The following is a 144179-nucleotide window of genomic DNA, read 5'->3' on the forward strand; positions in this document are numbered from 1 at the left end:
CAGCCTGCAGGCCAAGACAGCCAAAGGGCCGGACACAGCGGCACCTGAGATTCAGGGCAGAAGGTGCAATGACGTCAGTAAATCCTGCCTCCTGCACGGACCCTCGGTCTGTGGTGTGTGAGCAGCATCTCAGGTGAATGATGCGAGGTGACTTGTAGCTATTTTTTATAACTTTTTTTCAATAGTCGGTCTGTAGTTGACACACAGAGTATGCACATATGTCACTAGGACTGTTAGGTGCCAATATACTGTGTGTAATGGACTGAATGGACTGTGGGGTACATCATTCTGTGTTTGGGGAGTTATGGGGTGGATCATAATTTTGTGGGAGTTGTGGAGGCCATCATACTGTGTCGAGGGGAATGTACTGTTGGGGTATCATACTTTGTGTAGGGGGATGTGGTGTCCATCATACTGTGTGTAGGGGGATGTGGTGGCCATCATACTGTGTCGAGGGGAATGTACTGTTGGGGTATCATACTTTGTGTAGGGGGATGTGGTGTCCATCATACTGTGTGTAGGGGGATGTGGTGTCCATCATACTGTGTGTGGGGGATGTGGTGTCCATCATACTGTGTGTAGGGGGATGTGGTGTCCATCATACTGTGTGTAGGGGATGTGGTGTCCATCATACTGTGTGTAGGGGATGTGGTGTCCATCATACTGTGTGTAGGGGATGTGGTGTCCATCATACTGTGTGTAGGGGATGTGGTATCCATCATACTGTGTGTAGGGGGATGTGGTGGCCATCATACTGTGCGTAGGGGAATGTGGTGGCCATCATACTGTGTCGAGGGGAATGCACTGTTGGGGCATCATACTGTGTGTAGGGGGATGTGGTGTCCATCATACTGTGTGTAGGGGGATGTGGTGTCCTTCATACTGTGTGTAGGGGGATGTGGTGTCCATCATACTGTGTGTAGGGGGATGTGGTGTCCTTCATACTGTGTGTAGGGGATGTGGTGTCCATCATACTGTGTGTAGGGGATGTGGTCTCCATCATACTGTGTGTAGGGGGATGTGGTGTCCTTCATACTGTGTGTAGGGGGATGTGGTGTCCATCATACTGTGTGTAGGGGGATGTGGTGTCCTTCATACTGTGTGTAGGGGATGTGGTGTCCATCATACTGTGTGTAGGGGATGTGGTCTCCATCATACTGTGTGTAGGGGGATGTGGTGTCCATCATACTGTGCGTAGGGTGATGTGGTGTCCATCATACTACGTGTAGGGGGATGTGGTGTCCATCATACTGTGTGTAGGGGGATGTGGTGTCCATCATACTACGTGTAGGGGGATGTGGTGTCCATCATACTGTGTGTAGGGGGATGTGGTGTCCATCATACTGTGTGTAGGGGGATGTGGTGTCCATCATACTGTGTGTAGGGGGATGTGGTGTCCATCATACTGTGTGTAGGGGATGCGGTGTCCATCATACTGTGTGTAGGGGGATGCGGTGTCCATCATACTGTGTGTAGGGGGATGCGGTGTCCATCATACTGTGTGTAGGGGGATGTGGTGTCCATCATACTGTGTGTAGGGGGATGTGGTGTCCATCATACTGTGTGTAGGGGGATGTGGTTTCCATCATACTGTGTGTAGGGGGATGTGGTGTCCATCATACTGTGTGTAGGGGGATGTGGTGTCCATCATACTGTGTGTAGGGGATGTGGTGTCCATCATACTGTGTGTAGGGGATGTGGTGTCCATCATACTGTGAGTAGGAGACATAAAAATGTGTGTGGGACCATCACACTTTGTGGGTGCGATGTGGGGGCATCATATTTTGTGGGGGACATCATGCTGGGTCTAGGGGAATGTACTGTGGGGGTATCATACTGTGTGTAGGGGGATGTGGTGTCCATCATACTACGTGTAGGGGGATGTGGTGTCCATCATACTGTGTGTAGGGGATGTGGTGTCCATCATACTGTGTGTAAGGGATGTGGTGTCCATCATACTGTGTGTAGGGGGATGTTGCGTCCATCATACTGTGTGTAGGCAGGGGGATGTGGTGTCCATCATACTACGTGTAGGGGGATGTGGTGTCCATCATACTGTGTGTAGGGGATGTGGTGTCCATTATACTGTGTGTAGGGGGATGTGGTGTCCATCATACTGTGTGTAGGGGGATGTGGTGTCCATCATACTGTGTGTAGGGGGATGTGGTGTCCATCATACTGTGTGTAGGGGATGTGGTGTCCATCATACTGTGTGTAGGGGGATGTTGCGTCCATCATACTGTGTGTAGGCAGGGGGATGTGGTGTCCATCATACTGTGTGTAGGGGATGTGGTGTCCATCATACTGTGTGTAGGGGGATGTGGTGTCCATCATACTGTGTGTAGGGGATGTGGTGTCCATCATACTGTGTGTAGGGGGATGTGGTGTCCATCATACTGTGTGTAGGGGGATGTGGTGTCCATCATACTGTGTGTAGGGGATGTGGTGTCCATCATACTGTGTGTAGGGGATGTTGCGTCCATCATACTGTGTGTAGGGGATGTGGTGTCCATCATACTGTGTGCAGGGGATGTGGTGTCCATCATACTGTGTGTAGGGGGATGTGGTGTCCATCATACTGTGTGTAGGGGGATGTGGTGTCCATCATACTGTGTGTAGGGGGATGTGGTGTCCATCATACTGTGTGTAGGGGATGTGGTGTCCATCATACTGTGTGTAGGGGATGTGGTGTCCATCATACTGTGTGTAGGGGGATGTGGTGTCCATCATACTGTGTGTAGGGGGATGTGGTGTCCATCATACTGTGTGTAGGGGGATGTGGTGTCCATCATACTGTGTGTAGGGGATGTGGTGTCCATCATACTGTGTGTAGGGGATGTGTTGTCCATCATACTGTGTGTAGGGGGATGTGGTGTCCATCATACTGTGTGTAGGGGGATGTGGTGTCCATCATACTGTGTGTAGGGGGATGTGGTGTCCATCATACTGTGTGTAGGGGGATGTGGTGTCCATCATATTGTGTGTAGGGGATGTGGTGTCCATCATACTGTGAGTAGGAGACATAAAAATGCGTGTGGGACCATCACACTTTGTGGGGGCATCATATTTTGTGGGGGACATCATACTGGGTCTAGGGGAATGTACTGTGGGGGTATCATACTGTGTGTAGGGGGATGTGGTGTCCATCATACTGTGCTTAGGGGGATGTGGTGTCCATCATACTGTGTGTGGGAGACATCAAAATGTGTGTGGGGAGCTGTGGGAACATCACATTTTGTAGGTGATATGTTGTGGCGTCATATTTTGTGGGGGACACCATACTGTGTATAGGGGAATGTACTCTGGGGCATCATATTGTGTATTGGGGATGTGATTGCCATCATACTGTGTGTGGGGGCTATGGGGACATAATTGTGTGTGGGGGCATCATACTAAGTATGTGAAATGGGCATCATACATTGTGTGGGGATATACTACTGTGTATGTGAAGGGGCATCATACATTGAGTAGTAATAATGATAAGAATTAATTTCAGCCAATTGGTTCGGACCTCCACAATAGTCATGTTATCTATAATGCGACTCGTTGGTAAAATGAATTGCCAGCCTCTAGGTGAAATTTTTGATAGATCACAGTAGCGATCTGAGCTAGCTTTGGTCGATGTTAGTGATAGGTGCTCCCGAGCACGACCTTTGTCATAAATATACATCGAACGTGGTTAAAGGGTTAAAGAGCACCAATAAGAAGAAGAGAGGGAGACTTAAAAATAAAAAAATACAAGTTCAAAGAAAAAAACAAAAGGAATCTTTTTTTTACCAAGCTACATAGAAATATATGCTGTCACGCTCAGGTCAGGAGAGCCGACGGCCAGTCCAAGGTTTGCAATGCTATCTTCGCGAGAGTAATATGGCCGTTTGACTGCGTCCTTAAATGGAGAATAATAGTGTTCATTGTTTATTTAGCATTTTTTTAGAAAATTATTTATTTTTTCATCCCACTGGGAAGCTTACTACTGGATTTTACAACCTTTGTATTCCAATGCATTAGAGAAAAGCTTAGACAACTATGGAGATCATGGTGGCCTTCCTTAGGGCTATTAGATCTAAAGGTGCATTTGGAAGTGCTGATTTCACTTATCATTGCAGCTTAACAAGCACTGATAAAATAAAAAGTCGATCAGCGCTCGATTACCCAGTGATGGGGACAAAACAATCACTAATCAGGCGGTTCTGTCTCCAAACAGCATCATGCTGACAGCACCACGTTCCCTATTTACTCGGGGCTATGTGCTTCTGATAATAATTTTTTTTGCCAGCATGAACAATCCAGACACCCAACCACTGTGCGTTTTTCTTGTGTTATAAGATGGAAGTTCCAACTTAAAAGAAGTGTATTGAAGTGCAATGTATTTAGCAATGTAAATTATTAATGATAGGTTGTGTTCTGCCCAGCAACAGGGAGCTATCATGGACCATTAAGGTACTGTCACACTTAGCGATGTACCAGCGATCCCGACCAGCGATATGACGCGGTCAGGATCGCTGGTACATCGCAAAGTGGTCGCTAGTGAGCTGCCACACAGGCAGATCTCACCAGCGACATCGCTGGGGACGGGGGTCGCTACTTACCTGTCACACCAGGCGATCCTGCGTCCTCCTGCCCGGCTCCACACGTCGCTCGTCCTCACAGCAGGAAGCGCCACAGGAAGCTGACGACGAGAAACAGTCCTGAACGTTCTCGCGCGATCAGCGATAACCAGCGGGGGAGCCGGTCGTAGGTAAGTATCAGACACAGAGATATCGCTAGCAATATCGCTATAACGTCACTAGTTATAGCAATATTGCTAGCGATATCTCTTAGTGTGACATGCCCTTTAGGGTTAATAGTTGGGACTAGTCCAAAGTGGGAAGGACTAAAGTGAAGGGACAGAGTTTACTGTTAGGAAGGCAGATAGGGCCCAGTGAGCAGTAGAGGCAGATCTATGGTCTTACCAGTGAGCAGAGCCGCATGAATTGGGTGACACACTGAAATGAGGGGAGACCGAGGGAAAGTGTACAGGGGTTGGTTTAATAATGTTCATTGCTGTATTTATACCTTTTTGCTTACTGGTATTACTACTTGTTCTATGTACTACCTAATGTATGATATGGTACTGCTACCCCTTCTGGGTATTACCATTCTGTGTTTTTATGTTCCTCATTGAATATAGTGTGATAATGTTCACTATGTTTCATGTACAGTATAGGGAAATTGTACTACTCTTGGGTGGACACTAGAGGGGGGCACTCTAGTGTACAGAACAGTTAGTAGATAGTATAGGGTTAAGTGTAGGAAGGGCTGCCGAGAGTTAAGGTTAGAGCAGAAGGGAAGTTAGTCAGACGGGGCCAGGGTGCCCGAAGTGTCCACATGGGTTATAGGCCCAGGACGGCTTGGCAGCCACGTAACGTTAAGCAGCTGCAGACCACGTTATCCACGGCCACTGGTCATCATTGCTGTGGGTCAGTACAGTAAGAAGAAGATGCGGCGACTCATAGCCTGGGTGGAAGCTACCAAACCGAGATGCTGACGATTTCATGTCTGGGGTGAAACAGGCAGAAGGAATTGTCATCATGGCGAGGTTGGGCCAGGAAGAAGCTGGGAAGCAGTCTAAGACAGTCCTGTCCGGGTCAGACATTCCGGTCCGGACATGTGCCGTACAGAACTGCCAGCAAAGTAGGGAAAGCTGAGGAAACAAAGTTGAATGTGAATTCAATGATGTGCCAACTGTGTATATAATGTGTGAAGTTCTAAGAAAACGTTCAAGTTATCCTGGACTGTGTCTCCTTTACTGGGGGTCGCCTGGAAGAAAGGCCATCGCCGCCTGGGAAGTACCTAGGGGGCCTGAACCTGGAGACGCAGGTATGCTAATCAGTGGATTACAGTTTTCTGTGAGGGAAGGTCGGGACACAGATGCTTCAGTGTCTCCGACCATGACTACAGTGCTGGCCTCCCCTTACAAAAGGATAGCATGATACAGAGTGGTGTCAAGGGAAAAAAACAGAAGTAGCAAGTGGTTCTCCGGAGGAGGGATTTGGAGCAGGAGGCCTATCGGGACAGTCCCAAGTTCACAAGCCGAAGAGTTAATGGGACGAATCAGAGCAGGGAAGGCAAGAAGAAGAGAGTGCCCCGTGTGGTGGTTCCAAGGCATTGGCAAGTAGAGAAGCTAAGTAACAGCCATAGTGGCATAAGTAGCTTCCCTTAATAGGAAAAGGACGTGCAGCCCCAGGTTGAGAAATAACTGAGGCAAAACCGAGTGAGTTTAGAAAGGAAAGTAAGCATGTGCTGAAGATGTTCTGTGTTAAGAGAAACGTCCATGAAGATTTGCACCCGCTATCCACTGTACATACTCCTCCCCACATTATGGTTCAGTAGAAGACAGTGTAGTTTTGAGTGGTGGTGTCCGTCATTGAACTCTATAACATCCAGTCCTGGACAGCCTAAGTCATGGCACCATGGGGCCTGCAAGGGCAAAGCCAGGACCCTTATTTTCATTTTTCATATATTGGAAGACGAGTACCTCACCCACGGCTATTGCCTTTGCCACGTTACACTTGTTCGTCAGGTGATCTATCTCATGCTTACACCGGTGGATCAGGAAGGAGCCACCCCATGAACACTCGTCACCCTTTTTTTGTGCAGTTTGGTGAGCGCCGCTCGTTCTACGTCTTTTTCTGAAATCACTTGGCTAAACGGCCATGGTCAGAGTCATCTCCTATCTGGGGCTGGCTGTTAATCACAGCTTCCTTACTGTGGGTGATGACAGAGGCCCAAAAGCTGCCATCGCTAGTCTGTATGATAATACTGGCTGCCAGCACCGTAAATTTACAACGTGGTGCCAATGTCTCCCATGAATGTAAATTTATGACGTGGTGCCAATGTCTCCCATGAATGTAAATTTATGACGTGGTGCCAAGGTGTCCCATGATAAAGCCTACTCTATGGAGAGGAGGCCCAAAAGGCTGAAGCAGATCTTCATATCAACAGTTAGAAAATACCTAAGTTGTGTCTTGACCCGGAGCCGTCCATTGACAACAAGAGGAGCCATGTAGGTACGGTCCCTACATAGGTGACATCTTGGAAGTATTTTCCTTTGCAGGCTTTGCTCCGGGTGTCTTCCTCAGGACATCAGTATTCCAGTAAGGCTCCTCATGGCGGGTAATTTATGCTGCGGGAGACATTTGCATTTTAGTTTTTAGGATCTAGTAATGCTAGAAAGCGGCAGAACAGAGACGGAAGATTTATGTTATTTGCTCTGTGAATTTGTGATTGTGATACAAACTAAACAGGCTCTAACTTACTCTGTCCTCCGGTCAGTCATGCGGATTTCCCAGGCATGGCCAAAGCCATTTTCTTTCAGAAAAGTAGCGCAGCCGAAAAAAAAAAATGTTAAAGACATCATTATTAGGTACGGTACCTATATATTGCGGAACATTAGATGCGTAGCGTTCTGCAAAAATGGGGCCAATGCAGTCAGAGCTAGGAACCGCAGACGAACGCTTCTCCTGTTCTTTATTGTTGCTGTAAAGAATAAATCTAACTACCTTACATCCTGGAACAAAACATAAATTCATCCCTCCTCAGCTGAGCACTAAGTTTACAGGTCTGTGGCATACAGCCTAAAAAGAAAAGTCGAACGGAAGACCACAGAATGGAGCCGCTATGGACTGTGGGTGTGCATTTCAATGTGGAAAATGTCATAGTGTGTTTTAAATTTTTGCAGCATGTCATTTGTTGTTTAGCTGCAGATTTTACCTACTGACATTACTTGGACAGTAAAAATCTGCAAAACATATTTACACATTCCCTGAGACCCTAACCCCCCCGCCAAAAAACAAACAAAAAAAAAACACTTTTTCTGGCACTTCTATGATCGCCTTCCCCCGTCCACATCTGGTGTATTTTACAATGTGATCTCCTGCACATGGGAAGTGAATGTAGAATTTATTTATATATATTTTTTTTCACACTTATAATATTCACAAGGAAAGATCAAAGCAAGATCAGTAGCAAAAGTAAGATTGGCAATAAAATGTGTACTATTTGGCATTAACATCAGCACGAAAACTGTGAACAGAGCAGCTTCATGCAGCCTTACATCACCAAGCACAACGCCGAGCGTCGGATGGAGTGGTGTAAATCCGCCACCGCTGGACTCTGGAGCAGTGGGAACGTGTACTGTGCAGTGATAGATCACACTTCTCTATGTGGCGTCTGATGGATGAGTCCTGGTTTGGTGAAGGAGAACATTACCCACCGGACTGAATTGTGCACGCTCTAAAGGAATAATGCTATGGACTTTCAACGGTAAGCCCAGAAACGTTTGTGCAAGTGAAGGGAAATCTTAATGTTTAAGCACAAGACTTTTTGGACAACTGTAGCTTCCAACTTTGTGGGAACAGTTTAGAGAAGGCATGTTTCAGTTCCACATGAATGTGCCCAGTGCACAAGGTCCATAAAGACATGATTGGGGGAAGTTTGGTGGAAGAACATGACCGGCGTCCCATCCTGGACCTCAGCTCCATCCAACACCTTTAAGATGAACTAGAACGGAGATTGTAACCCCGACCTCTCCCCCTTAGGATCTGACCTCAAAAATGCTTTTCTGAATGAAGGGGAAAAAGATCCCACAGATTCCCAAAATCTTGTAGGAAACCTTCCCAAAAAGAGCAGAAGCTGTTATATCTGTATAGGGGTCAACGTCATAATCATGTTTATGAATTTACCACCCCAATTCCCAAAATGTTGCAACGCTGTGTAAAATGTAAAGAAAACAAGGATGCAATGATTTGGAAATCTCTTATATATTTTATTCACAGCAGAAAATAGATCACAGATCAGAAGGTAAACGTCGGACATTTCTACACTTCATCTGAAAAAATTACGGTAACTCATTTAGAAAATGATGGCAGCAACAAATCTCAAAAACGTTGTTCCCGGGCCGTGTCCTCATTGTGCAGCGTCTCCTCTTCTTTTTACAACATCGTGGAAGTGAGGAACCAATTGGAGTTTTGGGCGAGGAACGTTGTCCTTTTCTTGCCTGGTGTTGGATTTTCACTGATCTTCAGGGTTTTGTTTTCCAGATTTTTTTGTATCATGATACGTCATTTTTTATTGGTGAAGGCGGCTGTTCATCACTCAAACTCCTCCCCTGCGGAGCCGTCCTGCTGTGATGGATGCTGTATGTGGTTTACCATTGTCCTGCTGAAATATACAAGGTCTTCCCTGATATAGATGATGTCTGCATGGAGCAGATGTTGTTCTAATGCCTCTATATAAACCTCAGCATTGATGGTGTCTCTCATGTGTAATCTGCCTATGTCATAAGCACTAATGCCGCCCAACCATCAAAGATGGAGGAACTGTGAAGCTGAAGCCCTACTCTATGCAGTACAAGCGATCAGATGATCGCAGTGTCAAGTCACCTAAGGAGAATATTGAAGCAAGGAAAAAGTGTAAAAACAATGCTTTTCAAAATATTTTCAAAATATTAAGGCTATGTGCCCACGTAGCGTTTTAAAACGCTCACTAAAAACAGGACTCCTTCCCAGAAATTGCGCAGTTTTTTCTGCGCGATTTCACCGCTATTTTGCCGCGATTTTCGCGTGCGATATTCAAGCACTTTCCAAGCGATTTGAAGCATCGCTTGGAAAGTGATTGACAGGTTGGTCACACTCGTCAAACATAGTGTTTGACAAGTGTGAGCAGATTTTTACTATTGAGGCCGCCTATGCGGCCTCAATAGTAAAAGATAGAATGGTAAAATGCTAAAAAAAATAAAAAAAATCGGTGTATATTTACCTTCCGGCGTCCCGCGCTGCATTCCCGGGCCTCAGCGTTCCCAGTAATGCCTTGCGAGACCTGTGATGACGTAGTCTCGCGTTGCTATAGCGATCTCCCGAGACCGCTAGAGTCACGCGAGACTACGTCATCACTGGACCGTGCCGCAAGGCATTACTGGGAACGCTTAGGCCGGGAATGCAGCGCGGGACGCCGGAAGGTAAATATACCCCGATTTTTTATTTTTTATTCTTTTTTTTACAGGGGTATGGTACCCAGGGCCTGGAGGACAGTCTCCTCTCCTCCACACCGTGGGTACCAACCGCACATGAGACGCTTAACTTCCCGCATGGTGGGCATAGCCACATGCGGGAAGTAAGCGATTCTCATGCATTCCTATGGGTGCGGAATCGCGGCAATTCTTTGCGATTCCGCACAAAAGAATGAGCATGCTGCGATTTTTTCCGCGATGCGATTCCGCCGCGGAAAAAAGCGCAGCATTAGCACAGCATGTGCGGAATGCCATAGGAATGCATGGGGGGCATTCTGTACACGATTTTTAAACGTTTTCGCGCCAAAAATCGCGGCAAAAACGCTTAAAAATCGCTACGTGTGCACACAGCCTAAAGTTCAAATCTCCCCCTTTTAAAATAAAACAATAAAAAAATTACAAAATACACATATTAGTATCACTAAGTTCAAAATCGCCCGATCTATCAAAATATGAAAAGAATTAATCTGATCGGTAAACAGCGAAACGAGAAAAAAATCAAAACGCCAGAAGTACGATGTTCTTGGTCCTCGCAATATTGTAATAAAATGCACTAACAGGAGATCAAAACATTGTATTTATAAAAATGTCAGCTCGAAGGGCAAAAAATAAGCCCTCACCCAGCCCCAGATCACTACAGGTCTCAGAAAATGGCGCCATTTTTGCTTTTTTTGTTAACAAACTTTGGATTGTTTTTCCACCTCTTAAATAAAAAAGAACCCAGACATGTTTTGTGTCTGTGAACTTGTAATGACCTGGAGAATCATAATGGTCAGTTTTAGTATTTATAGAATATGGTAAAAAAAATTTTTTTGCAATTTTACTGCACTTGGAATTTTTTTCCCCATTTTCCAGTACACGATATGGTAAAATCCCGCATAAAACAAGCCCTCACACGGCCATATTGACGAAAAAATTTTAAAAAGTTAAAGCTCTGTGAAGGAGGGGAGCGAAAAACGAAAACGAAAAATGGCCTAGGGGTGAGGAGGTTAACCCAATCACGAGCATCCAATACTGACCGTCAGACTTGTCCCTTCTGCACAGGGATTTCTCGAGAATCTCTGGATGATATTATGTTCTGAAATGGTGGAATATTGCAAGTCTTTGGAATGTTATATTGAGGAATATTTTCCTGGAATTGTTCCACATTTTTAGACGTAGCTATTCACAGATCGATGACCTCTGACCATCTGTGCTTCTGAGAGACTCTGCCTCCCTAACATGCTCTTTTTTATACACTGTCATGTGACTTGTTAGAAAATTGATCCTCCGGCTGTTTTTCAGTAGTACCACTTACTTTCTAAGACTCTGGTTAATCATGGCCCATCGTTTTAGAGCTGTGTCGCTTCTGTCAATTTCTAATTTAGTTTATTTCTTCAAATGAAAAGGGGGGGAAAGAAGTCCAATGTTCAACTTCTGATCTATGTTCTGTTGGGAATAAAACTTGACCACAAGGCTGTGCATCCACGTTGCGTTTTTTAAGCGTTTCCGCAGCGGCAAGGCCATCGGGAAAACGCTTAAAAAACGCTAGTTAAAACGCATCCCATGCAATCCTATGGGATTCCGCAGTTGCTGTGCCAACGCTGTGGATTTTTCCACTGTGGAATCGCATTGCGAAAAAAATACACAGCATGTCCATTAATTTTGCAGAATCGCAGTGATTCCGCCGCCATAGGAATGCATTGAAACGCTCACTTTACACATGTGGCTATGCCCACCATGCGTAAAGCGAGCGCTTCATGTGCGGATGGTACCCAGGGTCTGGAGGAGAGGAGACTGCATGCCCTGGGTGCCATATTCCTGTTAAAAATAGAATTAAAATAACAAATAGGGATATACTTACCCTCTGTCAGCGCCCGGAGTCCTGCAGGTCCTCAGCGGTGCTTCCCAGGTGTGCTTTGCGGCAAAATGACCTTTGTGACGTCACAAAGATCATTCTTGCAAAGCACGCCTGGGAACGGAACGGACCAGGAGCACCGCTGAGGAGATCGGGGGCCGACAGAAGGTGAGTATATCCATGTTTTTTTTTAACATTCTACCTTTTAGTATTGTTGCTGCATAGGCAGCATCAATAGTAAAAAGTTGGTCACACTTGTCAAGCACTATGCTTGACAAGTGTGACCAACCTGTCAACCACTTTTCCAAGCGATGCTTCAAATCGCTTGGAAAAGCGCTTGAATTCCGGAAGCTAAAAACGCTTGTGTTTTGCGCGAAAACACATGCGAATTCCGCACGCGTTTTACCCGCAGCAGGGAGTTGCGGAAATGCTGCGGACAATTCCATAGCATTTCTGCAACGTGGGAACATAGCAAATAAGAAATTTGCAAATCATTGCATCCTTGTTTTTTTCTTTATGTTTTACACAAGTCCCAACTTTTTGGGGATTGAGGTTGTAGAATGGGAGGTCATAAAACCTCCTGTAGGTGGAATGTACAGGCAGGTATTGACTCAGTCCTGGCATTTGAAACCACACAGGCCCATGCTGTCCCCGTCCACAAGAACCAGATGGGAAATATTACTAATATTACCCTGGATGGAGGAAAGGAAGATTTACTACAGGACCAATATCTCTAATGATACCTGTGATCTGGGGTAAGTGACAGAGTCAGCGACTTTGTGCTCCGTCACAACTCTTAACAGTATGGTTGTCTTGAGAACACCGATTCTGTTAACAATGTAGCAGACAAGGCGGCCCACGACCAGGCAGGGCCTTCTGGCATTTGCCAGAATTGCCAGCTAGCCAGTCCGGAAACTGTGTACAGGTGTCTCAATGATACTGTTTTTGGAATATAGTGTATAAGTAGATTCATTTTACCAGGGTTATTTGCTTAGTGAAATAGACTTTACTAATGTGGAAAACATTGTAAAACCCAAAAGCAACAACCAGATAATAAGACATTTTAAAAAACAGCCAATCTGAAATAAATCAATGTCAGGATGGGCCTAATCCTCCATGATGTATGATCCTCGATGATGACAAGTATTTCACAACGTGTTGTTTATGAACGTGTGTCACGTCAGTCCCTCCGGGCAGAACGTGTTATTACACACACAGGCTTATAATGCTCTTCAACTCAGTGCACGGTATTAGCAGCATCAAAGAGACGGGAACACGTTAATTTTTAATGTCGGAATTTAGAAGGCTTTAATGTAGTCATAACATCTCTTAATTACTTCGTCTAACCCTCCCCAAACCACTAAAAGTATCCAAGTTAATAGCCATTAGGTTGATGGAAGCCGTGAACCTGACTGTTCTGTATCATTAATGGCTATGATGTCAAAAGTATTTAATGGATCACTCCTCTTGTAAAATGCACTTGTACTCGAAGAATAATCATGGGATACCCGGATTCATGCTGTTCTGCGTTTTCTTCCAACATGATCCCGTCTCTTACCAGTTATCCCAATCTGTCAATCAACGACACTTTTTTTTCCAATACTGGTGACCACTAGTGATGAGCAAATGTGCTGGGATAAGGTGTTATCTGAGCATGCTTGTGTGCTAACCAAGTGTCTTCGGCGTGCTCGAAAAATACGTGTAAGTCAACGCAGCTCCATGTCTCACGGATCTTAGACAGCCGCAACACATGTAGAGATTGCCTGTTTGTTCGTCAATCCCTGCATATGTTGAGGCTGTCGAATAGGTGTGAGGACTCGATAAAATTGAAGCGCGCCAAAGACACTCGATTAGCACCCAAGCATGCTCATGTAACACCTTATACCAGCACATTCGCTCATCACTAGTGACCACAGAGATGCGAAAAGTAATCAGCCACCCGTTCTCTTCCTCCTGGCTACTTCATCTCTAAAGGACCAAGATCCCCGGAGCAGTGTGCACGCGCACCTCATGTCTGTTATGCTGCAAGATCCCTGGAGCAGTGTGCACGTGCACCTCATGTCTGCTATGCTGCAAGATCCCTGGAGCAGTGTGCACGAGCACCTCATGTCTGCTATGCTGCAAGATCCCTGGAGCAGTGTGCACGTGCACCTCATGTCTGCTATGCTGCAAGATCCCTGGAGCAGTGTGCACGAGCACCTCATGTCTGCTATGCTGCAAGATCCCTGGAGCAGTGCGCACGCGCACCTCATGTCTGTTATGCTGCAAGATCCCCGGAGCAGTGTGCACGCGCACCTCATGTCTGTTATGCTGCATGATCCCTGGAGCAGTGTGCACGTGCACCTCATGTCTGCTATGCTGCAAGATCCCTGGAGCAGTGTGCACGTGCACCTCATGTCTGCTATGCTGCAAGATCCCTGGAGCAGTGTGCACGCGCACCTCATGTCTGTTATGCTGCAAGATCCCTGGAGCAGTGCGCACGCGCACCTCATGTCTGTTATGCTGCAAGATCCCCGGAGCAGTGTGCACGCGCACCTCATGTCTGTTATGCTGCATGATCCCTGGAGCAGTGTGCACGTGCACCTCATGTCTGCTATGCTGCAAGATCCCTGGAGCAGTGTGCACGTGCACCTCATGTCTGCTATGCTGCAAGATCCCTGGAGCAGTGTGCACGAGCACCTCATGTCTGTTTTGCTGCAAGATCCCTGGAGCAGTGCGCACGCGCACCTCATGTCTGTTATGCTGCAAGATCCCCGGAGCAGTGTGCACGCGCACCTCATGTCTGTTATGCTGCATGATCCCTGGAGCAGTGTGCACGTGCACCTCATGTCTGCTATGCTGCAAGATCCCTGGAGCAGTGTGCACGTGCACCTCATGTCTGCTATGCTGCAAGATCCCTGGAGCAGTGTGCACGCGCACCTCATGTCTGTTATGCTGCAAGATCCCTGGAGCAGTGTGCACGTGCACCTCATGTCTGCTATGCTGCAAGATCCCTGGAGCAGTGTGCACGTGCACCTCATGTCTGCTATGCTGCAAGATTCCCGGAGCAGTGTGCACGTGCACCTCATGTCTGCTATGCTGCAAGATCCCTGGAGCAGTGTGCACGTGCACCTCATGTCTGCTATGCTGCAAGATCCCTGGAGCAGTGTGCACGCGCACCTCATGTCTGTTATGCTGCAAGATCCCTGGAGCAGTGTGCACGCGCACCTCATGTCTGTTTTGCTGCAAGATCCCTGGAGCAGTGTGCACGTGCACCTCATGTCTGCTATGCTGCAAGATCCCTGGAGCAGTGTGCACGTGCACCTCATGTCTGCTATGCTGCAAGATCCCTGGAGCAGTGTGCACGCGCACCTCATGTCTGTTATGCTGCAAGATCCCTGGAGCAGTGTGCACGTGCACCTCATGTCTGCTATGCTGCAAGATTCCCGGAGCAGTGTGCACGTGCACCTCATGTCTGCTATGCTGCAAGATTCCCGGAGCAGTGTGCACGCGCACCTCATGTCTGTTTTGCTGCAAGATCCCCGGAGCAGTGTGCACGCGCACCTCATGTCTGCTATGCTGCAAGATCCCCGGAGCAGTGTGCACGTGCACCTCATGTCTGCTATGCTGCAAGATCCCCGGAGCAGTGTGCACGCGCACCTCATGTCTGCTATGCTGCAAGATCCCCGGAGCAGTGTGCACGCGCACCTCATGTCTGCTATGCTGCAAGATCCCTGGAGCAGTGTGCACGTGCACCTCATGTCTGCTATGCTGCAAGATTCCCGGAGCAGTGTGCACGCGCACCTCATGTCTGCTTTGCTGCAAGATTCCCGGAGCAGTATGCACGCGCACCTCATGTCTGTTTTGCTGCAAGATCCCCGGAGCAGTGTGCACGTGCACCTCATGTCTGCTATGCTGCAAGATTCCCGGAGCAGTGTGCACGCGCACCTCATGTCTGTTTTGCTGCAAGATCCCCGGAGCATTGTGCACGCGCACCTCATGTCTGCTATGCTGCAAGATCCCCGGAGCAGTGTGCACGCGCACCTCATGTCTGCTATGCTGCAAGATCCCCGGAGCAGTGTGCACGCGCACCTCATGTCTGCTATGCTGCAAGATCCCTGGAGCAGTGTGCACGTGCACCTCATGTCTGCTATGCTGCAAGATTCCCGGAGCAGTGTGCACGCGCACCTCATGACTGCTATGCTGCAAGATCCCTGGAGCAGTGTGCACGCGCACCTCATGTCTGCTTTGCTGCAAGATTCCCTGAGCAGTGTGCACGCGCACCTCATGTCTGTTTTGCTGCAAGATCCCCGGAGCAGTGTGCACGCGCACCTCATGTCTGCTATGCTGCAAGATTCCCGGAGCAGTGTGCACGTGCCCCTCATGACTGCTGTGCTGTGTGACTCTTGGAGCAGTGTATAGGTGCACGCGTACCTCATGGCTGGACGCCGTTGCTGTGTGCGCGCCCGTCTCTGCTCTGCCTGCTGTGGTTGTCTCTGTGGAGCCCCTGATCATGTGACCTTTCCTATGTTCCAGCACTATCTGATCCAGCTATCCTCTCTGTGATCCTGGAGCACCTGATAATGTGACCTTTCCTATGTTCCAGCTCAGCCTGATCCAGCAATGCTCTCTATGGTCTTGGAGGACTCGCCAATGTGACCCTCTCTATGATCCTGGAGGATCTGAACCGGAAGTCCTCTCCTGGTCCTGACCCGGAAGTGCAGGTGCTAATGCCCTATATCAGACTGCCCCTTCCTATGGTCAGGGCCTGAGTATCGTGTTGCTTCCCTGCATTGCTGCTTGGTCTGCTCGGTCGCTCCCTGTATTCTGTGCCCCTGCACTCTGCCCTGTAGTGCTTCTCTGCACACGCTCCGTGCTTGTATTCTGCCTCTTGTCTCGTGCCATGTTTTGTCTCTGCTATCCTTGAACTTTTAGTACTTCCTATGTTCTCTGCCTTGCCTGTTTCGCCATGTCTGGCCTTTGCTATTCTGAGCCTTGTAGTACTTCCACGTTCTCTGTCTCTGCCTGGTTTTCCGTACTCTGTCTTAGGGTGCTCTCTTGCACATTCCATGTCTAGTCTCAAGGTTCCCCCTTGACCCGGCTCTGGGCTTTGGCCTACGCTCCCCTGCTAGCCCTATACTCTCTCTCTGACCCGGCTCTGTGCTTCTGCCTACGCTCCGCTCCTTGTTCCGTGCCTTGTCCAGCTTTGCCTTGTTTCTTGCCTTGTTTCTTTGTGTGCCCTTTGCATGCGCCTGGCCTTCCTAGCCTCCTGTCTGTGCCTCAGCCGTGCCCGCCTCAGCCGTGCTCGTCAGCCAGTGACAGCTGTGTCGCCTGTTATGCCTCAGCCGGGTTCGCTGGAGTCTTGCCCGTCTGTCTGTGCCGCAGCCCAACCAGCTAGCCAGTGTCCCAGCCGTGCTCTCTGTGCTTCCTTGCACCCACGCTGTCTCTGCACTGTGCTTTGCGTGCTTCTCTAATAGCACGCGCAGGCCCTAGCCTGCCCCTTGGCATACCTCCCCGTGCTTCTGTAAAAGTACGCGCAGGTCTTGCCATGTACCCTGTCGTGCCCTCTTGCACACACAGGCCCTAGCTTGTACCCTGTAGTGCCCTCTTGCACGCACAGGCGCCAGCCTGTACCCTGGTGTGCCTCCTAGCACGCGCAGGCCCTTGCCTTAGCCTGAACCCTGGCGTGTCTCTTAGCACGCACCCTGACTTGAACCTGACCCTGGCGTGTCCCTCGGCACGCGCAGGACCTTGCCTTGAACCCTGACCCTGGCGTGTCCCTCAGCGCACACAGGACCTTGCCTTGGATCTTGAACCCTGGCGTGTCCCTACACGCACCCTGTGTGCATCTTGTCTTGTTTCCTGTATGTCCTTTGTCGTCAGACACTCGTACTTAGTGTCTACCTGAGCCGGCCGTCTGGTTCCAGCAGTCGTGGTGGCTCACCCCCTTGGTCTTGCCCCTGACACTCCCTGTATAGGGGGTGGTTCCTCACAAGGTTAGCTCGCCCTAGGTGGGTGGGTGCCATGACCCAGAGGGTTCACTCTAAAAAAAAACGACTCAGCATAAGCTGACTCCGTCAAAATTCACATCACATATGGCCATTTTTGAGACTTTTTTTGCACTTCAGTTTTTTTTCCTCCCTTTCTTCCAACAGTCAGCTTTTTTTGGGCTTGTTCACATGCTGTGTTTTTGCGACATTTTTACAAGGATAAAAAGAAAAACTCAGCTTCAAATCTCATGCACGTTACTTTGAGTGGGGAAAAAAACTGTAGTCAGCCACCAATTGTGCAAGTTCTCCCATTTAAAAAGATGAGAGAGGCCTGTAATTGACATCATAGGTAGACCACAACTATGAGAGTCAAAATGAGAAAACAAATCCAGAAAATCACCTTGTCTGATTTGGCAAGATTTATTTTGCAAATTATGGTGGAAAATAAGTATTTGGTCTCCTAAAAACATGCAAGATTTCTGGCTCTCACAGACCTGTAATTTCTTCTTTAAGAGGCTCCTCTGTCCTCCACTCATTACCTGTAGTATTGGCACCGGTTTGAACTTGTTATCAGTATAAAAGACATCTGTCCACAACCTCAAACGGTCACACTCCAAACTCCCACTCTATTTTAGCCATCAAAAAGTTGAACCTGGAGCTGGTCAATTCTTTTCAGCATTTTGCAGCATTTTTCCCCCATTCTAATAAGCCGAAAAAAGCATTGAAAAACGTACGTAAAAACACATTTAAAATTGTGCATATTTTACGCTGCATATTTTCTTACAACACTGTTTTGTTTTTTTTTTAAATAAATATATCATTTTTATTGAAAGTTTTATTAAGTAATACAAACAACAATTAAAAAAAAAAAATCACATCCGGCACACAGACTCATTAATCATAGCACTGATATCATTTCCTAAAGATAACTACAGATAATGAAAAAAAAATGGCCACTGAAGGAAAATAAAGAGAAAAGAAAACATAAAAGACATCTAAAAAAAGGATGCAAAGGGGGGATTTTCCTGCTAAATATCCCAGTCCGCTCCCTCTATTGCTCAATTACTGATACAGAGTAGTTTTTATTGCTATCAATTTGGGATCTGCACAACTTTTTGATCACTTTTCATTCTATTTTTGTGGGGAGATGATGTGACCAAAAAAGGCTTATTGTCACGGAGTGACTGGCCCAGTGTGACACGACCCATCAATTGGTCGGTCGCTAAATGGCAAAACAAAAAACACACCAGGGAAACGTTAACAACGTTGGGCCCTGCGATAGGGAATGGGGAAAAAACCCAAAATTTGCTGTGCAATTTTCTTCCTTTGAGGAACAGTGCAAAGCTCAGAAGGGAACAAGCTCTATATTGGAGTTCACATTTTGATGGACTGTTTTGAGGGTGCTATGTCACATTGGTAGAGCCCCTGAGGTGCCAAAACAGCAGACCCCCGCCATAAGATACCCTATTTTACAAACTACACCTCTCAAGTGTCCCCATTTTGCAAATTTTACCCCATGGGAATTTATCTACAGGTATCGTGACGATTTTGGCTCCATGGGTGTTTTCCAGAAACAAGCAGCAGTGGATATTGCTGAGTGAAAATTGCAAACCGCCTTCGTAATGACCAGTACATTGTAGTGCCCGTACATTATGCCCAGCTCTTGAACCCATAAACTAGGCGGGCTCTCATCGCTACAGAAATGCCAAACATGTGAACACTTACTGTGGCTTAGGCACACTGTGGGGCTCAGAAGGGAGGGGGGCATTTGGATTTGGGAGCGGAGAATTTGCTGGATTTCTCTTTTCCAGAGCCTTTGTACTACCAGTAACGTGGAAGCCCCCTATATTTCCGTTAACAAATGACTGATGTGAGTGGGGACTTGTTTTTTTGTGGATTGAATTGAGGTTTTTATTGGGAACATTTTACGTAACATTTTGGATCACAGTTATCCGGCACTCTACGCTGAGCACTTACATTGGGGTTTACATTTTACATCTCCGAGTGACGTAATACAGATGAAACCTCTGAGGTTCTCATTCACTATAGTGCGAGAGCAGAGTTACTCTAGCTTCTGTTCAGTTGTGTCCCTTTTTTTTTTTTCGGAGGTTCAGAAAACTTTGGCTGACGGCACTTTTATGCAATCCTAAAAAGACACCGCCAGATTACAGGTCAGACAGCATCCACAGTGCCCCCACCTACCTCATTGTAGGGAATCTTCCACCAGGGGTTCTGTCTGAATTAGTGCGATTACAGCGATACCACATTTATATTTTTTATGTTTGGCCCTTTTACAGAAAAAAAAACAATTATTTTTGCAGCACTTTATTCTGAGAGCTAAAACTTTTTTATTTATCCACTGATCGAGCTGTGTGGCAGCTTGTTTTTTTTTTATATATAAATTAAAACCACATTTACCCTCAAGGTCAGCTTTTATATATATATAGCACTATATATACCGTCCAATTGTAAAATGCAATGATGTAAGGTACCACATACCTACAGTGAAACATGGTGGTGGCAATGTCATGTAGTGGGTTGCTTTTCTGCAGCCGCCACTTGCCCTCTGCATAGAATTAATGGAAATATGAATGTTACCATGTACATGGATATATACTGGAGAATGTAATGCCACCACATGGTAAAACCAACTTAGGAAGGGGCTGGAAATTCCAGTAAGATAATGATCCTAAGCACACATCCAATTTAGTCAAAAATTGGTTAGCAATGAAAAATGTCCGCCTGTTGCAATGGCCAAGCCAATCACCTGATTTATACCCTATAGAGCACCTTTGGGATGAGTTAGGGTGACGAGTTGGGGCCCATACCCATAGCAATAAAGATTAATTATTTGCAGATTTGCAAATATGGAGCAAGATCCCTCAGGATGTCAGGATATACCCGAGTAGCTTCAATGCCCCGTCAGTGCGGTGCAGTAATTAAAGTAAGAGTCTATGTTACAAAATACTAAGTTATGGCATTGGAAATGATTTTGTCAGGGTGTGACTCAACCCCAGCGAGTGGTCGGTCAACTGTTGGCGCAACTCACACACAACGGGATGGAAAAAGCAAAAGGAAGGTCCCAGCGATAGGGAATGAAGGATGGTCAGCACCTGAGCTCAGCCTGAGCCTGTCCCTGCACTCCCCTAACACCCTATGCAGGTCCTTCCTCCTGCCGCCATCAGGAACCTAATTCCTAGTATCAAATGTCTCTGCCCTGGCTAATGCACTGGCCGGCAAGGAGCACTAGCCTTTGCCACTGCAGATTGTCACTTTTCCCTGTGTGTACTAACACCTAAAGGGACTAGGAGGAAAAACACCACACTTAGCTTATATGCACCACTGCAAAGCTCCACATCAAAGATATCAACAGTAACAGGATTCTTAACACCAAACGTGGCAGGCACCCGAGAGCTGCCTCTGCTAGGCTGGTCTCCAGAAAGGACCTGTATCACCAACAGTCAGCTGATGCAATAGGTGGCCTTTTAAAGGATGTGGGAGTGGTCACCAGCAACATCAGCTGACCCGGCAGCAATGCAATTACACCAGCAGGCCAGCGGAGGGGGGGGGGAACTGACATTAACCATCGATGGCCGGAAAGGATAAAGTTTTAATCTGAGAAGCCAGATCTGCCACAGATCTAAAAATGGATCGAGACAGTACCCACCTTTCCACATTCCACATTTTTTTTTCTGGTGAGCCATGGCTCAAATGCAGGCCTTTGAACAACTGCTTCAGACCCTTACCGATGAGCTTAAGGAGCTGCATGGTGAGGTGGTGCAACAGCTGCAGCAGTTGTTGTTGGGGTTCTAGGCCTCGGCTCAGAGGCAGGCTCAGCCAGAACCCAAGAAATCTCTCCCTGAACGGTTCTCTGGAGGGAGAGATAAATTTTTGGTATTTAACCCCTTACTGCCAGCAGACGGAATAGTACGTCAGCTGGCAGTATCCCCCGCTTTGATGAGGGCTCTGGCGGTCAGCCCGCATCAAAGCAGAGCCATGTCAGCTGTTTTGAACAGCTGACATGTGCCCGCAATAGGCGCGAGTGGAAGTGATCCAATCACGCCTATTAACTAGTTAAATGCTGCTGTCAAACTCTGAAAGCGGCATTTAAATGGCATTTCTAGTCGCCGGACGGAAATACGTGCATCGCTGACCCCCGTCACGTGATCGGGGGTCATCGGTGCGTCGGCATAACAACCAGAGGTCTCCTTGAGACTTCTACGGTTGTTGATGCCGGATTGCTGTGAGCGCCATCCTGTGGTCGGCGCTCATAGCAATGCTGTCATTCTGCTACATATAGGTGATCTGAGCATCGCCTCTATGTAGCAGTGCCGATCGAGTTGTGGCAGCTTCTAGCCTCCCATGGAGGCTATTGAATCATGCCAAAATTTAAAAAAAAAATGTTTTTAAAAATATGAAAAAAATAAAAAAAACCATAAAAGTTTAACCCCTTAAGCCCCAAGGGTGGTTTGCACGTTCATGACCGGGCCAATTTTTACAATTCTGACCACTGTCCCTTTATGAGGTCATAACTCTGGAACGCTTCCATGGATCCCGGTGATTCTGACATTGTTTTCTCGTGACATATTGTACTTCATGTTAGTGGTAAAATTTCATTCATATAACTTGCGTTTATTTGTGAAAAAAACAGAAATTTGGCAAAAATTTTGAAAATTTCACAATTTTACAAATTTGAATTTTTATGCCCTTAAATCACAGAGATATGGCACACAAAAAACATAAATAACATTTACCACATGTTTACTTTACATCAGCACAATTTTGGAACCAAAATTTTTTTTGTTAGTAAGTTATAAGGGTTAAAAATTGACCAGCGATTTCTCAATTTTGCAACACCATTTTATTTTTACAGACCACATCACATTTGAAGCCACTTTGAGGGGTCTATATGACAGAAAATACCCAAAAGTGATACCATTCTAAAAACTGCACCCCTTAAGGTGCTCAAAACCATGTTCAAGAAGTTTATTAACCCTTTAGGTGCGTCACAGGAATTTTTTGAATATTTAAAAAAAAAAATGAACATTTAACTTTTTTTCACAAAAAAAATACTTCATGTTCAATTTTTTTATTTTACCAAGGGTAACAGGAGAAATTGGACAGCAAAAGTTATTGTGCAATTTGTCCTGAGTACGCTGATACCTGATATGTGGGGGGGAACCACTGTTTCGGCGCATGGCAGACCTCAGAAGGGAAGGAGCGCCGTTTGACTTTTTCAATGCAAAATTGGCTGGAATTCAGATCGGACGCCATGTCGCGTTTGGAGAGCCCCTGATGTGCCTAAACAGTGGAAACCCCCCCAAGTGACCCCATTTTGGAAACTAGACCCTCCAAGGAACTTATCTAGATATGTGGTGAGAACTTAACCCACAATGGCTTCACAGAAGTTTATAACGTACAGCGGTACAATTAAAAAATCATATTTTTTCCACAAGCATGATCTTTTAGTCACCAATTTTTTTATTTTCCCAAGGGTACCAGGAGAAATTGGACTCCAAAAGTTGTTGTACAATTTGTCCTGAGTACGCTGATACCTCATATGTGGGAGAAAACTACTGTATTGGCACACGTCGGGGCTCGGAAGGGAAGTAGTGACGTTTTGGAATGCAGACTTTGATGGAATGGTCTGCGGGTGTCATGTGTGTTTGGAGAGCCCCTGATGTACCTAAACTATTGAAACTCCCCACAAGTGACCCCATTTTGGACACTAGACCCCCCACGGAACTTATCTAGATGTGTGGTGAGCACTTTGAACCCCCAAGTGCTTCACAGAAGTTTATAACGCCCGGGCGTGAAAATAAAAAAAATCATTTTTTTCCACAAAAATGATATTTTTGCCCCCAATTTTTTATTTTCCTAAGGGAAACAGGAGAAATTGGACCCCAAAAATTGTTTTGCAATTTGTCCTGAGTAGGCTGATACCCCATATGTGGGGGTAAAACACTGTTTGGGCGCATGGCAGAGCTTGGAAGGCAAGGAGCACCATTTGACTTTTTCAACGCAGAATTGGCTGGAATTGAGATCAGACGCCATGTTGCATTTGGAGAGCACCTGATGTGCCCAAAGAGTGGAAACCCCCAATTCTAACTCCAACCCTAACCCCAACACACCCCTAACCCTAATCTCAGCCCTAACCCTAGCCCTAACCCTAATCTCAGCCCTAACCCTAGCCCTAATGGGAAAATGGAAATAAATACATTTTCTTTTAGCTTTATTATTTTTCCCTAACTAAGGGGGTGATAACGGGGGGTTTGATTTACTATTTATGGCGGTTTTTATGTTTGGCAGCTGTCACACGCTAAAAGACGCTTTTTATTGTAAAAATAGTTTTAGCATCACCACATATTGAGAGCTATAATTTTTCCGCACTTTGACACACCGAGTCATGTGAGCTCTTATTTTTTGCGGGACGAGTTGACGTTTTTATTGGTACCATTTTCGGGCACGTGACATTTTTTGATCGCTTTTTATTCCGATTTTTGGGACGCAGAATGAACAAAAACCAGCGTTTCATGAATTTCTTTTGGGGGGGTGCGTTTACACCGTTCCGAGTGCGGTAAAATTGATAAAGCTGTTTTATTCTACGGGTCAGTACGGTTACAGCGATACCTCATTTAGGTCTTTTTTATGTTTTGGCGGTTTTATGCAATGAAAACTATTTTATATAAAAAATAATTATTTTTGCATCGCTTTATTCTGTGAGCTATAACTTTTTTATTTTTTCGCTGATGGCGCTGTATTGTGGCTCGTTTTTTGCAGAACAAGATGACATTTTCAGCGGTACCATGGATATTTATATGCGTATTTTTGATTGCGCGTTATTACACTTTTTGTTTGGCGGTATGATAATAAATCATTATTTTTTGCTTCGTTTTTTATTTTTATTTTTTAAGGGGTTCGCTAAAAGGGTTAACTAATGGGACAGTTTTATAGGGCAGGTCATTATGGATGCGGCGATACCAAATATGTGTACTTTTATTGTTTTTTTTTATTTTCAAAAAATGAATTTATTGGCGAATATTTTTTTCTTTTTACTAATTTATTTGGCGATTTTTTTAAAATTATTTTTACACTTTTTTTTTTTAACTTTATTACATTGTCCCAGTTGGGACATCACTGTCCTGTGACAGATCGCTGATCTGTCACATCACAGATCACTGTGACAGATCAGCGATCTGTCACAGGCAGTGCAGCAGACTTCCTCATGCCTGCGCTTTGCAGGCACTGAGGAAGCCGGCTCCCTACAGGCCCCCATCGCCATCTTGGATCCGGGGGCCTGTAGCCAAAGAGCCCCCCGTAGCAGCGCTGCACGTTGCGCTGCTGTGGGGGGCTCAGGGAAGTACGGTGGGAGCCCCCTCCCTGCCGATGCTTCCCTTTAACCCCCGGTACACCGCGATCGTGTTTGATCGTGTTGGGAAAACGAGAAATGCCTTACTATGGCTTCCAGGTACACATAACTTGGCCATTTTATGCGCTAAACTTTCTCAATTTTTCATATTTCTAATGCAGTGATGCAATTCATTATTTATTTTTCATATTTGCATGTTATGGCGCTACAGTGTGCTTCCTTTTTTGCTTGTATGAACTGGTAATGACCTGGAGAATCATAATGACAGGATAGTTTTAGCATTTAGTGAACCTAGCAAAAAAACAACAACACATTAACCCCCAATGGCCTGAAAGGAAAAAAGTTTTTATCTGTGAAGCCAGATCTGCCACAGATCTAAAAATGTATTGTAACCAGCATCGGACTGGCCCACTGGGGAACCGGAGGATTCTCCGGTGGGCCCTGGCATCTGGTGGGCCCTGGCACCTGCAGGCATACAGGGCCAGCAGTTGCCTAGGGCCCCCGCTGCTCCAGGGGCCCCCAGCCAGTGGTGTGTCGCACACCATGCAGCTGCTATGGGGGCCCCTGCCAGCGGATGTCAGGAGGCAGGAGCCCCTGTCCCCGCTGCTAAAGAGAAATGAATATTCACTGCGAAGCAGTGAATATCATTTCAGGTCTCCACCCCCAGAGGCCCCGCCCCCAGCCCAGTAAGCCGCTCTGCATCAGGGCCGGCGCCGCCCTCAGTCCTCTCTGCTCCTGACTCACAGCCAGTGCGCGATGACGTCACTACATCGCGCACCCGCTGTGTGTCTGGCAGAGGGGGCAGCTCCTGACACTGAAGCCGGGATCAGCGTGGGAGCGAGGAGGAGAGGTGAGTATTGTGTTTTGTTTTTTATATCTCTCTCGCTCTCTCTATCTGTCTCTATCTATCTATCTCTATTTCTCTATATATCTCTCTCTCTATCTCTCTTATATCTATCTATCTTTCTATCTCTATCTATTATCTATATCTATCTATTTCTATATCTATCTCTATCACTCTATCTTTATATCTATCTTTCTATCTCTACATCTATCTCTATATCTATCTATATATATCTCTATATCTATCTATCTCTATATCTATCTATCTTACTCTATCTATCTCTATATCTATTATCTCTATATTTATTATCTATCTAGCTACCATCTATATCTATCTATCTTTATCTATATATATCTCTATCTAATATCTATATCTATCTATCTCTATACCTATCTATCTATTTATCTATCCGTTATCTATCTCTATATCTTTTCTCTGTATCTATCTATCTCTATATCTATATATCTCGCTATCTATCGCTCTATCTCTATATCTATATATCTATCTCTATAGCTATCTATCTCTATATCTATCTCTCTGTATATCTATCTTTCTATCTCTATATCTATATATCTATCTATCTATTTATCTCTATCTCTATAGCTATCTCTCTGTATATCTATCTATCTTTCTATCTCTATATCTATCTCTATATCTATCTATCTATTTATCTCTATCTATTATCTATATCTATCGCTCTATCTTTCTATCTCTATATTTATCTTTCTATCTATATCTATCTATATCTATCTATTATGTCTATCTATCTAGCTATCTCTATTATCTATATCTACCTATCTCTATCTGTTATCTCTATATTTATTATCTATCTATCTCTATCTATATCTATCTCTCTATCTATTTATCGATCTCTGTATCTATCTCTCTCTATATCTATCTCTCTATCTACCGCTCTCTCTATCTCTATCTATCTTTATATCTATCTATCTCTATATCTATCTACCTATCTATCTCTATATCTATCTTTATATATGTATCTGTTTCTCTCTATATCTATCTCTATATCTCTCTCTCTATAGCTATCTATATATTATCTCTATATCTATCTATCTATCTCTATATCTATCTATCTATCTCTATATCTGTTATCTCTATATCCATATATATCTCTATATCCATATCTATCTCTATATCCATATCTATCTATCTCTATATCTATCTTTCTATCTAACACTATATCTCTATATCTATCTCTATATCTCATTATCTATCAATCTCTATCTCTCTCTTTATCTATCTATCTATTGATCTATCCATCTATCTCTATATCTATCTCTATATCTATCTATTATATATATCTATTATCTCTATTATCTATATCTATCCATCTATCTATCTTTCTAACTCTATATCTATCTCTATACATATCTCTATATCTAGCTATTATCTCTATATCTATCTCTATATCTATCTTTCTATATCTATCTGTCTCTATATCTATCTATCTATCTCTATATCTATCTATCTATCTCTATATATCTCTATATCTATTTTTATTTATAGCCATCTATCTATATATATTTATCTCTATATCTATCTATATATGTCTATATTATTATTATATCTGTATATCTCTATCTATTATCTATCTCTATATCTATCTATCTCTATATCTTTCTATCTATAGCTATCTATCTCTAAAATCTATCTATCTATCCATTATCTATTTTCTATCTATCTCTATATCTATCTATCTATCTATATTTCTTTCTATATCTATCTTTATATCTATCTCTTTGAATCTTTCTATCTATATCTATCCATTATCTACTTTCTATCCATTATCTACTATCTATCTCTATATCTATCTATTTCTACAGCTATCTTTCTATCTATATCTATCTAACTCTATATCTATATATCTATATAGCATTATACCCTATGAGGGGGGCAGCATTATACCCTATGAGGGGGGCAGTATTATACCCTATGAGGGGGGCAGTATTATACCCTATGAGGGGGGCAGCATTATACCCTATGAGGGGGCAGCATTATACCCTATGAGGAGGCAGCATTATACCCTATGAGGAGGGCAGCATTATACCCTATGGGGGGGTGCATTATACCCTATGAGGGGGTGCATTATTCCCTATGAGGGGGGCAGTATTATACCCTATGAGGGGGGCAGTATTATACCCTATGAGGGGGTAGCATTATACCCTATGAGGGGGTGCATTATTCCCTATGAGGGGGGCAGTATTATACCCTATGAGGAGGCAGCATTATACCCTATGAGGGGGTGCATTATTCCCTATGAGGGGGGCAGTATTATACCCTATGAGGGGGGCAGTATTATACCCTATGAGGGGGGCAGTATTATACCCTATGAGGGGGCAGCATTATACCCTATGAGGGGGTGCATTATTCCCTATGAGGGGGGCAGTATTATACCCTATGAGGGGGTGCATTATTCCCTATGAGGGGGGCAGTATTATACCCTGATGGGGGCAGTATTATACCCTATGAGGGGGTGCATTATTCCCTATGAGGGGGGCAGTATTATACCCTATGAGGGGGCAGTATTATACCCTATGAGGGGGGCAGTATTATACCCTATGAGGGGGGCAGTATTATACCCTATGAGGGGGCAGCATTATACCCTATGAGGGGGGCAGTATTATACCCTATGAGGGGGGCAGTATTATACCCTATGAGGGGGTGCATTATACCCTATGAGGGGGTGCATTATTCCCTATGAGGGGGGCAGTATTATACCCTATGAGGGGGGCAGTATTATATTCTATGAGATGGCTGCATTATATTCTATGAGATGGCTGCATTATACTATGTGAGGGGGCTGCTTTATATTCTATGAGGGGGCTACCCCAACTCCTGCTACATAATTAAGACATGTACAACCTTATATTATACCCGGATATTAGCGTGTTTTACCGCATAATTGGTGGTCTGGTATTTAACTCTATGCAGCTACATAGTGGGCCCCAAGAATGATTTTCTCTGGTGGGCCCAAGGTGTTCCAGTCCGACGCTGATTGTAACAGATTACTCTCCATGTTGTGATCAATAAATAGTATATGCCAAACTTTTGGCAGCCATTTTTCTTTAATTAAGTGCTCATACCTACATTCTAAAGCATTTTGGTTAAAATTAAGGTCCAGCATGATGACAACTTCATGCACTTTCAATTCATCACCAGGAAAATGGCATCACAACAACCAGACAGGGGTAATCACACTTCTAAAAACAATGTAAAACTTTTGGTTTCCACTGTATGAGGCCTTGGGTACGTTCCCACTATCCGGATGTAGCAGTGCACTGGATACAGCGCGTGTTCGCTGCCTTCTATTGAACGCAGGTAAATCTGCATGTGATCACTGAACCGTGTGGATTTACCGCGTCCAATACATTCTATTGGTGTCATTTCTGGTGTTTCTGCAACAGAAATTGACATTCAGGAGTCTGGAGAGATGCTCCGCATGTCAGTGTCCGCGGTGTCCTCTCATCCGTATCTGACCATTGTGCCCACTGCCCACCTCTCCTTCCCCTCTCAGCACTGCACTCACCTACTCCTCCTCTCAGCACTGCAACCCTATAATAAGCAGTGTAAACCCTTCTTTCAGTACTGCACTGCCTCCGATTCTTTTCTCAGCACTGCATCACCTCTCCTCCTCTCAGCACTTCACCTATTCTCTTGTCAGTGCTGCACCCCTTCTCACCACTGTGCACCCTCTCCTCTTTTTTTCTCAGCAAGCACCCTACTCTCCTCTCAGCACTGCAACCCCTCTCCTCTTGATAGCACTGCAGACTCTCAGATCTGCACCCCACTGTCAGCAGTGCACCCTGCTTCTTTCAGCACTGGGCCCCCTCTCAGTACTGCACCCCTTCTCCCACTCAGCACTTCACCCCAATAAGCAGTAAGCACATGTCCTATCTGCACCCACCTCTCCTTCTATTAACACTGCTCCACTCTCCTCCTCTCAATACTGTGCCCTTGATCCTCCGCCCTTCAGCACTGAGTCCTCTCTCTTCACTATGCCCCATTTCTCCTCCTCTCAGTACTGCACTCCCTCTCCTCCACCTCCAAGTACTGGGCCCCCTGTCCTCTGCCTCAGTACTGCACTCTCTCAATACTGTGCCCATTCCCCTCAGTACTGCACCCCCTCTCCTCTACGTGTCAGTACTGCACCCCCTCTCAGTACTGTGCCCATTCCCCTCAGTACTGCACCCCCTCTCCTCTACGTGTCAGTACTGCACCCCCTCTCAGTACTGTGCCCATTCCCCTCAGTACTGCACCCCCTCTGCTCTACGTGTCAGTACTGCACCCCCTCTCAGTACTGTGCCCGTGCCCTCTCCTCCGCCTCTCACTACTGCGCCCCTTCACAGTACTGCATGCCCTCTCCTGCACTTCTCAGTACTGCACTCCTCTACTCCATCTCTCAGTACTGCGTCCCCACTCCTCCGCCTCTCAGTACTGCACACCCTCTCCTCCACCTCCCAGTACTGCACCCCCTCTCAGAACAGCGCCCTCTTTTCTCCGCCTCTCAGTACTGCACCCTTTCCTCCACCTCCCAGTACTGCACCCCCTCTCAGTACTGTGCCCTCTCTTCTCCACCTCTCAGTACTGCGCCCTCTCTTCTCCGCCTCTCAGTATTGCACCCCCCTCTCCTCCACCTTAGTACTGTGCCCCCTCTCCTCCACACCTCAGTATTGCGCCCCCTCTCCTCCACCTCAGTACTGCACCCCCTCTCCTCCACCTCAGTACTGCACCCCCTCTCCTCCACCTCAGTACTGCGCCCCCTCTCCTCCACCTCTCAGTACTGCACCCCCTCAGAACTGCACCCTCTCTTCTCCACCTCTCAGTACTGCACCCCCTCTCCTGCCCCTCAGTACTGCGCCCTCTCCTCCACCTCTCAATACTGCGCCCCCTCAGTATTTCGCCCCCTCTCTTCCACCTCTCAGTACTGCGCCCCCTCTCAGTACTGTGCCCCCTCTCCTCCACCTCCCAGTACTGCGCCCCCTCTCCTCCACCTCTCACTATGGCACCCCCTCTCCGTACTGCACCCCCTCTCCTCCACCTCTCAGTACGGCACCCTCTCCTCCACCTCTCAGTACGGCACCCTCTCCTCCACCTCTCAGTACTGCGCCCCCTCTCCTCCACCTCTCAGTATTGCGCCCCCTCTCCTCCACCTCTCAGTATTGCGCCCCCTCTCCTCCACCTCTCAGTATTGCGCCCCCTCTCCTCCACCTTAGTATTGCACCCCCTCTCATCCCTCTTTGTACTGTGCCCCCTCTCCTCCACCCCTCAGTATTGCGCCCCCTCCTCCACCTCTCAGTATTGCGCCCCCTCTCCTCCACCTTAGTATTGCACCCCCTCTCCTCCACCTTAGTACTGTGCCCCCTCTCCTCCACCTTAGTATTGCACCCCCTCTCCTCCACCTCTTAGTACTGTGCCCCCTCTCCTCCACCTCTTAGTATTGCGCCCCCTCTCCTCCACCTCTTAGTATTGCACCCCCTCTCCTCCACCTCTTAGTACTGCGCCCCCTCTCCTCCACCTCTTAGTACTGTGCCCCCTCTCCTCCACACCTCAGTATTGCACCCCCTCTCCTCCACCTCTTAGTACTGTGCCCCCTCTCCTCCACACCTCAGTATTGCACCCCCTCTCCTCCACCTCTTAGTACTGTGCCCCCTCTCCTCCACACCTCAGTATTGCACCCCCCTCTCCTCCACCTCAGTATTGCGCCCCCTCTCCTCCACACCTCAGTATTGCGCCCCCTCTCCTCCACACCTCAGTACTGCACCCCCCTCTCCTCCACCTCTCAGTATTGCGCCCCCTCTCCTCCACCTCTTAGTACTGTGCCCCCTCTCCTCCACACCTCAGTATTGCGCCCCCTCTCCTCCACCTCTCAGTACTGCACCCCCTCTCCTCCACCTCAGTACTGCGCCCCCTCTCCTCCACCTCTCAGTACTGCACCCCCTCTCAGAACTGCACCCTCTCTTCTCCACCTCTCAGTACTGCACCCCCTCTCCTGCCCCTCAGTACTGCACCCTCTCCTCTACCTCTCAATACTGCGCCCCCTCTCAGTATTGCGCCCCCTCTCTTCCACCTCTCAGTACTGCGCCACCTCTCGGTACTGTGCCCCCTCTCCTCCACCTCCCAGTACTGCGCCCCCTATCAGTACTGCACCCTCTCCTCCACCTCTCAGTATGGCACCCCCTCTCCGTACTGCACCCCCTCTCCTCCACCCCTCAGTACGGCACCCTCTCCTCCACCTCTCAGTACGGCACCCTCTCCTCCACCTCTCAGTACTGCGCCCCCTCTCCTCCACCTCTCAGTATTGCGCCCCCTCTCCTCCATCTCTCAGTACTGCGCCCTCTCCTCCACCTCTCAGTACTGTGCCCCTCTCCTCCACCTCTCAGTATTGCGCCCCCTCTCCTCCACACCTCCGTATTGCGCCCCCCTCTCCTCCACCTCTCAGTATTGCACCCCCCTCTCCTCCACCTCTCAGTATTGCGCCCCCTCTCCTCCACCTCTTAGTACTGTGCCCCCTCTCCTCCACACCTCAGTATTGCGCCCCCTCTCCTCCACCTCAGTACTGCACCCCCTCTCCTCCACCTCTCAGTACTGCACCCCCTCTCCTCCACCTCTCAGTACTGCTCCCCCTCTCAGAACTGCACCTCTCTTCTCCACCTCTCAGTACTGCACCCCCTCTCCTGCCCCTCAGTACTGCGCCCTCTCCTCTACCTCTCAATACTGCGCCCCCTCTCAGTATTGCGCCCCCTCTCTTCCACCTCTCAGTACTGTGCCCTCTCCTCCACCTCTCAGTATTGCGCCCCCTCTCCTCCACCTCTTAGTACTGTGCCCCCTCTCCTCCACACCTCAGTATTGCGCCCCCTCTCCTCCACCTCTCAGTACTGCACCCCCTCTCCTCCACCTCTCAGTACTGCACCCCCTCTCCTCCACCTCAGTACTGCACCCCCTCTCCGTACTGCACCCCCTCTCCTCCACCTCTCAGTACTGCACCCCCCTCTCCTCCACCTCAGTACTGCGCCCCCTCTCCTCCACCTCTCAGTACTGCACCCCCTCTCAGAACTGCACCCTCTCTCCTCCACCTCTCAGTACGGCACCCTCTCTCCTCCACCTCTCAGTACGGCACCCTCTCCTCCACCTCTCAGTACGGCACCCTCTCCTCCACCTCTCAGTACTGCGCACCCTCTCCTCCACCTCTCAGTATTGCGCCCCCTCTCCTCCACCTCTCAGTACTGCGCCCTCTCCTCCACCTCTCAGTACGGCGCCCTCTCCTCCACCTCTCAGTACTGCACCCTCTCCTCCACCTCTCAGTATTGCGCCCCCTCTCCTCCACCTCTCAGTACTGCGCCCTCTCCTCCACCTCAGTACTGCGCCCTCTCCTCCACCTCTCAGTACTGCACCCCCTCTCCGTACTGCACCCCCTCTCCTCCACCTCTCAGTACTGCGCCCCCTCTCCTCCACCTCTCAGTACTGCGCCCTCTCCTCCACCTCTCAGTACTGCGCCCTCTCCTCCACCTCTCAGTACTGCGCCCTCTCCTCCACCTCTCAGTACTGCGCCCTCTCCTCCACCTCAGTACTGCGCCCTCTCCTCCACCTCTCAGTACTGCACCCCCTCTCCGTACTGCACCCCCTCTCCTCCACCTCTCAGTACTGCGCCCCCTCTCCTCCACCTCTCAGTACTGCGCCCTCTCCTCCACCTCTCAGTACTGCGCCCTCTCCTCCACCTCTCAGTACTGCGCCCTCTCCTCCACCTCTCAGTACTGCGCCCTCTCCTCCACCTCAGTACTGCGCCCTCTCCTCCACCTCTCAGTACTGCACCCCCTCTCCGTACTGCACCCCCTCTCCTCCACCTCTCAGTACTGCGCCCTCTCCTCCACCTCAGTACTGCGCCCTCTCCTCCACCTCTCAGTACTGCACCCCCTCTCCGTACTGCACCCCCTCTCCTCCACCTCTCAGTACTGCGCCCCCTCTCCTCCACCTCTCAGTACTGCGCCCTCTCCTCCACCTCTCAGTACTGCACCCTCTCCTCCACCTCTCAGTACTGCACCCCCTCTCCTCCACCTCTCAGTACTGCGCCCCCTCTCCTCCACCTCTCAGTACTGCGCCCCCTCTCCTCCACCTCTCAGTATTGCGCCCCCTCTCCTCCACCTTTCAGTACTGCGCCCTCTCCTCCACCTCAGTATTGCGCCCCCTCTCCTCCACCTCTCAGTATTGCGCCCCCTCTCCTCCACCTCTCAGTACTGCGCCCTCTCCTCCACCTCAGTACTGCGCCTCCTCTCCTCCACCCCTCAGTATTGCGCCCCCTCTCCTCCACCTCTCAGTATTGCGCCCCCTCTCCTCCACCTCTCAGTATTGCGCCCCCTCTCCTCCGCCTCTCAGTATTGCGCCCCCTCTCCTCCGCCTCTCAGTACTGCACCCACCCCTCTCCCTATTGTGCCCCCTCTCCTCCACCTCAGTACTGCGCCCCTTTTAATCACTATTCTCTTTGTCCTGCAAGTAAGCTGAAAAGCTCCGGGGGGCGTGGTCATGCCTGTTTTCGAGTTTTTCCTATTGGCCAAAACACCGTTCTCTCTTCTCGGCTTCGGATTGGCCACCTGGAGCAGTCACCAAGGGGCGTGACGCAAATAGCGGCTCACCTCTGATTGGCTAAACAGAACGAGGGCGAGTGGGAGGATCCCTGTCAGGATGACTGAACCTGAGCTGGAACATGCACATGGGCGTGGCTAGACCCTCCGTGATGAATTCTTCCGCTGTGTGGGCGTGGCCATATCCATAAATGCCCATAAAGGGGCGTGTGGTGGGTGTGGTTATATCATATGCTATAAGTACTCCCGCCTCTATGGGGCGGGGTCAGTGAGCCGTGTTCCCGCCCTGTCGTCCTTGTCGCTCCGTCGTCCCCTCCCCTTGTGCCCGGTCTGTGCTCTCGGGTCGGCCCGCAGTACTGCACAGCTCGCCGGCTTCTCTCTCATTCCCCGAACCACAACCGGAGCGGCGGGGGAGGAGGTGACACCATGAACGGCCCGGGGAGCGGCGACTATGTCATCTGCAGCAACTGCCACAAAGTGCTGAGGAAGGTGAGAGCCCGACAGCCTGAAAGTGCCCGCAACTGCCCCCAACTGCTGCTGCCTGACCGGCTGCACTGCCTGACAAGTCCTGGCATATCCCCCGCGGGGAGCTCTGCTGGGACTTGTAGTTCTGCACCGTCTGTCCTGGTGGTCCCTCTGCATTATTACTGATTGGGTGACCATTTCCAATAGGGGGGATTAATTGCAACTTTTTTTTGAGGGGGCGTGAAGACTTTTGCAACAATCAGTGATATGTAATTTTTTTCATTTTGTAACTCCCCTTGTACTCTGTAACAGAAGCATTGATCCCTCCTGCGACATTCTTACGGGATATTGTTTATGAAAAAAAAAAAGAGAAAAATTGGAGAAATCGCTTAATAAAAATGGTAGATGGCGGATCAGGGTGCCGTATATCCGTCCAGCCGTGGGATATATCGCAGTGGCGCTCTGGGCATCGCCGACCTGTTGCTATGTGAAAACCTCTCCCCCCTTTCGTCCAAATTATCGCCCCCTCCACCACCTCCTCCTCTTACCGATAAACCGATCGGTAGTGGCCCCCAGGTCTGTAAATATTGACATTATTTTCTTACGGTGTTTTCTTTTCCATGTTTTCACCCATTTTACTAGCGGAGGGGCGTTTTTTGGGGCGAGCGGATGCAGGGGGCAAGCCTATCTAATGATACGTCTGTCTATAACGCCGCGCTCCTGTGAGTATGAATGCACCGCTGGGCTGCAGAGCTTGCACTCTAATTCCAGGTTCCACATCCTGGCGCTATACAGGGTTTTTGTTGCGGTAACGCGATGGTCACGGCGATACAGCAGAGCCGAGCGAGTTGCCGCGCACGTTAAGCTCCTATAAGGATTGGAAGGGTTAAAGCGCACATTCGGCTCTGCTATACCGTGCCAGCGCTTATCTCTGCCTCCGGCTGTCACACAGAGATTGCGGTGGGCGCTGCTGTCGTCTCTATGATTGGTGGGTCGGTGGCTGCGGTTGAGTCTTGTTGTTCTGGTCAGTGGCCGGTAACAAACCCATCACCCGTGTCACTTTTTGGGGGCCTTTTCATCCCCTTTGTTGGCGCCTAGTAGGATTAAACCATTTTTGACGTAGTGTCAGCATTTCTTCTCCATGTTCATCCTGATATTCAGCAGTTTTTTTTTTTTTAGGGTGCAGCGTACCTTACATTGACCCCCAATCACCCGAGAGGGGCATCAGAGCGCTATTCGTCAGCACGCCGCCTTCTTTATAGCCATCTCTGCTATTCCAGACTCATCACACACAAAAAAATCCCATCCCATGGGTTGTCATATACATACACCAAGTTCCTATAACCCGTGGCCCCCTACGGGGCTCCCTTATGGGGTTTCTTGTTTGTGCTGCTGAGTGAGGACCCAGTAGATTGGGAAGGGGGGGTATGTGGCTGCAGAAATAGACATTTGTTGTGCAGAAGCAGAGACATGTCTCGACCAAGTGGAACTCCCCTTTAAATAAACAAAAGGATTGGCGTGGGGAGAAGGGGGGTATGCGGCTGCAGAAAAACATATCCAGCTTGTTGTGCAGGAGGACTCTGTTCTGGGAGTTGTTACAACAGGTTGAACTCCCCTTTTATATAATTTAAAGGGATTGTCCGGGCGTTGAAGATTCTTGTTTGCAGCTGTCTGGTGTGTTCTGTCTTTCCATTCCCTGCTGGTTTCATTATCATCTCTGCTTGCTGTCAGTGAATAGGAGCTTTCTGCTTTACATCCAGAGCCCCCCTCCCCATACTGACCAGACATCCTGTATGCAGTGACAAGTGATCGCTACAAGCTAAATGCGACCCCTGAGCCGCGTGTTTTTGGTTTTTTTTTTCTGCTTTTTGGATGTAAAGAATTAGGTTGACAGCATGCGCAGATCTTGAAAATGTTGCATTTATTTATATTTTTTTATGTTTATTTTACTGGAAGAATTAAAAAAAAAAAAAAAAGTAAATAAATAAAAATCCCAGTAATTTAGCTATAAAGTGTAAATATTTGCCATAGAAGCCCCCTGTCATCCTCATTTGGGGTCCGGGAAGCATTCCTGACACACAGTAGTTAGCTCTTGTTTATCTCTGCACTACGTGCACAGACACGTCCTAATTACCTTCGTTAATTTCTGATGACTTTATTTATCTCACTAGTCGCCATGGAGATTGGGACACATTGATAAAACCCGAAAAGGAAAAACTGTCTTTCGAATTTTGGGAATTCCGCCGTCTATTACAGAATTTCTGCGCGGGGACAGTCCTGCTGCGCAACCATCACGGGTTTATGGCGGATTTAGGTGGAATTTCGAAGCCAACCCGATTATTGCCGATTTTGGCTTTTGCAGATCCTTAGCAAAATCCACACGTCCAGCTCAGTTTTTAATAAAAAAAAAAAAAAATTTCAAAGTTTTTTAAAACACAAATATTCGCTTCCTCTGACGCCCCTATGGCAACGTCTCAACAGATCAGACTTCTCCGGCGATCACGTGTGATGAGACGTATTCATTGGGGGCTGGGTCGGCGATAGCTTGGGAGCGCCAGAAGGTGAATTTGCAAATATTATTTTTCAAGCTCAGTAGTTTTACTGCAATAATTAAAAAAATAAATAAATCACTGAAATCAGCGCTGAATTTTGGTGCTGATTTTCTCATGGCTTTCTCTAGGACATTTGTGCTCCAGAATAAAGGTTTTATATATCGCCTAATTTAAAAAGGGCGGACACAAGTCTCACAAATCCTTTTGCATGAGTCGAATCGGTCAAGCTAGCGTTGGTAAGAGCGTCCGAACACGATCAGTCGTCGGAGCGGCCTGTTGTGACACATCGCCCCCTAAATAAAAGATGTGCCGCTGACACTATCCAAACTGTACGGGGACTAATCGGTCATAGTACAGACTCAATCAACAGCGCCTCTCTTGCTCATGGGTGGTGTCTGATATTGCAGCTCCATCCATAGAAATGAATGGAGCTGAGCTGCAATACCAGGCAAAGCCTATTTACTAGAGTGGCGCTTTTTGGCTACGTGCACGTTGAGATTTTGAGGCATTACAAAAAAATGAAATCAGTTTTTCAAGCAGAAACAGTTTCAGGAAACTTTTTTTGACGTGTTACTTTCAGTTTTTTTATTGTGGCTAGTTTGGAAAGATTTTCTTCAGGATCCACTTTAAAAAATGATATATATGTATATCTCTATATATCTCGTTCTGAATTTGTGTATTTATCAAGCCATGCCCATTCCACGTAGCCCCGCCCACTGGCGGCTGGAGAGGGAAAGTGCGGGACGCGGGTGGCTGCGAGGGGGAGTGCGGAGCTGTGGATGAAGAGCAGGACTGTGGAGGGAAAGTGGGATACAGATAGAGAGCAGGACTGCTGAGGGATAAAACGGGACGGTGCATGGAGAGTGGGGCTGGAGGTGGAGAGTGGGGCTGTTAAGGGAGAGAGCGGGACGCGGGTGGAGAACGGGGCTGTGGAGGGAAAGTGGGATACAGATAGAGAGCAGGACTGCTGAGGGATAAAACGGGACGGCGCATGGAGAGTGGGGCTGGAGGTGGAGAGTGGGGCTGTTAAGAGAGAGAGCGGGACGCGGGTGGAGAGCGGGGCTGTGGAGGGAAAGTGGGATACAGATAGAGAGCAGGACTGCTGAGGGATAAAACGGGACGGCGCATGGAGAGTGGGGCTGGAGTTGGAGAGTGGGGCTGTTAAGGGAGAGAGCGGGACGCAGGTGGAGAGCGGGGCTGCTGAGGGATAGAGCAGGATGGTGGGTGGAGAGCGGGGCTGCTGAGGGAGAATGCGGGACGGCGGGTGGAGAGCTGGGCTGGAGTTGGAGAGAGCGGGACGCGGGTGGAGAGCGGGGCTGCTGAGGGATAGAGCAGGATGGTGGGTGGAGAGCGGGGATGCTGAGGGAGAATGCGGGACGGCGGGTGGAGAGCTGGGCTGGAGTTGGAGAGAGCGGGACGCGGGTGGAGAGCGGGGCTGGAGTTGGAGAGAGCAGGATGGCGGGTGGACAGCGGGGCTGCGGAGGGAGAGAGCGGGACAGCAGTTAGTTACTATGCCTGGCAATGTCAGGCTCTTCAGCTACTGTATATGTGTGTGTATGTATGTATGTATGTGTATATATATATATATATATATATATATATATATATATTATAATCTTTTATTCTTTCCCATTAAGTGTTATTTAAAACCTCCTGTGGAAAAAGCAAACCTTAAAAGAAAAAAAAAAAAACCCTCATGAACAGCAGAGTGGATTTCCTGTAGAAATTAATTGAAATATTTTTCCTACAGTTTTATAGAAGGATATTGGACAGAATCCACTCAAAAAAAAATAAATTGTGTTCTCAAAGGGGACCATGTTTCTAATCCTCAACAACCACACAGTTGACCCCCAAGTCCTCTCTTTGGTGCCCTCCAGATGGTCAGAGGAGTCGGACCCCCGGGCCGGTGGCGGAGGTCGGCGAGGTCACTGCTGATGGGCTCTCTGTTTACCCCGGCTCTGACTTTCCCCTGCAGATGCTCCTTGCACTGGTTGGATGGGTGGCACGTTACCCCCTGTACAATCCTCTCGCGCCCGCTCACACACAGATTTCTGCTATACAAACATTCTTGCCCAATAAACAACGCTGATCGTCCACAGACGGAAATGATCGTTACCAAATAATGGCTGGAAAATGAGAATGAAATTTCCCCGAACCTAATGGATGTCAGTCAGTAACTCTAGAAGACGGTTATGACAACCAGTGGGGTCCGTTTCCTTCTCATCGTTCTGGAGGAGAGATCATTCCCTTTATTTTTTTTTTTTCCCAGTGTCACATTGCCTTTAAGGCTTCATATGATCGATACCGCCGTGCTTTTCCTGACTCGTGTGGAGTAAATTTTGCTTTGTAAATTCTCCCTCCAGGACGTCTCGGCTGCTTTTGTCCAGGCCATGTTCACACGTTGCATTTTTTTTGCAGCAATTGTTTTCACCAGTTAAATTTTCTCCTTGCTCCTGTTTTTCAGCTTTTTTTTTTTTCTTTTCTGTGGATTACTTGTGATTTGTCTGCACTCTGTAGGACATATTTAATAAAGTTAGTTTTATTCATCAAAAATGCTTAGTTGCGGTTTTATTTGCAGCATTTTTGCACTTTCACACTATAAGATTTGTGAAATCTCAGCTTTTGGTAGTACTGTAAAAAAAAAGTGCAAAAACGCGACATGTGAACATAGCCTAATGAGGGCAGATAGACCTAGATGTTTTGGCTCCTGGTGGACACTTGGGTGGAAGCTGGGCGTAGGTTTTTCTCACCGATCCCTTATCCTTTCTGTGGCATTACGGTACAGGATGTTTGATGGGTGTCTGCTTCCTAAGAGCGCATCCTTTAGTTCGGTCTCCTTAAAGGGAATCTGTCAGTAGAATGAACCCTCCTAAGCCGTCTATATCGGCATGTAGGTCATAGGAAGCTGAATAATGTGATACCTTCATATCTGCGATCCAATGTCTTATTCCAGAGAAATCCACATTTTTCTCATATGTAAATGAGCTGTTAAGATCTATGGGCCGGACATAGATCTCCCAGAGAATCCGCCCCCAGAGCTTAATTTTAATAAAAGGGGAGTTACCAGTGTGAGCCATGTAATAACTTGAGACAGACTCTTTGTTCTTATCATACACTGTGATATCAGAACTGAATAGCACAGCAGAAATGAACTTTCTCTTTACAAACAAATTTGCAGCAGTAGTTGTCATAGTGCAGTGCTTTAGCTTCCATCTCACCGGCAGCCGGTGTGTTGCAAATGTGTTTGCAATGAGACAAGGTCCAACTCTTCTGTGTTCCTTGTAATCAGACACAGCTCTGCAGCAGAGCTGGCAGCTATACGTCAGGGCAACTGTAGATGAAAATGTGTTTGTACTGAGACAAAGTTCAGCTCTGGCGCGCCGTGTTCAGCTCTGGCTTCACTGCAGAGCTGTGTTTGATTGAGATAGTAAATTTATTACTTGGTAATGCCCCATTTTCATTTAAAATCTGCTCTAGAGGTAGACTCTCAGGGAGATCTATGTCCAGCCCTTAGATCTTAACAGCTCATTTAAATATTAAGAAAAATGTGAATTTCTCTGGGTTAAGGTATCGTTTTAGTCAGCTTCTTATGGCCTACATGTCCATATAGACTTCAAAGGAGGGTTGATCCTACTGACAGATTCCCTTTAATGAGAACCAGTATACCCTAAAGATGGTGGTTGCCATTTAGCCTTCCCACGCACTGGAAAAGTAATTTTTGGATTGTAAAATGTCCTTACTGGAGGTCTAGATGGGTTTTGGGTTTCCATCAGGTTCCTCTGTTCCCTGAAGCCCCAGGTATCCCTTTGTGGATAAGCTGTCCTACAAGATTTGGCTCCTGGTGCGTAGTCTGTTTCAAGCCAGGAGACTGATAGGCTTTCAGTTTGCCAAAGGGCAGCCGCCACTTCCTTAGGGCTCATTCACACGTCAGCTTTTTCTGTACCAGGGCTATTCGTTCTTTTCACAGATGCCACAAGTACCTGTGATGGGCTGTGGAGCTCTTCACACGTCTGATTTTTTTGCAGAGTGGTCCATGCAAATTGCAACGACTTGTCTGATATTGATCCAACTGTCCAATGGAAATCTACAGGTCTGTAAATAATCAGCCAGAACTCAGGCCAGGCCTTACACTTTCTGTGGTCTCCTGATTATGTAGATTTCAGAAGGTTTACTTGTCGCTTTTTATGTGTTTGTGTCACAGGTTTTTGCACTTGGGTGAAAAAAGTCACATTTCCAGAAATTTGAGGCCATGTTCATGCAGAGTTTTTTGGTTATTTGATTGGCATAAAAAAAAAAAAAAAAAAAAAAAATTTTTAAGCAAATACAAAAAAGAAAAACCCTCTTCCAAAAGGAGAGAGTGTCCTTAAGTGGTTTAGGACACTCTCTCCTTTTGGAAGAGGGTTCTTTTTTTTGTATTCGACAGTGCCAAGTTAGTAGAGGTTTCCTTCACGTTCTGCTTCAAAGGATTGACATGCACTTTCTTTTTTCCCGCTAGGCAGTCTTTCAAAACCTCTTCCTGTGAGGAGTTTTCTGACTTTTTTTTTTTTTTTTTCCTGAGCAGGAAAATGAGTTTCCCATAGAAATAAATTGAAAGAATTTTGAAGTCCTTTTTTTTTAAAGCTGATTTTGAAGAGTATCTGCTGCAAAAGCATCTACATAAAACTGTGTGTTCGTAGCCCTACTTCTAAGCCAGGAACAGTTTTGGTCACAAATAAGCCTTATGACGGCTTCCGTGGAACTGGGCTGTCCAGTCTATAAAAAAAAAATTACCCAAAATCCCAGACTGCTTTTTCCACAATCTTGCTGCCATCTTCTCGTCTCAGTTTTGGATACATGGGCAATGTCACCAACTAGTCTTCATTATTTTGAGTGACCCCATCCCTTCTAACTGTGGCTTTCGGGACGCCTGGGTTTTGCCTTTTTGGTCAGATTACTCTCTGACCGTGGCTTTCGGGACGCCTGGGTTTTGTCTTTGGTGAGATCACTCCCTGACTGTGGCTTTTGGAACGTCTGGGTTTTACCATTATGGTGATATCCCTCCCTGACTGTGGCTTTTGGGACAACTGGGTTTTGCCTTTTTGGTCAGATTACTCCCTGACCGTGGCTTTTGGAACGACTGGGTTTTGCCTTTTTGGTCAGATTACTCTCTGACCGTGGCTTTCGGGACGCCTGGGTTTTGTCTTTGGTGAGATCACTCCCTGACTGTGGCTTTTGGAACGTCTGGGTTTTACCATTATGGTGATATCCCTCCCTGACTGTGGCTTTCGGGACAACTGGGTTTTGCCTTTTTGGTCAGATTATTCCCTGACCGTGGCTTTCGGGACGCCTGGGTTTTGCCTTTTTGGTCAGATTATTCCCTGACCGTGGCTTTCGGCACGCCTGGGTTTTGCCTTTTTGGTCAGATTACTCCCTGACCGTGGCTTTTAGAACGTCTGGGTTTTGCCTTTTTGGTCAGATTACTCTCTGACCGTGGCTTTCGGGACGCCTGGGTTTTGTCTTTGGTGAGATCACTCCCTGACTGTGGCTTTTGGAACGTCTGGGTTTTACCATTATGGTGATATCCCTCCCTGACTGTGGCTTTCGGGACAACTGGGTTTTGCCTTTTTGGTCAGATTACTCCCTGACCGTGGCTTTTGGAACGACTGGGTTTTGCCTTTTTGGTCAGATTACTCTCTGACCGTGGCTTTCGGGACGCCTGGGTTTTGTCTTTGGTGAGATCACTCCCTGACTGTGGCTTTTGGAACGTCTGGGTTTTACCATTATGGTGATATCCCTCCCTGACTGTGGCTTTCGGGACAACTGGGTTTTGCCTTTTTGGTCAGATTATTCCCTGACCGTGGCTTTCGGGACGCCTGGGTTTTGCCTTTTTGGTCAGATTATTCCCTGACCGTGGCTTTCGGGACGCCTGGGTTTTGCCTTTTTGGTCAGAATACTCCCTGACCGTGGCTTTTGGAACGTCTGGGTTTTGCCTTTTTGGTCAGATTACTCTCTGACCGTGGCTTTCGGGACGCCTGGGTTTTGTCTTTGGTGAGATCACTCCCTGACTGTGGCTTTTGGAACGTCTGGGTTTTACCATTATGGTGATATCCCTCCCTGACTGTGGCTTTCGGGACAACTGGGTTTTGCCTTTTTGGTCAGATTACTCCCTGACCGTGGCTTTCGGGACGCCTGGGTTTTGCCTTTTTGGTCAGATTACTCCCTGACCGTGGCTTTTGGAACGACTGGGTTTTGCCTTTTTGGTCAGATTACTCCCTGACCGTGGCTTTCGGGACGCCTGGGTTTTGCCTTTTTGGTCAGATTACTCCCTGACCGTGGCTTTTGGAACGACTGGGTTTTGCCTTTTTGGTCAGATTACTCCCTGACCGTGGCTTTCGGGACGCCTGGGTTTTGTCTTTGGTGAGATCACTCCCTGACTGTGGCTTTTGGAACGTCTGGGTTTTACCATTATGGTGATATCCCTCCCTGACTGTGGCTTTCGGGACAACTGGGTTTTGCCTTTTTTTGGTAGTATCACTCCCTGACCGTGGCTTTCGGAGCACCTTGGTTTTGCCTTTTTGGTGAGATGCCTCCCTGAGCATGGCTTTCAGGACGCCTGGGTTTTGCCTTTTTCGTGAGATCACTCCCTGACCGTGGCTTTCTGGATGCCTTGGTTTTGCCTTTTTAGTGAGATGCCTCCCTGAGCATGGCTTTCAGGACACCTGGGTTTTGCCATTTTTGTGAGATCACTCCCTGACCATGGCTTTCGGGGCACCTTGGTTTTGCCTTTTTAGTGAGATGCCTCCCTGAGCATGGCTTTCAGGACGCCTGGGTTTTGCCATTTTTGTGAGATCACTCCCTGAGCATGGCTTTGGGTTTTGCCATTTTTGTGAGATCACTCCCTGACCATGGCTTTCGGGGCACCTTGGTTTTGCCTTTTTAGTGAGATGCCTCCCTGAGCATGGCTTTCAGGACGCCTGGGTTTTGCCTTTTTCGTGAGATCACTCCCTGACCGTGGCTTTCGGGACGCCTTGGTTTTGCCTTTTTGGTAGGATCACGCACTCCCTGACCGTGACCTTACAGATCAGGTATGTTCTCGTCTCACGTGGGGTTTTTCATTTGCTCTTTCTAGGGTGGCTGTGCAGAAATATTTACTGCATTGTGTTAAACATTATTATCTCAAAGTCCAGAACCAGCAAACGTTTCCGGGAGGCCGGGCCCCCACGTATACAATATCGGCCGCAGGTTTAGTTGCGCAATGTGGTGTTTAGCTTTTTGGGGGTCGCCCATTGGGGGGTCCTTCGGAACGGCGGAAACTGATGTCTCGACACCTTGTTGTTGAGTGTATACTCGTGATATCCCAGTTACTGTACCGTTCTGCTTCCATTCCGGCCCTGACGAGGCAGTCGTATACAGAGGAGGATACGTAATGATCCTTCCGGGTCATTTCGAGGTAAACTCTTACGTTCTTGTATGTGTGGAGTAAATTCACATCTTTCCTAGGAAGTTCTAAATCCTAGATCATCGTGTGCGCGTTCTAAAGGAAAGATAAGCGGCGCCGGGATATAAGAGCGCCACTTATCTCCTTTTTGATTTACACATTTTAGAGATTTTGTCTTGCTTTGCTGTTAAAAATGAGATTGTTCTGAAAGAATCCTACCACTTAGAACAACTTATTGAGTGGTCACTGATAAAAAATCACATACGGTATGGTTTTTCTTGCTTTTCCAAGAATAGTAAATGGTTGCGTAAGTGGAAAACCATGGAATTGTACATGTTATCAGAGAGAGAGCCACCTTTACAGCCTGTTATCTAAGCTATATATGAAAAATGAGGCTATGATATTCTGCTTTACTGTAGGCTGTAAAACGAGATGCCATAGGTCTTTCTGCTGACATCTAGTGGTCACTATAAGAAGTGTAATTTTTTTTTTTTTTTAAAGATATTAAAAAGAAGTCCGAACACCCGCAAAATTGGGAAAAAGGTAAAGCTGTTTTGTTTGCCCATTTGTTTTTTTTTTTATGATACAGAAGGAGGGTTTTGATCTCCTTGTGTCTGAGGAGTACAGGTGGTCCTAAGATTTGGCAGATGCCTCCCTAAACATCGAGGTAGTTTAGACAAAGTCCACTCTGTGGCTGCCCTTAGTTCACTTCTTCAATGAATTCCTCCACTTGTTTCGGGCTCAGCGCAACAGGGCAGATGGTGCGGCAAGAACAGGCGTTTGTGTCACATACCGACACCAGATCAGATGGTATTCCGGGGGGGGGGGGGCGAGGGACAGGTGGGGCAGAGCCGAATCTAATACGGCACTTGTTCTAACTACAACCTTGAAAGAAATTTGAATGGTGACCTCTGAGGTCTAGAAAAGGTTAATTCTCCCGTAGACTCCACATTCCAGTGTCCTTCATAATCTTATTGGAAAAGAAAAAGATTATCCCTTCTATTTAGTGCTGGAAAGGACTGGCGCTGTAATCTGGTTAGTGCGGCGTCATAGGACCAAAACCGTCTCCCTCTTCAAGTCTGCAGCCGTTCTTAAAGAGCATGTTCACCTATGAACACCACATATCTAGCTCAGCAGTTACCATGTAAATGCACTACATTATTTATCCTATACTTCTCCATCCTGTATTATACTCCAGAGCTGCCCTCACTATTCTGCTGGTGCAGTCAGTGTACATACATTACATTACTGATCCTGTACTGATCCTGAGTTACCTCCTGTATTATACCCCAGAGCTGCCCTCACTATTCTGCTGGTGCAGTCACTGTGTACCTAAATTACATTACTGATCCTGAGTTACATCCTGTATTATACCCCAGTGCTGCACTCACTATTCTGCTGGTGCAGTCACTGTGTACATACATTACATTACTGATCCTGAGTTACATCCTGTATTATACCCCAGTGCTGCACTCACTATTCTGCTGGTGCAGTTACTGTGTACATACATTACATTACTGATCCTGAGTTACATCCTGTATTATACTCCAGAGCTGCACTCACTATTCTGCTGGTGCAGTCCCTGTGTACATACATTACTGATCCTGAGTTACATCCTGTATTATACTCCAGAGCTGCACTCACTATTCTGCTGGTGCAGTCCCTGTGTACATACATTACATTACTGATCCTGAGTTACATCCTGTATTATACTCCAGAGCTGCACTCACTATTCTGCTGGTGCAATCACTGTGTACATACAATACTGATCCTGCGTTACATCCTGTATTATACCCCAGAGCTGCACTCACTATTCTGCTGGTGCAGACACTGTACATACATTACATTACTGATCCTGAGTTACATCCTGTATTATACCCCAGTGCTGCACTCACTATTCTGCTGGTGCAGTTACTGTGTACATACATTACATTACTGATCCTGAGTTACATCCTGTATTATACTCCAGAGCTGCACTCCCTATTTTGCTGGTGCAGTCACTGTGTACATACATTACATTACTGATCCTGAGTTACATCCTGTATTATACTCCAGAGCTGCACTCCCTATTTTGCTGGTGCAGTCACTGTGTACATACATTACATTACTGATCCTGAGTTACATCCTGTATTATACCCCAGAGCTGCACTCACTATTCTGCTGGTGCAGACACTGTACATACATTACATTACTGATCCTGAGTTACATCCTGTATTATACTCCAGAGCTGCACTCACTATTCTGCTGGTGCAGTCACTGTGTACATACATTACATTACTGATCCTGAGTTACATCCTGTATTATACTCCAGAGCTGCACTCACTATTCTGCTGGTGCAGTCACTGTGTACATACATTACATTACTGATCCTGAGTTACATCCTGTATTATACCCAAGAGCTGCACTCACTCTTCTGCTGGTGCAGTCACTGTGTACATACATTACATTACTGATCCTGAGTTACATCCCATATTATACTCCAGAGCTGCACTCACTATTCTGCTGGTGCAGTCACTGTGTACATACATTACATCACTGATCCTGAGTTACATCCCATATTATACTCCAGAGCTGCACTCACTATTCTGCTGGTGCAGTCACTGTGTACATACATTACATTACTGATCCTGAGTTACCTCCTGTATTATACCCCAGAGCTGCACTCACTATTCTGCTGGTGCAGTCACTGTGTACATTCGTAGTGATTATATAATCTATTATAATCTATACCTACTTTCACAATACTTCAGAGCTGAAATCCCCCAGTTTTCCTTTTTGGCTTAATGATAAATATAGCCTTCGTACTGTAATGTTAGTTTTTTATGACTTAACTGCCTCCTTACATTATCGAGGCTTAGCCAAGGTTGTCGTCGATCTTCAGAGCCATCAAGCAGAGTGATTACAGCTCCTGAGCATATTACAGAATGCAACTCTGGATTGGTAGGAAATTAGTACAGAAATGCATGTCCATGTAAATAAGCGTTCTCCTCGGGAACGTTCCCGTAGAGTGATAACAGGACGAGCCTTGTCCCGTAGTTTGGGGGCAGCAGTTCGTCCCTTTGCTCGGTCGTCTTTCTGTGTTTTTTTGCTTGCGGAGTCCGTACCGTAGAGTGGGTGCAGATAGGGGACTGTTTGGCTTTTCAGCTCTTTGTGGAAGAGTTGGGGGGGTAAAAAATGTTTTTCTTGTGGAGCCCTGGCCGGCAGCCAGCAGCAGTTGTTTGTCAAGCCTTGCTCTGCCTTTGGCAGCTGGATCCTATGTAAAAGGATCTTGTTGTTGAAGCGAACAGTTGCAGATAGAAGGATTTTTCAAATTGCAGAAAGTTTATTTTTATTTTCTATTTGTTTTTTATTTTTTTTTTTTTTTACTGAAACTGGGCCTGAAGGCCGGGGGCCCTCACCCCCCACCCCACCTCAAAGAAAAAAAACAGCAAAAATCTGAAAAAAATAAAAATAAATAAAATAAATGTTTTTTTAGCCTCCTGGAAAGGAGAGTGAGTGGAGAGATTTCTTCCTTCGCCCTTGGGATCAGATTGCATATAATGCTTTCAAGGACCCCATATTGGACTGAGCAGTCCAGGGAGGAGGAGGAGGTGGACTTTTTCTCCGTTTTAACCCCTGCCTCTCCGGGCCCCTCGCTGCATATCTTTACGACTTGTTTTTCTCTTCAGGAATGCTTTCTATTCATACTGTAAGGAGGCGTGAAGGCGGGAGGGACGGCACTGGCGGAGTGTGTCAAGGAAAAAAAAAAAATAAAATGACTCGTGCCGGGGATATTGCTCAATGGCAGGCAACCTTCAGGTAAATATATGTAGAGAAAGTGATCGAGGCGATAAGCAACGTACACGCCACGCACGTCCTAGACGGAGTCATGAGCGAAGAAGCGCAAAGTCAACTGGTGCAGGCGAAATAACAGGCGACCAAACACCATAGAAAGCAACAGGACCGCACAAGTACGACAGAGGTGGCGAATAAAGGGGGACGAGGAGTACGGACGCCCTGTCGCTTAGGCTAGTTTCACATTAGCGGTTTTTTTGCGCAGCGCATCGTACGCATGCATAAACGCACATGCGTTTTTGCATGCGTTTGCGTTTTTAAGCGCATGCGTCTTAACCATTTTCTGTTTTTACTCTTAAACCGCATGCGCTCACATGTCCATGTGCACGCCTGCGCTCTCATAGACTGTAATGCCTTATGACACATTCCGTGCGCAAGCGAACGCATGTGATTTTTTTGACACCTTTGGACGGACCCAATAATGTAACAGGTTGCTTCTGGCGTGTCTAGCCGCACACCTTGAAAAAGCGCATGAAAACGCAGACGAACGCATGCAAACGCAAGACCATGTGTACGCCATGTTAAACATAGGTACGCATGCGCACGATGCGCTGCGCAAAAAAACGCTAATGTGAAACCAGCCTTTCTTGTACGGCTCCATTGACTTTCTGTTTTCCTTGTTCAGTATTTATATCGTCTCTGACTTTTATTTGTTTCCATGATGACCCTCCCAGGACTAATCCCATTAATACACTGCTATGTGCACGCCGGGAAATATCGATGCGTTTCTTGTGTCATCGGAGGACTCTAGGGGTCCACAATATTCCACCCCGTTTTTTTTAAGTATCGGTTCTCTTTTTGATCCTTACTGTTGCTTTTGAATTTTCTCTGCTGTTTAATACACATCTAGATTTTTTTTTTTTAAACTTATAGATACTCTTTGGAGTGATTCGTGCTGTGTTCCCACGCAATGTTAATGCAGGTTCTTGGGTGGCAACGCTTTACACTGCCCCTCAATTTGGTGATGGTCTCTTCCTCCTTAGTGTGTGCACACGCTGCGGATTCTGCTGCGTTGTACAGTAGCATTATAAACTATGGTAAACGAAAACCGCTGTGCAGACGGTGCGGATTTTTCCGCGCGGTTTTGCTGCGGTTTTCAGTCCGCAGAAAGAAATGACATGTCAGTTCTTTCTGCGGATTCCGCTGCGGTTTGCCATCTGCTCCATTGTAGAGATGATAATCCGCAGGGCAAAACCGCAGGGTAATCCGCAGATAAACAGCAGGTGTTCTGACATGCGGATTTACCTGCGGATTTTACTAAATCCGCGCGAACAAATCGGCAGAGCATTCTGCAGCGTGTGCACACACCCTTAGTCCCCGCGCGAGACAATAAGTTGTGTGTTGGTTTCACCTGGAGATTTCTTTTAAGAAATATTACCTACATAAAAAGTGAAGTAACTTTGTAAATACACAATGTAACTCGAGATTAATGCATTATACCCCAGAGCTGCACTCACTATTCTGCTGGTGCAGTCTCTGTGTACAAACATTACATTACTGATCCTGAGTTACATCCTGTATTATACTCCAGAGCTGCACTCACTATTCTGCTGGTGCAGTCACTGTGTACATACATTACATTACTGATCCTGAGTTACATCCTGTATTATACCCCAGAGCTGCACTCACTATTCTGCTGGTGCAGTCACTGTGTACATACATTACATTGCTGATTCTGAGTTACCTCCTGTATTATATTCCAGAGCTGCACTCACTATTCTGCTGGTGTAGTCACTGTGTACATACATTACATTGCTGATCCTGAGTTACCTCCTGTATTATACTCCAGAGCTGCACTCACTATTCTGCTGGTGCAGTCACTGTGTACATACATTACTGATCCTGAGTTACATCCTGTATTATACTCCAGAGCTGCACTCACTATTCTGCTGGTGCAGTCACTGTGTACATACATTACATTACTGAGCCTGTACTGATCCTGAGTTACATCCTGTATTATACCCCAGAGCTGCACTCAGTATTCTGCTGGTGCAGTCACTGTGTACATACATTACTGATCCTGAGTTACATCGTGTATTATACCCCAGAGCTGCACTCACTATTCTGCTGGTGCAGTCACTGTGTACATACATTACATTACTGATCCTGAGTTGCCTACTTATTATACTCCAGAGCTGCACTCACTATTCTGCTGGTGCAGTCACTGTGTACATACAGTACATTACTGATCCTGAGTTACATCCTGTATTATACCCCAGAGCTGCAGTCATTATTCTGCTGGTACAGTCACTGTGTACATACATTACATTACAGATCCTGAGTTACATCCTGTATTATACCCCAGAGCTGCACTCACTATTCTGCTGGTGCAGTCACTGTGTACATATATTACATTACTGATCCTGAGTTACATCCTGTATTATACCCCAGAGCTGCACTCACTATTCTGCTGGTGCAGTCACTGTGTACATACATTACTGATCCTGAGTTACATCCTGTATTATACCCCAGAGCTCACTATTCTGCTGGTGCAGTCACTGTGTACATACATTACATTACTGATCCTGAGTTACATCCTGTATTATACTCCAGAGCTGCACTCACTATTCTGCTGGTGCAGTCACTGTGTACATACATTACATTACTGATCCTGAGTTACATCCTGTATTATACCCCAGAGCTGCGCTCACTATTCTGCTGGTGCAGTCACTGTGTACATATATTACATTACTGATCCTGAGTTACATCCTGTATTATACTCCAGAGCTGCACTCACTATTCTGCTGGTGCAGTCACTGTGTACATACAATACATTACTGATCCTGAGTCACATCCTGTATTATACCCCAGAGCTGCACTTACTGTTGGTCATTAGACACATTAATTGTTGCCAGCCACTAGACGCTGTGTTGGAGCATAGAGGGGTAGGGCTGCTTAGAGAATTCAGCTCTGAAGTCTGTCATTAAGAAGGCCGCTCTGTGTTATATGTAACTACAACAAGGCTCTCCATTATATAGACTGCCAGCCGGCGATGCTGGGAGTTGTGGTTCTGGGGCCACTCTTGCACAGTCAGCAGCAGTCCCTGGTGTGCTTGTTGGCCCCCTCTGCCGCCTCCTGTGTTTCTCTGTTCTGCTGACCTGGCTGATTGTACAGACATGATAGGAGCTGTGTGCAGTACAGGACTGGGAGAAGGGAATGTATACACACAGTTACTGGGGGCACGTACCAGGACATCCACGAGACCACCGCTGGTCCACCGGTGACTTGGGGGACCAGAAAGCACAATTCCTATCAGAAGAATCTTTTATAACTGTTGCCTCTCGGTATACCCTTATAAGTAAACAGTTGTAGCCCCCCAGAGTACCGGCTAGTCACTAGCTGCCGTCTCTGGTTTCTTCCATTTCTTACAGACCAACTGTTGGCGCCTCTTTTGGTCATGAGAACGGGGGGTCCTGTGTCCCTCGTGCGAAAGCTTTAGTAGATATGTAGGTGGCCATGGGTTTATGCGCCATGCGTAAGGGTGGTGGTCGTGCAGGCGCACTGTGACTCCCATAGGATTAAATTGAGCTTTGGCCGCGCCCACACAGGAGCACATTTGCCCCCCATGGAATTGAATTAAGTGGTGATCGCGCCCTACCGCTCCATGTACACAAGGGAGGATGACAACATTGAGAAAAAGATGCCGTGAAATGCCAGTGATGGAGCCGGGAGACCAGGGGTCATTTTTATGCATTTTGTCAACACATTTCAAAGCAATCTTCTTCCTCGGGGCGAACCACAGTTGCAAGATAAAATCCTTGTGCAAATTTAGGGTCCTAGTTCTTATGCTTGGTGAGGCCAAAAATTAGTTTTTGAGCCCCACCCCTCGCATACATTTTTAACTTTTTTTTTTTTTTTTTCTTTTAATTTTTTTTTTCCATATTGGTGTTTGTGCACTAACTGGTGATGTCTTCTGTAAAGGGGTATTTCTATGTAGTGACTCTGTCACCATCCAATGGTCCCTGGGACCCCTGATGATCCTGAGAATCAAAGTGCAGCAGCACTGCTTTTTCAGCTTTTTTTTTTTTTTTTTTATCGGCACCATATTGGGATAGAGATGACTTATTTTATTTTATTTTTCATTATCTTTGTTTTGTTGTTTAACATGTGGTTATGAATGATGTTTTTTACTATAATTTTATATATATATGTGTGTGTGTATATATATATATATGTATGTATGTGTGTGTGTGTGTGTGTGTGTATATATGTATGTATGTGTGTGTGTATATATATATATATATATATATATATATATATATGTGTATATATATTTTAGTATTCTAAGTGTGATAAAGGAATAAAGAAACAAAAAGTATTCGAAAGTTTCAGGGAAAAAAAGTTTATGCAGTAAGATAAAATATATATTTTAGATCATTTTATTACATGACCTTTTTTGATTGTTTTTATTTTTCTGAAACTTTAGAATCCTTTTTTGTTCCCCTGGTGGTCTAGAGCCAGCGATCAAGCACCAATGGCCAGTATTGTAAGGCCTTTCTGCCTGATAATGTTCTTACTGCAGGTAAAAAATGGGTTTCTGCTATTGAATGTAATTGCAGGAAAGGGGACAGGCGTGAAGCTGGGAATGATGGCGGTCTGTGCCTCCCTTTGTTCCGGTCTCAGAGAGGCTGGCATCATACGGGGGGCATAGGAAGCCCTGCAGGGGGAAATCCTCTGTTCTATTCTGTGTCGGTTCCTCTTGGATAAATAATCAGACAAGCAGGAAATGCAGCCGACTGAAGCAAACCGCTGCGCCGAGCCGTTGTTCTTTCAGGATAATGTTTAACGTCTGAGTTTTAGTTAACTTTTTGCCTTTTTTTTGGGCTGCGCACATCTTAATTTTTACATATATAATCAAGGATGAGTAAAGCTGAACTGCAATGCCAGGCACAGCCTGTAAAGGAGGGTGGCGCTGTTTGTGAGGGGAAAAAAAATGACACTTATCTCTTGCTATTACCGGTGGAGTAATGAAACACTATACTACTTTTTAATATGCTGTTGGAGGAATTTATCAAGCATCAGTCTTGACAATAAAAAAAAAAGCCCCCCTGTAGTAAGATGTGCCAAACTTATTGATTTTTGTTTTCTTGATTATTGCCCATGCCCTCCGTCGTCCAAACCTGCGCGTCTTCTGACATATCGCGACATGTCAATAGTCACCGACCTAGCACCTTGGAGACCCCACAAATGATAAAATGATCTAACGCCATTAGGTTGAGCTGATAGGAGGAAGCAGTTCCCCAAAACTGGCAATAATTCTCCGACCCCACTATTTATCTACAGAGAGCAGAGGATTGGGCATATTGAAATCCACCATGCCCTACCCTTCTTCTGACATCTGCTGTAGAGTGATCACACGCACAAAGATAGTTGTCTGTCTTGGCTGACATTCATGTGTTTGGTCAACATAAATCTGAGAAATTAAGGATGCCAACTCCTTGAGTGTTTTTTTTCATCAGTCTGTAGACCCTCTGCCCTGGCACTAAAAAACAACTGCACCTTTCTCACGTGTAGTCGCTCTCCTTTAAACATTTATTATCTGAAGAGAAGTGCCGGGGTCAAGAGTGTTCATCACCCTGGAGGACCCAACACAAATGATTTCACAGGGCAATGTGTAATACTTTTTTTGTCCTGCGGGAGCGCTGCAGGAAAACTGTAAACTTGCTGCTGGCTTCTCACAGTGACTACAATTGACCACTAGGGATCCCAAGACTATTTTGTGATCAGTGTATGATCAGCAGGACTGAGGGGCTATACACAAAAAGGGGTTTGTTAGAAAATAAAGACCGCGCGCGTTCTGGACAGCAAAAGTTCATAAAGTTCTCAGAAGTGATAAACTGTAAAGTGTGTCATAATCCTGCAATATAATCATCTCGTGTCTATCTGCCATTCTTGCTGGCACAGCAAAAAATAAAAATAAAAAAAAACAGGCAGGAGAGATTATAAAAGTGGATCTGAGCGGTTATCTGCCTCATACACACTGATACGTGCAGCATATGAAAAAAGAGCCAGCCGCACGTATACCCGGTGACACACTATACTGTACGTGCACAGAGGCACACTCCGCGTGCCAGAGATCTGCCGCTTGCTCACAGCACAGGACTTTTAACCCACTTGACCTGGAGCACTTTCTGATCCTTAAAAGTCGTATCCCTTAAAACTTTTTTAACCCTGTGTAGGTCCCAGATGTTTTTTGGGTTCAGGAGGACTACACAAGATTTTATTTTTTTTTTCCATCTTCATATTTCTCGTCTTGTTTTATTTATTTTCTATGGGAATTTTTTATTATTTTTTTTTTTTTTAACTTTTCTGCCCTATAAAGACACTTTTTTTTTTCCCGTGCCTGTGCATAGGGTAGATCCTATGCATTAAGAATCCTGTAGGAGGGATGCCGTGGGTTCCGTGGGAGGGGATGCCCATGGGTTCCGTGGGAGGGGATGCCCATGGGTTCCGTGGGAGGGGATGCCCATGGGTTCCGTGGGAGGGGATGCCCATGGGTTCCGTGGGAGGGGATGCCCATGGGTTCCGTGGGAGGGGATGCCCATGGGTTCCGTGGGAGGGGATGCCCATGGGTTCCGTGGGAGGGGATGCCCATGGGTTCCGTGGGAGGGGATGCCCATGGGTTCCGTGGGAGGGGATGCCCATGGGTTCCGTGGGAGGGGATGCCCATGGGTTCCGTGGGAGGGGATGCCCATGGGTTCCGTGGGAGGGGATGCTCACACAGCTTTAGGGTATGTGCACACGTTGCAGAAAATTTCTGCACAAAAACCTGAATCCCTTTCCCAGAAACCGCACCTATTTTTCCATGGCGGTTTTTGTGCGTTTTTGCGCGGTTTTGATGCGTTTTTTACCGTAGCGGTTTCTAAAAGCATGGGAGAAGCCTAAACCGCGGAAAAAAACGCAAAATTAATGAGCATGCTGCGTTTTTTTCGCGGTAAAAAACGCATCAATGTGCACAAAGTGCAAAATGCATAGAAATGACTGTGCACCTTATTTTTAGCGGTTTTATAGTGAAAACCGCTGTAAAAACCGCTAAAAAAACGCTGTGTGTGAACACAGCCTTAGCAGTCCCAGTGGTCAGGTTGGTGAGCTCAGATGACACTGAAGAGATCAAAAGGGACGGGTCATCCCATAATTACAATTTATTTAACATTTTTTTTGGGGAAAAAGTTTGCCTTATAGTTAAAAAATACGGTAAATTAGGACTTATGATTGTCTCGTGTGGGGCCCCACATACTGATGCTTTCTTCTCAGTTCTTTATCCGCAATGTCTTTCCATGTTATAGGGTTGTCTGTGAAGGATCTCTAATCCTGGCAGTCACGACAAGGGTGTGGCTGAAAATGGGGGCGAGCTGCGTCACCAGATCCGGCCCATGTACATAAGTGCCGCATTTTCTGGAAGCGGCTTTCTTATAATAATAATAAAAAAAAAAAAAAAAAAGATAAAAGGGAAAAAACTGCCTCTGCATTGGAATGTGATGACTGGTCGCACCCCCTCGATGCCCCTTGAGAACAGCATCAAAGACTGGGACAGATGAAAGGCATCAAACACTTTTTTACCTGTATCCACCAGTCACATGACACCGAGGACATTGCTTTGTGCACGGATCTGGGACCTAAGTTTGATATTTGCAGAATATACTGGTGTGTTGCTTGTAGGAAACCTGCTATATTGATTAGACCACTTGGACCCCTACTGATGGTTAGAACGGAGGATCCTCCACAGTCAAAAGCCTATGTTCACTCCAAACCCAATTGTGACTGCAGTTATCCTCAGTATTGCTCTCCTGTGCAGTATTAAAGGGTTGTCCAGATTTTTGATATAGAAAAACTATTGGTAAAATACATCATTATTATCATATTGTGGGGGTTCGAAAGCCAGCAGAGCCCCCATTCTGCTGTAGCACAGCACGCTGTAAATTGGTACCGTAACAACACCGCTCCATACACGTTATAGTGGCCGTTTTCAGGTACTGCAGTTCAGCTCTTGTTTTTCCTTTTTGCAATCTTGTGAGCTAATGGGGGAAGACAAGCTACTATGATGTCTCCCAGTAGCAGCACACAGACACAAGACATTCTTGCTCTCCTGTCTTTTAGGTAACGGTATGGAGAACATTATCTAGCATTACTGAAATAGTGTAGCTGTAAATCCAGATCTAGGTGAAACACTTACTAGAAAGCAGCACCAGGGATCTGTGTGTTTCTTTGACCCTGCTTCTAAATCTGCTCCTCCCTCATTTGTCCTTCCCTCCATAGATTTCAATATGTAGCTGTGACTTGACACCTCAGTGAGTGGTCAGTCTGTCTAAGGCTGGTTTCACATTAGCGTTTTTTAGCGCAGCGCATCGTGCGCGTCCATGCGCATGCGCCACTATGTTTAACATGGGGGCACATGGTCCAGCGTTTGCACGCATTTGTATGCGTTTTTGTAGTGTGCACCTAGGCGCGCCGGACGCAACCTGTTGCTTTTTTGGTCCGTCCAACCTGTCAAAAAAACGCATGTGCATGCTAGCGCACGGAATGCGACAAAATAACACATTATACCGTCTATGGGAACGCAGGCATGCGCACGCCTGCGTTTAAAATCGCATGCGTTTTAAGAGTTAACTTGGCTAGAAACGCATGCGCCTAAAAAAGCAAACGCATGCAAAACGCATGGTGTTTTTTGCATGCGTTTCTATTGCGCACGAAGCACAGCGCTAAAAATGCTAATGTGAAAGTAGCCTTATTGTGACAGAACTGTTTTAGCTGCCTGATGTGCCTTCCTTTGATGTGGAAGGAACACTGTCACCAGTGGTTATTTTTAATGCCACATGATAGCTCAGCTAGTATGAGGAGCCCTTCAAATAACTGTCTAAATGAGTTTAGAGTATTTTTTGTTTTGTTTTTTTTCTTTTGCAGTATCATGTTAGAAATTAAATATTTCCTTGCTAGTGTGTGATATATTTTTATAAAAAATTATTGATTCCCGTATCCAATAATTCTGAAAATCCAAGCTTTTATTTCAGCCTAAGGCTGGGATCACACATGCGAGAAACACGGCCGAGTCTTGCATGTTAATACCCGGCACTGCTGCCGGCATTCAGGAGTGGAGTGTGCGGCCGCATAGCAATACATGCAGCCGCACACTCCGCTCCCGAGTGCCAGCGGCAGTGTCTGCTTATTAACATGCGAGACTCGGCCGTGTTTCTAGAATGTGTGATCCCGGCCTAACACTGCAATATTATGTGCAAGTTCAGAAGATTTGAAGAAACAGTTCGTAATGTTTGATAACCGGACACCTCAAGTTCCATTTATTGCTGGATTAACAATTTTGCATGGGCACTGTAGTTTTTATTATATGAAAAAATGGACTATTTGGGAAATGCATTCTCCAGTGCAAAGAAGTAATGTGAATACAATTCTTTGTGGAGTGGCGATGGGGGTCCCGATTAGCCCTAAATAAGCAAGCGGCAACTACTGGCAGTCAGTTTTAGATTTCTGTTCAGAGTCACTTGGTTCTTGCTTTCTTTAATATATCTTTATGCACTAGCACATTATTTGTAGCTGGGATTTCTTGATAACTCCCATATTATTACTTTTTCCTGGCATGTGGATGGTTTGCATTCTCTTGGCTTGAGCCCAAGTACCTTTGCATGTGGCTTATTATGAAATGCTCAAGTACTTTTTCTAGAGGAGAAATTCCTAGACAAACCTAAAGTAGCACTTGTGACAATTCCTGTGGTTTATATTTATTTGGCAATCGACAGTAGACTTTACACTGCAAATTGAATTTCTGCCTGGGAGATTGTAATCTTTCCTACAGTCGGTGTTTAGAAGATATTGAAACATCACCAGGTTACATACAGCTGTGTAGTCAGTGGCTTTGGGAATAACCATGTAGTTTCCAACACAGAATCTTTGTTGTATATTCTTAATTTTATAGAAAGTTATAAATTTATCTAGAGACCAAGGTTTCAGCTTTCCCTTTTTTTATTTTTGGGAATTGCATTTTGATATTTTTTTTAATTTTAAAGGTTTAGGAAATACAATTGATGCGACTCCAATAATAAGCCTACAGGGTTGCAGCCAAGTCACCCAGTTGTTCTCCACTTTCCATTAGGCACTGTCAGATTGCCTCCTCACAAGGGTTGTTGCAGCGCCCATAGCTGTACCGCTTGTGATAACCTCTGCTTATGCTTTCTTACAAGTGGATATACTTTGTATAATGGGCATAGTGGGTATTTTTTTTTGTACTTGTCATAAGCAAAGAGGGAGCTATGATTAAATGTAGCTGGCCTATGTATCATAAAACTAGTCACTTAAAGGGGTTGTCTTTAAAACCTGCTAATAGACATTTTAAGTTTAAAGAAATTTGGAAAATCTTCATTTTAAAATCTGTCAATTAGCTGGAATCAAGATCTGCTAAAAACCATGATGCATTAAATAAAAGTTTGCCTAACTGTCCAACCATCAAATATGTATAAGACCTCCTGACATTTAACAACTGATCCTTTTGTTTTTAAGGGGGATAAGCTGCTGACAGAATTGTCTGACAATGGCTTTTTCCCCTCAGCCCTTTTGAAAACAAATAAATGCTTGGTCATGATTTTGTGTATGTATATAGGGAGTCAAGAGTAAGAGCTTTCAGCCGAATGATTAGCCTGCATTTGAGTGTCCCTTATTCTATATGAAGAACTCGGCATGTCTGTCTGTGCACTACATAGTCATTAAATAATATACCATTTAACTGAAAAGTTGTTGCTGAGTTCCTCCATATGCTTTTGCTGATTGTATCTACGTTGCATTAATTTTTGAATTACCATGTGTTAAGTGCGTGAACATAGGGAGAAAGGTGTTTTCGTTTAGGCATGAAAAGGAGGCAGAATAGGGTGGGCTTTGACTTGTGTACCACCAGATTTCAGCATGGTTTTGCAGATTTATTTTGTTCTAGAAACCTCATCATACAAGTTTTCTAAAGCACAAATGTCGAATGGCATCAACAGGTCTTTAATTGATTTAAGTAGTTTCTTACTAATGTACTATATATAATGTATATGAAAAAAAGGAGTACAATGCTTTACCTTATTATTTTTTTGTTGGGTATCCATTTATTATTAAATCCTGCATAAGGCCTATTCTAAACAGCGAGGTCTGATGTTGCACCCATTGCGGTACCCTTTTATTCAAAATTTAAGTAGCTTTTTGCAGTTCATGGACACCTAGTAATGCATTATCCCTACAGACCTAGAGTTGTGTATATTTTATATACGGTAATTATTATAATGGGTGTTTTGTTTGGCGTGGGGAGCCTTTTTTTTATCAGATGAGTCCAACACTAAACTGGCTACAGCACAGAGCTTTACATGCATAACCAATAACATGTCTAAACCAGCGATAAACGCTTTTTACCAAGTCATAAAAGCGTGTTAAAAGGCATTTAATGTGCGTTATTTAGATGGTCTGAATCTGTGTGCTGAGACATGTATAGCGTCTGTGCGTTCTCTCTTATGGGGCAGATCATTGTAAATGTCTGTGGAAACATGCCCCATTAGAATAAGTGCAGAATCAAACAATTACTTTAGTTTTAAGTTAAGTTTCCAAGGGAACAACACAGCAGAACTGTGCAATGGGGATACACTGACGTCAGCACCCTGAGCTCAGGCATTGTGTCGAAATTGCTTGGACATGCCAGATTATACCTCTTGGTTTTATTTTAATTGTCATTTATCTACTATAAAAATCCAAAAAAGGGGACTGTGCGTCAATACATTCAAGAAATAACTTTTCAGTAACGTTGTGTTTAATGGATTTGCGTATAGATTACTCAAAATTTCCCAATAAGATGGAAATTCCCTTAATCTTTTTCCAGTTTGCTGCTCCGTGGTAAAAGTTGTAGTGCTTTAAAAGTACTTTTAGTTTTGCTTTCTAGGTGTTGCTTAGGCCTGTTTCACACTTCCGTTTTTTCAAATCCGTCAAAATCCGTTGGTTTCCGTAAAAAAACGGATCCGCCATTTTTTTGCAGGATCCGTTTTTTTTGTCCCATAGACTTCCATTAGTGGTTACCGCGGATCCGTCAAAAAAACGGATCCGTTTTTTTAAAAACGGATCCGTTTGCATCAGTTTCCGTCAAAAAACGGAAACGGATCCGTTTGGCGGACACAAAAACGGAAGTGTGAAACAGGCCTTATTTAGTTTTGCATTACGTAAAGGTATACCTTCAAAGAGCGTAACGATATGAAGAGATTTAGTATCTGAGGAACTAGGGAACTGATTAATATGTGTTCTCAGACCCAGGGCTGTGGAGTCGGTAAGCCAAACCTGCGACTCCGACTCCTCAATTTCCCTTACACCGACTCCAACTCCGACTCCACGACTCCGACTCCCACACATATTGCTTATATTTAAGTGAAAAATTTATTGTAGTACAATGTGAACCTCAGACATTTAATCATTTTTATGATCCAATAATCAAGATATTTAGATAGAACAGAATATATATTGGTGTACTACCCGGTTTTCATTCTTTTTGGTACAGATACGATATGGATAGACAGATATGGATAAATGGATAGATAGAGCAGATTTCTAATCTGCTTTTGCTATTGAAAACATTATCTATGAGCTCAAAAACCTTTCAGGTGATGCAGTTTTTTAAAAAGCTGATCTGCTTTTGCAGCTGAAAAACGTATCCTCAAAAAACACAGGAAAAACGCTGTGTGTGAATGTAGCCTTAGATCAGGAATAGAACAGCCATTTATAGGACATTTCATAACTTTCCCAAACTCCTATGAAAAATATTCAGCACATTCTGCATTGAATTACTGTACCCAATTTATTATATATTTTAGGAGTCGGTCCATTTTATACCGACTCCAACTCCAACTCCACCAAAATGAGCACCGACTCCACGACTCCGACTCCACAGCCCTGCTCAGACCATCACTTTGTGTTAAAACATTTGGTCTAGTCCAGTTTTTGTCTAGAGGGGAAATCTAGACTTTACTGCACTTCATCACGGATTAAGGGGCTTACAGAGGGACCACCTTCTAGGATCGGCATACCTGAGAAAGACCTGCAGTTGACAAAGAGGCTAACTAAATGAAACAAGTCATATTTTGGTACAACTGTGCCTAAAATTGTTAACAGCTGCAATGGAGGCCACTATGTGCATGCTCAAATGTTTTGTTAAAGGGAAACTTTTAACAGGTTTCTGCTATGTAATCTTGAGAGCAACATAATGTAGGGACTGAGACCGTGAGTCCAGCCATGTCACATATTAGACTGTTGTTTTAATTACAATCAATGTTTTGATTATCAGTGCAGGACTAGGTGTCTAGTGCCAAGCAGTCCAGCTAATCAGTGTAACCCCACCTCTACCACTGATTGATGGCTTGCTGACAGGGCACAACATTCACAGCACTGCTACATCTATTGTAGAGAAAAAAAAAAAGGGATTTTATCAAAACTGCCCCAATAAGTGATGTTGCTGGAATCAGGCTCTCTTCCACTACATCATGCAGCTGTAAAATTCCATAGCAAAAATCTTCTGACAAATTCCCTTTAAATGGTGGAGGTCCGAGAGGTAGGCACCTCACCTATAACATATCTAAAAGCTTTACTTGAAGATATGACAAATGTAATTGGTTAGGATACCAGGCTGTATTCATAGCTGCTTCAATCAGCTGATCAGTGGAATCTGCTGGGGTTAGACTCCCTACTTATCAGATATTAATGACCTGCCCTAGGGATCATTTCACAACAGTTGTAGAACCACATGTTGGAGGATAGTTGTTAGCGGATAGCCAATGGGCCCAATTCATCAAAGCTTTCATGCCAGAATTACGTCATAAAAGCTTTTGAGATGTCTCAAAATGTAGGCGTCTGTATGGAGTTGCACAAAAATGTTAGACTTCTGGCGTTTTCACACCAGTTTCTCCAGCTCCCAACAAAATGTGTGGCACGGAGGGTGTGACTCCACAGCTGGTCTAATTTATGACGAGCTGTGGGGTTCCCTACTCCAGAAATTTCCCTTTAGTACCTGACACGAGTAAGGCTTCTGGCATAGCACACGGAGGCACATGCTACTCGTCAGACGCTCCTGATTCATGAAAAGGCATTCAACCCCAGACACCCATTGGACCAGTTCGCGCCGTAAGAGGGTAAGAGTATTTTTTTTAGGGGGATGGCATACAGCTTACTAGAATACTGCAAAGGAAGCATCAAAGGTGGTGGCTATAGTTTATTTTGGAAAAACTTGGAGACATGTTCCTTTTGACACCTACTGTAGATGATTCGCATTTGAGCAACGGATACACTGATAAAGCCAAGTTGTTTGTAGATTGCTCATTTATGGACATTTAGGAGAAAAAAAATCCCCCCTCCTTTACAGGTGGATTTCCCCGTTGCCCTATTGGGTGGTTTCCATTTTCCTTACCGTGCAAGTAATGAGGAACGTTCTCAATACAAGTGGTGATCTTGACTCTGGATTGATCGGTGATCATGGCAAGCAAGGAGATACTTTCCCAAGCTGAAGAGGTCAGTTGTTTTTGCACCTAATCCAACCGACAGAAATACCGGCACTACATCGATGATTACCTGGACATCGGTGTTATTTCATATGTCTATTCATCTTTGTCTCTGAGTTGGATTTTCTTCATAACTTCTGTAGATTTGATTGATTTTAGTACTTCTCTTTAATGTGTGTGGTTAAGACTTATTGAAAATTCTAGATGTCCACGAAACGTGACGAGATTGAGATTACGAACTCCTGCGTTACCTGTTTGACAATTGTTGGCAAGTGGATCCTGTTTGCTTGGCACAGTGGTGACACATGTAAAACATTGTGACCATTGGCTCAATTCCGTAGGGTTAGAAAATGGCCAAGACCTTGCTTGGTTAGAATCAGGACTAACGGAGACATCTGGAATTATCCTTTTTGTGGTCTAGAAATGTAATGATTTTCTCCTGGGCGTCCGACCTTTGGTTTGTTGTGTTTTCCTTTTGGATGACCTTCGTTCCATATACTATATACACTCTGAACCTTGCTTTAACTATATCACATGTATTCTAAAGAAAACTCACACGAGTGACGAGCGCTACTTCTGCAATTTTTTTGTTTTGTTTTTTTTTTTACTGTCTTCACAAACAGCAAATTCCTTTTAAATGCTGATGAGGATATTTTTTGCTCATTACAAACACAAGTAGTGATGCCCGTAAAGGTGATTCTTTATCGGAATGAGCTATTAGGTGACTCATAGGGGGTTTCCTTAAATTAGTTGAAGGTGTAAACTCGTTCTTTGCCAAAAATCCAAACCTACCGATTCTTTTATGCTAAATCAAACCAGGTACACGAGTGGATTATGGTTATGAAATGTTAAAATCACTTGTCACTTCCACATTTTGGGGTGCGAGGCGCTGCTGATGTGATAAACATCGTCCACACCCAGTATTTGTTACGCATCTTTTCAGTTACCGTAATTAGAGTCGGTGGCCTATACGTTATCTATTGAGCATGCATGATACTTGCCACACGTGATAGGTGCTGAACAGCCCCTTTAATTGTGGTGCATTTGTAGGGCACGGACACCCTTTAAGGAGGCAATGCTCTATGGGAAATAAGTTTGTAAATTACGGTAACCCTCCTTCAAAAGGAAGAAAATTGGCTTTTTAGGGCCATTTGGATTTCTGGTTGACCAATGTTCCTTGCCTTGTTGTAAATGTCATTAGATCAGACATTGATTAATAGAGTAGCTACTGCCAAGAGGGGGCACTAGAGAGGCAGTTTTCTTCCTTCTGGATGAGGGCTATTTTACATGCCTGTAGTTTTGTGAGGAATTGGTTTTGTTTTTTAGTGGAGTTGTAGCTCAGCTCCATTCAACTGTGCTGGGCTACGAATACCTAATCTTGAGCCCCTTTAGGGAGAGGTTTTTGGGCTAAGAAATCCCTATTGGGTAATTCTGACTTGATAGAGAGGTCTGTTTAGGATTTTCATCTTTTGGCTGCAGTTGAAATTAGTCTCAAAAGATGTCTCTCGCACTGGTGGACCTGTCTTGTCCTGCAAGACACTTACAACTCTGTGTAATGCTTAATTCCCACTATGGTGGCGCTGCCGAGCAAAGGAACGCTTACTGCCAGATTTCCCCACAGATTACAGCTCATCGCTTGGAGGTCCCAGCAGAGGGACACATAGTGATCATCTCAGTGCCAAGGGTCTCTTCTAACAATGACCCCCATTTGCTTTGACTAAGTTTCTCGATTTGGCTTTTTTTTTTTTTTATTGTTAAAAGGCAGTCTTGGCCAAAAAGATAAATAAAAATGACGATTTCCTGCTGGGTCATTACATGACTCCGCTCCACTTTCTGTTTCTGTCCTTTTAAAAATTCCCTTCTGCCAGACTTTATATTCTTCTGCTTAGTAGACAAATAGGTTAAGAGCCGAAATGCCAAGAGTTCAAACAGCAGAATGAGAGTGATATTAAAAGTTCTCATGCTGTGATAGCCTAGATAATCCTGAAAACCGAAATCCCCGTGGCGCTGAGCCGTCCCGTGTCTGCAGACCGTCATGTGGATACATTTTGGACACTAGATGCATCCTGCATTAGATATGCTTAGTTGTTTTTCCCATGTTTGTTCTCTTGGACACGTTCTTCTTTTAGAAGACCAACAAACCTATTCCCAAACAAGATAGAGGGGTTATCCGGTACAGTTTCTTAGTTTTTAGGCACGTTTCCTGTTGTCCACCCACACAGAACGGTCATGGACCACTCATGCTGGAGACTCTCCAGCTTATGCTAACGTCACGTCAACAGAGGAACGGCTTATCCCCCACCCTGCTTTGTTGATGGAGAATGACTGCCGACGTCCTGCTGATGGACAGCCAGTTCTCTGCTACCCAACTGCGGGAAGCCTTCTGTCAATCAGCATGACGTTGCCAGTCATGCCCTGTCGACAGAGCAGCCCAGAAGAACTGCCGTGCTGACAGGTGTGGTCAATGACCACTTTGTGCTGTCACCCAGTTTCAACAGTCAGTTAGTTAGGGACTACCTGCCTGTGTGTTTTTTTTTTTTTTTTTTTTTTTCTTCTTTGGGCCTAATGGAGTCCTGGATAAAATCTCTTTAAGTTAGTACCATATTCTGCGTATAGGTGATAACTTATTGATTGCTTGGGTCCATCCGATGGGAACTCCACTGATCCAGAGGGTGGTGCTCTGCTTGAATGGAGTGGAGGTTGAGCCTGCGTACCACCTCTCTATTTGTTGACTATGGGACTGCCGTGGATAAAAAGTGATCGACTCCAGGGGGGTCAGCTCCAGGACCCCTAGCCATCAAGAAGTTGTCAACCATCTTAATCGTTCATACACGATAACTTGCCAACTTGATACAAGCTCCTTTAAAGGAACATTCTAGCTACAAGACATGGTCTATCCACAGAGCTTCTAGATCATGGGGGGGGCGACTGCTTAGAACCCCCACTGATCTCCAGAATAGAGCCCTTTTGACGTCTATTTGATGGAACGGAGGTGCACATGTTCGACCACCTATCTGTTCATTCCTTTTTGGACTACTGGAAAAAGTTGAGCGATGAGAATAAATGGAGTTGAACATTGTCCCTTGAAGAGAGAGCCTTTCTGGTGATCATTAGGGGGGGATCTCTATCCTGTAACCGTAATGCCCCCATTTAAGTGTCATGCCCCCCCCATCCAGACTGAAGTCACCTTTCAGGGAGTGTGCCGGCTCATCACCTGACTCCATTCTTCATCTTCAAAGAAAGCACTGTGTCAAGGAAACCAGACGATTTCTTGAAGATTTTTGAGAAGATTTTGCTCCATCCACTAAGTGAAAACAACCTGATACATTGCGCATGTAGAATTGTTTTTTGCTTTGCAGACAGTGTCTTTCTTATCTAGAAGTACATCTTCATGAATTATTTGGAGGTTCTTGCAAGTATTGTTGCGGGTCCTAAGTTGTTCCTATCCTGATGATCCTATCTTCAAAAAGGGGAAGAAGGTGGACCCAGACAACTATAGGCCGGTGAGTGTGACTTCTATACCAGGAAAGGTCTTTGAACAAATTATTAAACAACATGTATGTCAGTACCTGGATAAGAATGAAGTGATTAAACAGAGTCAGCATGGGTTTGTAACTAATAAGTCATGTCAGACTAACTTAATTTTCTTCTATGACGGAATCACTGATTGGGTGGATCAGGGGAATGCTGTAGATATAGTATATCTTGACTTCAGCAAAGCATTTAACAAAGTATCTCACACAATCCTTATTGAAAAAATGACTAAGTATGGAATGGACAAGGCAACTGTTAGTTGGATTCATAACTGGCTTAGTGATCGGACCCAAAGAGTGGTCGTAAATGGCTGCACATCCAGTTGGAAGAATGTCTCAAGTGGGGTACCACAGGGCTCTGTCCGGGGCCCTGTATTGTTCAACATCTTTATCAACGATTTAGATGAAGGAATTGAGGGTAAACTGATAAAAAATTTGCTGATGACACAAAGCTAGGAGGGATAGCTAATTCTAGAGAAGAGAGAGGATTCAAAAAGATATAAATAAACTGGAGCAGTGGGCAGCAACTAACAGAATGGTTTTTAACAGGGAAAAATGCAAAGTACTACATCTGGGCAATAAAAATGAAAAAAGCATATACAGAAAGGGAGGAATAGGGCTAAGCAACAGCACATGTGAAAAAGACTTGGGTATACTAATAGATCACAGACTGAATATGAGTCAACAGTGTGATGCAGCAGCAAAAAAGGCAAATGCAATTCTAGGATGTATTAACAGAAGCATACAGTCTAGATCACGTGAAGTCATTTCCCTCTACTCCTCTTTGGTCAGACCTCATCTGGAATGCTGTGTCCAGTTTTGGGCACCACATTTTAAAAAAGACATCAACAAACTGGAGCAAGTTCAGAAAAGAGCGACCAGAATGGTGACCGGTCTGCAAACCCTATCTTATGAGGAAAGGTTGCAGGATTTGGGAATGTTTAGCCTGCAAAAGAAAAGACTGAGAGGAGACTTAATAACTGTCTACAAATATCTCAAGGGCTGTCACATTGTAGAAGAATCAACTTTATTCTCATTTGCACAAGGAAAGACTAGAAGCAATGGGATGAAACTGAATGGGAGGAGACACAGATTAGATATTAGGAAAAACTTTTTGACAATTAGTGATCAATGAGTGGAACAGGCTGCCACGGGGGGTGGTGAGTTCTCCTTCAATAGAAGTCTTCAATCAGAGGCTGGACAGACATCTGTCTGGGATGATTTAGCGAATCCAGCTTTGAGCAGGGGGTTGGACCAGATGGCCCAGGAGGTCCCTTCCAACTCTACCATTCTATGATTCTAACTTCTAAAAAAATAGTTTGACAAATTTTCTCCTCAGAAATTCGACTTTTCCTGGAAGCAAAAGTTTGTTTTGTAAGCCAATTGAATGGATGAAGTGAACGGGCAGAATAATGATGGCTAAGGAATCCCTTGTCCCACAAGTTCAGGCCTTCTGAAATGGACCTCAAACATGGTCCATTCCATGCTCTGGAATCATATGAGCCACCAGGTAAGGGTGGCATCTTTTGTATGGCGTTTCTTGGTCATCTGGATCCTGGTGTACAACGTTGTGTTCCTGAGATGGCCCATTTTTTACCAGATTCTTTACGTGGGATCTGTAGATGTATTAAGACCACTTGACATTCCTCTGTGTCATTTGAGGGGGGGAAGGGATAGGTGGATTGAGGGAAGGTAAAATTAATTTTTAGGGGTTTATCGATCGGAGAAGATTGCTGACTGCTAAGCTCTTCAAAACTCTTCTGAAAAGAACTGTTCGATGCACATAGCCAACTTCAGAAGTTATGGAGATACTTTTGTGGCTACTTGTTGTCAACTAGAACCGGAAAAAAAGTCCCTGGAAGAACCTGAAAGACAGAAAAGCAAAAAAAAAAAAACGTGCTCTCCTGGAGGCAAATGCCAACTTCTTCTAGAGATTCTGCACACCAGCGCCGTGGGCTGCTGTCTTCTTCAAGAGGCATTTGTAGATCTTTTTTTCTTTAACCACAGATGTAAACTGGTCTCAGCGGTGGATGAACCAGAGATTGAGGAACTGTAGACTGGTTTTACTTTGAAGAAGTTGCAAGAAACTTTGGGGTTTTTGTGGCGTTTCTGATAATAATGACTTTTATTTTTCTCTTTTGTGATGACTAACGCTTCTTGAAATAATCACCAGGCGCAGTGATCGAATGATTGCCGCTGATTTGGCTACAGAAGCCACTGGGGAAGTTCTGGCCAGTTATCCATTGTAGAGACCTCTGCAGGAGAAATGTAACACACAGCGACAGTCCCCAAAAATATATATAGAGAGAGGGGCTAGGTCCTCCGTATGTCACATCGTTCCACTCTGGCTCATAGAAGGGCAGAACAAAGGCAGCGTCTTACTGCGATGTCTCGCTTGTTTTCGTGCTTTTTATTTTCCTTTAGTTATTTCTGGGCACCGCTTTAGGCTCCTGTTTGTTCCTCCTCGGTTATGTACATATGATTTATGCACATGTAACACATTTCAAGATAAGCCACATGATGCTATAAACATCAGCAGCGTGCTCTTAAAAGGAGATGTGGCCATCAAAAAAAGGAAGTTAAGCATCAAGATGGGATTTAAAGAACCTACACTCTGTAGATTTCAAATACCAACATTTACGAAGCATATCGCAGAAACCTTCTCTGCTTTGCACAGTGTATAGAGACAGCAGAATTAAAGGGATTGCTCAGTACTTAATATTATCTGTCCTTTGGGATAGGTCGTGAACATCAGATCATTTGCTGGCTGACAGCCGCTCATGATCAGCTTTGTGCAGATCCCACTTTCTCAGAGGAACATGTGTGACTCCTAAGTCTCTTCACTTTGACATGCCAGGCTTGGCATGTCACTCTCCACATGCAGGTCCCACTGAAGCCAGAACGGCACAGCTCCAGTCCCGGTGTAGTGGCCATTCTCGGGTACTGCAGTTCATGTTTTAGAGAAGTGAACATGAGCTGAGCGGCAGAACGTGAGGACCGCCACTACACCCCCCCCACACCGATCTGATATCGGTAACCTAAGACGTTGACGGGACACTACACCCCCCCCGGCAATATGACACGGCACATGTGCGGGGGAGGGTTTGACTGATAAACGGGAACCTGTTTCAGATGGTAACACATCAGTTTAGGTCTTCTCCGAGGTTTTGCTGACTTCAGTGGTTCCGTGGGGTATGGCGTCACACATCACTGGCCCACGTCTAGTCTCCCAGGCCCCCATCAGCTCACACCCTGTTCCCATTGACCTCCATAGCCGCAAATCAGGACCATTTGGAGCCGTCATATATTCGTCCCATTTGTATCTCTGCATCAGTGTATTTATCACCTAGGAAAACGGCTGATACAGAATAATCTGCCTCCTGATACATGGCATGGGTGATGCAATAAAACTCGGAAAATCTAAGATCAGCAACTGTGTGTTTGACTGAAAGTGCCCCTGTCAGCCGGATTGTGCACAGTAACCTACAGACAGTGTCAGGTCGGCGGTGTTATACTGATTACAATGATACCTGGTGATGAAATCTGACTTGTGGTTATGTAATCTGTATTTGCAGTTTTCAGTTAGAGATTCTGGTTCTCCGGGGCGGCCTGTGGGGGTCTGTGGGCGCAGTTTGTATTGTAGTCTTTACAACAACAACAAAAAAATTAACTCCAGACAAATGGTGCTGGCGGCAGATGTAAAGCATTGTTTGCTGATGCATAATACCGAGCACGAGCATATCAGTCACTCAAAACTGCAAATAAAGATTACAAAACAACCCCAAGACGGATTTCATCACCAGGCGTCATTGTAATTAGTATAACGCCGCCGACCTGACACTGTCTGTAGGTTACTGTGCACAATCCTGCTGACGGGCACTTTTATATTGTAGAATTCAGTTCAAAGACCGTGACACATCACTGTGTGTATTATCTCTGTACTGTGACGTTACTGTGTATTATCCCTGTACTGTGACACTGCTGTGTGTATTATCCCTGTACTGTGACATCACTGTGTGTATTATCCCTGTACTGTGACGTTACTGTGTATTATAACTGTACTGTGACATCACTGTGTGTATTATCCCTGCACTGTGACATCATTGTGTGTAGTATCCCTGCACTGTGACATCACTGTGTGTAGTATCCCTGCACTGTGACATCACTGTGTGTAGTATCCCTGCACTGTGACGTTACTGTGTATTATAACTGTACTGTGACATCACTGTGTGTGTATTATCCCTGTATTGTGACATCACTGTGTGTATTATCCCTGCACTGTGACATCACTGTGTATTATCCCTGTGTATATTATCCCTGTACTGTGAAACTACTGTGTATTATCCCTGCACTGACATCACTGTGTGCATTATCCCTGCACTGTGACATCACTGTGTGCATTATCCCTGCACTGTGACATCACTGTGTGCATTATCCCTGCACTGTGACATCACTGTGTGCATTATCCCTGCACTGTGACATCACTGTGTGCATTATCCCTGCACTGTGACATCACTGTGTGCATTATCCCTGTACTGTGACATCACTGTGTATTATCCCTGTACTGTGACATCACTGTGTGTATTATCCCTGTATTGTGAAATCACTGTGTGTATTATCCCTGTATTGTGACATCACTGTGTGTAGTATCCCTGCACTGTGACATCACTGTGTGTAGTATCCCTGCACTGTGACATCACTGTGTGTATTATCCCTGTATTGTGACATCACTGTGTGTATTATCCCTGTATTGTGACATCACTGTGTGTATTATCCCTGTATTGTGACATCACTGTGTGTATTATCCCTGTATTGTGACATCACTGTGTGCATTATCCCTGCACTGTGACCTCACTGTGTGCATTATCCCTGTACTGTGACATCACCGTGTGTGTTATCCCTGCACTGTGACATCACTGTGTGTGTATTATCCCTGTACTGTGACATCACTGTGTGTTATCCCTGTATTGTGACACCACTGTGTGTATTATCCCTGTATTGTGACATCACTGTGTGTATTATCCCTGTATTGTGACATCACTGTGTGTATTATCCCTGTATTGTGACATCACTGTGTGTATTATCCCTGTATTGTGACATCACTGTGTGCATTATCCCTGTACTGCGACATCACTGTGTGCATTATCCCTGTACTGCGACATCACTGTGTGCATTATCCCTGTACTGCGACATCACTGTGTGCATTATCCCTGTACTGCGACATCACTGTGTGCATTATCCCTGTACTGCGACATCACTGTGTGCATTATCCCTGTACTGCGACATCACTGTGTGCATTATCCCTGTATTGCGACATCACTGTGTGTATTATCCCTGTATTGTGACATCACTGTGTGCATTATCCCTGTATTGTGACCTCACTGTGTATATTTTCTCTGCACTGTGACATCAGTGTGTATTATCCCTGCACTGTGACATCACTGTGTGTATTATCCCTGTACTGTGACATCACCGTGTGCATTATCCCTGCACTGTGACATCACTGTGTGTGTATTATCCCTGTACTGTGACATCACTGTGTGTATTATCCCTGCACTGTGACATCACTGTGTGTATTATCCCTGCACTGTGACATCACTGTGTATTATCCCTGGACTGTGACATCACTGTGTGTATTATCCCTGGACTGTGACATCACTGTGTGTATTATCCCTGCACTGTGACATCACTGTGTGTATTATCCCTGCACTGTGACATCACCGTGTGTATTATCCCTGTACTGTGACATCACTGTGTGCGTGTTATCCCTGTACTGTGACATCACTGTGTGCGTGTTATCCCTGTACGGTGACATCACTGTGTGCGTGTTATCCCTGCACGGTGACATCACTGTGTGTGTGTTATCCCTGCACTGTGACATCACTGTGTGTGTTATCCCTGTACTGTGACATCACTGTGTGTGTATTATCCCTGTACTGTGACATCACTGTGTGTGTATTATCCCTGCACTGTGACATCACTGTGTGTGTGTTATCCCTGCACTGTGACATCACTGTGTGTGTTATCCCTGCACTGTGACATCACTGTGTGTGTGTTATCCCTGCACTGTGACATCACTGTGTGTGTGTTATCCCTGCACTGTGACATCACTGTGTGTGTGTTATCCCTGCACGGTGACATCACTGTGTGTGTGTTATCCCTGTACGGTGACATCACTGTGTGCGTGTTATCCCTGTACGGTGACATCACTGTGTGCGTGTTATCCCTGTACGGTGACATCACTGTGTGCGTGTTATCCCTGTACGGTGACATCACTGTGTGCGTGTTATCCCTGTACTGTGATATCACTGTGTGCGTGTTATCCCTGTACTGTGATATCACTGTGTGCGTGTTATCCCTGCACGGGGACATCACTGTGTGCGTGTTATCCCTGCACGGGGACATCACTGTGTGCGTGTTATCCCTGCACGGGGACATCACTGTGTGCGTGTTATCCCTGCACGGGGACATCACTGTGTGCGTGTTATCCCTGCACGGGGACATCACTGTGTGCGTGTTATCCCTGTACTGGGACATCACTGTGTGCGTGTTATCCCTGTACTGGGACATCACTGTGTGCGTGTTATCCCTGTACGGGGACATCACTGTGTGCGTGTTATCCCTGTACGGGGACATCACTGTGTGCGTGTTATCCCTGTACGGGGACATCACTGTGTGCGTGTTATCCCTGCACGGGGACATCACTGTGTGCGTGTTATCCCTGCACGGGGACATCACTGTGTGCGTGTTATCCCTGCACGGGGACATCACTGTGTGCGTGTTATCCCTGCACGGGGACATCACTGTGTGCGTGTTATCCCTGCACGGTGACATCACTGTGTGCGTGTTATCCCTGCACGGTGACATCACTGTGTGCGTGTTATCCCTGCACGGTGACATCACTGTGTGCGTGTTATCCCTGCACGGTGACATCACTGTGTGCGTATTATCCCTGTACGGTGACATCACTGTGTGTTATCCCTGTACTGTGACATCACTGTGTGTGTTATCCATGTACTGTGACATCACTGAAGTCCAGTATAAAAGGTCATTTACTTCTTACTGATCTTCTGTTAAAACCGATATCAGACCACAGCTGGCCACTAAGTTTATCGTTCTGCCCTCAGGGTCCATTTACATCGGCCGACCAAGTGTAGTCCAGGGTATAGTCCAGGCCTAACAATCCCACCAGGTAATAAAACCTAGTGAGTTCTGAGTCACCTGTAACTCCTCTTACAATCAGTGTCCAGTGTAATAGTGAAGCCTTTCTGCGCTTCTATTTCTCAGCTGTAGTGTGTATGAGGACACGTTGGGGTTACTGGTAATGCCGTGGGTTGCGCGGGTCTCGTGAAGCTAGAGCCGGGATTTTCTCTGGATCACCGCTATATTTTGTTTTTGGAAAGAGAAGAAAACTGAGCTCTTCAGGGGAATAGGGGAAAACCCTGCTATCTGCTGGCCTCGCCGCTACCACGGATTTCCTGTATACTGATAATAGAGACGTTGGTTTTAGGCTTCATGAGCCACAAAGGAAAATTGTTTGACATTTTTATGGCTTCAGAAATTATACGAATTTTTGCAAGCAGCGGGATCTATCTGCTGCACTGTCCTCCATTCTTTATACTGCAGCTCAGCTTTTTCAGATTCTCTGCTGTGTTGGTTCTTTGGAGCAGATTTCCACATTTCAGTAGTGTTTGCTCAGTATATCTGCACAATCCATGTTTTTCTGGTTTGATCAGGTTGTCCTCTCTGTAGACCCTTTCTAGAGCCACTCACTCACTTAAAGGGGTGCGGTACATTTTCCTGCGGCTTCTTTAAGAATAGTAACTTTAGCACGGACCTTCTCTCAGCACTGGAAATGCAGGTGCATCCTGTGTAGCCGCATCGCAACGCAAAACCTCCTAATATATAGTATCTTCCTGACCTTAAACTTTTTATTTTTTCCATGGTTCCTAGCCTTTTTATTTTTTTGTGCTGTGCAGTTTCCAAATCTTTTATAAAGGAAACTGTCAGCATGTAGGATTTGGGAGATATATATATAACCAATTAAAATATTAAAAATAATTTAATAAAAATGAGAAAAAAGTAAGAAAATGTGTTTTGTTTTGTTTTTAATTTATTTATTTTTTAAATTATTCTTAATCTAGTGTGAGAAAATCTGGGCATTTGTGGTTTTGGGCTTGGCATCCAAGGTGTTAAAAAAGGTTAATGGCTGCCTTCCACATCGGGAGGAGAGGGACGCTACTGATGTGGCATCCTTCAGCTTCTTGCCAGGTTTCGCTCATGGCCAGCAGATATTGTACCTTATTGATTAGAAAAGGGCCTGTCCATGAGAGCCACCATTAACGATGTGCATCATTCGGGCCATTAGTGCCTCTCTCCTCCCGATGCGGAAGGGAGACGCATCGGTTTCACCTGTTTTTTACGTAAATGAAGTCCCGAAAAGTTTTAAATTATGCAATGTTTTTTTTGTCGTCTTTGTTCAATACTCACAAAGTTGAAAAAGTGACCAAACACGGTCTTATTAAACGTTATGCTTGAAAATTTAGCAAATTTTAATAAATGTGGCATAGTTTAAGGGGTATTGCCATTTCCAAGATCCTATCCCAATATGTAGTAGGTATAATAATATTAGCAAGTACCTGCAATTAGAAATTTAGTATAGTTCTTCTGATTGGCTATGTCACTTGCCCATTGTCCAGGGCATTGCAGTAGCTTAGGTACTCATGGTTATGACCACAAACAGCTGTCTGTCAACCTATGAGTGATCGTATTCATGGATACCCAAGCTACTGCAATGCCCTTCACATGGGGGTAAGTGACAAAGCGAATCAGAAGAACTATACTAGATTTCTAATTGGAGGTGTTTGCTAATATTACACTAATGACATATTGTAATAGGATCTTGATGATGGGAGTCATGCATATGCATCACACGAAGATCGATTGATGATCATGTTATATATCTTGTCCAATCTTCCGCTCTTGCTGTGCTCCACTGTAAGGGTTAAACTATTCCGGAAGATCTATTACTCCCAGAAGCCACTGAGTTTTATCAGTTAATTCTGACAAGACCAAGGCCAAGGTCGTGGAAGAGATGCAGCTCCAGCTCGGGCCTACCGTTTCTGCACTGATCTCATACAGAAGAGCTCTGAGGCCGGATCACAGCTCGTATCTGTATTGTGAAAGCTTCGCTCTCACCACAACCCACAAAAAATCAGAGCAAAATGCCGTTCTCTGTAACGAAAAAACCCCTGACTTGTCAATTCTGTAAACTGCTGACAGAATCCTCCATGATAGATGGCAGGCAGACATTCCTTCACATTCAGCAGTTTGCACCCTGGATCAAATTGAGGGCTTTAGGGAGCACCTTCCTGGTATTGAGTAGTAGTGAGTGTGACAATGCTGATGGGTATGTAGATCAAATTGGCTATAACCTGAAAACTACTGAAATGGTATGAAAAATTAGTTATCTTGTGAGATTGGTAGCTGTCAGCAGTGGGATATATTAGGAAGCAAGACAGCTTTTGAAGTTGACATGTTGGAATCAAGAAAAATGGCCAAGTGTAAGGATCTGAGCGACAACCAAAATGTGATGACCAGATGACTGAGTCAGAGCATCTTGAAAATATGGGGCGTTCCCAGTATATGACGGGTCGTCTTGGATGTTTCGAGCTTGCAACTAGTTGTATTGGGTGTTCCCAGTATACTGTGAGTCTTTTTTGGTGTTCCTGGTGCCCTGTTGGTTTCTTCTTGGGTGTTCCAGGATCTCTGTGGGTTTCTTGGTGGTTCCAGGATCTTTGCTGGTATCTTGGGTGTTCCGGTACACTGTGGGCTTCTTCATGTGTTTTCCCGGTACTGGTTTCTTCTTGGGCGTTGCTCATACATCATGGGTCTGCCCTTGGGTCTTCTCGGTATATCGTGGGTCTGTTCTTGGGTCTTGCCGGTATGTATCGCGCGGGTCTGTTCTTGGGTCTTGCCGGTATATATCGCGGGTCTGTTCTTGGGTCTTGCCGGTATATATCGCGGGTCTGTCCTTGGGTCTTCTCGGTATATCGCGGGTCTGTTCTTGGGTCTTGCCGGTATATATCGCGGGTCTGTTCTTGGGTCTTCTCGGTATATCGCGGGTCTGTTCTTGGGTCTTGCCGGTATATATCGCGGGTCTGTTCTTGGGTCTTGTCGGTATATGTTGTGGGTCTGTTCCTGGGTCTTTCTGGTATATCGCGATTCTCTTCTTGAATCCTCATGGTATACTGCGAGTCTCTTCTTGTGGGGTCTTCCCAGTATATGGTGGTTCGTATTTATCAAAAGTGGTGGCATAAAGGACAGCCGGTGAACTGATTGTGATGAGCACCTAAGCTCTTTACAGTGCGTGACTGGGAGCAAAGGTTAGCCCATCTGGTCCGGTCCTACAGAAGATCTACGGAGGCATAAATTGCTGAAACAGTTACTGCTGGCTATCACAGCTCGCGGTGTAGCCACAGACTGGTCAGAGTGCTGACAACGCAGAAAGCTTCAACAATTGCGTTTCATGTCCTTTCCTTTTGAGGCCTCTCCACCCAAAGAATTAGGTTCAACATATTTATTCATACTGTAGTTGGGCAAGTGTCCCTGCCGTGCTATTAACATATCTCCCCATGAATCCTGCAAGTCATTGTGGCGAGGGTCTTTATCAGCGGCACGCTCGCAGCTCCCGAATGACAGGTGCTCATTTACCGCACTGTGTTACCACATTATTATCTCAGCCCAAGCAACCGGAGTTGCAGATTGTGAGGCTGTTCTGGGCCAGAGGTCATTCCAGGTCCCTGCACTTTCCTCCCGTATATAAACAGGAAGGTGTGCCCCTGTCGTCCAATAGTTGACTGTTGCGTGCGTCAGCCAGCGATATGAACGGGTCATGGGAAACATGGCCAGAGGGCGGAATTTTGTAACTTTCAAGTCGGTTTAGTTTTTTTTTTCTTATACATATACATACAGCAGATGAAGTAAGTATTGACCACGTTACCAATTTTTTTAAAGTAAAAATATTTCTAAAGGTGCTATCAACATGAAATTCTCACCAGATGTCAGTAACCACCGATCCAATCCATCCCAACCAGTGCCTTTTGACCACCAAACGTTATGGCATCCATAGTGTACAATTTTGGCCTCAAGTGACCAGACTAAATTCTCCCGGTATTTCAGACTTGTCTGAGGCCAAGTTCACACTAGGCATTTTTTAACCTTTTTTTTTTTTAACCTTTTTTTTTTTTTCTGCAGCAAAACCAGATCTCTTGGCAGGAAAGAAGCTGAAAGAAAAAAAAGGACATTTTCCTTGTTTTTTCTTGCGCTTTTTGCTGCTTTTTTTTGTGCATTTTTTGCTGCGATTTGTCTCTTGGGCATGCTGATAGTTTAATGTTGGAAAAATAAAGTCCTAATCTATAGAATCAGGTTGCGGCACACAAAAAACCCCAGCAAAACCTGATACCTGCGTTTTTTTTATGCATTTTTTTCACCACCCATTCATGTCAATGGATGAAAAGCGCTGAAAGTACCATTGGGCAAAAAAAAACATGCAAAGATGACAAAAAACCTGTGTGTGCATGAGTTTTCTGAAATCTTAGACTTTGCTGGTACTGTAAACACAGCTGAAAATTTGCATAAAAAAAGCTTCAAAAACACCCAGTGTGAACTTAGCCTAAATGGTGAAACACTCTTGAACCCGCTTTCCGTTCAGCAATTGAATGTGCATACAGGCCATGGAGGTTGTGTACTAATTTTAGTTTTCTTTGAAACAATTGTACCTGCAGATTCCAGCTCTTTCTGTAGCTCTCCACGGGTGGTCCTTGGCTCTTCTGATAATTCTTTTAATCCTCTGTCTGAAAACTTGCAGGGAGCACCTGATCGTGGGCGGTTTAGGATGAAATAAAGTCCTTTCCACTTCAGAATTATGTCCCGAACAGCTCTCGCTGGTACCTTCAGTAGTTTAGAAATTCTTCTGGAACCAATGCCATCCAGATGTGTTGCACCAATAAGGTTGCAAAGGTCTTGAGAAAGCTCACTGGTTTTACCCATCCTGAGATGTTTCTTGTGTAGCACATTGGTAATGAGACACCTTTTTATAGGCCATCAATTGAACAAGATGATATTAGTTTTCACGAAGTGTCAGGATTGCGTTCTAATTACTGATGTCAGCTTGTGTCAGGACTTTCCAGGGCTTTTTGTACCTCTTTCGTTATGTGTTCAATACTTGTTGCCCTGTGTAATTTCTCATTATTGTACATAACTGTGGTTTGAATGGGTTGTTAACAACATTTGGTGAGAATTTCATGTCAATAGCACCTTTAGTAATGCATTTACTTAGAAAATTGGTGACGTGTTCAATGTTTATTTCACTTGGTGTGTGTGTAATGTATGTATGTGTAAGGGCTGTGTTTGGTATTGCATGCATTAGAATGGAGCTGAGCTGAAATTCCAGAAGCATCCATGGATGATGGTGGCACACCAGCTCAGCCAATACGAATAACCCATGTTCTGCTCGGAGTGCTCCTTTTAATTTATCATCTGGTTTGCCATACATTCGGGTCAAAAGGTAATCTTGTTGGGTCTGCTACCGAATTTCTAAAGTTGGGGCTACCATTGGTTGGTGCCTTAACTGCCCAAACTGTGGTCAAGATGTTCCTTAAAGGGGTTGTCCACGTTAGAAAACTTTGAATGTGAATAGATGCTTAATTTCTCCTGTTTGGGGGCGATACAGGGAAATGACAGTTTTCTGCCAGGTGTCCTCACAGATCACATCTGATCGCTGGTGGGCAGGGAGATGCTGATATTCAGCTCCAGGTCTGTTTGTGTTACCGGAGCCTCCAAGTTGGGTCACCCATGCCAAATCAAGTTCACCAAAGGCCATGTAAATCATATGGCTCGTGTTTACTCAGTGGGGCTGATCGGCACATAATATGCCAGGTCAACAAATAATCGGGAGGAATTAAAGAACTAAAGTTGGCAAATAAAGTGGTTTATCTAATCGCTAGATTGTTACACGCTTCCATGCCAAGATGAAACAAACGGGATGCGGTTACTTGTTAGCGCTGCTGCCCTGCAGTCCCGGAGGGCTTTTTTTTTTTTTTTTGGGGAGAAGGGAAGAGGTAATGCCCAGTCATTAGTATATATTTACCAGGAGGAATTACAGGGGGATGACAACACAATGCAGATTTGTGGTTATCACATCACTTTTGCACATACAACGGTTCAAAAAACACATTTTATATATAAATTTAAAAAAAAAACACCATCAAGCGATCTCCACCCGCCAGTGGGTGGGGCTATGTGGAGTGGGCATGGCTTGACACACATACTCAGATATATAAATATATATATATATAATTACAGTACAGACCAAAAGTTTGGACACACCTCATTCAAAGAGTTTTCTTTATTTTCATGACTATGACAATTGTAGATTCACTCTGAAGGCATCAAAACTATGAATTAACACATGTGGAATTATATAATTTAAAAAAAAAAGTGTGAAACAACTGAAAATATATCTTATGTTCTAGGTTCTTCAAAGTAGCCACCTTTTTGCTTTGATTACTGCTTTGCACACTCTTGGCATTCTCTTGATGAGCTTCAAGAGGTAGTCACCGGAAATGGTTTTCACTTCACAGGTGTGCCCTGTCAGGTTTAATAAGTGGGATTTCTTGCCTTATAAATGGGGTTGGGACCATCAGTTGTGTTGTGCAGGAGTCTGGTGGATACACAGCTGATAGTCCTACTGAATAGGCTGTTAGAATTTGTATTATGGCAAGAAAAAAGCAGCTAAGTAAAGAAAAACGAGTGGCCATCATTACTTTAAGAAATGAAGGTCAGTCAGTACGAAAAATTGGAAAAACTTTGAAAGTGTCCCCAAGTGCAGCGGCAGAAGCCATCAAGCGCTACAAAGAAACTGGCTCACATGAGGACCGCCCCAGGAAAGGAAGAAGAGTCACCTCTGCTGCGGAGGATAAGTTCATCAGAGTCACCAGCCTCAGAAATCACAGGTTAACAGCAGCTCAGATTAGAGACCAGGTCAATGCCACCCAGAGTTCTAGCAGCAGACACATCACAATTTGAGATCTTTGGTTCCAACCACCGTGTCTTTGTGTGATGCAGAAAAGGTGAACGGATGGACTCTACATGCCTGGTTCCCACCGTGAAGCATGGAGGAGGAGGTGTGATGGTGTGGGGGTGCTTTGCTGGTGACACTGTTGGGGATTTATTCAAAATTGAAGGCATACTGAACCAGCATGGCTACCACAGCATCTTGCAGCGGCATGCTATTCCATCCGGTTTGCGTTTAGTTGGGCCATCATTTATTTTTCAACAGGACAATGACCCCAAACACACCTCCAGGCTGTGTAAGGGCTATTTGACCAAGAAAGAGAGTGATGGGGTGCTACGCCAGATGACCTGGCCTCCACAGACACCAGACCTGAACCCAATCGAGATGGTTTGGGGTGAGCTGGACCGCAGAGTGAAGGCAAAAGGGCCAACAAGTGCTAAGCATCTCTGGGAACTCCTTCAAGACTGTTGGAAGACCAGTTCCAGTGACTACCTCTTGAAGCTCATCAAGAGAATGCCAAGAGTGTGCAATGCAGTAATCAAAGCAAAAGGTGGCTACTTTGAAGAACCTAGAATATAAGACATACAGTATTTTCAGTTGTTTCACACTTTTTTGTTAATTATATAATTCCACATGTGTTAATTCATAGTTTTGATGCCTTCAGAGTGAATCTACAATTTTCATAGTCATGAAAATAAAGAAGACTCTTTGAATGAGAAGGTGTGTATATTATAAATATATATTTTTATTTTTTATATTTATTTTAAACTAGTAACTGCAAAGATAATGTGTGTAATATATATTCGGAGAGGGGCGTACATTTAGAGGGGTCAGATTAGGCATTTTACAGTTATCAGTATTATATAAGTCCTTTTGTCCATTTTATTTTAGGATAAGAAAATCATAATATCCCAACCATCAAGAGGACCAAGTGCCTATATACCCGAAAAGGAGGTAAAGACCTTCAGCGGCTTCATATACAGTAACGAGACAATCGTGTTTATCTAGGCCTCACCTTTCTAGATGTGATTACAAACCTAATTTATATGGTAAATTCTGACTGATAAAGAATCACTTCTACAATAATAACCAATGATCAGACCTGTACGACGCCGCTGTCTGTGTAAGCTGTTGTCTGTCAGTCACTGTGGTCTTGTGCGGCTCTGCATTTACATACAGTGGGGAAAATAAGTATTTCATACACTGCCGGTTTTGCACATTTTCCCACCTACAAAGGATGGAGAGGTCTGTTGTAATTTTTATCGTATTTTTATCGAAGGTACACTTCAACGGTAACTGACAGAATGCAAGTATAAAAAAAAAAATCCAGAAACTCACATTGTATAATTTTTATATAATTAAATTGCATTTTATTACATGAAATAAGTATTAAATACAATGGAAAACCAGAACTTAATATTTGGTACAAAAACCTTTGTTTGCAATTACAGAGGCCAGACGTTTCCTATAGTTCTTGACCAAGTTTGCACACACTGCAGCAGGGATTTTGGCCCCCTCCTCCATACAGATCTTCTTCAGATCTTTCAGGTTTCGGGGCTGTCACTGGGCAACATTGAGTTTCAGCTCCCTCCAAAGATTTTCTATTGGGTTCAGGTCTGGTGACTGGCTAGACCACTCCAGGACCTCGAAATGCTTCTTACAAAGCCACTCCTTAGTTGCCCAGGCTGTGTGTTTCTGGTCATTGTCATGTTGGAACACCCAACCATGACCCATCATTAATGCTCTTACTGAGGGAAGTAGGTTGTTGAACGAAATCTCGTGATACATGACCCCATCCATCCTTCACTACAGTGCAGTTGTCCTGTCCTCTGTGCAGAAAAGTACCCCCAAAGTATGATGTTTCCCCCACCATGCTTCACAGTTGGGGTGGTGTTCTTGTGGTTATACTCGTCCTTCTTCCTCCAAACATAGCGAGTGAAGTTGATATCAAAAAGGTCTTTTTAAGTCTTCTCGGACCACTTGACCTCCCAAATAAGGGATAGATATTAGAAAGATATTGGCGCTACATGCAGATATTGGAAATGGATGATTATTGTGAATAAATACATGATGGATATTAGGGAGATGGGTATGAGATGAGTAGATAAGGAAACATGACAGATCTATAGATGACACATAAGGGATACATGAGAGATCTATAGATGATACACAACAGATACATGAGAGATCTATAGATGATACACAACAGATACATGAGAGATCTATAAATGGATATTGTTGGATTATTCCCCTATATGTATGCGGCCGCCATCATTTAGGTGTGAAGTTCTTTTTGTCCATATCCAGTGTTCTTTCCCATGCAGCGTCGTCCAGATGATGAGGAGATATATATATATATATATATATATATATATATATATATATTATATATTTATTATATACACACACACACACTCAGGTGTGCATATAAGGAAGGAAATTGGAAAAGGAAACCGGAAAGGGATGAGCAGCAAAGTAATCCAAATACAATTGTGGTAGTGCGGCCTGCAGGACATCTCGCTGGTCCTGTCCCGGAGCTCCCAGCGCCATACAGCAGACGCTGGGAGCTGGTATCCAGGGTAAACAGCAGGTAACTAAGCGCCGAGTGGCGCTTAGTTACCTGTTGGTTACCCTGGATACCCGATCAGGACCAGAGAGCACACTGGTATCCAGGGTAAACAGCGGGTATCTAAGAGCCGCGCAGCACTTAGTGTTATGATTGGGTCACCAAGCTAAGCCACAGAAAACCAGAGAGGTTGGTAACAAATCGGATTGCAGACCCCTGATCCTATCCACACAACTGGCAGTAGCCGTGGAGCGTAACTACGATGATCCTAGACACCTCGGCACAGCCGGAGAGCTAAATAAGCCTAAAGCAAGAAAGGGGAAATCTAAACTGCCCCAGAGCAGACCCCAAAGGAATAGATAGCCCCCAAACATATATTGTCGGTGAGACAAGACGAAAACGCAGGTAGGAGAATAGACTGAGCAAACGATGGGGCCCACACTGACTGGACAGGAAAGGAAAGACACTGCAATCGCGCAAAAAATGTCCAAAATGTCTAATGCAAAAATACTGAAGTCGCACGACTTCGCCCACTATATCAGCACTCTGGTATATTCTGAAAGCAGAGCAAAAAGAGGCCAATCTAATAAGGGACAAAAACAAACTGGCACAAACAGTAACATAAGGATGGAAATACAGCACAGCCCCAGCCGGAGCTGGCTGACCACACTAAACTGAAATAGACAAAACCAGATCAAATGTGAACAAAAGCAAAAGAACACTTAGCTGAGCATGCAGGGACTGAGCTGGAAACTAAGACCTCAGGAGGCAGGAAAAAATCACCAGCAGGGATAGAGGGAGTCGGCTGTCTTAAATCCAGTCTGAAACCCCAGATCTCCAATCGTCCTCCTCATTATCAGGTGGCAAGCCTCTGTTAATCAGATAAGCTCCATTACCTCCAGTAACCACCAGAGGAAGCCCAGAAAGAGAACTCGCAACCCCTCCGTCAACCTTACCAGCTCCACCACCTTCAGCAGTAACCAGAGGTAGGCCAGAAAGCGAATTCACAACAGCTTAGTTACCCGCTGTTTACCTTGGATACCAGCTTGCTCGCTGGTCCTGATCGCTGGTGAGTCTGTCTATGTGACAGCTCACCAGCGATCAGCTAACTATGTCCCAGCGATCCCATCCATGTCGGATCGTTGGTGGGATCGCTGGGACATTGAAGCATGTAATGGGGCCCTAAGGCAGGTCTTAGATTTGGGCTGTGAGCTAATTTTTATAGACACTTTAACAGGAAATATCTAGGTACTACCCTGCCTGGTCCTTCTTTAATGGACGGGGCAATTCTTGCATATAAAGGGGGCTGGCTTGGCTGTTGATGTACGTTAATGAGAAGGCGCTCATTATGACTGACTGGTACATGTTTGGAGAAGGAGGTAATCCCTATGAACACACTAATGGATTCACACGGACTTGTAAGATGTGAAGGAGACCACTCTACACCCTTGTAACGCCCAGGTATACTTTCCGGATAGTCTTTCGGGAGCCTGAAGTCATGTGTAATTTTTGGCTTTGTGCAGGGATGTCTTCCGTCTGTAATTTACGGCCCCCATCACTTTATAGAAGATGAGGCCCGCTTCTCCCCCATCTTTCATGTTCTCCGCTTTCTCTGTGGTCGGGGTCATTGGGTTGGCATCTCATGCCGGCCGGGCAGAGGATATAGGCTGTATCTGCATAGTTACTGAAAATACCCCCTCTGGATAGAGAGAGGGGGCAACAAGTTTCAAAGAATTCCCAAAAATAAAATAAGTGCCCCCTCCCCCACCCCACCAGGTACATAAGCGTGGATGTGTCAGAGTTGTTGTCACCTCCTGACCTTCCTAGTGTGATCCCATTGAGGAGAGGAACCAGAGATCTGGCTGATAACAGGGAAAATTAGATTGCATCCTCTAGAGAATAGAGTTTGGTCGTGACGCCCCATTAAGACGCGTTTCGGCTTCAGCTCTCCGAAGAATACTAATTTATTTGCTAACAGTCCATGTGCGTCTTTTCAGATTTTATTTTAATAACTAGCTGAGGAGCTCGGCGTTGCCCGGGCATAGTAACCAACTGTGGTTAGTTATAACAAATTATAATGATTATATTGCACATAAAAACCGTGCATCTAATCCTATCCTGTGTAATACTGACTGCTGAGCCGTGTATCTAATCCTATCCTGTGTGATACTGACTGCTGAGCCGTGTATCTAATCCTATGCTGTGTGATACTGTCTGCTGAGCCGTGTATCTAATCCTATCCTGTGTGATACTGTCTGCTGAGCCGTGTATCTAATCCTATCCTGTGTGATACTGTCTGCTGAGCTGTGTATCTAATCCTATCCTGTGTGATAGTGACTGCTGAGCTGTGTATCTAATCCCATCCTGTGTGATACTGACTGCTGAGCCGTGTATCTAATCCTATCCTGTGTGATACTGACTGCTGAGCCATGTGTCTAATCCTATCCTGTGTGATACTGACTGCTGAGCCATGTGTCTAATCCTATCCTGTGTGATACTGACTGCTGAGCCGTGCATCTAATCCTATCCTGTGTGATACTGGGCTCCCCCTGCAGTCTGTGTCAGAGGGTGGTCTGTGTTGGCACGGTAATAAATTGTGTTATTTCCAGCTTTACAGAAGGACGATAACACCATAGAAATGATAAGAATAATAGGCCTCAGTTACCACAACTGTCTACAAAGAAAACTGTTGCTGATAGCAACCAATCACAGCTCATTGTTCATCTTTCAAACAGCTCTGGGACAGCGTGGCGAGTTTTGAGTGGTGACTTTTGTGTTTGGACTTTTATGTGGCGAGGTTGGTGTATGTGTGGTGAAATGTGTGCTGAGGGTGGTATATGGGTTGAAGCACGTGGTAGTGTGTGGCGCATTTTGTGTGTGTGTTCATATCCCCGTGTGTGGTGAGTATCCCATGTCAGGGCCCCACCTTAGCCACTGTACGGTATATACTGTCTGGCACCATCGCTCTCTTTCTTTAAGTCCCCCTTGTTCACATCTGGCAGCTGTCAATTTGCCTCCAACACTTTTCCTTTCACTTTTTCCCCATTATGTAGATAGGGGCAAAATTGTTTGGTGAATTGGAACGTGCAGGGTTAAAATTTCGCCTCACAGCATAGCCCATGACGCTCTCGGGGTCCAGACGTGTGACTGTGCCAAATTTTGTGGCTGTAGCTGCGACGGTGCGGATGCCAATCCCGGACATACATACATACATACACACATACATACACACATACACACACACACCCACATTGAGCTTTATATATTAGATTGCATTTGGTAATATTTATCATGAGGTCAAATAAGCACCGACGGCCTTTTCTGCTACAAATGAATGAATTTTTACGTAGATATCTTGTACTTGATGAGGCCAGTGTGCTTACCATGAATGTACGTTGTAGATTGGCTGTATAATCCTGAGATTAAGGTGAGCATTTTACGAGCCCGGCTAGTTAACATTTATTAGGCATGGGAACTTTCAGAAAGGATTATATAACCATTTTTGGCATGGAATTTCACAGTAAGTACACCAGTCTCATCAGGTTTAATGTTTAGTTAATAAATTGTGCGGTTTGTATTGTGAAATCTGGTGACAGATCTGTTTTAAAAGGAATGTGTCACCAGATTTTTGCTACTTAATCTTAGAGCAGCATAATATATGGGCAGAGACACTGATTCCAGTGATGTCACTTACTGGGCTGCTTGCTGAAATTTTTAGAAAATCATTGTTTTATCAGCAAGAGATTATCACTGATGGACTATCTGGCCACTCCCCTACCACTGTTTGGCAGCTTTCTGCCTATGCAAAGTGTACACAGAAAACTGCCAATCAGGGGTGCGGGTGGGGTTATACACAGCTCAGCATTCAGAGAACTGCTAGATCTGCAGCAGAGAAAACAGGGATTTTATCAAAACTACATCAAGCAGCTCAGTACGTGACACATCACTGGAATCGAGGTCTCTGCCCCTACATCATGTTAGATGGATCACTAGTGATAATTCGTGTTCTTTCATTTCTGTACACCATTTGTTTCTAGAATTGGCGGATTTATAAATCTTTTTTTTTTTCTCCTGAATGTAAATCTTGATAATATGGAGCAGTTTATCTGGGGAAGTTTCCGTTTTCGGGACCTTGAGTTTTGTTCTCTCTCTCTCGCTTAGTTTGACCAAACTAACGATGTGGTCACCCTCGTGAACCGCCTGATCGCAGAGTACAGCACATCCGGCCGCCTGGACAACATCACCCGAGTCATGAGCCTCCACCCGCAATACCTGGAGTCCTTCCTCCGCACACAGTTCTACATGCTACGTATGGACGGACCCCTGCCTTTCCATTACAGGCACTACATCGCCATCATGGCAAGTACTCCTGTCCTCTATTACTTTCTAGTGGCTCTTTATCACAATATCAGGCACTGTTCACACATGTGCTGTTGTCTTCTGTTTGCAATGGATGCAGTATTAAAAAAAAATAATAATAATCAGGATCTGTTGTAAAACTGATGCAAATGGATGCTTGTTTTAAAGGGAATCTGTCAGTAGGATCAACCCTCCTAAGCCGTCTATATGGACATGTAGGTCATAGGAAGCGGAATAAAATGATCCCTTGATATCTGTGACCTGATGTCTTATGACAGAGAAAAACTAATTGTTCTTAATATGTAAATGAGCTGTTGAGATCTATGGGCGTGCCATAGATCTCCATAAGACTCCGCCTCCAGAGGTTATTTTACATGAAAGGAGGCGTCACTAGTGTCAAATATGTAGATCAGCAGAGCAGACTGTCAGTCAGTACATGTCTCACACTGCTAACGCTCCCTCTAATTCACTGCTTTTGGAGCACAGTGTATTTTTGTACCTATAAGACTGTGAAATGCGTGGGATACGTGATGATCAATGACCCTTTTCCTCGGCTCCACAGGCAGCAGCGCGGCACCAGTGCGGGTACCTGATAAACATGCACGTGGACGAGTTTCTGAGCACAGGAGGATCCTCCGAATGGCTGAACGGGTTGGACTATGTGCCGCAGAGGCTAAAAAATCTCAACGAAATCAACAAGCTCCTCGCACACAGACCATGGTTAATAACCAAAGAGCACATACAGGTAGAGTACATGGGCGCCTGCACCCTGCCATTCACACCACACACCTGAACAATGCCACAATGTGTGCCAACCCCACACATCCTGAAAAACATGGCTGTCGTCTAAAAACAGCACCACTTGTGTCTAAAGGCCGCGGCCGGTATTGCAGCTCAATTCACTTTATTGGAACCGAGCCTAAATACTACGTAGAAAAATAAAGCATCTGTTTCTGATATTGCCATAATAGCACTGACCTGCAGAATAAAAATTAAAACAAGTAAAAGAAAAATCCATTTTAATTTTGTATTTTTATTTTTTTTCCACTCCAACCCAGAAATTTATTTTTAAATGCCTTACTTGGTAAATTTGAACCCCCCTTGTATAATCCTGACGTACATGAATGACGCATGTCGGGTGCGGGTGTTTGAAGTGGGCCTAAAAGTATAAAGCACAAGTGATCACAGGATTGCTGGATCAAGCCCACTTAAAAAGTCTTAAAAAAAATTTAAACTGAAAGAAAACTGCTCCATCAATGGAAAAAAACAAACAAAAAAAAAATATATATATATTTTCTGTTGAAATTTTTTTTCTGATTTTTCAATACATTATATGGTGGTATGGTGGTTTCACTCAAAGCTGAAAAATGGCCTGATCTTTAGGGGTTCTCGTGACGTTTGGGTGCGACCCAGAAATGTGACCTCCTATATTACCTGTGTAGTGTAACAGGCTGATAGTTGATTTCTTAATTTCCTAAACTTGTGACCATCTTTTTTTCCTTCCAGAAATTGGTGATAACCGGAGAGAACAACTGGTCGCTGGCAGAGCTGGTGCACGCCGTGGTTCTGCTGGCTCATTACCACGCGCTGGCGAGTTTTGTGTTCGGCAGTGGCATAAATCCAGACCGAGACCCCGAACATTCGAATGGGCACCATCTAGTGGTGAAAAACAAGTTTTGCATTTGTGATCTTGCCAACGACAATAGTATAGAGAACTGGGGCCTGATGAGCAACAGCACTGAGGTCAGTGAAGAAAAAACAAATCTGTCCCTATATTCAGATGTTATCTTATTTATTGCTCCCTATAGGAGGCCATAGAAGCATTTCCCTACTACAGGAGAATACTACTGCACTTACACGGTTTCCTAGAAGTGGCACTAATCCCGAGCTGCTGTATCCGTCTCTCGTACAGAAAAGTTTATAAAAGTTTTGAGAAGTTGAGGTTGGGAACAGAAGTTTACAAAAGTTTTGGGAGATAAAGTACAAATGATAAAATCAGGAGTTTCTCTGCACGTCCTGTCCTTCATCCTGTTGAAGAACAGCACAGTCTACCGCCGCCATCATGGCTGATGACCGGGAACAATAGATTATACTCCACTGTTTAAAAAACGCATTACTGAAATTAGGCTTAATGTCCAGTGTTTTTTCTTTTAAGACATGGTATACGCTACACTTTGCCGAAACCGGAATCAATGGGAGAGCAGGGACCAGTCATTGGGGTCGGAGGTAGTCCTAGGAGAACACGTCATGTGTCTTGTAAGGAAGCTAAAGATTAGGTGGTCAGTGGACCTTCCAAAAAGACAATGATCCCAAGCATATCTCAAAGTCTACAAGGGCTTAATTTTAGAAGAAGTCTTGGACATCTTTCCGTGGCCATTACGGTCACCAGGCTTTAATTTTATAGAACATCTTTGGTGGAATAAAAAGGTGGTGGTTTGAGCACTCAAACCCAAGTATATCGATGAGCAGGAGAAATGGACAAAGACTCCTTAGGAACATTGCTAGAAACTGGTGTCTGGCTATGTATCACGTTTGAAGCAGGTTATAACAGCTAGAGGGGCTAAGTACTAAAGACACTCGTCAAGAAGGGGATGAATAATTCTGAAACTGCAGTAGTAAAAGTGATGTTTTACACTGAATTTGGAGAAACCATTTGTTGCTATCTACATTGCTCTTTTTTTAATCCATTTATTACAAAATGTGTAAACTCTCTGAAACCAAATTTTCAATGGGAGGAGGAGAGAGCGGGTCCAGTGATTGCAGCTGTAGGTCGTAAATGGACATTTTGGTGCTTTAAGTACCTGGAGTTGATAATGTCCGATCGTTCACAGAATACCGACTATGAAAGTGAGATAGAACTTCTGATGGAAAAAATGAAGAAACTTCAAGAAGAACGAGAGGAGGAGGAAGCGTCGCAGGAGGAAATGGCCACCCGCTTTGAGAAAGAGAAGAAGGAAAGTCTTCTAGTTATGTCCGGAGGTAAGATATGGGACCACCTCTAAGGCGTTTCTTGGAGTTTTATATTTATAATTAGTGATGAGCGAGCGTGCTCGGATACCCCTTTATCCTCCACGATTCGAGTCGCTTTTCACGCTATGGCTGAATATAGTGGCAGATAGAGGTCTGCGGAGCGTGCAGCCGGTTGGTGCTGACCTTGCCGTGGTTATACATTGTTATGTAAGAAGAACGTATTCTGACTCCCACGGATTGCGTTTCATGGTTTGGCGCAGACCCACTCGGAGGATATTGGTTTTGGTAACCTTTGCGACATAAAAGATCTGCCCTCCTGTAACATTTTCCATCCGTCACCCGGCCCCATAGTGAGTGTGTATCTGGGAGGGGGGATATGTTATTTTATAAATGGTTACAGATTAATACAACCTAACAGGTAATCCAAATGAACTGCAAGTCGGCCACTTCCCCTTTCATAATGACTGATAACAGGGAACAATAGATGCATTCATCTGCAAAGCAAACGGGTAACCTTTAGATTGCGTTCTCTCCTTTGTTGCAAAATTGCACCAAAGAATCCCAAGCCGTGGGCAGAAAGAATCCGAGCGTGGACACGATTTCTGCCAGGTGTAAACGCTCTGACATTTCAAGGAAAATATGCTTTAAACATCTGAGAGAGAAGACTGTACTAGGCCGGCTACTCCCAGCGCTGTTCTAAGTGACTGACATGGATCAATCACCTGGAATCACCAAGAACGACACTGGGAACAGCCTGGCGGAGACGATGGCACCACACCTGTCTACGGTCTCCAGCTATGGTTCCCAGATGGATCGTCAGAGTATATTTTCTCTGAAATGCCAGAGGCGGCCAACAGCTATTACATGCATATGACCTGCTCAGCTCTGCTGCTGATTGGTTCTTGCAGTGTGGTAGCATGGGGTGGGCCACACCTCTCCCTTCCACTGTCAAATGAGCGGCACTTGCAAGCACCACTTCTCGGAGTGGTGCAGTGAATCTGCGAGGGCCTGCGCAGAGAGCAGCAGTCAAAATGGGTTTATCGGCTGCTTCACTCTGCATGTACAGTGTGAGAGAAGAGAGAGGATTCCACTCCCACACAGTGACCGAGATGACAAAGTTCTCGGTATAATGAAGCGAGTTTGTAATCTCGGTTACTGCCTATGCAGAGCACAGCTGACAATGACAAACTCCTCTCGATGCTTGCACTCTACCTGTTCTGCTTGGGGAGTAATGGGTTCAATACCGGACTGCTGGAAGGGACTCTGAAAGTGCGTGTTCAGTAATTATCAGTTAGAACTGATCCAGCAGCAATCCGGTTTCAAAAAAAATTGTGCAGACACAACTTTATTGTCCGCCTGAAAAAGAGACTGATTTCATCTGCATCCATAGAAAGGATCCATTATGTAGCCATCTGCATTCCTCCTATTTGAAAAGGATCCATTTTTGTGTTTACTGGAGGTGTGAAAATGAATATTTAACATATATTAAGTAATCATAGATTTAGAAATGATCCAGTAAGCAAAAAACGGATCCGTGTCAAATGGGAGGAAAACGGATGGCTATATAACGGATCCGTTATCCATAGACTTCAATGTTAAAAACAAAACCCGATCTAGTTGAAATCCGTTTTTGTTTCAGGTGGTGAAAAAAGTTGTCTGCTGGGTCCGTTCTAGCGGATGATGACTGGACATGTGAACATGACCGTAGGGGATGTGAAATGCGTGCCTTCCCTGGGCACCCTGCAGCCTCCCCTACTCTGCTGGGGTGAGAACTGCTGTGACTTCCTGCTGGGGTAGAGGCCGGAATTGCTGCTCATTCAGCTCCTATCTAACTGGTATTTCTAGAGAACTACTCTCTCCCTACAAGTCCCCTTGGCTAAAGATACCAGAGCTGTCCCTTTATGAAGGCAATAAGTAATATTTACGCGAATCGACACTCGACAAATCGATCTTTGCAGGACTTTACCCCTTTTATGTCATGAATTTCATTTTTAGCCTTTTATTTACCAAAGGAAAACTCGTATTTCTGGATTTTCTCTATCGGCAGCTTGGTTTTTTATATGTATATACGGAGGTGAGAGGCAGTACATGTTCAAGTACGGCAGCCGAAATCTTCTAAACCGTTTTTTAGAGGGATCAAATTTCCCAGCTGCTATAAAGGTCTGCGATGGGGGGGGGGGGCTTGCAGATTTAGAAAAAGCTCCTGTGACTAAATGATGGTTTTGTGGCTACCAAAAATGCCTGTTTTTAGGTTTTTGGATTCGGCTACCAAAAGAAGAGGAGATCAGAACCAGCGGGGAGCAAATGTGCTTGGATAAGGTGTTATCTGAGCATGCTCGGGTGTTAACAGTGTTTTCGGCATGCTCGAAAAATATGTTCGAATCCCCGAGCCTGCATGTTTTGCGCCTGTTGAACAGCCGCGAGACAAGCATGCGCAGGGATTCAAACTTTTTTTATATTCTGTTTTTTTTGCGATTAGTCACATGCCGACAAGACGTGCACAGCGTCACTCGGTATAAGTACGTCTAATTGAAATGTGTCTGGAAGTATGCAGTATTGGATACCTGCGGTCACATGAGTGCAATATATATTTTTTTTTTTTTTTCTAACTCGCATGCACTTTTGGCTAAAAATCATTTTTTCCAGGAAATGCATATTCTATTTTTATTTTTCCAAATGTGGAACACAAAATGCAGTTTGAAAAGCCATCCCATGATAGCAGCCGCTATAGCATTTTAAAAAGAAAAGCATGATTGTAGATTCAAATGACTGCTTTAACTAAGGAAGACCATGGAAGGAAATTGTTATTTAAGCAATTCCCTTAGTAGCGCTTTTAAAGGGTATTTTACTATTTTTGTGATAATGGAGTCAAAAGCAGAGGGGGTCTGTATTCTGTAACCAATGACATCCTTGCATCCTTATGACCTTTTGTTTTGGTTGATGTGGGCTCCGGCACAACATACCCATCAAGATAACATTTTGATTATTGGAGGGGAAAATCTGTTGAAACTTTTTTTTTTTTTTTTTGTTCGGGCTCAGACGTCCCAGCTGGTAACATGGTATCTTCACATTATCTGGAGTCAGAGATCACGGCTGAGAGCGCCGTCTTGTCGAGATAGAACTGGTTCTTGCCAACACCGAACTCCGAGCTCTGTTTACTGATCACATCGCTGATACGCGTCTCATGCACATGAAAGGTCAACGTTTCGGAGAACACAGACTGTGGCTTTCCAAGGACAGAAATGCATAGTTTACCCCTGTAATTACTCTTAAAGGGGCATCCCCATCTTAGAAGTCTTTGGCACGTTGCTGAGAGAAGGCTGACATCTGCTCGATCGCGGAGACAGACACGTTCTTTTCGTTACATGTTCCGAGTGCGGTCATTTTCTGGAAGCTCCCTCATCGCGATCTGCTGTAATTAAATCGATGTGATGAGCAGTAAATTGGGCCAGAAGAGCAGATCTGTAGGAGTGTTCCCGTTCTAATATGTCATCACATATACCTTCTAGAGAGCAGAACGTTCTCCCAACTCCCCTATACACTTGAGCAGTCGGCTCTGCTGAGCATCCATGTGTTCTCGACGGGAAGAGACTAAATCTCTTGTCGGACTCCTATTGGAATCTGCTCATCTACCCTGAAAACAAAAGAATCCACTCCCCCAACATCATCTGTCAGGGTGGCGCTCATACACTTCAGATGCTTGTCTGGTCCTGACCAAATTTTGTTGTTCTGCCAAATTTTATCTAATTTGTAGACTGGTAGGGGGCAGACCACTGGGATCCTTTCCGTCTCTGGTCCCGTCTCTGGTCCCGTCTCTGGTCCCGTCTCTGGTCCCGTCTCTGGTCCCGTCTCTGGTCCCGTCTCTGGTCCCGTCTCTGGTCCCGTCTCTGGTCCCGTCTCTGGTCCCGTCTCTGGTCCCGTCTCTGGTCCCGTCTCTGGTCCCGTCTCTGGTCCCGTCTCTGGTCCCGTCTCTGGTCCCGTCTCTGGTCCCGTCTCTGGTCCCGTCTCTGGTCCCGTCTCTGGTCCCGTCTCTGGTCCCGTCTCTGGTCCCGTCTCTGGTCCCGTCTCTGGTCCCGTCTCTGGTCCCGTCTCTGGTCCCGTCTCTGGTCCCGTCTCTGGTCCCGTCTCTGGTCCCGTCTCTGGTCCCGTCTCTGGTCCCGTCTCTGGTCCCGTCTCTGGTCCCGTCTCTGGTCCCGTCTCTGGTCCCGTCTCTGGTCCCGTCTCTGGTCCCGTCTCTGGTCCCGTCTCTGGTCCCGTCTCTGGTCCCGTCTCTGGTCCCGTCTCTGGTCCCGTCTCTGGTCCCGTCTCTGGTCCCGTCTCTGGTCCCGTCTCTGGTCCCGTCTCTGGTCCCGTCTCTGGTCCCGTCTCTGGTCCCGTCTCTGGTCCCGTCTCTGGTCCCGTCTCTGGTCCCGTCTCTGGTCCCGTCTCTGGTCCCGTCTCTGGTCCCGTCTCTGGTCCCGTCTCTGGTCCCGTCTCTGGTCCCGTCTCTGGTCCCGTCTCTGGTCCCGTCTCTGGTCCCGTCTCTGGTCCCGTCTCTGGTCCCGTCTCTGGTCCCGTCTCTGGTCCCGTCTCTGGTCCCGTCTCTGGTCCCGTCTCTGGTCCCGTCTCTGGTCCCGTCTCTGGTCCCGTCTCTGGTCCCGTCTCTGGTCCCGTCTCTGGTCCCGTCTCTGGTCCCGTCTCTGGTCCCGTCTCTGGTCCCGTCTCTGGTCCCGTCTCTGGTCCCGTCTCTGGTCCCGTCTCTGGTCCCGTCTCTGGTCCCGTCTCTGGTCCCGTCTCTGGTCCCGTCTCTGGTCCCGTCTCTGGTCCCGTCTCTGGTCCCGTCTCTGGTCCCGTCTCTGGTCCCGTCTCTGGTCCCGTCTCTGGTCCCGTCTCTGGTCCCGTCTCTGGTCCCGTCTCTGGTCCCGTCTCTGGTCCCGTCTCTGGTCCCGTCTCTGGTCCCGTCTCTGGTCCCGTCTCTGGTCCCGTCTCTGGTCCCGTCTCTGGTCCCGTCTCTGGTCCCGTCTCTGGTCCCGTCTCTGGTCCCGTCTCTGGTCCCGTCTCTGGTCCCGTCTCTGGTCCCGTCTCTGGTCCCGTCTCTGGTCCCGTCTCTGGTCCCGTCTCTGGTCCCGTCTCTCTCAAAATGTCTATGCATTACATCACCAGTCCATTGAGATCTGTGGACACTTTGCTCTTTGCAATGCCTTATTTCTCCTTCGGAGGCACTGCATGGAATTTGAACAGTTATTGCTATGTGTTGACTACAGCTGACTGTTAGAGGACTACTTAGAAACCTGTGGAGATATTTTCATAATTTGACGACATGCATTTAGTGACGATTTCGGGAGCAGCCTTTTTCATAGCAATCATTTCTATTCTCCTTTCTAGTTGGCCACTGCAGAATGGTGTTTTAATTGGTTAATGAAGCAGAGGGCACGATGCATCCCTCGTGATTGCATTACCTAGTGATTGTTAGCAGCTAGTGAAGGCCATATGGCCGCTATGTTCTGCACGGCTCGGAGGAGCTGTCTGAGCACCGCCACCAAGGTCAGATGCAGTCAGCCAGGAGGTAATTAACTCCAGGGAAGTTAGTTACACAATGTAGCCACCTGCCTCTTCAGGAATAAAGGACGCGCTTTATACATAAAGGAACGTTATTTGCTTAGTAACACATTGTAGGAACTCTAGAGAATTGCCTGGTTACTGCAAACACCACATTCACATTAGCTTACCTACCTAGACCCCAGTCCATAAGCCTGACATTTCAGTGACATCTGCAAAGAATTAGTTAAATCCATGCATCCAACCCTGTGAAGGGCATTAACTGGTATACTCATCTATAATCAACATCATGAATATAAATATCTGCTTATCGACCTATCCTGTACTGATCCTGAGTTACATCCTGTATTATACTCCAGAGCTGCACTCACTGTTCTGCTGGTGCAGTCACTGTGTACATACATTACATTAAGGTAGTGTCACATTTAGCGATGTACCAGCGATCCCGACCAGCGATATGACGCGGTCAGGATCGCTGGTACATCGCTAAGTGGTCGCTAGTGAGCTGCCACACAGGCAGATCTCGCCAGCGACATCGCTGGGGACGGGGGTCGCGACTTACCTGTCACACTAGGCGATCCTGCGTCCTCCCGCCCGGCTCCACGCGTCGCTCGCCTTCACAGCAGGAAGCGCCGCAGGAAGCTGACGACGAGAAACAGTCCTGGACGTTCTCGCGCGATCAGCGATAACCAGCGGGGGAGCCGGTCGTAGGTAAGTATCAGACACAGCGATATCGCTAGCAATATCGCTATAACGTCACTAGTTATAGCGATATTGCTAGCGATATCTCTTAGTGTGACATGCCCTTTACTGATCCTGAGTTACATCCTGTATTATACTCCAGAGCTGCACTCACTATTCTCCTGGTGCAGTCACTGTGTACATACATTACATTACTGATCCTGAGTTACATCCTGTATTATACCCCAGAGCTGCACTCACTATTCTGCTGGTGCAGTCACTGTGTACATACATTACATTACTGATCATGAGTTACATTCTGTATTATACCCCAGAGCTGCACTCACTATTCTGCTGGTGCAGTCACTGTGTACATACATTACTGATCCTGAGTTACCTCCTGTATTATACCCCAGAGCTGCAACTCACTATTCTGCTGGTGCAGTCACTGTGTACATACATTACATTACTGATCCTGAGTTACATCCTGTATTATACTCCAGAGCTGCACTCACTATTCTGCTGGTGCAGTCACTGTGTACATACATTATATTACTGATCCTGAGTTACATCCTGTATTATACCCAAGAGCTGCACTCACTATTGTGCTGGTGCAGTCACTGTGTACATACATTACATTACTGATCATGAGTTACATTCTGTATTATACCCCAGAGCTGTGCTCCCTATTCTGCTGGTGCAGTCACTGTGTACATACATTACATTACTGATCATGAGTTACATTCTGTATTATACCCCAGAGCTGTGCTCCCTATTCTGCTGGTGCAGTCACTGTGTACATACATTACATTACTGATCATGAGTTACATTCTGTATTATACCCCAGAGCTGCACTCACTATTCTGCTGGTGCAGTCACTGTGTACATACATTACTGATCCTGAGTTACATCCTCTATTATACCCCAGAGCTGCACTCAGTATTCTACTGGTGCAGTCACTGTGTACATACCAGGGCTGTGGAGTCGGTAAGCCAAACCTGTGACTCCAACTCCTCAATTTCCCTTACTCCGACTCAAAGACTCCGACTCCCACATATATTGCTTATATTTAAATGAAAAATGTATTGTAGTACAATGTGAACATCAGACATTTAATCATTTTTATGATACAATAATTAAGATTGGAATACAACTTTAGAACACAAAAAACTGTAATAAATTGTAAATATGTAATACACTATGTAATAAACTATGTAAGTGGCAAAAAAAACAGTTTTCAACAAAAGCATACTAAATAACATTTGTGCAGTCTATGAATTTGTTCTAAGAAATAGAATTGCCTGCATCAGATCCTCCTTCATAGATGACCTCAAATCTGACCTAATAATTTTAAGGCCAGAGAACAACCTCTCTACAGTAACTTGGGTTGGAGGCAAAGCTGTAACCACATGGGAACATCTCTAACAATTTCCGGGTATAAAGGAATTGCCTCCTGCACAGTCAGTTTTGATGAACGGTTGAATTATCCTATTTATTTGAGAGCAAGTGAAACATTTTGCTGAAATATTGTCAATCTGCTTGCTATAGGAGACGGAGTGAAATCTTTTTCCTTGCGGCAACGCTTCGCCTGCTCCATGTCATCCAAATACTTGTCAAAGTCAAACTCCTCATCTGATAAGGATGGAGATATGGCAGCAGTAGCACTGTCAGGACCCGAGTCCTCTTGCGCCTGGCAGGCCTCCTGTAGGCCACTCATCCTAACTGCTACCTCAGTCCGAGCTTCTTTTCCTTTTAGTAAGCTGCTGATCATCAAGCAGTATACGATGACTTGGGTCCACATAAACAGCTGCCAGAAAAATTTTATTTTCCAATAGCGGTGTCTCTCTCCATTTCATTGAAGCAGAAATGGCATCTGCGATTAAACCTCCTCTTTGGGACAGGCAAAATAGCAAGTTCTTCCACTCCCTTATGAAAATGCCAGGAGTTAAATCCTCAGCTTGTAATTTTTTAGTCACGGTAAATGAGTGATTAAGCAATTCCTTCAATTCAGCCACCTGTGTCCATTGACCTTCATTTATGGTTACCCGAGGGTTCGCCATATCTATAAGAAACGGTTTTATTTCAAGCAATCCCTCAATCATTAAATAAGTGCTGCCCCACCGAGTCGACAATTGCCCTATTCCCAGCACGTCTCTTCAAGATGGAATCAATTTTAGGGGTTCTGGCGGCAATAACCAATTTCCTCACTTTTCCAATCAGATTTCCAGCATGTCCCTCTTGCAGACTATCTCTTATTGCCAGCTGCAGCGTGTGCACAACACAGCGCATGTGATGAATAGGAAAGTGTTTTGAAGCAGCTTCAACAAGATCATCTATTTCTACAGTATAATTTTGCTGTTCTTCTGTTGTAATATCTGTTTGCTCCTCAGTTACATGAACAGCACTGTGGCCTTCCATCTCACACATACTGAATCCTAAATGTTCCTCTAGCTGTTGTTCATTACTCTCATTCATCAGTGTAATTATACTTATCATGTTTGAAGCATTGTCTGTTACAATAGCAAGAACCTGTTCTTTTTTGAGTTCGTAATCTTGCAGAACTTTTTCCACTAAGGCCTGGAGAACCTGGCTGCTGTGATGAGCTTTAGTATCTTTTACTGCCATCGTGTTGGTAACAATTTTTGTTGTCACAAACATATCGAACATTGATGGCAAAATAGTTCACTCTGTGACGTGTGCAGGCATCCATTTTATGAAAGCAACTTTTGAGAGTCTTTTTAAGATCTTCCTTTTGTTTAAGGGCTTCTTCAATCACTAATTTTCTAATACTTTCTCTTTCCAGAGCAACACCAATGGATAGAGCAGATTTCTAATCTGCTTTTGCTATTGAAAACATTATCTATGAGCTCAAAAACCTTTCAGGTGATGCGGTTTTTTAAAAAGCTGATCTGCTTTTGCAGCTGAAAATCGTATCCTCAAAAAACGCAGCAAAAACGCTGTGTGTGAATGTAGCCTTAGATCAGGAATAGAACAGCCATTTATAGGACATTTCATAACTTTCCCAAACTCCTATGAAAAATATTCAGCACATTCTGCATTGAATTACTGTACCCAATTTATTATATATTTTAGGAGTCGGAGTCGCTCCATTTTATACCGACTCCACCAAAATGAGCACCGACTCCACAGCCCTGGTACATACATTAATTACTGATTCTGGGTTACATCCTGTATTATACTCCAGAGCTATATTCTCAGTAAAATTGTAGCAGCCAGGCATAAAGGGGGGTAGAGGGTATACATTATAAAATGCTGGCCACAATGAATGCACACATATAATAACTTGGAAGACATCAGTGATGACGTGCCATGACGTTTTCTGCACTCGCTCCCTTCTACATTGCACTATATGAGCATTTTCCTTATGAATTCCAAATTCTGATTTTTTATTTTTTCCTGTAATTTCCTCTTCTCAGCTTTTGATGACGATGTGGTTTCAGTGTCAAATGCCTCCCGTTATATCGAAGATCCCGGATTTGGTTATAAAGATTTTGCGAGGCGAGGAGAAGAACACCTGCCCACGTTCCGAGCACACGTACGTATGCGTCCTCTATACAAGCAATAACCCCTGTGTGTATAGAATAATAACTGTGTATTTTAATTTTATTTTTTGTTATATTGGGGATTTTGAATTTTTTTTTTTTTCCCATATGGCTTTTAAACAATTTTTCACTTTTTTTCTTGATCCGTGGTTACTTGTGTTTTATACCACCAACAGGGCAGTAAGCTAAAGGCACCATTAACACCCAGCAATCTGGAAAGGACGGGGGGGGGGGGCTCCATTAGTAATAGATGGACCCCTATTTGGATGTTGCTAAGTTTTCAACATATATATATATATACCGTATATAGTATTGTTTTGTGGCGCTCCTCTGCAGAGCTGCGTGTCTCCATGATAAGAGACCACAAATAAACCCCCGTGGATTCTGATCCTGACCTGTTTCTTCCCCCGTAAACTACAAGGAGGGGCATTGAAGCTTCGGGAACACGCAGGATTTTGCGTTCTAGTCTCCAAAAGCAAAAACTTTTGTCGCTGTAAATTCCGCAACAAGTTGTGCGTCTTCTCACGACGTGGCTTCTGCTCTGCAGGACTACTCCTGGGAGGATCACGGCTTCTCGCTGGTGAACAGGCTTTACTCCGACATTGGCCACTTACTAGATGACAAGTTTCGAATGGTCTATAACCTCACCTACAACACCATGGCCACACATGAGGACGTGGACACCACCATGCTGAGAAGAGCCTTATTTAATTATGTTCACTGTATGTTTGGAATCAGGTATGTGGTTTATCTGGATTATATTTTTTTTTTTTTTTTGCAAATCCATATCAAGTGTCACATCTTCTTTAAAGAGACCTACTCATTATTGCATTTGCACTTTTATTTAGTTTTTGTTTTTTGTCTCTGTTTTTCATTTACGTCTTTTTACTTTAATTTTCACCTTTTTTAAGTCTCTTGTTTAATTTTTTTGTTTCCATCTTCATTGTGGGCACAGTTTGGGCTTTCCATATGTTTTTACCCAAATTCATCATTTGCGACTTTTTAAAAAAGTTACCAATTTTTTGTGTAGATATTCAGTGTGGGGAAAAAAATCTGTAGTCACCCACCTATTGTGCAAGTTCTCCCACTTAAAAAGATGAGAGAGGCCTGTAATTGACATCATAGGTAGACCACAACTATGAGAGTCAAAATGAGAAAACAAATCCAGAAAATCCTGATGAAGACGTCACTTAGACTTTGAAACGCGTTGAATAAACCACCTTTCCTATGTGAATTAAGTCTGGACGTACGATCATTCAGCAGCACAGATTATATCCGCATTAACCTGTTCATTTATCTAAAGGCGGTACATCTGGCAGTCAAGGGTGAGGGGCAGATGGGAATAATTGGAAAGGAAAAGCGAGAACGTAAATGCCAATTACTAGGAAAAGAGACAGTAAAGTCTAAAATAATCCAAAGGGTTTGAATGTAATACTAGAACCAGGTTTTGCTATGGGATCCCACAATTAAAGGCGTTATCCAGGACTAAATTATTTTTTATTATTATGGGCCTAAGAACCAACCGGCAGGTAGTTACTAACTTCCTGCCTGTTGTGCCCGGCGCCGATCTCCGTCGACACAGAACGGTCACAGACTGCTCCCGCCAGCAATTCATTGGTTTCTGCTGACGTAACGTTGGCAGGGCAGCGGCTTCTCCTCCACTCTGCTCTGCTGACATTGTGCTGATTGACAGTCTGCTCCCTGCGGCCTAAGGCTGCTGTCAATCAGCATGACGTCAGCAGTCACATGCCCGTCGACAGAGCAACCTGGAAGAAGGAGAAGCTGCTCTGTTGGCGTGAAGCAATTGAATCACAGTCCGGATCGGTCATTGACCGCTCTGTGCCAGCGCGGGGTTAAACTGGCAGGTAGTTTCTGTTGACAACTATCTCCTTTTTTTTTTTTTTTTTGTTTTTAGACCCATAGTAAGAAAATAATACAATGGTTCTTGACAACCCCTTTAAATGTTATATTCCTGGTTTTCAGCTCCACCATAGGCACCGATAACCAAAAATGCTCGATTTGTCACGACAGACAGGAACAGTGCCCACCGGGCCTGCTCTCACATGGCATCCATCCAGAAAAAAACAATATTGAGCCGTTTTTATCTTTTTTTTTTTTTTTTTTTTATGAATTTGTGATGGTGGCTCAGATTCAGATGTGATCAAAGCTTTATATATAGCGAAGGCTGACCCCAATTCCGTCCCGTTGGATGTACAGAAGGGGACTCGTTTATCAAAACTGTGACAGGAAGTCTAGCTTTGTTACCCATAGCAGCTTTCATTTTACCACAGCAATTTAAGAAATAAAAGCTGAGCCCTGATCGGTTGCTAGTGTTCTAGTCTGTTTTGATTAGTGAGACCTATGAATTAAAAAAAAAAAAAAAAAAGACAGCAAATAATAAGTATTTATGAGAAATGTTCCATTGCAACCAATCACTGTGCAGCTTTCATTTTGTATTCTGTTCTTAAACAATGAAAGCATTCCTGTGATTGGTTGTTACAGGAGATCGTTCTCTTAGGCCCCATATCTATATATTACTACATATACTCATGTATTGCATTTACTGCGATTAGAACAGTAAAATTAAAGGGGCTCGCTATCTTTTGGGGTCCTTTTTTTTTTTTTTTATTATATATTGGGTTTCATTAAAAAACTTGCACCCTTAGATTCTGTACAACACGACGGCTACAGAATGCAGTCAGTGAGCTCATTCTGATGGTTCAATGGGATGGTACATGTAAGGTCGGCTCCCACCCTTTGATGCAGACTCCGGTGCTGAGCCTGTATTTCCCGGCTGATCTGATCAACTGACATGTGCCTCTCACAGCCACGGGTGGAATCTCGATCCACCCGCGGCTATTATGTTAAATGCCGCAGTCAATCTGACCGCGGCATTTAACTTGCGCCCGGTAGAAGTGCCTCACAAGACACGAACATCGGCGCCCCTGTCACGTCATCAAAGGGCGCGTTGACATGACAGCCTGGGTGTCTGCAGAAGACCCGCATGCTTGTCATTGCAGATCACCTATGGATAAGCCAGCGTTCACAGGCGATAATTTCTGCTATACATATCACTGCTGAAGCTCTGCCATGTGTAGCACAAGCGATCGGATGATCGCAGATTCAAGTCTACTAAGGAGAATATAGAAGTAAAAAAAAGTCTTTAAATATAAAAAAAATAAAAGTTCAAGTCCACCATTTTTGCCCCATTCAAAATGAAATACCAAATTTGTATTATTTTATTTTAGTATCGCTGCATTGAGAAACACCAATTGGTAAACAGCGTAATAAGAGAGAAAAAGTCAAAACGCCAGAATTACATTTTTTTGGTCTCTGCAGCATTCTAATAACAGGAAATCAAAACATCAAATCTACCCCAAAAATGGGATCAATAAAAAGGTCAGCTCAGCGCTCAAAAAATAAGCCCTCACCTGGCCCCAGATCATGAAATATAGAGACACCACAGCGCTATTTTTTTTTTTTCTTAAAAATTTTTTAAAAAAAAAATTCACTACTTAAGTAAAAAATAACCTATATGTGTTTAGTATCTTCAAACTGATAATGACCTGGAGAATCATAATGGCAGGTCAGTTTTAGCATTTAGTGAACATGGTAAATTGCCCTTTTTTTTTTTTTTTGGAATTTCACCGCACTTGGAATTTTATTCCCGTTTTTTTCCCGTACACTATATTGTAAAATCAATGATGTTATTGAAAAGAACAAGCCCTCATGTGGCCAAAAACAAATAAAAAAACAAAAACTTTATGGCTCTGGGAAGAAGGGGAGCGAAAAACGAAAATGCAAAAAAAACCGGAAAATTGCAAGGTGGTGAAGGGTTAATGAAACCCTATTGCAGAAATATTTCTTTAGCCCCAAATTTAAGTAAAAAAAAATCATCCCCTTTTTAATGGTGAATTTTCGTTGTGCCTTCCCTATTGAAAATCCACAAAAGAAGTCTCAATATTAGAAATCCCCTGTTGAAGGGTGGCAGCGGAAACTGTGCAGATGACTGATCGTTTCTTCGATATTTGCCGTTTCCCGGGCACCACATTAGGGGTTGCAGGTAGATGATTAATGCTCTGTCTACAGACGCTATATACTGTACTCGTGCTCTCAAGAAATTGGCTGAGTCTCTAATTTTCTGCGTCTGACCTGATTTTCCCTAGGTACGATGACTACGATTACGGGGAAGTTAATCAGTTACTTGAGAGAAGCCTTAAGGTTTACATTAAAACTGTGACCTGTTACCCTGAGCGAGCCACCATGCGTATGTACGACGGGTACTGGCGCCAGTTCAAGCACTCTGAGAAGGTGAGATAGATGACTTCCGGCGGAGGTCCTACAGGAGGAGTACCTTCAGAATGGAAACCTCGGCAACTTTTTGATGTTTCACGCTATTTTTTTTTTATTTTATTTTATTTTGGAATCTGTTCCATCAAATCTGCCAAAAATGTAAATTCGGGTCAAATCGAAGCCTCACGAATTAAAAGAGCCCTGAAAGAAAATTTATTATACACTGAGGGTTCTCCCGGTCCCACAGCATAATAGACAGAGGGGAGGGAGGGTCATCATTTTGGATCTCCAGGCGCTGATTTAGCATCACATAGTCACCTTGGGCGCAGTGCACATTGTTGACCTGCATCTCTTCTCATGGAACCACGTGAGACCTAGTTAGCGCCAGAAGATCCAAGAAGAAGACCAGACTGTTGGGCAACGAGCTGTGGCGGCAGCACAGGCAATTGGTGATGAGCAAAGTTCTCAGATTAGTGTTATTCGAGCATGTTCGTGTTCTAATCGAGTATTTTCGGCGTGATCGAAAAAAAATGCTCGAGTCACCGCAGCTGTTCGACAGCCGCAACACATGCGGGGGATTGGCTGTTTCTTAGTCCATCCTTGCATGTGTTGTGGCTGTCTAACTCAAGAATTTTTTTTTCAAGCACGCCGAAAATACTCGATTATGACACGAGCGTGCTCGCTCATCACTACAGTGCACTGTTATTTTTCAACTCCTTCTGGCCCTTGGAAAAAAAAAATTGGTTTCTGGCTCATCCAAATTTTTGGGTGATGTGCAAATTTGATTATTTTTTTTTCTGCTTTGGCTGATATGAGATAATTTTCTTTTTTTTTTCTGTAGGTGAGCTGCTTAGCCAGAATTTTATGATTTTATTTTTTTTAATGCTTGCCTGCCGTCACCACTAGAGGGAGCGATCTGTATACAGATTTATGTCTGTCGCATGTGTAGAGCACTGTGTTATGTCAATCTTGCAGCCATTACTTAATGTCCTCTCCTCTTCTTTTTTTTTTCCTTATTTTTTAAGGTCCACGTCAACCTGCTCCTTATGGAAGCCCGTATGCAGGCAGAACTTCTTTACGCCCTACGTGCTATAACCCGTCACCTGACCTGAGGTCTTGCACGTAATCGCCGACATGCACCGCGACTTCACCCATCAGTTCAATAAGAGCGCCCGCCTGTCATGTAGCAACAAACGTATATATGCATTTCTAGTGTCCATGCCGGCCAAAAACGTGGCAGTAATGTGCAATGAATGGCCTGTGTTTCTTTTTTTTTCTTTCTTTTTTTCTTTCTACAATGCTTTATCTGATATTCGCAAGATGGCACTACTATGAAGTTCTTTTGTTTTTTTTCTTATATTTTTTTTTTATATACATACTTTACAGCAGTAACTAATTTGCACTGCTTTCTCTGAGTATTTTCTTTAGACACAGGATTCAGGTTTTTTTTGGATTTTTTTTTTTTTTTTGTACAGACCTACATTGTATATGTATAACCAATCCTGGTTTGCCTTTGTTCCAGTTACGTGTAGTGCTTGGTTTTATAGAAGAGACAAAAAAAAAAGAAATGAAAAAGCTAAAAAAAAAAAAAAAAAAAAAACTCACAGGAAAATAAGCTGTACTGTCTAATTCATAGAATATATAAGCTTTTTAACCATTATGTTGAAAAGAACGGAGTTAAAAAGCAGAATGCGTGCCATAAAGATGTAGTTCTGTACATACCGGTGTTGCTTTGCAGCTCCGCCGCTTCCACATCCATGTAAGCTCGGTTCAGACTTGGCCGTTAAGTCACCAACTATGACAAAAAGACTTTTTACTGAATGTGGATAGTTGCTGACGGCTCAAAAAAAAATGTGAAAAATATCCTTTTCTCTTACGGAAGATCCCGCAGCATCCTACTGAAGTGCAGAGCTCCTCTATATAGATCTCTTGATATTGCAGAGATTACTTTTTATCACTTTCCGTAGCCGCAAGACTCTCACCAGATTATGGTCTTTTTTTTTTTTTTTTGTTATTATTATGACTCTGCAGTATACACAGAATACATGCATAAGCTAATTAGAGGGGCGTGAGTCAGTGGTGGGCAATGGGCGGGTGGCCTGGACTCTCGTACAGTACCCCCTGACCATGATAATCTAGTCGTGATAACCAATTTATATAGTGCCTTTGACAGAAAAGCAATTCCTCATCAGAGGAGGTAAATTTTCTTTTAGGTGTAGGATAACCATGGGCTACGTGAACTTCATTTTATTCCATGGTGGGCAAAATCCTTGTGATGGTCCCAAGTTTGACCAACAGATGATCTACTGAGTTGCAGGCATTAGTCTTTGGTCTGACTCGTTAATTCTCATTCCTGACCTATATGTCTGAGCTCCGCACCTTGCTTCGACATGAACATCAATGGTCTCTTCTCTGACCTAGAAACTGGTTTTGACAAGTGGTCTTTTTTTTTGGGGGGGGGGGGGGGGCAGATATGCAACTAATGCTCTTTCTTGACCAAGGCATGATCGGCAGGTATTATGTTGGACCAATACATGACTGTCACAGCTTTGCCTAACCCAGTCATGACCATCAATGGTCCCTTTATGAAACTAGATATTACCAGAGGTCTTTTGAGTGACCCATATTTCACCTTACTAATGAACGAATGGGACCACTGACTTATATCAGATATGAGCTTAAGTGGTCCCAATTTTGCCATAATAGGAGTCACTGGTGGTCTCTTGCCTACGTGATACCAATCTGGCTAAGATATGCTTAAACGTCTCTAGTCTGACCCATACATGGTGGTCACCTCCTTGCCTAACCCGTTTATAACTCGATCGTCAACGTTCTAACTATCTAAGCAGACCCAGAAGGTTCTTGACTGACCATAGTTTATGATCATTGCATATCTTCTCTAAACCAAACCTGACAGTTCGCTCTTTTACATGACTGTAATGGTGGTCTTTTTTTTCTGACCTAGCCATAACTAATGGTCCTTTGCTTGACTTATAGACCACTAATGCTCCTTCTTGACCAAGGTATGACTTACCACCTCATGTCATACTCATACATGGCTGTCACCGTTTTGTCCAGGCATGGCCATCAGTGGTCCCTTTACTATACCAGATTAGACCAGAGGTCTCCTAACTGACCCATTGATGACTAATTCTGCTTCTGAAGAATGCATGACTGACAATCTGACTCATACCATGACCTTAAGTAGTCCTATTTCTACATACAAAGTAGATATGGCTGAAAGCCCCTGGATTGAGCCAACCATGGTGGTTACCTCCTTTTCTAACTGAAGTATGACTTGGTCTACTTTCTAATACACAATATTAGTGTCTGACCAATGCATGTCTTTATTAGTCCAGACATGACTGCTTGCCCCTTTCGTGACGGTCAGTGGCCTCTTCTTTTTTTTTTTTTTTTTTTTTTTATACAGCCTGACCATTGGTCTTTTTTGGATATGACATTACCATCAATGGTCTCTTGTTTGACCCAAGCACAATCGAAGCTCATTCATGACCCAGACATGATTGATTGTCTCTTTTCTGACTCTTTTTTTTTTTTTTTTTTTTTTTAACCTAGTCATGCCCTTCCGTGGTCACTTTCTGACCAGGACATATTTGTATTGTCCTTTATAAGATTGGTTTTGCCCATCACTGACCGCTCATCCAGGTTTTACGTGGCCTGCCTTTATAGTGCATTTTCCTGCACAGCCAGTGATCTGCTTTCTTAGACTGTGGGTGAAGTGCGTGCCACGTATTGTGCCATATAAGTAGACCCTGAGTTGCCAGCACAGGTTTATAAAGAGTCGTGTAAACTGAATTTAATTCAACCTTAAAAACTATATACAAAAGTGCTACTGTACCATTTACAGATATATTTGTTAAAAAAAAGCTATTTTATGTATATCATATAACTCTGATATAGGAAATAACAGGGGAAGGCATTTTCCAGCGCACACACACGACTTCCTGCCCCACGAGCCAGACACTATGTTGTCAGGAAATGCAGGGAACGACTGTTTGCACTCCGGTCACATAGTCATGGCAAGTGTGATATTTTGTAAAAAAAAAAAAATAATAATTTCTATAACTTTTTTTATGGGGTTGTTACGAGTTGACATTCGGTATTAATGTATAGCCGTATCAATTCGTGTGCACATATATTAGGCTTTTATGCTTTAGAGTGCACCTGTCAGATACAAAAAGTGTAAGCCTCTAATACGTGTGCCAAAATAATCAATATTCATCAGATCCTGTCACAATCATGACTTGGCACTCTGCCAATCATCTAGCTAGGGGATGGGGGGCATCAGTGTGCCAAACATTGCTGCTTTATAGGGTGCATCCCTTTGAATTGGTCCAGTTCACATGATATATTAATACACTGTGAAGGGTTTCCTCTAAATTAGTGTTTCCCGGGATGTACGAGTTTGCCATCAATGGAGAGACACAGATTCAGGAACAAGCACTAAATAGTACCTGAGTTACCGAGATCCCAATATTTTAAAAAATTGCAATATTAAAAATGTGTATAACACCAGCATTGTAGGTGGTCTGTTTGCATTTTAGGGCGCAAGCTTCAGAGAGTACAAGCTGATAAAAACTCAACTTATGAAAGTTAATAATTTTAAAGGTATCTCATTTAGAAAACCTATTTTCTAATGCCCTACTAGAGGGTCATGAGCTGGTAAAGTCTGTAGAGTCTTGCTAAAGGACCCAGATAACATTTTTGGTGCCATGCAATACTTAATTTGCCCTGCGGAAGTGCTGCAGGGAAATTAAACACTTGCTGCTGTGTTTCTAGATAATCAGGACAACCTCTGATCAACTTTCTAACCAAATGTGATAACCGCCTTTTTAACCACCAGTGTTCGTAAGAGCAAAATGGTTGCCAGCACAGCGGATACGGCTCAAAATGATATATCCACAGCTGTTCCTTAGGATGCACGGACTGCTCTCTCTGCTCACTTATGCCATCGGGAACACATAGACTTGCCAACAAGCAATATAAAAAAAAAATAACAAAACTGCTGTTCTTGTGAACCATTGCCCTTGCAATAGTGCCCACCATGGTGCCGAATGCACTTTTTTTTTTTTTTTTTTTTTTTTTTTTTATTATAAGTATTATAGAATTTCCCCACCTCTTCTGAAAAATGTATTTTAATTTTTTTTTTTTTTTTTTTTTTTTTGGATAAATACATTTTGTAACTATTTGCTGCCTCATATGATAAAAGGGTGTTGGTAAGGAAAAGCTGACCAAAAAGAAAATAAAGTTTTGCACATACTTACAGCGCCCCTCTTCCTATACAAGAGCGGCGGGCGCCAGTCGTACTTGATTGATATATTTGTATGTTGGTTTTTTTTCTTTTCAATGTATGAGATGTTTACTCCAGATTCTTTAACCTTCATTCATCAGTGTGCTAATGATGGCTCCAAGCTGTGATATCTCGTATGCAATGTTGATAGTGAACAAAGGTAGAGTGCAATATTCCCCGAAGGCGACCACCTGGCCCCCTGGTATCATCTGGCCCCCTGGTATCACCTGGCCCACTGTTATCACCTGGCCCCCTGGTGTCATCTGGCTCGCTGATATCACCTGGCCCCCTGGTATCACCTGGCCCCCTGGTATCACCTGGCCCCCTGGTATCACCTGGCCCCCTGGTATCACCTGGCCCCCTGGTATCACCTGGCCCCCTGGTATCACCTGGCCCGCTCATATCACCTGGCCCGCTGTTATCACCTGGCCCCCTGGTGTCATCTGGCTCGCTGATATCACCTGGCCTCCTCATATCACCTGGCCCGCTGGTATCACCTGGCCTCATATCACCTGGTATCATCTGGCCCGCTGGTATCACCTGGCCTCATATCACCTGGCCTCCTCATATCACCTGGCCCGCTGGTATCACCTGGCCTCATATCACCTGGTATCACCTGGCCTCATATCACCTGGTATCATCTGGCCCGCTGGTATCACCTGGCCTCATATCACCTGGCCTCCTCATATCACCTGGCCCGCTGGTATCACCTGGCCTCATATCACCTGGTATCACCTGGCCTCATATCACCTGGTATCATCTGGCCCGCTGGTATCACCTGGCCTCATATCACCTGGCCTCCTCATATCACCTGGCCCGCTGGTATCACCTTGGCCCCCTGGTACCACCTGGCCCCTTGGTATCACCTGGCCCTCTCATATGAAGCTGAAGTGTCCTTTCGGAATATCAACGGGTGGCGATATAGAAAATTATTGTATGGTTTCATTCAGCCCAAAAAATAAATGTAAAAATAGAGGCTTAAAAAAAATGCAAATGTTAATGGCCTAAACTATTAGCCTTGCCTTAATGTATCCTTAGTGGGAATGATCTGAATCGAGACGCGTAGAGGTAGGAAACCAAAATTTGAGATTTTCGGTTACTGGGTCGAGATTGCCCCTGTTATTATGGCTTCCTGCACTTTTACAAGACACTCCCATGTGGTCCTAAAGAGACCACAGTCATTGGGGGTCTTGATCGAACCAGGGGCGTAACTTGAAGCTTGTGGGCCCTAATGTAAAATCTCCAACAGGGCACCTACCTATCATGAGTCTTTATTAGTATGAGTCTTTTCCTATGGGTTAAAGAGACCATTTGGGGTCTTGGGCCCCGGCTGCACCCACTATAATTACGCCTCTGGATAAGACAAAGACATCATTCATTAGACTAGCATGGGGTAATGGGGCATTGCTCTCCTATTTAAAGGGGTTTCCTACTATTAGTGGATTGCATAGTGTTAAAATGACCTCTGACAACTTTTTGGTTTTTCTTCCAAAAACAGCACCATGTGTGTACTGGCTTTATGCAATATTACAGCTCACTATTCACTCCAATGAGCTGAACTGCAATACCCGATGCAACCCAGGGACAGTAGTGGCGCTGTTTCTGTAAGAATGATGCCTCTTTTTTTTATCATAGACAATCCCTTTAAGATATTAACAGTTCATCCTAAAAGTTTGGTTTGATCAAACAAAGAGTGTAATCAAAGAACCCAATATGTTTGAGAAAGTTGAACAAAGGAAGTTAAAACTTAAAGGGGCTCTCCATTTAGATGTAGGCGAGTTGATGACGACTCGTGTGGCCCCATTAAAACAACCGCAGAGACGTGAAATACACAGTTGGGATGAAAGCCCATTTGCTACTATGTAACTTCTACAGTCAAAGTGCCACAAAAACTGTGTGTGAATGAGGCCCAGAAGTCATTTTGGTTCTAGAATGTTTCGGTGTTGTATAGTCCCACAATGTGACAGTGGGGGGGCGAAAACAGGTGGGGTTTGTTCACCCAAATGGCCATAATATTAGATGCAGTAGTAAAGGTGGTTGCCTGAGACTAGAAAAACAAAGGTCTCTTTTTTCTTTTTTTTTTTTATCCAGAAAAAGCGCCACCCTTGTTCATTGGCTTCAGCTGGTATTGCGCAATATATAATATATATATATAGGCTCTTGTTCATTTCTCCCCCCCTCCCCATTATAGAGTGATCTGGCGAGCAGAGACCCCCCTACTGTGCACCAAGGCTTGTTTATTAAAATGTGGCGTGCAGATTATGGGCTGTAGTCCTTACCAGCTAATCACACGTTCTACATCCAGTAATTTGCTATACATTGCAGCATATCATCGCCATGTTGGTAAATGAGCCCCACTGGATGAAGTTTTTTTGCTTTGAAAACTTTATATTGTTACCGTGTCATTTGACTGATTTTTACCAGTAATACGATTACTGTATTTCATTGTATCCAACAGAGCGAGAGTCTGTATTTTATGTAAATAAAGAGAATTTTTCAGAACTGGACGAGTTTCTCTGTAATCATTTTTGTTTTGCTTCAGCTAAATATTGTGAACCTGATAAGAAAATGTGTGCTATCTCAAGGGCTCTGTCCCTCATTGTCCCGCCCACTTTGAGCAAACCTGTGAGTCCTCACTGTCCAACCTACTTTGAGGAAGCCTGTGAGTCTTCATTTTGCCGCCCACTTAGAGAGAGAACAAAATTAGCAGCACATCCAAACCAGTGTGAACAGGTGCCAACTAAAAAAAAAAATATATAAATATAGAAAAAGATAGTTTCACCATGAATTGCTAAGAATGTTAACTAGAACATTGGAACTGAATTACGGCCATGGGAAATAGGAAAATGTTACATTATGTACATACGGAATATTGGAAAAAAACTGGAATATTGCTATGAAAAATTAGAGTAGGCTGTTTCCATGGCAGTAATGCAGTCCTAATGTTCTAGAGTTATCATTCTTAGCAATTCAGGGTACAAAATTATCTTTTTCTACGCTTATAGAGAGATCCTGTCAGACCTGCTTTACGTGCCCACTTATAGAAAGAGAGCCTGTGAGACCTGCTTACCCTGCCCCCACTTATAGATAAAGCCAGTGAGACCTGCTTTATATGCCCACTTAGAGAAAGCTTGTGAGACCCGCTTCCCTCATCCCCACTTTTAGATAATGCCTGTGAGTCCTGCTTTCCCCTCCCACTTAGAGCCTGTGAGATCTGCTTCCCCGCCCCACTTATAAAGCCTGAGACCTGCGTTACATGCCCACTTAGAGAAAGCCTGTGAGACCTGCTTTACATGCCCACTTAGGAAAGCCTGTGAGACCTTCTTCCCCGCCCCACTTATAAAGCCTGAGACCTGCGTTACATGCCCACTTAGAGAGAGCCTGTGAGACCTGCGTTACATGCCCACTTAGAGAAAGTCTGTGAGACCTGCTTCTCAAGCCCCACTTATAGATAAAGCCTGTGAGACCTGCTTCCCCTGCCCCCACTTATATAAAGCCTGTGAGTCCTGCTTTCCCCTCCCATTTAGAGAGCCTGTAAGATCTGCTTTTACCCAGTTATAGTCTGTGAGACCTGCTTCCCCTGCCCCCAATTATAAAACCTGTGAGACCTGGTTTACCTGCCCACTTATAGAGAAAGCTTGTGAGATTGGCTTCTCCCGCCCCAACTTATAAAGCCTGTGAGACCTGCGTTCACTGCCCACTTGTAGAGAGAGCCTGTGAGTCCTGCCTCCCCTGATACAAAACCTATACAGGAAAAGCTAAGGCGATGTACCCATATATACTGCATTCCAAATTATTATGCTATTAAATGCTATTTTTCTGATTTTCCTAAATGGTCGATGTAAATGAGTCAGTATAATGTTCAAATCATCAACCATTAGATGATAAATCACATTTTACTGGGCACATCTCCCAATGATAACAGTATTTTTTTTTTTTTTTCAAAACTAAAAAAAAATGGAATTTACGCAGTTGAAAAGGTCATTGACTCCCAAATATTCAGAAACAAGGTGCAATACTTAATAAAGTGACAAGGGTACGGCCCTGAAGGTAACTCTTGGGAACATCAATGCTCCTTGACTGCTTAAAGAGTTTTACCAAAAATACCCACATAAACTAAGTCAAGCGTAGTCTGGAGTCCGCTGTTGAAAGGGGGGGAGTAATGTCCTATTGTGCTTTTTCAGTTTGACCACTAGTGTCTGCTATTATTCTCCTTGATAATTGCACTGCAATCCCACTCCTTACCACTGGAGGCTGCTGTTGTGTTCTGACATTGTCCTTCACTAAGATGGCAGAGTCTGAACCTGTGGAATCATAGAATCGTAGAGTTGGAAAGGACCTCCTGGGCCATCTGGTCCAACCCCCTGCTCAAAGCAGGATTCGCTAAATCATCCCAGTCAGATGTCTGTCCAGCCTCTGTTTGAAGACTTCCATTGAAGGACAACTCACCACTTCTCGTGGCAGCCTGTTCCACTCATTGATCACTCTGTCAAAAAGTTTTTTCTAATCATAGAATCGTAGAGTTGGAAGGGACCTCCTGGGCCATCTGGTCCAACCCCCTGCTCAAAGCAGGATTCGCTAAATCATCCCAGTTAGATGTCTGTCCAGCCTCTGAAGACTTCCATTGAAGGAGAACTCACCACCTCTCGTGGCAGCCTGTTCCACTCATTGATCACTCTGTCAAAAAGTTTTTTCTAATATCTAATCTGTGTCTCCTCCCATTCAGTTTCATCCCATTGCTTCTAGTCTTTCCTTGTGCAAATGAGAATAAAGTTGATCCTTCTACAATGTGACAGCCCTTTAGATATTTGTAGACAGCTATTAAGTCTCCTCTCAGTCTTCTCTTTTGCAAACGAAACATTCCCAAATCCTGCAACCTTTCCTCATAAGACAGGGTTTGCAGACCGGTCACCAATTCTGGTCGCTCTTTTCTGAACTTGCTCCAGTTTGTTGATGTCTTTTTTAAAATGTGGTGCCCAAAACAGGACACAATATTCCAGATGAGGTCTGACCAAAGAGGAGTAGAGGGAAATAATGACTTCACGTGATCTAGACTGTATGCTTCTGTTAATACATCCTAGAATTGCATTTGCCTTTTTTGCTGCTGCATCACACTGTTGACTCATATTCAGTCTGTGATCTATTAGTATACCCAAGTCTTTTTCACATGTGCTGTCACTTAGCCCTATTCCTCCCATTCTGTATATGCTTTTTTCATTTTTATTGCCCAGATGTAGTACTTTGCATTTCTCCCTGTTCAAAACCATTCTGTTAGTTGCTGCCCACTTCTCCAGTTTATTTATATCTTTTTAAATCCTCTCTCTCTTCTCTAGTATTAGCTATCCCTCCTAGCTTTGTGTCATCAGCAAATTTAATCAGTTTACCCTCAATTCCTTCATCTAAATCGTTGATAAAGATGTTGAACAATACAGGGCCCAGGACAGAGCCCTGTGGTACCCCACTTGAGACATTCTTCCAACTGGATGTGCAGCCATTTACGACCACTCTTTGGGTCCGATCACTAAGCCAGTTAGTAATCCACCTAACAGTTGCCTTGTCCATTCCATACTTAGTCATTTTTTCAATAAGGATAATATGAGATACTTTGTCAAATGCTTTGCTGAAGTCAAGATATACTATATCTACAGATGGTGGAATCCATCTTGTTTCCCGTATGGGCCTACTTAAAGCCACATGAATCCCTCACTCATTGCTTGAGTATTAGGTCTAGCTGTTACTCTAGTTCCAGTCTCCAGCTCCTGAACTGTGTTATCCAGACTGTTCCTTCAACTCCTTTATCTCCAAGGACTTCTATTACTGCATGTTGCTCCTTGCTCGTGCTCCTCCGGCCACTGGATTCCAGCAGTGCTACACAAGTATCGTAACGGGTCCCCGATACGATAGACCATGGGCTTTTGTCTTTCTCCTCACCTCCTTGCAAATCAGTCAAGCAGTCTGAGCCCCAAGTCGTGCAGTGATGCCCAACCACTTGTGTTGCAGGATCAGTACGTGGGATGGCTAGTGCACATTGCACATGGTCAGTGGACCACTGCAACACAACTCTGATGCTGATGACAAAACACAGGTGCCAACTGCTGTGGCTTTCTGCAGTGTGCGGACCAGCAAGAAAGGCAAGGGTGAGGAGTGGGTGGAAAATGATGCTGGGGATGATGTGTTCACACTGCCTCCTGTGCATAAGAAAAGAGGGAGCAGAGTGCAAAAGCACAGCAGCTGGCCTCTAATCAGTATGTCAGCTACTACTGCCCACCGCACCTAATCACACCAAAGCTACCTCTATGTGCTGATAACAAGACATGGGAGGTTTGTACACTGTGCCGTCAGCATGAATTGAGGCATAAATGAGCACCACCTGCATGACTAGGCGTCTGAATTCAAAGCACAAGCTGCAGTGGAGTACACACCTGAAAAAAACAGGAAAGATCTCCTCCTGCTCCCTCTTCTGCTGTGGTCTTTTCCTTCCACTCACGATCAACAGGGCCACCTGGCCCGATGCAAAGAGAGGATGTGAGAGCATCTCCACACTATACTATGGAAACATTCAGCTGTCCATCTCCCAAACACTGGAGAGAGAGCAAGTACTCCCCTACCAACCCACAAGCTCTGGTCCTGAATAACAGCATTTAAACATTCCTAACATTTGAAATGCTACCATTCATGCTGGTGGAAATGGACAGCTTTAAAAAACCTGATGGCGGTGGCTGTCTCACAGTATGTGCTTCTCAGCCACCACTACTTTTCTAAGTACCATCCCTGCCTGCACAAACGTGGACAAAATCAGGTGTGCAAGGCGCAACACCATCAGTGGCAAGGTCCAAATAACTACTATGTGGACCAGTAATGACAGCCAGGGACTTTGCATATCCCTTGCTTCCCACTGGATAAATGTAGTGGTGGCTGAGGCCAAAGACATTTTGGCGCATGTCCTACCACCACTGAGAATTGCTGGATTTTTCTTTGCCCATGTTGCTTCCTTCTACTCCGCTTCCTCCACCACCTTCTCCTCTGGTCAGCGTAACACCTGCACCACCAACTTCAGCACAGCCAGGGGAAAATGACAGCAGGCTGTTCTGAAGCTCATCTGTTTGGGGGAAAAATCCCACACTGTGCATGAACTGTGGGCTAGGATCAAACAACAGACCAATGAATGGTTGGTGGTGCTGAAGTTCAAACCCGGCCTGATCCTGGGCGAAATCTCACAACAGTTGTGGGCCTAGTCAGTTTGCACATTCCTTCCCTGGCACGTGCTGAATTTTGTGGTGCAGAGCTTCGTCAAAAATTACCCTGATACAGATGCTTCTCACAAAAATATAATAATTTATTTCAGTTCTTCAATACAAAAAGTGAAACTCATTATATAGTCATTACAGAGCAATTTATTTCTCATGTGTTTATTTCTGTTAATGTGGATGATTATGGCTTACAGCCAATGAAAACCCAAGTCATTATCTCAGTAAATTAGAATACTTTATAACAGCAGCTTGAAAAATGTTAAAATCCGAAATGTTGGCCTACTGAAATGTATGTTCAGTAAATGCACTCAATACTTGGTCGGGGCGCCTTTTGCATCAATTACTGCATCAATGCGGCGTGGCATGGAGGCGATCGGCCTGTGGCCCTGCTGAGGGGTTATGGAAGCCCAGGTTGCTTTGATAGCAGCCTTCAGCTTGTCTGCATTGTTGGGTCTGGTGTCTCCTCTTCCTCTTGACAATACCCCATAGATTCTCTATGGGGTTAATGGCAGGCTAGTTTGCTGGTCAATCAAGCACAGTGATACTGTTGTGTGTAAACCAGGTATTGGTACTTTTGGCAGTGTGGACAGGTGCCAAGTCCTGCTGGAGTATAAAATTTCCATCTCCAAAAAGCTTGTCGACAGAGGGAAACATGAAGTGCTCTAAACTTTCCTAGTAGACGAATGCGCTGACTTTGATCTTGAGAAAACCAAGTGTACCTACATCAGCAGATGACATGGCTCCCCAAACCAACACTGATTGTGGAAACTTCACACTAGACCTCAAGCAGCTTGGATTGTGTGTCTCACAACTCTTCCTCCAGACTGGGACTGAAAACAACACCTTGGACCACTGAGAAAACAGTCCAGTTCTTTTTCACCTTGACCCAGGTAAGATGCCTCTGGCATTGTCTATTGGTCATGAATGGCTTGACACAAGGAATGTGACACTTGTAGTCCTTGTCCTGGATACGTCTGTGATGTGAATTCTCTCTCTGGCTTCCCTCTGGTGAGTACTGAAGGTAGTGGAGCTGGTCACATTGACAGAGGGGTTGCGAGTTCTCTTTCTGGGCTTCCTCTGGTGGTTACTGGAGGTAGTGGAGCTGATCTGATTGACAGAGGCTTGCCACCTGATAATGAGGAAGACTTGGAGATCTGGGGTTTCTGACTGGGATTTAAGACAGCTGACTCCCTCTATCCCTGCTGGTGATTTTCTTCCCGTGCCTTCTGAGGTCTGATGTCTCCTGCTCTTTCCCCTGCATGGTTCAGCTAAGTGGTTCATTTGCTATTCTGTTTGCATTTGATCTGGTTTTGTCTATCTTCTCCGGCTGGGGCTGTGCTGAATCACCGCACATATGTTACTGCATGTGCCAGTTTGTTTTGTCCCCTGTTATATTGGTCTCTTTTTGCTTTGCTTTCAGACTATACCAGAGTGCTGATTTAGTGGGGGCGAAGTCATGCGACTTCAGTGTTTTTTTTGCATCAGACGTGTTGGACTTTTTGCAGGGTTTTTTGCGTGATTGCAGACAGTGTCTTTCCTTTCCTGTCTTGTCTAGTCAGTGTGGGCCCCATCGTTTGCTCAGTCTATTTTTCTGCCTGCGTTTGTGTTTTCATCTTGTCTCACCGACAATATTTTTTTGGGGGCTATCTATTCCTTTGGGGTCTGCTCCGGGGCAGTTTAGATTTCCCCTTTCTTGCTTTAAGCTTAGTTAGCTTTCCGGCTGTGCCGAGGCGTCTAGGATCTATAGGCCGGTGAGTCTGACTTCTATACCAGGAAAGATCTTTGAACAAATTATTAAACAACATGTATGTCAATGCCTGGATAAGAATGAAGTGATTAAACAGAGTCAGCATGGGTTTGTAGCTAATAAGTCATGTCAGACTAACTTAATTTCCTTCTATGACGGTATCACTGATTGGGTGGATCAAGGAAATGCTGTTGATATAGTATATCTTGACTTCAGCAAAGCATTTGACAAAGTCTCTCATACAATCCTTATTGAAAAAATGACTAAGTATGGAATGGACAAGGCAACTGTTAGGTGGATTCATAACTGGCTTAGTGATCGGACCCAAAGAGTGGTCGTAAATGGCTTCACATCCAGTTGGAAGAATGTCTCAAGTGGGGTACCACAGGGCTCTGTCCTGGGCCCTGTATTGTTCAACATCTTTATCAACGATTTAGATGAAGGAATTGAGGGTAAACTGATTAAATTTGCTGATGACACAAAGCTAGGAGGGATAGCTAATACTAGAGAAGAGAGAGAGAGGATTCAAAAAGATTTAAATAAACTGGAGAAGTGGGCAGCAACTAACACAATGGTTTTTAACAGGGAGAAATGCAAAGTACTACATCTGGGCAATAAAAATGAAAAAAGCATATATAGAATGGGAGGAATAGGGCTAAGTGACAGCACATGTGAAAAAGACTTGGGTATACTAATAGATCACAGACTGAATATGAGTCAACAGTGTGATGCAGCAGCAAAAAAGGCAAATGCAATTCTAGGATGTATTAACAGAAGCATACAGTCTAGATCACGTGAAGTCATTATTTCCCTCTACTCCTCTTTGGTCAGACCTCATCTGGAATATTGTGTCCAGTTTTGGGCACCACATTTTAAAAAAGACATCAACAAACTGGAGCAAGTTCAGAAAAGAGCGAGCAGAATGGTGACCGGTCTGCAAACCCTGTCTTATGAGGAAAGGTTGCAGGATTTAGGAATGTTTAGTTTGCAAAAGAGAAGACTGAGAGGAGACTTAATAGCTGTCTACAAATATCTAAAGGGCTGTCACATTGTAGAAGGATCAACTTTATTCTCATTTGCACAAGGAAAGACTAGAAGCAATGGGATGAAACTGAATGGGAGGAGACACTGATTAGATATTAGAAAAAACTTTTTGACAGTGATCAATGAGTGGAACAAGCTGCCACGAGAAGTGGTGAGTTCTCCTTCAATGGAAGTCTTCAAACAGAGGCTGGACAGACATCTGACTGGGATGATTTAGCGAATCCTGCTTTGAGCAGGGGGTTGGACCAGATGGCCCAGGAGGTCCCTTCCAACTCTACCATTCTATGATTCTATGATCATCGTAGGTACGCTCCACGGCTACTGCTAGTTGTGTGGACAGGATCAGGGGACTGCAATCCGCTTAGTTACCAACCTCTGGTTTTCTGTGGTTTAGCCTGGGCCTGCTATCCTTCTCGGTGACCCATTCATAACAGAATCACCAGCCTAACTGTAGACTCTAGGGTACTCTAAAGAAGGAAAAAAATTAAAAAAAAAAAAGTGTCAATTTTTTATATATATATATATATATATATATATATATATATATATATATATATATATATATATATATATATATATATATATATATAATTTTTTTTTTCCTCTTTTTTTCTGGGGCTGTAGGAGGATGTTATTTGTCTAAATGGAGACTAAGCAATTGTCTGATCGTGTTGAGCAGCTCGTTGCTGAAGTGCGGGAAATTTCTGCCTATCTCGCTTAATCATATGCTGTTGAAACAAAAATCCCTACTCCTGATGTGTTTTCTGGGGATCGGTCTAAATTTTTGAATTTTAAGAATAATTGTAAACTATTTTTTGCTTTGAAACCTAACTTAACGGGGAGCAGGTTAAAATTGTCATCTCCCTGCTTTGGGCCTTTTCTTTGACACCCAGAGATCCTATTCTGGCTAATGTGGACGGGATTTTTCAAGCCTTGGGGTTGTTGTACGATGAACCTAATGCTATTGATCAAGCTGAGAAAACCTTATTGGCATTGAACCAGGGTCAGGATTCTGCAGAGTTATATTGTCAAAAGTGGGCGGTCCTTACTACCTGGAATGACAATGCCCTAACCAGCTGTCTTTCGGAAGGGTTTGGCAGAAACCACAAAAGATGTTATGGTGGGATTTCCTGTTCCCTCTGGTCTTGACGACTCTGTCATTGGCCATTCAAATTGATCGGCGTTTGCGTGAACGTAAAACTACATGAGAGGCGTTGCCGCCTTTCGAATGAACTGAACCCATACAATGTGATAGGGTTTTGTCTAAGGCACAACGTCAGGAGTTTAGAAGGCGTAATAAGTTGTGTTTCTCTAGTCACCTTCCACGACAGCAATATCGGAGGATGTCTCCCCGCCCTAATAGGGGACAGGAAATGCACAAGAGGTTAAATAACCCTCCCCTTCCTATTACCTCCAGTGTTTTTCCTGTCCCCTGTGGGGGCATGAGAGGTCCAATGGTGCTGCCGTGGCCGGCTACCGGAGCACCCCATCTCTTACCTGGGCCGGGCGGCCGACGGTCGGGGACTTCGCTTCCTCCCTCCTGCATCTGGCCGCTCCCATCTCCGCCTGCTGGCGCAACTCGGGACCCCGTGCCCGCCTTTCCTGCGCCCCCTCCGCGGGGTAAAGCAAGGCGGTGACATGCAGCCGGGGTCCTCTTGGAGCTCCCCGGCATCGTCCTCCCCACGACGGCGGCGCATCCGCGCACCGGAAGTGACGCGGCGCCGTACTTCCGGTTTCGGGGCGGGCAACATGGCGGCCTCCAGGGAACGCGAGCGGCGCTTCTGGGAAGGTGAGTCGCAACGCTGTCCACCCGCCTGACGCTGTCCACCCGCCTGACACGGGCCATGCGCTGTCTAGTCCACCCGCCAACTTGCCGCCTGTTCACCCGCCCATTTACCTGAATGATGGGCACTGATGGTGGGCTCAGGGGATACAGGGGCGGCACCGGGCAGTGGCTGGGAGTTCGAGGAGGCGGGGTGGCGTCTCCAGGTTGACCACGGACGGCTGGGAAGTAGCCGTAAGGAGGGGTAATCATGATTTCCCCCACCTGTGGACCAGAGGAGGAGGAGCACTGAAAACGCTGTGGAGCCTTGGCTACTTAAGACCCTGGCAGAGGGCGTCCAGGTAAGGCCATTTCTGCACTAGTGACTGTGACAGACTGACCATGGACGGTGATAAGCCCTCTGGTTCTGCTTCTGCGGAGCCCAGCGTGCACCCTCCTACTGTAAGTAGCAGGACCGGTCCCCCTTTATTCTGTCCAAATGGCAAGGTGACTTAGTATGCCTTCTCTCTCTATTTTAGCGAGACAAGGCCCCTGACCCCATAAAGAAACCAAGCCGCAAGTGCGTGTGCGGTACCAAACTCTCCTCGACATACGGGGAAAAACTATGTCAGCCCTGCATGGATGAAGTAATCCGCGCAGAACAACCCTCCCTTCTGGACAGTATAAAATCCCTCATCAAGCAAGAAATGCAATCTTCTATGATGACGAGTGCCCAGACCCCGACACCACAACCCCCTCCTACTAGGAAAAGGAAAGCGCCCCCGGCAGAGTCAGACTCAGACTCGGGCGAAATTGATGCCTCTGACTCAGAGAGTTCCACTTCTACCCCCAGGCCCGATAACAAAAAATATTACTTTTCATCGGAAGACATGGGGGACTTAGTTAGCATGGTAAGGGACACCATGGGATTAGAGGAGACAGAGGTGGAATACTCAGTCCAGGATGAAATGTTTGGGGGATTGAAACCCAAAAACCAAAAGTGATTCCCCATCCATGAGAACATCCAAAATTTAGTTATGCAATAATGGGCCCTTCCTGAAAAAAAGGCTCACTACCCCATCAGACATGAGGAACAGATTTCCTTTGGAGGGGGATTGCTCCCTATGGGAGATCCCCAAAGTAGACGTGCAGGTATCCAGAGTGACGAAAAGGATGGCTCTTCCCTTCGAAGACTCGTCTCAACTCAAGGATCCTATGGATCGTAAAACAGCCTACTTAGGAAATCATGGGATGCCTCCACAACCCTGCTCAAGGCTAATATAGCCTCTACGTGTAGCGAGGTCCTTATTTTGCTGGCTGCGTACACTGGAGGACCACCTCTCTCGGAACCTCCAGAGAAGAGATCCTTGATTCCCTACCACTATTGCAAAAAGCAGCAGGGTTTCTAGCCGACGCCTCTGCGGAGTCCATTCGGGTAGCAGTGAAATAAGCAGTCCTCTCCAACTCAGCCAGAAGGACACTGTGGCTGAAATCGTGGGTAGGAGACATCACGTCAAAGCTCTGTGCGATTCCCTTCCAGGGGAAGTACGTATTTGGCCCAGCCCTGGATGATATCCTGGAGAAGGCCACGGATAAGAAGTCGCTACCGGAACAGCGGAAACCTAGAAGACGGTTTTTTCGTTCCCCCCCGCGACCAGCCCTCCCAGAGAGAGTTCAAAGGGAAGGGTAAAACGGGCAGGTGGCGCTATCCGAAGAGAGGAAGAGACAGAAATATTCTGGCCTCCCAGTCCCAGCAACAACAAAACCCCACAGAGAAGCAATGACGGTATTCCGGTCGGGGGCCGACTCTCGAGTTTCATAGAGCAATGGCAGTCCATAACATCAAACCAGTGGGTTCTTCGCACTATTCGCGACGGACTGAGATTGGAATTCGAGAGTCCTCCCCCTCAATGCCTGAGAATAACCTCCCTGCAGAGGCACCTCCAAAGATCCTTGCTGTCAGATATAAAGACACTTCTACAAGCAAGAGCAATCTCCCCGGTTCCACAACGAGAAATAGGCAAAGGCCACTACTCTCGCCTCTTCGTAGTGGTAAAACCCTCAGGGAACACACGGTCATTATAAACTTAAAACCGTTGAACCAAGTGGTAAAATACAGGCGGTTCAAGATGGAGTCGGTCAGGACTGCAATCCCTCTTATAGAACAGAATTGGGTGATGGCTACAATAGACCTAAGGGACGCTTTTTATCATGTCCCGATCCATCCAGACCACAGAAGATTCCTCAGGTTTGCGGTATCTCTGGGGTCCCAGGTCAGACATTACCAATTCAACGTCCTGGCGTTTGGGGTATCATCAGCCCCTCTGGTGTTTACCAAGGTGATGGCGGAGGCAATAATCTTCATTCACCAACAGGGGATCTGTATCATCCCATATCTGGACGACCTTCTAATAGTAGCTCCATCCGGGCCTGAACCAGGATGTAGACAAATGTCTACAGATTCTGAAATCCTTGGGTTGGATCCCCAACCTAAAGAAGTTAAACCTTCATCCCTCAACGAGGAAAAAGTTCCTGGGGGTTCTCCTGGACTCAGGAGAGAGGACATCCTTTTTACCCAGGGAACGACAACTCGACCTGGTCCAGAGGATTTCCACATTCAGGGACCAAAGGGCACCGACCCTGGGAGACTCAATGTCCATGCTGGGATCACTGACAGCATGTATCCAAGCTGTCTCCTGGGCCCAAGCCCATACTCGGGCCCTGCAGTCCTACGTTCTTAGGTGTTCAAGAAGGCACCAAAATATATTGACCAGAAAAACTCCTCTGCCCGGACACGTGAAAGCCTCCCTTCTATGGTGGCTGAACCGCCAGAACCTTCAGCGGGGGGTCGACTGGGATCAGCTACCCCTGAAGATCATCACCACGGATACCAGTCAGCGAGGCTGGGGCGCGACAGTGGAAAAATCACACTTCCAGGGGTCATGGGACCCAGAAGTCCGTTCCAGCTCCTCAAATACGAGCGAGCTAATAGCAGTAGAGGAGGCACTAAAGGCAGCAGTGGCCCTCGTCCAAAACCATCATGTACGCATGTACTCAGACAATATGATGACGGTGTCTTACATCCGCCACCAGGGAGGCACAAAATTCTTCAACCTAAAGCGGGTGGCTGTGAGGATTTTCTCCTGGGCAGAAAAACACCTACTGTCTATATCAGCAGTGCATCTAAGGGCAGTGAACAATGTGGAAGCGGACTTCCTCAGCAGGAGGGACGTTCATCCCGGTGAATGGAGCTTGGATCAGTCGGTATTTTCATCGCTGGTCTCAAGATGGGGATATCCTGAGGTGGACCTGTTCGCCAGTGGTCAGAATGCGAAGGTGGAAACATATTTCTCCCTCAGCCCCACCGACGGAGCATGGAAAGTAGATGCCTTCTCCCACCCGTGGCACTTCAACCTAGCCTACGCCTTCCCTCCAATCTCCATGATAGCAAGGACGCTACAGAAGGTACGGGCAGAACGAGTCACTACAATCTTGATAGCTCCCTTGTGGCCGGGGAGGAGCTGGTACAGAGCCCTGAAAGACATGGCCCAGGATGGTACAATACTCCTGCCCCAGATGGACGATCTCCTTCGCCAGGGCCCTCTACTGCACCCAGATCCGCACAAACTGAACCTGGCAGCCTGGCTACTGAAGCCAGAATTCTAAAAGCTAAGGGCTTATCCGACAAGGTAATCCAAACCCTACAAAGAAGTAGAAAACCAGTGACTAACGCCATTTACGGGAAAGTTTGGAAGAAATTCTCGTCCTGGTGCTCCCCGAATCTTCTGGATCCCTTCTGTCCCAAGATTGCACAGATCTTAGTGTTCCTCCAGGATGGCCTAGATCTGGGCCTCGCACCCAGTACCTTAAAGGTACAAGTGTCAGCCCTTAGCTCATTCTTCAATCAAGACGTGGCGAGCCATCGACGGATTAAACGGTTCATGACCTCGGCGTCTAGGATCCGTCCCAGACTCTGTAGCCAGATTCCCCCTGGGACTTGAACCTGGTTCTCAAAAGCGTGACAACCAAACAGTTTGAACCTCTGGCTTCCACGACGTTGAAAAACTTGACACTAAAAACTGTTCCTGGTGGCAATCACTACCGCAAGACGCATAGGAGAGCTACAGGCCCTTTCGATACAGGAGCCATACTTAACCATCATGGAAGATAGCATCATCCTAAGATTAGACCCCTCCTTTATGCCGAAGGTAGCCTCGAACTTTCATAGGAGCCAGGACATCGTATTACCCTCCTTCTGTCCAAATCCCTCCAATGCGAAAGAAGGGTTCCATACCCTTGATGTACGCAGAGTAGTCCTCTTCTACCTACAGCAGACGGAAAGTTGGAGAATTGATCAGAACCTATTCGTTCAGATTTCAGGCCGAAATAGAGGCAAAAAGGCAGCAAAAAATACAATCGCCAATTGGATCAAGCAAGCGATCAGCCTCGCCTACTCGTCGCAGAACGTTTCCCCTCCTACATCATGAAAAGCACACTCTACCTGTTCCGTAGCAACTTCGTGGGCAGGAAGAGGGGACGCATCTACAGAGCAGATATGCAGAGCCGCCACCTGGTCGTCTGTCCACACATTCACCAGGTACTATAGACTAAATTTCAACAGGGATTTAACGTTTGGCAGACGTGTTCTGCAGGCTGTTGTCCCTCCCTAAGAAATTAGTTGATGGTATTTCTCCGATACTGCTGTCGTGGAAGGTGACTAGAGAAAATAGAATTAGTCTTACCGGTAATTCGGTTTCTAGGAACCTTCCATGACAGCACTAATTTCCCTCCTTACCTGACATCCTACCGGATGATTCCTGCACCTTGGTGGTAACTATACATGCTAGCGTGTACAGAAAAAACACTGGAGGTAATAGGAAGGGGAGGGTTATTTAACCTCTTGTGCATTTCCTGTCCCCTATTAGGGCGGGGAGACATCCTCTGATACTGCTGTCGTGGAAGGTTCCTAGAAACCGAATTACCGATAAGACTAATTCTATTTTTTTCTCTGTGGACACCTCTCATACTATTGCTGTCTGCCCTAAACAAGAAAAGCGTTTTGCTCACACATTTGCGGTGGGCAGTGTACAGCCTAAGTTCCTTTTGGCGATTACCCTGATCTACTCCTTGTCTACATTTTCCGCTAAGGCTTTTGTTGATTCAGGAGCAGCTTTTAATCTGATGGATTTGGACTTCGTTAAACATTGTGGTTTTCCCATGATACCCCTGCGGACTCCTATCCCTTTGAGGGCTATTGATGCTACTCCTTTGGTGGAGAATAAACCCCAGTTTTGGACCCAGGTGATAATGAGGGTCGCCCCGGACCACCAAGAAAATTGTAAATTTTTGGTGTTGCACAATTTGCATGATACTATTGTTCTGGGTTTCCCTTGGTTGCATACTCATAATCCTATTTTAGATTGGAAATCTGTGTCTGTGGCGAGTTCGGGTTGTCAATGTGTTCTTAGTGACACTCCTGTTTTCTCCACCTCTCCCCTGTCTCATGACTATTTGGCTGATTTTTCTCATGTATTCAGTGAGAGTAAGTCTGCGTCTTTGCCTCCTCATAGGAGTTATGACTGTGCAATTGAGTTAATGCCCGGGTGTAAATTTCCCAAGGGTCGGTTTTTCAACTTATTGGTACCCGAACATGATGCTATGCGATCTTATATCAAGGAGTCTTTGGAGAAGGGTCATATTAGACCATCCTCTTCACCTTTAGGTGCTGGGTTTTTTTGTGGCCAAGAAAGATGGTTCATTAAGGCCATGTATTGACTATTGTTCCCTTAACAAAATCACTGTTAAATATCAGTACCCGTTACCCCTGATTTCTGATTTATTTTCCAGAGTTAAAAGTGCCTGTTGGTTTATCAAGCTTGACCACAGGGGGGGGTGTATAATCTTATTCGCATCAATCACGGGGATGAATGGAAGACGGCGTTTAATACTCCGGAGGGACATTTTGAGTACCTGGTGATGCCTTTTGGGCTCACTAATGCCCCTTCTGTCTTCCAGTCTTTTATGAACAATATTTTCCGGGACTTTGTGGATAAGTTTTTGATCATATATCTGGATGATATTTTGATCTTTTCAAGTGATTGGGATTCTCATGTGGAACATATCCGGACTGTGTTCCGCGGATTTTGAGGGAAAATTCTCTGTATGTTAAGGGATCGAAGTGCCTCTTTGGTGTACAGAGGATTTCATTTTGTCCCCATCGGCTTTTGAAATGGACCTGGCCAAGATACAGGCCATTTATGATTGGGTTCAGCCCACTTCTTTGAAGGCTCTCCAGAAGTTTTTGGGTTTTGCTAATTTATACCGTAAATTTAGAAGTAATTTTTCTGGTATTGTTAAACCACTGACTGATTTGACCAAAAAGGGCGATGATGTGGTGAATTGGTCTCCAGAGGCAGTTTCGGCATTTCAGGAGCTTAAGCGGAGATTCACTTCTGCTCCGGTTCTACGGCAACCAGATGCCTCACTCCCATTTCAGGTGGAAGTAGATGCTTCTGAGATTGGTGCAGGAGCCGTTTTGTCCCAAAGAGATCCTGTGACTTCTAATATGAATCCCCGTGCCTTCTTTTCTCGAAAATTCTCCCGATCTGAACGTAACTATGACGTGGGGAATCGGGAATTGTTGGCCATGAAATGGGCATTTGAAGAGTGGAGACATTGGATGGAGGGAGCTAGACATCAAGTTGTGGTCCTCACCGACCACAAGAATTTGATTTATCTTGAATCAGCCAACCGCTTGAATCCTACACAGGCTAGGTGGGCCTTGTTTTTCACACGTTTTAATTTTGTGGTCTCTTTTCTTCCCGGCACTAAGAATGTTAAGGCGGACGCCCTTTCTAGGAGTTTCTTTGCGGATTCTCTTGATGTGACAGAGCCTACTACCATTCTAAATGAGGGTGTAGTTCTTTCCGCCATCTCACCCGATTTGAGACGTGCGCTGGAGGAATTTCAGGAGGACAAACCTGAACGTTGCCCTATGGGAAAACTGTATGTCCCTGACCAGCGGAGGAAAAGAGTAATGTCTGAAATTTATTGCTCGGCGTTGGCTGGTCATCCAGGTATTTTTGGTACCAGAGATTTGGTGAGTTGGTCCTTTTGGTGGCCTGCCTTATCTCGTGATGTCAGGAATTTTGTGCAGTCCTGTGGGACTTGTTCTCGGTCCAAGCCCTGTTCTTGTTCTAGTGGGTTGTTGATGCCCCTGCCGGTGCCCAGGAGGCCATGGACTCATATCTCAATGGATTTTATTTCTGATCTTCCTGTCTCTCAGAGAATGACTGTTATCTGGGTGATCTGTGATAGATTTTCTAAGATGGTCCATCTTGTACCACTCCCGAAGTTGCCATCTTCTTCTGAGTTGGTGCCCTTGTTTTTACAACAGGTGGTTCGGTTGCACGGGATTCCTGAGAACATTGTGTCGGACAGAGGAGTCCAGTTTGTTTCCAGATTTTGGAGAACTTTTTGTTCCAAACTGGGAATTCAGTTATCTTTATCCTCTGCATTTCATCCTCAGACCAATGGGCAGACTGAGAGAACAAACCAGACTTTGGAATCCTATTTGAGATGTTTCATATCTGCTGATCAGGATGACTGGCTCTCATTTTTGCCCTTGGCCGAATTTGCGCTAAACAATAGGGCAAGTTCTGCCACTTTGATGTCGCCCTTTTTCTGTAACTTTGGGTTTCATCCTCGATTTTCTTCAGGGCAGGTGGAATCTTCGGCCTGCCCAAGTGTGGATTCTGTGGTAGAGAGATTGCAGCAGATTTGGGACCAAGTGGTGGATAAGTTGTCCCACTCTCAGGAAAAAGCCCAACAGTTTTCCAACCGGCATAGGACCATGGGTCCCCGGTTTAAAGAGGGTGATATGGTGTGGTTATCTTCAAAGAATATTCCTATGAAGGTTGCGTCTCCAAAATTCAAGCCAAGATTCATTGGACCTTATAAGATTTTGGAAATCCTTAATCTCGTTTCTTTCCGTTTGGTTCTTCCAGTTACGTTTAAAATTCATAACGTGTTCCATAAATCCTTGTTGAAGAGGTTTGTAGAGCCAGTAGTTCCCATGGCGACGCCTCCGGACACCCTGTATTGGTTAAAGGTAATTTGGAGTATGAGGTAGAGAAAATATTAGATTCTCGTTTTGCTAGACGGAGACTCCAGTACTTGGTCAAATGGAAGGGTTATGGCCAGGAGGATAATTCTTGGGTCTCTGCTTCTGACATTCATGCCGAAAGATTGGTTCGTGCTTTTTACTGGGCCCATCCTGACCAGCCTGGTAGCGTGGATGAGGGTTCGGTGACCCCTACTCAAGGGGGGGGTACTGTTGTGAATTCTCTCTCTGGCTTCCCTCTGGTGATTACTGAAGATAGTGGAGCTGGTCACATTGACAGAGGGGTTGGGAGTTCTCTTTCTGGGCTCCCTCTGGTGGTTACTGGAGGTAGTGGAGCTGATCTGATTGACAGAGGCTTGCCACCTGATAATGAGGAAGACGATTGGAGATCTGGGGTTTCTTATTGGGATTTAAGACAGCTGACTCCCTCTATCCCTGCTGGTGATTTTCTTCCTGTGCCTTCTGAGGTCTGATGTCTCCTGCTCTTTCCCTACATGGTTCAGCTAAGTGGTTCATTTGCTATTCTGTTTGCATTTGATCTGGATTTGGCTATCTCTGCTTTGTGCGGGTCAACCAACTCTGGCTGGGGCTGTGCTGAATCACCACCCATACGTTACTGCATGTGCCAATTTGTCTTGTCCGCTGTTATATTGGTCTCTTTTTTTGCTTTGCTTTCAGAATATACCAGAGTGCTGATTTAGTGGGGGCGAAGTCGTGCGACTTCATTGTTTTTTGTGCATCAGACGTGTTGGACTTTTTGCAGGGTTTTTTGCGTGATTGCAGACAGTGTCTTTCCTGTCCTGTCTAGTCAGTGTGGGCCCCATCGTTTGCTCAGTCTATTTTTCTGCCTGCGTTTGTGTTTTCATCTTGTCTCACCGACAATATATTTTTTGGGGCTATCTATTCCTTTGGGGTCTGCTCCGGGGCAGTTTATATTTCCCCCTTCTTGCTTTAGGCTTAGTTAGCTCTCCGGCTGTGCCGAGGCGTCTAGGATCATCGTAGGTACGCTCCACGGCTACTGCTAGTTGTGTGGACAGGATCAGGGGACTGCAATCCGCTTAGTTACCAACCCCTCTGGTTTTCTGTGGCTTAGCCTGGGCCTGCTATCTTTCTCGGTGAAGAAATTCATAACAGTCTGTATGTGGTGGCTCTTGAAGCAATGACTCCAGCAGCAGTCTACTTCTTGTGAATCTCCTCCAAATTTTTGAATGGCTGAGGTTATCCTGGTTGCTTGTGCACCTTTTTCTACCACACTTTTTCCTTCCACTCAACTTTCCATTAATATGCTTGGATACAGCCACTCTGTGAACAGCCAGCTTGTTTAGCAATGACCTTTTGTGGCTTACTCTCCTTGTGGAGTGTGTCAGTGACTGCCTTCTAGACATCTGTCAAGTCAGCAGTCTTCCCTATGATTGTGGAGCCTACTGAAACACACTAAGGGACCTTTTTAAATGCTAAAGGCCCCGTCTCACATAACGAGATCGTTAGCGAGATCGCTAAAACGTCACCGATTTTGTAACGCAACAGTGATCTCGCTACATGTGACACATAGCGGCGACCGGCCTCCCCGCTGGATATCGCTGATCGTGCTCGAATGTCCTGGGTTATTTTTTGATCGTTGGCGTCCCGCTGGCCAGCATGCATCGCTGTGGTTGACACTGACGAGCGACCTCGTTGGCGACGCAGAATTCAGGGACGCAGGCGTGACTTGTCAGAAAAGCTGCTGTGTGACAAGGTCCCAACGACCGCTGAGGTCGTTATACGGATCGTTGCTGCATCGTTGAGTAGATATGTCTGTTTGACAGCTTATTAGCGACCATTTAGCAACATACAAGCGATCCTTACCAGGTCGTATCGTTGCCGGGATCGCTGGTGTGTCGCTTAGTGTAACAGTACCCTTAGGAAGCCTTTATAGGTGCTTTTTGTTAATTATTCTAATCTACTGAGATAATGACTTTTGGGTTTTCATTGGCTGTAAGCCATAATCATCAACATTAACAGAAGTAAACACTTGAAATAAATCACTCTGTAATGACTCTTTATAATATGAGTTTCACATTTTGTATTGAAGAACTGAAATTAACTTTTTTTATAATATTTTAATTTTGTGAGAAGCATCTGTATGTCGGAGGTGCTGCTAAAAGTGGGGGCCATCTGTGCATGCTTTCAGGGTTCTCACCCTGCTGCTGCTCACCTTTCTGCGCTGCAGCGTCACTTCTGCCTTCCCAGTCACTGCCTCATAAGTGACGTATTCTCAAGGTGGAACACCACCTCGCATATGCTGGAGAAACTGTGAGCATGAGTGAGTCACTGCGGCGCAACACCATTTCACGACCAACGAGTGGGTCTCCATGCGGGACGTTAGTACCATATTGATCTGCTTTGAGTACTCCATCAACATGGCCAGCGCTTATGACGCCATCATCAGTGTTACTATTCCACTTGAATGCCTGCTTGAAAAAACAAATCAGGTGATGTGGTGGAAGAGGAGGAGAAAATGGGACCATTATCAGGCCAGTCATCCACACATGGCTTGGAGAGTGGGTTCCTGTACCAACAGTGGCCAGGTCTACAACTAACCAGCCAAGGCACAGTTTTGGGGGAAGAGGAGGAGGAGGAACCATGTTCACAGCAGGGTAGAACTCAAACCAGCTCATGGGCATCACTGAAGCGTGGCTGGGGGAATACGGAGGACATAGACGATACACCTCCAACTGAGAACAGCTGGTTGTTGCCTCTGGGTAGCTTGGCACACATGAGCGGAGGAGGAAGTCGCAAATGCCAGCACCTCGTAAGGCTGGTTAACCTGACCAAAATGTGAAAAACCTTCCTCAGCATACCACAACATCCAGCATTACCATCTGATTCAGTCCGTATTATCAGGAGGCAGCGTTTCAACAACGTGGTAGAAGAATGTGTCCACACGTCTCCATGTACTGAGTGATGGGTCTGCCGTATTTATCATCTGGGTCTCAAATTGGACACATGGCCTGAGCTTGGCCTTAATGCCTTGGAGGTGCTGACCTGCCCTGCGGCATGTATATCAGAATGTGTGTTTAGCAAGGCGCAGGGGTAACAGACCAGCAGATTCGCCTGATCACAACATGGGAAAGCTGATATTTATTAAAATGAAGCGTGGATCCCACTGGACTTGTCCATACCTTTGGCTGACTAGAGAAGTATACCAGCCACATCCAGACATTGTTATACGCCACTGTAGTCTGTTTGTTCTGTTCGCCATTCCCAATGTTTTGGGGCCTCCTCATATATATAAAAAATCAAAAACATAAAAAACAACTACAGTGTTGTATACCTCTGCCTCTTCCACCTACATCACCACATCCACCTCCAACTCCTTTTCAACCTTCAATCTTCACTTGGACCTCCACCCCTGGTTCAAGATTATAGTTTTTAATTTTTTTATTTTTATTATTATAGGTTATTTTAATTAATTTCCCTATCCATATTTGTTTACAGTGCAACTGACCTGCCATTGCTTCCATTTTGCAGTCCTCTATCCCTTATTACTCCTATTTTACAGCCCAAACTTTAGGACCCCCATTGACCTCTATGGTGTTCCAGTAGAGTTCTTGTACCCGAACCGAACTTTGGACTACAGTTCTGTCAAACCCGAACATCCGGGTCCGCTCTAGGGATGAGCAGACCCGTGGAAGTTCTGTTTTGTCAGGTTCAGCTGAATTTTAGGCCAAAGTTAAGTTTCTATACCAGAACTTGAACCCGGGCCCAAATTAGTCAATGAGGACCCAAATTTGGTGCTGTAAAATGGTTTAGTAAGGCCTAGGGGGCTGAAAAAGGAAGTAAAATTGCAGTAAGAGCAGGACAATTGCCCTGCAAACAAATGTGGACAGGGAAATGACTTTAAATACAGAATTAACAAAAATAAAAAATTATAATCTTAAACCAGGAGGTGGAGGTCCAAGTTGAGGAGTGAAGCAGTGCCTTGCATGTGTAGTTTACAGTATTTGTTAATAAATAAATAATGTGGGGGTCCCCCTCTTTAATAATCTTTATTTTTAATAATCTTTATTTTTATATAGCGCTAACATATTCCGCAGCGCTTTACAGTTTGCACACATTATCATCACTTTCCCCGATGGGACTCACAATCTAAATTCCCTATTAGTATGTCTTTAGAATGTGGGAGGAAACCGGAGTACCCAGAGGAAACCCACGCAAACATGAGGAGAACATACAAACTCCTTGCAGATGTTGTCCTTGGTGGGATTCGAACCCAGGACCCCAGCTCTGCAAGGCTGCAGCACTAACCACTGAGCCACCGTGCCACCCCTCTTTTTAATAACTAGCTAAGCAGACAGCTGGGGGCTGATATTAATAGGCTGGGAAGGGGCCATGGATAGTGGCCCTTTCCCAGCCTAATAACACCATCCCTCAGCTGCCCCAGAAATGTCTTATCCATTAGATGCCCCAGTTTTGGCACTTTGCCACTGCACCAGGGCAAATGGGAAGAGCCAAGGCTATCTGGGTAATGGGATTGTGGGATTGATGTCAGCTGTGTAATGTCCGCTGACATGAAGCCCACGGGTTAGTAATGGAGAGGCATCTGTGAGACACCTCCATTACTAACCCCGTAAGTAAAAAGAGAAAATAACAAACAGAAAACAAATCTTTATTTGAAAAAAAACCTTCCCAACGATTTCCCTTTTTCACCCATGTATTAAAAAAAAAAAAAAAAACCCACACCAGTCCAACGTAGTCCAAATAGAGATCCCAAATCGATCCCTGTCTTCGTCTTCCAGTGTATGGAACCCTGTGGCTTCATAGACTGGAGCAGCAGCCACTGCTGGGTTTCCCGGAGTCCAGCGTGGGAGCCGGAATGATGAGCTGTGACATGACCGCGAGTGACCTATGCAGCTTCGTTCACAAGGCTGCATAGGTCAATCGCGTTCATGTCTCGCGGGGCTCATCCCTAGCACCTTGTTGTGCTATTCCAGTGCACCAGGTGGCAGCAAACACCAGCCCAACAATAGGAAACTTGCATACTTTCGATTGCTATCATTCCACTATTTGGGATGGAACATGACCAAAAAAAACCCCCAAAACTCTGGAAATTGTATTTTTTCTATGTGTTTACAGAGCAAAAACAATAACCTATTTTGGATCTTTACTGATGCATCAACACCAAATAATTCCTTTTTTTTTTTTTATAAGTGTGAAGAGTGGGTTACGGTAGTTTTCTGTGAGCTTTTTTGTCTTTGAAAATTTTTTACCGTTTTCTGATACATGAACCTGCGATCATTTGATCACTGGTACAATACTCTGCTGTAAATACTTCTGCATTGCAGCGTATTGCCCTGATCAAGCTCGGACTAGCCCACAGGAGAATTCTGTAATGACTCTATATAATATATGAGCCTCACTTTTTGTATTGAAGAAGTTAAATAAATTAACTTTTTGATGATTTTCTAATTTTGCGAGATGCACCTGTACAGAGTCCCTGCTCTTCTGCGATTTTTTTTCTCAGCTCAGATAGGGCTGAGAAAAAAATCATAGCATGCTGCGATTCTAATCGTATCTCGGAGGAGACTCGACAATGCGCGTTAATCGTGATAAAAAAAATCATACTGCAAGTGGCATTCAATTTTTACACACCCATGCCCTTGAAAACCCGACATTTCATCTGCTGCGTTCAGTAAAATCACAGCGGGACCCGACAGAATAGATAGATTGCGTACAGTATGTAGACATAGAATAGATAGAGATAAAGATGTCAGTGACATACAGGGTGGTCCAAAATTAGGTGGACCGAAAATAACATTTATTTTGATTTATATATAAAATTATATTTACTAACACAAGCATAACATTGACAATTCCATTTTATTCTGAACAATAATACAAAAGCCCTTAGATTTTATCAGTGCAGGGGCTCACACTGTTTTCCATCACAATTTGCACAGCGTTGAAGTCTGCCTCTTACGCTTCGACAAACATTTTTGCACAAGTCTCTTTGGGTATTAATTTCTTGAAATGCATCTCTTATGTAATTTTTCAAATCACTGACACTTTTTGGTTTTCGACTACAAACTTTGTCCTTGAGTACTCCCCAAAAGAAAAAATCCATTGGGGTCAAGTCTGGTGAACGTGCCGGCCAATCAAGTGGGTCTCTTCCGCCAATCCATTTATTAGGAAATGTTTCATCAAGATACTCGCGGACTACTCTTGAATAATGTGGAGGGGCCCCATCTTGTTGGAAATAAAGGTCCTTTGAATTAGGCTCTTGCTGTAACTGGGGAACAACTTGATTCAATAGAATTTCGAGATACTTATCTCCTGTGACTGTTCCATCAAAAAAAAAATGGTCCAAAATCACCAAAACTTGAAATACCACCCCAAACATTGACCCCAGGCTCATTTCGTTGTTGCTCTAATGTTACATGCATGTTCTCATTATAACCGGTAAATACAATTATGTCTGTTTATGTGACCAGATAATGTGACAGAAGCTTCATCACTCCACATAATGTTATCTAAAATTACTGGATTTTCTTCCATTTCGTTAAGCCTAATCTCACTATACTGCAGCCGCCTGTCTGGATCATCCCCCAATAAGCCATGAATTAGACGTGGGCGATAAGCTTTCCACCCAATAGATTTCAGGATTCGCATGATGGAAGCTCGTGAAATTCCCAATTCTAAAGAGACTCTTCTGTGGACTTTTTTGGACTCTGAACAAATGTTTCAGCAACAAGTCGTTTATTGTTTTCGGTACAGGCTGTTTTGGTCGACCAGTTTTTGGAGCATTAAGGATTGAGCCAGTGGCATCGAATTTGTCACGAATGCGGTAAATGGTTTGTCTCTTTGGGGCTTGAGTACCAAATGCTTCACCCCAATTTTCTCGTACTGTTTCAGCATTTTGAGATTTCCAATACTCTTTTAAAATCCATTTTCTTTGATCTGTATTTAAATTATTTGCCATTATGGGTTATCTGAATGATCTGAAAACAAAACAGATTTGGGGGAGATTTATCTGTGAAAACTGGATCTGTGAAACTGACTCAGTTGCCCATAGCAACCAATCAGATTCCACCTTTCATTTTCCAAAGAGTCTGTGAAGAATGAAAAGTGGAATCTGATTGGTTGCTAAGGGCAACTGAGTCAGTTTCACTTTACACCATGTTTGATAAATCTCACACTTCATAACCCTATTACACATACTGTCCACCTACTTTTGGACCACCCTGTATATAATTAGTACAGTGCCTGTGTAGCTTTACTGTACATGTATTTTTTCCTGAAAAATATGGTATGGGATCCCCAGAAATTTTGTTTACCAGCAGCAGACAACTGGAAGCAGCTGTTTATAGCCTGGGAAGGGGGTAATACCCATGGAGCTTCCCAGGCTATTAATATCAGCTCACAACTGTATACTTAGCCTTTACTGGTTATTAAAATGCGGGACCCTAAGATGAAAAATTACATAGGGTCCCCCCTATAATTAATAACTAGCAAAGGCTAGTCAGACAGCTGTGGGCTGATATTAATAGATTAGGAAGGGGCCATGGATATTGGCCCCATCCCAGACTAAAACCATCAGCTCTCAGCTGCTCCAGAAAAGGCACATTCATACGATGCGCCAATTATGGTGTGGCGCCCCTGAGGCTCAGTCGCCACAGAGGTACTGCACCTCCTCCTGAGTTGTGGTGCCCCACCATCCAGGTGAAGTGAAGACACCTGACCACACTCCAACACCTGCACCCCACACCACAAAGTAGTGTAGCAAAGCACCTTCGGTGGCTCCCTGTTTGGAACACGAAACGTGCTGGGAGGTGGGTGGAGTTTAGTTTGCACAAAAGAGCGGGAAGAGTTGAGTCAGTCAGTCAGTCCTCTGACTCAGTCAGTGAGTGAGGATGTAGAAGGACAGAGTGTGAGACAGAGAAGATCCCCGGGAGAGGGATGGAAGAAGGGAGTGCTGCAGCAGACCACAGTGACCTGGGTCTGCTGGCACAGGAAAGAGACAGAGAAAGGAAGCTTGATTCTCCATTGGAAAGAAGGATTAGTATGGAACGTAAGGAGAATAAGAGAACAAGGACCAGGGTTAGAGGAGAACCCTTTTCAAGTTCTAAGAGCAAGGCTGGGGCCCGGTCCCCGAGGTTGTACGGATACTAATGGTCCTGCAGCAGACACCAGAGGAATAGAAGTAGTGACCACTTTATTCCCACACAAGACTTGGGGGCACAACAGCAACATATTAGTGAGCCGGGATTCAGCAGCAAAGAGTCCCCGAAGCAGGCTACAGCTGTCTGCCGTACAAGTAGAGTTCATAGGAACATCTGACAGGAGGAACTCCAGTGTAACTCAATACTAGGAGTACTTCACTCAAAGGCGCTATAAGAGGAGACGTTCAGAAAAGGCACATATGTTGGCGGAGTGTTGGAAAGGAGTACTTCATCTTGCCTGGAGGTTGGCTGAGCTCCTGACCCAGAGGACACGGCACTGAGGCAGGCACCTGTACTTGCAACAGACTGTGAGTAAAGCTTTGGAACTACATGCCCTGGTGTCCTCCACTTATTCCTGCACCCACCTGCCCGGCACTGCTACAGCCCTTGCACCTGACACTACACCATCTAAGTGTCACTTCATCTACACTGCCCTGCGACTACAGCCCTGCCTGTGGAGGGCTATAACATCATTGCTGCACCACACCATCTGTCCCAGAGGATCTGTCTGCAGCATCGGCTTACATCTCCATTGCCGAACACCACAGGTGGCGTCACGAATCACTCCTCATCAGCACACTGAACATTCCCCTTTTACAATGGGTGCCCAGGGCCACGGGCCGGGTCCCAGCTACCGTGACCTCTCCCATTGAAGCTCATCGGGCCCGGTACCGAGTACCCCACAGCCTTGGGTGTGAGGGTGACCCAATGGCACTTAGCCTCGCTCTTCCCACTTGCCCTGGCAAGTGAGGTGAAAGTATTTGGGTTAATGTCTGCTTTATATTGGCAGCTGACATCAAGCCCAGGGGTTAGTAATGGAGAGGCATCTGTAACATTCCCCCATTACTAACCACATAGTCAAATTGTAAAAAAAATATGTCACCCAGAATAAAGTCCTTTATTTGAACAAACTACACACTCTTTTATTGACTCTAAATTAACCAAAAACACATTCACCTTTAGGCCCAATTCACTAATGTCAATGTCCCCTGTAAAAGAATTAAAGTAATAAGTAACCATATTCCTCACCTGTCCGAAGAGAAGATAATAATCTAATTGTCCCATGATGCGTCTAGCTCTGCTACATCTAGATGGCAGGCTGAAGTTTTGCATAATGAGACGATACAACCTGCCATTCAGCAGAGACACTGAGCTGCGCATGTTTGCTCAGCTCAGTGACTCACAGTGACGTGATAAACTTCAGCAGAGTTCATATCCAATTAACTCCTTTAACCTCACTGACATCACCACGAGCATGAGAATGGTGTTGCACTTGTAGTGCCGTTGGAAAGATAATTGGAGTTCAGAACCAACTACCTCAGTTTAACTCAACGACATCAGCATGAGCGTCGTTAGAATTTTTCCCATGGCGCTCACGCTAATGTAATTGTGGTGAATGGAGTTCATTAGCTCTGACGGCACAGTGTCTCTGCTGGATGGCAGGCTGTATTGTCACATCATGCAACAATTCAGTCTGCCATCAAGGTGTAGCTGAGCTACTGTAGACCCGTTGCTGGACAATTAGATTATTATCTTCACATCGGGGACTGATGAGGATGATGTTGCTTTAATATTTTTATTTTTACAGGCGACATGGGCTTCAATGAATTGGGTGTAAAGAGGAGTATAAATGTTTGTGGTCATTTTTAATTCAATAAATTTTCAAATAAAGGACTTTATTCTGAGTGTTATTTTTATTTTTATTTTTACAATTTGACTATGGGGTTAGTAATGGGGAGTCCTATAGACACCACTCCATTACTAACCCCTGGACTTGATGTCACCTGACAGTATTGGGGTTGAGTCACCTTTTTACTATCACCCCACTTGTGAATGCACCAAGGCAAGTGGGAAGAGTGAGGCTAAGCTCCAGAATTGATGCATCTTATGAATGCGCCTTTTTTAGGGCGGCTGATGTTTTTAGTCTGGGAGGGTACCAACATCCATGGCCCATTCCTAGGCTATAAATATCAGCCCACAGCTGTCCGCTTTCCCACTACTGGTTAATAAAATTTCTGGGGATCCCAAGCCATTTAAAAAAAAAAAAAAAAATTTATTTAGTAATAAAATACATGTAAAATAAGCTACACAGGCAAAACACTTATACAGTGGGTTAAAAAAGTATTTAGTCAGCTACCAATTGTGCAAGTTCTCCCACTTAAAAAGATGAGAGAGGCCTGTAATTGACATCATAGATAGACCACAACTATGAGAGTCAAAATGAGAAAACAAATCCAGAAAATCACCTTGTCTGATTTGGCAAGATTTATTTTGCAAATTATGGTGGAAAATGATTATTTGGTCATTAACAAAAGTTAATCTCAATAATTTGTTATATATCCTTTGTTGGCAATGACAGAGTTCAAACATTTTCTGTAAGTCTTCACAAGGTTGGCACACACTGTTGGTGGTATGTTGGCCCATTACTCCATGCTGATCTCCTCTAGAGTAGTGATGTTTTGGGACTGTCACTGGGCAACACGGACTTTCAAATCCCTCCAAAGGTTTTCTATGCGGTTGAGATCTGGAGACTCACTAGGCCACTCTAGGACCTTCATATGCTTCTTACGAAGCCACTCCTTCGCTGCCCTGGCGGTGTGCTTGGGATCATTATTATGCTGAAATATCCATCCACGTTTCATCTTTAATGCCCTTGCTGATGAAAGGAGGTTTGCGCTCCAAATCTCACGATACATGGCCCCATTCATTCTTTCATGTTCATGGATCAGTTGTCCTAGTCCCTTTGCAGAGAAACAGCCCCAAAGCATGATGTTGCCACCCCCATGCTTCACAGTAGGTATGGTGTTATTTGGATGCAACTCAGCATTCTGTCTCTTCCAAACATGACAAGTTTTGTTTCTACCAAACAGTTCTACTTTGGTTTCATCAGACCATATGACATTCTCCCAATACTCTTCTGGATAATTCAAATGCTCGCTAGCAAACTTCAGATGAGCCTGGACATGTACTGGCTTAAGCAGGGGGAACATCTGGCACTGCAGGATCTGAGTCCCTGGTGGTGTAGTGGGTTACTGATGGTAGACTTTTTTTTTTTTTTTTACAGTGGTCCCAGCGCTCTGCAGGTCATTCACTAGGTCCCCCCCAGTCTGGTTCTGGGATTTTTGCTCACCTTTCTTGTGATCATTTTGACCCCACGGGGTGAGATCTTGCGTGGAGCCCCAGATCAAGGGAGATTATCAGTGGTCTTGTATGTCTTTCATTTTCTTATTATTGCTCCCACAGTTGATTTCATCACACCAAGCTGCTTGCCTATTGCAGATTCAGTCTTCTCAACCTGGTGCAGGGTGACGATTTTGTTTCTGGTGTCCTTCGACAGCTCTTTGGTCTTCACCATAGTGGAGTTTGGAGTGTGACTGAGGTTGTGGACAGGTGTCTGTTATACTGATAACAAGTTCAAACAGGTGCCATTACTACAGGTAATGAGTGGAGGACAGAGGAGCCTCTTAAAGAAGTTACAGGTCTGTGAGAGCCAGAAATCTTGCATGTTTTTAGGCGACCAAATACTTATTTTCCACTATAAATTGCAAAATAAATCTTGCCAAATCAGACAAGGTGATTTTCTGGATTTGTTTTCTCATTTTGACTCTCATAGTTGTGGTCTATCTATGATATCAATTACAGGCCTCTCTCATCTTTATAAGTGGTAGATCTTGCACAATTGGTGTCTGACTAAGTACTTTTTTCCTCCATTGTATATCACTCACATATTTATATCTATCTATCTCGAAATATATAATATATATAGGGAAGGATATTTCCTTGGGAAATGATGTATAAATGACAGAGAATTGCTCTATGTAAAAGCTCATGTTAAAATTGCATTGCAATCGGAGTCATTCGGATGCTTGGTGATAAAAATCGCATTGTACTTGCATGGAAATCGCTTCACACTTGCCTGACACTCGTTTCACTTTTCTGGACAGAAATTGGACCGTTTTCTTTTTACGGTGATGGGTATGAGTCCTAACTTTGCAGGCAGCAGCGTCTCCTTGGGATACACATCATGTCATCACATTGTTAAAAATAGCAAATAGAACCGAAGCAAAATTCTCAGCTTTTCACTTACTTGGAAGTGATTATTTTTCAGTTTAGACTGGACCTCCGCCATCAATGCACCGATTCCAATAACTGGCAACGCCCGGACCTGAGTCACGTGCTGGTCTGCATGCATTAAGGGCGGTGAATCCTGCAGAGCCTGCAGTAATGTGGCATATAACTCATCCACTGTGCTGGGCTGAGCTTACAGCGGCTTCCATAAAGCTGGGATATGCATTTCTCAAGGGAATTTTAGGTAAAATGATGAAGAATTTGAGCAACACAGAAAGTAAATCTCTTTATAGATACATCCCTTGTTTGCAGGCGTGCGATGAAAAGATGGAGAATAAAACCACTGAATCTGGATCAGTGGCAGCTGTCATCCTTAGAAACTTCTGGTTTTAGAAAACCCTTGTCACCTAGCTGCAGTTTGTTACTAAAAAAAACAACAACTGGGCTTTATTCACCCTCCCCGGGTCCAGTGCTGAATTTTCAGAGTCTGTTATAGTCTGCAGCACAGATGTCATGTCAACAATGTTGTGGCGAGTACCCGAGTACGGCGGTTCTGCCAGCATCATCAGCATGAGCCGTTGGGCTCAGTGATTGACAGCAGCCAATAACACGCACCAGGAGCACCAACGGAGACAGAGCACAGGACCAGGGGAGGGTGATTAAAGCATTTTTGAAATCAAACTGCATCTGGGAGACAATGGGTTTCTGAAACTGGAAAACCCATTTAATGGCTCAGTTGCATCTCCTCTGTCTGTGAGATATATACAGAATGGGAGGAATAGGGCTAAGCAACAGCACATGTGAAAAAGACTTGGGTATACTAATAGATCACAAACTGAATATGAGTCAACAGTGTGATGCAGCAGCAAAAAAGGCAAATGCAGTTCTAGGATGTATTAACAGAAGCATACAGTCTAGATCACGTGAAGTCATTATTGCCCTCTACTCCTCTTTGGTCAGACCTCATCTGGAATATTGTGTCCAGTTGTGGGCGCCACATTTTAAAAAAGACATCAGCAAACTGGAGCAAGTTCAGAAAAGAGCGACCAGAATGGTGACCGGTCTGCAAACCCTGTCTTATGAGGAAAGGTTGCAGGATTTGGGAATGTTTAGTTTGCAAAAGAGAAGACTGAGAGGAGACTTAATAGCTGTCTACAAATATCTAAAGGGCTGTCACATTGTAGAAGGATCATCTTTATTCTCATTTGCACAAGGAAAGACTAGAAGCAATGGGATGAAACTGAATGGGAGGAGACACAGATTAGATATTAGAAAAAACTTTTTGACAGTTAGAGTGATCAATGAGTGGAACAGGCTGCCACGAGAAGTGGTGAGTTCTCCTTCAATGGAAGTCTTCAAACAGAGGCTGGACAGACATCTGACTGGGATGATTTAGCGAATCCTGCTTTGAGCAGGGGGTTGGACCAGATGGCCCAGGAGGTCCCTTCCAACTCTACGATTCTATGATTCTATGATATTTGCTCTGTTTCTTCATGTCCAAAATAACAGTTGCAGAAATGTGGGGGGCTGCGTGGAAAGTCTGAAATACGTATGCCTTCTCTCTCTGCAGTTTCATTGGTGACAGATAAAGTGTGATTAAAGTCTCCTTCACACGTTCGTGTTTAAACTCATATGTGAACAACAGTACCGGATCCATCATC

The 144179-nt window shown here is 45.0% G+C and overlaps 1 protein-coding gene across 2 annotated transcripts; it reads left to right on the forward strand.

Annotated features, from left to right (window-relative positions):
* Positions 1–34908: 34908 nt before the first annotated feature.
* On the forward strand, positions 34909–112829 carry SESN3 (sestrin 3). Of its 2 annotated transcripts, XM_073582963.1 has the most exons (10): positions 34916–35150; positions 81938–82000; positions 87774–87975; positions 88538–88716; positions 89478–89714; positions 90803–90950; positions 100598–100716; positions 101271–101461; positions 104890–105034; positions 106042–112829. In XM_073582963.1, exons 1-10 carry the CDS (start codon positions 35088–35090, stop codon positions 106126–106128), a joined length of 1434 nt encoding a protein of 477 aa, XP_073439064.1. In that variant the 5' UTR covers positions 34916–35087; the 3' UTR covers positions 106129–112829. The 2 variants fall into 2 exon arrangements, with proteins under 2 accessions (XP_073439063.1, XP_073439064.1); XM_073582962.1 differs by lacking the exon at positions 81938–82000 and having other exon boundaries at positions 34909–35150.
* The last annotated feature ends 31350 nt before the right edge of the window (positions 112830–144179 follow it).

The sequence above is a fragment of the Dendrobates tinctorius genome, unplaced genomic scaffold, assembly GCF_039654945.1.
Source record: "Dendrobates tinctorius isolate UK_male_01 unplaced genomic scaffold, ASM3965494v1 ptg000075l, whole genome shotgun sequence".
NCBI lineage: Eukaryota > Metazoa > Chordata > Amphibia > Anura > Dendrobatidae > Dendrobates > Dendrobates tinctorius.

What these genes read in the sequence shown, in the direction of transcription:
- SESN3 (XM_073582963.1), top strand. Translation starts at nt 35,088, where the DNA reads ATGAACGGCCCGGGGAGCGGCGACTATGTCATCTGCAGCAACTGCCAC. An exon ending in CCTATATACCCGAAAAGGAG is followed by an intron (nt 82,001 to 87,773) that starts GTAAAGACCTTC and finishes TCTCTCGCTTAG; the next exon opens with TTTGACCAAACTAACGATGT. An exon ending in CTACATCGCCATCATGGCAA is followed by an intron (nt 87,976 to 88,537) that starts GTACTCCTGTCC and finishes CTCCACAGGCAG; the next exon opens with CAGCGCGGCACCAGTGCGGG.